The 122704-nt window shown below is 39.7% G+C and overlaps 2 protein-coding genes across 4 annotated transcripts; one reads left to right on the forward strand and one right to left on the reverse strand.

Annotated features, from left to right (window-relative positions):
- Positions 1 to 3008: 3008 nt before the first annotated feature.
- Positions 3009 to 14371, reverse strand: SNRPC (small nuclear ribonucleoprotein polypeptide C). 2 transcript variants are annotated; one of them, XM_063297623.1, is made up of 6 exons: positions 14262 to 14371; positions 10428 to 10470; positions 9903 to 10011; positions 8611 to 8700; positions 8259 to 8363; positions 3009 to 3359 (listed from the first exon to the last, which is right to left on the reverse strand). In XM_063297623.1, exons 1-6 carry the CDS (start codon positions 14363 to 14365, stop codon positions 3235 to 3237), a joined length of 576 nt encoding a protein of 191 aa, XP_063153693.1. In that variant the 5' UTR covers positions 14366 to 14371; the 3' UTR covers positions 3009 to 3234. The 2 variants fall into 2 exon arrangements, with proteins under 2 accessions (XP_063153693.1, XP_063153694.1); XM_063297624.1 differs by lacking the exon at positions 14262 to 14371 and adding an exon at positions 11182 to 11246.
- A 1055-nt stretch (positions 14372 to 15426) lies between these two features.
- On the forward strand, positions 15427 to 66148 carry ILRUN (inflammation and lipid regulator with UBA-like and NBR1-like domains). Of its 2 annotated transcripts, XM_063297622.1 has the most exons (5): positions 15428 to 15701; positions 43228 to 43382; positions 50336 to 50533; positions 53475 to 53803; positions 62238 to 66148. In XM_063297622.1, the coding sequence occupies exons 1-5, from the start codon at positions 15544 to 15546 to the stop codon at positions 62271 to 62273; spliced, it is 876 nt and encodes a 291-aa protein (XP_063153692.1). In that variant the 5' UTR covers positions 15428 to 15543; the 3' UTR covers positions 62274 to 66148. The 2 variants fall into 2 exon arrangements, with proteins under 2 accessions (XP_063153691.1, XP_063153692.1); XM_063297621.1 differs by lacking the exon at positions 62238 to 66148 and having other exon boundaries at positions 15427 to 15701; positions 53475 to 54248.
- The last annotated feature ends 56556 nt before the right edge of the window (positions 66149 to 122704 follow it).

Raw genomic sequence — 122704 nt, forward strand, 5'->3', positions numbered from 1 at the left:
CAGCTCAGCATCCAACCCCATGGAATGTCTTCAACGCTCTCCCATCAAAAGAAAAGGCACCTTCTGGCGCTGGTTTCGCAACAACACTCTTCTCCAAGATGGCGATTCCTACTCCATCACTTATCACTTTCGCCAAACTACCCTTGCTATCACCAACGTACAGTTGACCGATCTAGGACAATATCACTGTGAAATAACAAAATTAATTAAGGGGTTCGCCACCTCATCTCGCCTTACGCTCACCTTATTTTTACTCTCCCTTCCTGAGCCCGCCCGTTGGCAGGGACGACGCCTACTGGCATTTGACGCCCAGGGATCGCATCGCCCTTACAATATCACCTGGACAATCCGCGATGCCTTGGGACAGATCCTGAATACCTCCTTTTGTTATAGCCCAATTATATCTTGTTTCCCTAACCTGTATTTTGACTTTTCAGAAATGCTTTTAGGAGTGACAGCCTACAGGAGGCTGGACGGCTTCCCAGAGCCCAGCCACTCCACCGTTAAAAGGTATCCCCTGTATGTGTGCCCAGGACATGACACCAGCCCTGATCACGTGCACGACTGCGGAGGCATAGCAGATTACTTTTGCAAATCTTGGTCCTGCGTTTCCACTGGCTACATCTACTGGACCCCTCCATATAAGACTGATTACATCACCCTCACTCGGTTGAGAAAGGACATTAGGTGCACCGCAACCAAAAAGAATGCGGCAGGACAGGGGGGTTGGAATAGATGTAATCCGGTTATTGTACAATTCACTGCTGCAGGAAAAGCTCAGGGGAATGCCTGGGACTCAGGTGTAAAATGGGGAGGTCGTATATATGCCGGATGGCCCGGGTATCATTACGGCAACATATTCTACATTCAACGACAGGTCACTCTCCCTCAGTCCCCACCTGTTGGGCCCAATGCCGACGACATTCACTCCACCTTTCTTAAACCCCTCACCAAACAAAAAAACCCCCTTGTCTCTCTTCTTAACTCCTCCTTTTCCCTTGTTCACACCGCTTCTAACACATCTCGATGTTGGCTTTGCTTGTCTTCCTCCCCACCATTCTATGAAGCAGTCGGTTCTCCTGACCCTATCCGAAACTCTACCTCAGCCGCCTCCTGCCGCTGGCAAAACACCACGTTGACTATCACCTCTATAATAGGGCAGGGCTGCTGCCTTGGCCGTGTTCCTGCTAACTATATTCAATATTGCCTTAATTCTTCTCATGATCACTGTGCCCTCTATCTTCCAAAGAATCGCTTGAACATCAACGGTCACACCGGCCATGGTGGCTACGGTGTACTCTACACTACCTCTGGTAATATCTCTGCCCGATTGACAGGGCAATACTTTATCCCTGGGAACAACTCTGTTTGGGCATGTTCTTCTGGCCTCACCGCATGTGTATATGGTGATACCTTGTTACAAACTAACGCCTTTTGTATTCAGGTGCTCCTACTCCCCAAGATTTCTATCTATTCCCCTGACGAACTTCTCTCCATTTTAGAGCCCCCTCATTATCCCCTCAAGGCTAAGCGCGAAGTAGTGACTGCTGTAACTTTATCAGTCCTACTGGGCTTAGGTGCGGCCGGAGCCGCCACTGGTGTGTCAGCCCTTGTTGTCAATGATCAGAACCTGCGTCACCTTAGCGTTATCATTGACACTGACCTTCGCGCCATCGAACAATCTATTGTGGCGCTACAAGATTCCCTTACCTCTCTATCCGAAGTGGTTTTGCAAAATCGTAGGGGTCTCGACCTTCTGTTCCTCAAACAAGGGGGACTGTGTGTTGCTCTAAAGGAAGACTGCTGTTTTTATGCCGACAACTCAGGAGTAGTATTGGACTCTATGAAAGAGCTCAATTCCCGTTTAAAAACAAGGGAATTGGAGCGCCAACAATCCATGTCATGGTATCAAAATATGTTTAGCATTTCTCCATGGCTAACCACACTGTTGTCCGCTCTGTTGGGGCCCCTCCTGTTATTGATTCTCGTATGCACCATAGGCCCCTGTGTGCTGGGTCGCGTTCTCCGCTTCTTAAAGCAGAGACTTCATACATTGGACTCAGAGGTATCCGAGACAAAGCTTGCTGTTCAACACCTGGTCACTGCTGTAGGTATGGAGAAAACACCACTCTTGGAATGGTCCTCCGATAGTGAATCGGAAGTGGACAAGGACCCCCGGTCACACTACCCCCCGAGAGAGGACGCTGGGATGGGTCTCCTTGGACTGAAGAGTCCCTGGCTCCCCGACTCAGACCCTCTGGGGGAGGAACAAAATTAAATAAAAAAGGTGGAATTGTGACGTACCTGACTCCATTACTGCACAGCTAGATTGCATGTCTCTCACGTAGCCTCAGGGCATGACTTGTATTTCCCTATTCTCTTTGTACTCACTCCCCCGCCCTGATAGAACTGCTGAATAAAAGGAGGTGGGGGCGTGGCCCAGGAGGCAGTACCAGCAACCTCCTGAGATGTAGCGTCACTCGCCACAAAAGAATCCTGTGCCTACCGTTGTTTTTTCGACCTCACCCTTGCGAGGGAATCGTTGGCTCATTCCCCCCCAGGGAATCCCATAGACCGAAGGGCGAAGGACTGGTCGCGTGACGCGACAATTCTACCTGACGTAACAAGCATCAGACCATATGCAAAATCACTTGCATCTCAAATTGTCCAAACTATTCCCTGGCATAATGACTCAGGACTGGAAAGTTTAATTTAGTCTCCTTTTTAAATATCCCACCAAAGGTAGTGTCACAGTAGTATTCTGAACACTGTACGGAGGAAGAAAACCTCCAAAGCAGATTCTTATGGATAAGTGACCAGAGTGGCTGGAAATACTAAGGATGAGAGCAAGCTGGGAATTAAGTGTTAATAATGGAGTGCATGTGCAGGTTTGAAAGGTGATGGAAGAGACCACCCAACCATGAGCAATGTAGTTTTTGGGAAGAAGCATACCACCATAAATTATTACTATTTTAAGGGAATCATCATAGTTTCAGTACACAAAGATATGAGAAACCAATTATCAATATTTTATTCTAACAATGAACATGAAAAATTATTTGGAAAGTGCTACAAAGCATCTGTCCAATATTTATGTTTTTTTTCCCCCTGGCTCCCTCTCCCTCCCCCAATTTTAAGGTTGCAAATTAAAAAAAATGATGATTTGGGCAATGCAACTTCCACAGCTTATCAGAAAGGCATACATCTAAAAAGGATGGTAGGTCCAATTCCACTTTATCTGTCTGGGCGAGCCATTCCTGGTCTCGTTGGTGCCATCATGGGCCTGGATGGAGGCCTCATCATTGGTGGCCCTGGCATCATTGGCATATGTCCTCCCATGGGTGGTCTCATTCCTGGAGCTACAAAAGCAGGGAAAAGATAAAAACATAAAGGGATGTACCACTAATTTATAGTGCAATATGTCAGAATTGTAGTGAAAAGGGCTATTTTAATTTTTGTGAAGAAGTTTTCTTTATATTTTGCAACACAAAAACAAATTCCAAGAAAATAATATAGGTGGTTTCCAAGATCTTATAAATCTCTGCAGAACCAACATATTGTTTCATATCCTTGCATCTATGTGTTCTTTCAAATAATATCCCTCTCTGTATGTGGCCACTTACATTCTATTATGCAGTATTCTTAAGGCCTTTCTCAATAGATTTTCAATGCAAATATAAAGAACTTCATAGGGAAGAAGGCAACAAGAAAGCCACATTGTATGAATGGAACCCTCCTTGACAGAGAAGATATTTGGACCCAAAGCACTATTTTACACATTTATTTAAATTACGGTAATGCATTATTTAAAAAACAAGCTCTAGATTGGATGTCTTCCACATTCTGATAATGCTCTCAAACTCCCAGAACTGCAGTTTGCCACACCCATGCCGTGCAACCACCATATATTTTAGGAGGCTACAATGCAATAGGCTGCAAGGATACAGGATAGCAAGCTATCACAGATACCTGAAGTTTTCCTCCTCCCCTGTTCCAGGAGAAAGGGAGCAACAACTGCTGCATTAGAAAAGGAATGAGAGATAGAAAAAGGAATAGATCTATTACTATATTATATTGGTAAATGTGACATGGGTTTTGTGGCCAGGCTGGCTGCTGCTGCGCTGGTGTGATTCAGAAGAGATAAAAAAAAAATGGGGAGAAGCAGCTCAGGTATGGCCTGGGAGTGCAGCTGTGCTGCCATGAAAGCAGATGAGCTGTCCTGGCTATTAGCCAGGACTGTTGTGGGGCAGATGGAGGCAGCATTCTCGCTGGCCAAACCTAGTATATAGGTGTTGGGGTTCTAAAGCCATGGAAGGTATAGTGGTAATGCGGAAGACCATTGTATTTATTTTGAGTTATACTAATGTTTAGCAAGCTTGTTTTTTATTCCTGTTTGAAATGGGGAGTGGGGAGAAAACCCCAAGATTGTTTTTGTTAAGCACTAGTTTATCTGTATAGTTTCCCAGGCTCTTTGATTAGACAGGTGTTCCAGACCCTGGGAAGTATCCAGTCAAGGTCAGATCCTGCAGTCTCTGTACCATGGAAACAGGGTCACAAGATTTTAGGGCCAGACTTTGATAAAACCTTAGGATTGCCTCTACAGTTTGGGAGCTTGGCCACAGACTCTGGTACTGGATGCTGTGTGCAAAATGGGCTTGGGAAGCTTCCCCTCAGACTCAGGGCTGAGTACTCTGGAAATGGAGCTGCCCTGGGGTATCTCCACTGTGTTTCTATTCAAATCTGTTTGCATAAGTTAATAATAAAGCTTAAAATCTCTTTGTTCACTGGTGTGCTTATCTCTGGATCTAAAAGAACCAATTGTCTGGGCGCCTGACCACTGCTTGGACACTTGGCAGAACAGAGGGAAACCCATCTCCTCAGTTACTAGGGAAATTGCTGCTGGTTTGAGCTGGAGAAAGGGGGGGGAGGGAGGGGGGAGGGAGAAGAAAAATAGAAAGGCACATTGCCATGTTTGAGCCTGTGCCATTCTCATTGGGGCAGTAAGTTCTTTTGGAGTGATTGTGCAGGAAGTTGGTGTCTGGAGAGAGACCTTGCTGCAAGTGTGCTGGGCTGCTGCAGTGAGCAGTTGCCATTTTCTGACTTCAGAGGGAGAAGAGTGGTGAAGACATCAGCTAGAAGCTTCCCTGGGAGAAGCAAAGAACCAGACAGAGGGATGTGCTTCATCCAAAACCCAAGACAGATAGGGGCTACCAGCCCTATAAGGTAGACCAGATTAAGAAACAGATACCATGTGGGCCTAAAGCTACTTTATTTCAACTAAAGCTACCATAGCTATAGTAACAGAATCTTGCCAGTCTGAATGTGCTTCCCCTCCTCTTTCTTTTAGCTTCATGTGAATTGGGGGCGGGAGTGTGTGTCTCAGGCATTTCACAAATCTCTTTCTTGGTATGGTCTCAAACTATATTTATCTGCTTGTTGCCTTGATAGCGGATCTTCCCGTTGTTCATCAAGGCCATCATTTATACTCTCTATAGGAACAGAGGGAGACAGCTGCCTGGAGACCCCAGGGAAACCTCAGACCTGGAAGGGCTGGGCAGAAGACCCAGAGGGAGGTGCATCTTGCAACATCAACATAGAGTGAAGGTTGTCAAAGCACAGATAAAGTTTCTAAGCATTCATCAAATTAAATCAGCCAATTCCCTACTTATCTCTCTCAGTGAAAAGCTGAGGGGAAGGGAGGGGGAGAAAGGAGGGAGTTAGAAAGGAGTGGAAGGTTGCTAGCAAATAGTTCTGGGAGAGAGGTAAAGAAAGTGAGGAAGAGACTTCAGGAAGTTTGGACAAACTACTGTAAATAGTTGTTTTTTCCCTAACTCCTGTAAGTATACTGGACTTGTGCATAGAAAAAGCCTTCATGGACTCTGTCTTTGTGAAGTAATTGTTCTGCTTAAAATCACACACATGCCCAGCTGTAAAAGTACCATCAGTCATGCTGTGACAAAACCTTATAATTTCAAGTTGCTAATTTTCTCTTTTCAACTTTTAAAAATAAGCCACTTTGTCATTTATTAAGTTCTCCTACCTTGTTAAGGCTTCAGCCAAACTCCACCAAGGGACTTTAGAGTTTTAGAGTTCATCAGCAACTATGACCTCTAACTTACTTATTTAAAAAAAAGCAAAAGAGGAGAGAATGGAGTACATGTATCTGACCAAAATATGCAGTGGCCAAACTATAGCTTGGCTAGGGCATTGCAATCAGACAAGTGTTATGATACTTAAGTCTTAGAGCTATTACTCCACTACTGACTTCTGGGGGAGGCATGGCTAACTGAAGATGGCTCTGCAAAAGCAGAGCCGACAACCGCAGCAAAGACCCAGGAACTGGTGAGTAGACCGGTCCCTTGGAACCTCTCTGGATAAGGAGAGGATGGGCGATCACCCATGTGTGCTCTGCACGGCTGCTCCTTGTAAGGAGACTGCAGGACAGCAGTTTTCCATGGGTAGGAGCACTGGAAGACAACAGGATTAGCCATCATGCTCGCAACCGCAGCACAAATTTTTAAAGGACACTAAGTTCACAAACCTCATTTTCTAATCACTTTCAGAAACTGCTCATTATCTACTTCTAAGCTATTAGAGACCTTCAGAAGGACAAGTTTGAAAATGCTGATTGAGTCTGCCTTCAATCCTGAATGAAAGAAAATTTTAGTCATAAGCTTAAGTATTTAAAGAATCTAAAATAAACAGCAAAAAGCTAATTAAGATTTTGTTCTTAGAAAGTTATAAATGGACCAAAGGTAAAGGTAAAGGTTCCTGTTTAGTCATGTCCAACACTAGGGGGTGGTGCTCATCTCCGTTTCATGGCCAAAGAGCCAGCATTGTCCAAAGATACTTCCATGGTCATGTGGCCAGCATGACAGTCACGGAACACTGTTACCTTCCCACCAAAGCGGTACCTATTTATCTACTTGCATTTGCATGCTTTCGAATTGCTAGGTTGGCAAGAGCTGGGGCGAGTCCAGGAGCTCACTCCATCACGCGGTACTCGGGTCTCGAACTTCTGAACTTGCAACCTTCCAGTCGACAAGCCTGGCGTCTTAACCACTGAGCCACCACACCCCCTAAATGGACTAAGGGTCCAGATAAAATTGGAATATTGAAACTTTTACAATACGATTTTGGAATTAAACAGCTTCTCATGGGAAATAGATTCTGTTTTGGTTTTTACAAGACATAACAAAGATAGGCAATTTCATGATTTCAAAAACTGGATACTAGAGGGGACTAAAGTTTTTAGGTAGAGGAAAGATTTACAAGCCTGTAATATGGTGCAAAACATTATAACGATAAAAATACTGAAGGAGGCTTTTGAAAAATGGAATCAGAAAATAGTACGCATAACATCAACAATGTGTGTAATGCTGTCTGTTTCCATGGATAGATTATATCCAAAAGATGTTATTGATGAAATGACAGATGTAGAACAAATTTTGTCTGACAAGATAGAGATGGTATTGAAAGTGGATTTACAACTCACAGGCCAAGAGAATGACTTAGAAAAGGATGTTTCACTGGATCTACAAAAGAAACGGGCTGAGGTTTTAAAATCTAAAAGGGAAATACAAATGACTGATACCAGAACTGAAAAGATGATGTTTTATGGATTTGTTTATGCTAAGAGATGGGATATGGGATGAAGAGATTAATATTTGTAACCTTAGAGGGGGTGAAGAGTTGGAAGTGACTTCTTTATATATTTGTTTTCTCTTTCTTTATAATATTTTTACTTTTCTCTTTCTTCTTATTAGGCAAACAAAGGATGGATGGATGGATGGATGGATGGATGGATGGATGGAAGGAAGGAAGGAAGGAAGGAAGGAAGGAAGGAAGGAAGTCCATACAGCTTTTAGCTGATAATTCCTTCCTTCACTAAACATACATAAATTATATCACAATTTGATAACTGAGGAAAGCTAGTAAAGTAACTGAAAATAACTCCAAAGTAAAGATGCCTGAAAATAACCATTCTAGAAAAGAAATACTAGGAGTTTCCCCTGTAGCCCTAAACTTCCTAGGTCATCCTTCTGCAATGGCACTGGCATACTCCTGTCTCTTTCACTGAAATTTCCTATGGCAACCAACAGTATACCAGTTCCGAAGACTTTTCCTTCCTATGGCACAGTACAAATCTTGCTCTGTTTGTGGTTCTAGAAAAAGGATGTAATGTAGAACAGCTAGTCCTTTACCATACACATCTTCAGAATAGAAGGACGTAAGCATTTATTCAATCTATAACCTACCAGGTCCAACTGGCATCATTCCTGGAGGAGGTGGTCCCATCATTGGCATCATTGGAGGTCCACCCATATGGGGTGCTGGCATCATACCAGGCCGTGGAGGACCAGCTAAAGTACAGCAAAAAACAAATATGTCAACCAGTCTTGTATATTAGTTCAGCGTCTCAGAAAATGTAAAAATACGTTAGTTTTGTTAAAGTTTATGGGCCTACTGGAACATAACTTATTAGGGACAGAAGCAATGTTCTTTAAAATGAATAACCGACTAATATAGAATAAAAATAGTATACTATTCTACTAAGAGGTTTCCATATATTAGATTTATCAGAGACAGAATACCAATGTTCATACGTACGGATATTAGGTGGTGGTGGTATCATTGCACCCCCAGGAGGTGGAGCAGAGAATGGGGTAGGTGGGATTTTGCCTTGCTGAAATGCAGCCGCTGTATTAATGGGAAAAAAGGGGGAGATATATAAATATTAATTAACAGAATACTGGAAAAAAATTTCTAATCATTGTACAAAATATACAGTGCAACTGTGTAAAGTTTTCAAATCATTCACCCTTTTCAGATTTACAATTGTCTGGATTTATTTCTCTCAGCGAAAATATTTAATTTCAAAAGTAAGTTCTATCAATTTTGTTAATTTTAAGGGATCATATTTTCAAGTATAAAAATAAAATATTACCACATAACACACAAACATTTTTGCCAGTACAGGCTGATACATATTCTGTGAAACTTAGTCCCAGCTAAGTCTGAAATCCTAAATATATTTACTAGCTAGCTTCAGTGAACACATTAGGATCAACTTCCATATCAATATGCATGAAGAAACTGAGTGAATAAAGCCAAGTTGCTTTCTAAAACCTCAAACAAGTTTGCCAATATTTTCAGCAAATTTCAAATTAAAAAGAATAATTTTCTAAATATTTTAAAAGAAACAAAACCAAACAATTGTATCAGTTCAGTAGGAAAGATACTGAATATCAGTTGCTTATAAAATACTGGCTATATCAAGGGTTTACTTTTTGGAATTTAGAACATACATTCAATATTTTTCCACTAAAACAGAGCATTTTTTCCTAGACAACATAGCCTATAAACTTTAAGAATCCAAGTTTCTAGTACAGGAAGCTGAGAAAAGCATGGATCTTCTAAAGATGCTATGCGACAAGGTAAGGAAAACATGTAGATCATGGCTTCTGAAATGCTTTCCAACCCCTTAAAGGAGAGCTTAAAATGGAGGTGTTAGCAAGAGTCAACTTTATACTATCCATATGCTTTTAGGGATACAAGGTGGCTAATAAAGTCAAATTTATTTATCTATTTATCTATCTATCTATTTCTCATCAGCCTTCAGCTAGATCCAGCCAATTTTCAAGATTTCTTTTGCCACTTCTCCCCAACGCTTAATTTTGCCCTATTCTTTATGGACCAAATTTATATCCACCATAAATTGTCCACCAGTTTATGGACAGTTATTCTGCTGTCAAACACAATCCTGAACAACTTCATATAATTTCTTTCTAACATTCTGTGAGATTGGAAAAAAATAAAAAGGGCAGACCAGCGTTCTGTACTTCATGCCAAAGCTTCAAGATTAATAAATACAAAACAATACTTGAATGAATAAGACTTACTTGTTTTATCAATCAGGCTCTGTGCTTGTTCTTCCATCCATTTTTGATAGTAATCTTTCACATTCTCTTTATGTTTCCTGCCACTGCAATGGGTTTTCCTCACAGATGGCTGGAAGACCAAAAAAACCCTCCATTACTCCCTAATTAATCATTATATTTATGAACACAAGATTTATCTTTAATACATTCTTCCGGTCACAAAATAGTTTCCCAATAAATTCTCACTTGGCTTTTTAAATTTGCACAAATTCATTGTGCAAATTATATATTACAAATTATATATTATATATTATACAAGTTCCATTTCCCTCTCTCATTGCTTTAATTATAACTGCAGTTAAGCACATATTTAAATAGTTGCATCATAAGTATTTAAAATAAGTCATTCTCCTGAACACCTTCCTATAAAAATATTAAATGATCAGCTTTAAGTTTTATTTAATCTACGGAATATAATTAGAAATAACACTTGAATGAAAAAATAATTTTAAATTTCTGATCATAACACTGAAACTTGCTACTTACTGAGTCATGGGTGAGGTAAGTATCACAATAATCACAATAAAACCTGAAAGGCAAAACAAATATCCTTAGGAAGTAGGGATAATTGCTACTAACTTCTTTAACACGTTATAAAATGTTTAACATACTTGTCAGTCAACTAATTTAGTTCTTTGCTTTTACAGTAAAAAACTATTATATTTTTTTCAAAAATACTAATGTTCAGTTGTATTTGCTTCAAATATATTATCATCCATGTGTATGAAGCAGTTCCATCAATAGCCTCTCCATAATGATTTAGCAATCTTAGAGATAAGACTTAGGAGAAAAACTGTATGTCTCATGTTTCTATAAATGACCAAAAAATAAAATGCATCAATTAGGATCAGCAGTTTTAACAGCCAAGATCTAGGATTGTTAGACACAGCTCCTGATTCTGGAAACATCAATCGTACACAATTCACTTCAGGACTCAGCCAAAATGGAAAGAGGCCTGCTGTTAGTATCTTATGCACTTGACGGTGCATTTTGATTTTCGAAAAGCGAGGAAGGGTGAGAGAAACTTCAACTAGAAGTGCTCCAACTGGGGGGAAACTAAAGCAATGCTCAAACAGAAATCAGTTTCGCCAAGCAATAAGAGACACTATTCGTATTACAGAATCTGCTTCTCGCCTCTCTTTCAGAGCATATTTTCCCTCCCACCCGTCCTGCATTCATCGATCCCTTCGTTTCCCTGCAGTCCACCATTTTTCATCCCTAAGCTTTCCAGTTCACTCACTTCGGCATATTGCCTCCAGGACATGCGCTTCCGGTCGCCCAAACGTTTATAGGAAATGACGTTTTTGTTGCACGACTTGGTTTTACATACATAAACCACACTTCCGGTAAGCACTAAAAACGTCCCTCGGTAGGATTCTGTCGGGTCGTACAAAGAGCTGCCTCAGTGGCAAAAACTTTGTCGCAGGGTGGAAAATACTTAGCGATTATCACTATCGTCGTACCTAAATGATATATGTTGCGGAGGAATAGGTTTCTGCCTCCTCCTACTCTTTGCTTACTCCTTTCATGAACCCGTAGGTGCTTTGAATTTCAATTGCCCCCTTTTCCAGTCAGTAGGACAGTAATAAGGGATTGTGTGGGAATTGTAGCTCAACCATTTCGGAGTAAGCTAGTTTATACTTCATAGTTCAATTTAAAAGAATGGGGTGGGGAGGGATTTGAAATGTGAGTATGGGACGAAGAGCTACTGTCAGTTGCATTATTTTAGCTTACTGTAACAGGGTTTTGAGATTCAAGAGTTGTACCAAGTTGGTGATTCATGGATCTGCTCCCTTTCACTTGGTGATGCAAATATTTTTTCTAATTGTAGAAGCAACGGCTCTTGCTCCTTTTTTGCCTGCCGTTATTGTTAAAATCTCATGTCCAAAAAGTTTTTTCCTATGATATAGACATGATTGGTGCAAAATCCTAGTTGTGATTACAGTATGGGGACATACATTTGCACAGGAAACTGTAAACTGTTGATTGGTAACCTTAACCCTAATCCATTTGGTGGGAAAAAATGTGAGACAGCTGAAATAAGCAGATGTAATCAATTGGTGTGCAAAACTCACTGGCAGGCAAAAAAGGAACAAAAGCCGAACCAACCAAATATATATAAAATTGTGGGCAAGCCTTTCAAACCTCCACATTTCTTCACCCAGCATGATCTTAAAAATATGGAGGGGGAGAAAAGATTGGAAAATCCCTTACTTTTACTGATGTTGAACCCTTTCAGGACTAGAGTAGAAGCCAGAATAGAACATGCCAGAATAGCTATTTTAAAAATAACATTTATACTGGAAACTCTGGGATAAGTTAGATATATTGTAAGTGAGAACAATATTTAAAAGCTATATCTCTTTCAGTATTATACTTTAATACTTAACACCTGGAAGCCATTCAGAACAGAACAACTGGGGACATCAGTTTTCAAGTGAATCAAACCAACCAAATTCACCAGAAAAACAAGTAGAAAGGATTAAATAATTAAGATCCAAAAACTTCAAGAACAACTATGTTCTACTCCCTGTTTAGACCAACATTTCATATTTCAGAAAACTTTGCAGCAGCCCAATGAACTAAATTTGACAGTTCACAACACTAGAAGGATGGTATAGTAAACCCTGAATCTTCCACAATGTTCTTCTACCTATTTTGGGATTTTCAAAAGAACTGGCCAAAATATTGACTTCTCAGCCAGCCAATCTTGCGGCTCTTTCTTATGCTTTCATCCCATTCGTGAGTTCAAATACTAACATGATTGCACTCCCCCACGATCATATTTCACTGTTTAGGCCAGGCAGTGAGCAATTGTGTCAGTCTCTCCCCCTGCCCCCAATTAGTTGACCTGGTATTAGTTAACATGTAGTTACTCTTATAGTATTTGTATTTGCAATGTGCTATACGTGGGGCTGCCCTTGAAGACCATCTGGAAGTTACAGCTGGTTCAAAATGTGGCAGTGTGAGCAGTAATGGGCACTACTTGTGCCCATGTGTCACTGCTGCTATGCAAGTTGCATTGGCTACCAGTTGGCTTTAAGGTGGTAGTTGTTACCTTTAAAGCCCTGCTGTACATTTGGGCAGAGTGAGTATGCTCCAGGTCCCTTCTATTAAATGTTAGCATCTTGTGAGACTTAGGAAGTGTGCCTTCTCTGTCATGGTCCCCACTTTCTTGAACAGCATCCCTCCAGAAATACAGATGGTGCCCATTCTTCTGAGGTTCTGAAAAGCCCTTAAAACTTGGTTTTGGTCCCTGGCATAGGGAAAATTTGTTTTTTTGTGGTGGGGGAGGTTGTGTTTTATAGTGGCTGTTTTAGTTTGGGCTGTCTTTTGTCTTCTTTGTTTATGTTTTCAATTTTTTTTTGCATTAGATTTTGTAAGCCACCCAGAGTCTGTTGGAGTGGGTTCAATGAAATAAATAATGGTGGAATCTAAGATATGGAATACAAATATATGCTTATTTAGAATTCTAGTCAAATAATAATGTAAATAGTGATATATCTACCTTGTATATAAAATGGTTTACTTGGAATGAATTACTTTTTGTTACTAGTCATGTAACTACTGTTTACTGTTGGCAATTTAACTGCTTAACAATGAATCAGATGAATTAATTTGCAATACTTAACATAGCTTATGTTTCTTTATACAATTTATCCACTGCTTCAATCCCAGTGGACTCTAGGTAGTTTACAGATATTAGTCATACATAACATTAAGAAATATAGCAAATTACATTTGATCATTAAAATTGAGTGAGACGTTATTCATACTTCAAATATGGACTTCCACAATTGTTCAGCACAATGATTTATTTAACAAACATAATGTACTTATTTATATTTATACTTTGTTTTTTACTTTGCATTTATTTATAAATAACTACACGCAGTGTTGTGAACTGCACTGCCAATCCTTGTTTTTTTTAAGTGAAAATGTTAATTTGCTTTGTGTAATCAGTTCAAACTGGCCTGTTTATCAAACCCAGATTGTAATAAACCAATTATCAGACTCTTGTTAAATATTTATGTACCCTTACTTAGAAATAAGAGGCCTCATGGAATTTAATAGAACTTATTTCAGTTTCAACTGCATCAAACACCATACGCTCTAAACATGTATTTATTTTATTTTTCTTTGTCACAGAGTTAGGAATTTCACTGTGAAAAAAAATAGTCTTATTAATGACTAATAAAATAAATTTGAGTGGGCAGTAAAACAAATGTACAAGTAGTTTTTCTAGGTGGTTTGCTGAACATTAGCAATGGTTACTCATACTTTATAGAAAATAAAATTAAAACTTTAAAAAAACATTACCAATCATTTATCTTTATGGTTTCATGTTTTTCAACTGCAAAATCTGAGTATTTGTCTGTAATGAGGTTTTCATTCAGCGCTTTGTTATCAGCCATGTCTGCCATGAAACACAAGATGCAACTGATTTCCGAAGGCACAGTCATGTGAACCAGTTTCTCGCCACCTTTGTGGTAACTATATCCCATTCATTCTTAATATTGACCTAAAAAAAATTCCGTGGCTCAGTCTGAAGTGGGAGGGGGAGGAAGAAAGAGGCCATAACAGTGAAACAAATTTGGTTGTTTGATAGCCTTTCATCTCTGTGTCCAAAAGCCAGAAGCAAGTGTTAATGTAATCTTCCCTTCCAGGTTCAGGCAAAATGGAGATGGTGGGGTTGAGAGATGTGCTCTGGTAGCCTATAATGTACTTTGCAAGTAAGAACTATGGTGATGGCTTAAGAGTTATTTGTGATTTATGGAAAATCTCACATTTGTAGGATATAAAATATGATTCAGGAAGTGTAATTGGTAACTGAATGAACTGCTAATTGCCCTATTTGCTTCTAAGTCACTGAATTCAATGTCCTTCCTGTCCAAACAGAAAAAAATAAAATAACACAAAATACAGTAGAACCACAAATACTTCTAATGACCTTCATTCACACACGGAAGCTCGGAATCCCACTGGACTCCGAGAAAGTCCGAGAACAAGGCCAGGCAGGCTGAGTACGACCTACGGTTACTACAGTAATGTAGCTCACAAGTTTAAGTAAAGTCTCTTTTGAGCAGAATTCAGCTCCTGGGGATTTTGTGAACCTGACTAACCGGATTTCTCGGCAGCAAAAGGTAGTTTGCAGAGGTAGTTTGCCTCTGTCTCTTTCCAAGGAATCGTTTGAACTTCTCCGTCCAGTCTAGAGCCCTGGTATCCCGGCCACTCTTCCGTCCTAACTAAGCCCAGATCTACACAGCTTCCCAACCCATACAGCTTCAGCCAGGGGTTGTCACCAGCTGAGGCCCAGCGTGGAAAAAAAATGGCTGTAAAATCAGCTCTTCCAACGTCTCCGCTTTTACTATACTACATGGGGATGTTTGTATTTTGAGATCCCTCAAACCTAACGTCACCACGTTTGTGAAATCATGGTACGTGCTGACGCTACGCCACGGCCTCGGCGTGCTTTGCGTGCTGCTCGCTCGTTCTCCTTCCCCCCCATGCAGCTTTGAGCAGGCGGCAGTGGCGGCTCACGGGCAGCCCGGGGCCTAGTGGAAGGGGCCGGGCTGGCGCGGGAAGAAGGGGTCGCGCCGCCATGGAGGGGATGGACGTGGATCTGGACGCCGAGCTGATGCAGAAGTTCAGCTGTCTGGGAACCACCGATAAGGACGTACTCATTGGCGAATTTCAGCGGCTCCTTGGCTTTCAGCTCAGCCCGGCTGGCTGCGCCTTCTTCCTGGACATGACGAACTGGTACACCGCTGGGAGGAGTGGGACGGGATGGGACCAGCGATGGGTAGTTGGAGAAGTGGGGAGGGCGGTTGCCCCGCTGTGCTTTCTCGGGAGGGCTGAGCGAAGAGGTGGGAAACTCACTTTGCCAGGCCCAACTTGTTTGTCCGAGCCTCTTACTCGGACTGGGGAAGTTACCCCGCTAAAGGAGCGCGGTCGAGGATTTATCCACGGACTTACCCTGTGGGTGAGGGGTAATGTCAGGTGGATCAGCTCTGTCAGATGTAAACAACCTTGATGTGACGCTTCTTCACTTGCAGGACAAGTCATACAGGTGCAGTCACCTTATCTGTAAAGGCGTCGTGTGAGGCCTTCTTCGTATATGGTCAGGCTTCCTATTGGGTTCAAATTCCGGTTTTTGTTCTACACTTTTTAAGTCTGTTTGTAACTGGCTCCATCACGTTGCAGGTTGTTTTTACCGTCTGTTACTCAACCCAAAGACAACATTCTTCAGTGTTTTAAAAATGAAAAAAAATCTATACAGGCTCTAGTGGAATTTTGATACTATAAAAAGCTGAATGTGATTTATGGTTTTGGTGTAGGATTTTTTTCTTAATACTCTTTTTTATTTTGCCAGAAGTTTTATTCATAGTAAAATGAATGTAAACTTTTATTACCTTATTATGTTTCAGTTTAGAAAATATAACATGCTGTTCTGTGTGCTCCATACTCTAATGTGGCCTATTTCTTTCCCTTTAGATTTGAAGTTAATAATATATTGATTTCTTCTGCTTATAGAATCTTTGTGTACGTTTTTGCTTTCCCTTTGTGTTGCCCCCACCAGTATAGTGAGTCATTGAAGAAGTAAGGCTTGCACCCTGATCCAAACCTTTTTTTTTTGTCAGTGAAGTCATACAGTTACCATTAGTGATAAAAGAAATTGTCTACAGTTTTGACTGATTATATCTGTGCAAGCCACATTCTCAAAACTTTTAATCAGTTTTAATCACCACCTGTTTATTACAGAGCTTCTAGTCCACAGGTTTGTAAACAGAAATTTTAAGAAACTATGCATACTGTCTGTGGAAAGAGGTGGTGTAAAGTCAGGGCATGTTTTCAACATACGAACTTTCTCTTATCTTCTTGGTCAAATTTCTACTGTCTCTTGCTCATATATAATGTTACTTGACTTTTATATAAATCACATATCTGCAAACTAACCATCAGTGATTGATTGATTATGTGCCATCAAGCTGGTGTTGACTCTTAGCAACCATGTACTGTAGATAGATTGTCTCCAGGAGAATCTGTCCCTAACCTGGTCTTTCAAGTGTTACAATAATTATAGAATGAAAAAAATTTCAGTGCTGATATATTAAGCAGAATATCTGGCAGCAGGTAGTGATCTTGACTGATCTCAAAAAAACAAAACGAACAGGGATGGTGAGGCCTTAGTATTTTGATGGGAGTCTGCCAGGAAATCCCAGGGTTGTTGACTAGAATGGGAAGTTGGAAAAAATATACTATCAAAGTAATGACAAACCAGTTCCATATTATTGAGAAAACTGCGTGCATGTAATAATCACTGCGAGTTGAGCACATGTGAAGCAAGTCTTTATTTCACAAAAAACTAGAGTTCAAGCAGCATAGTGAAATAAGTAAACAAAAATTGGTCCCAGTTCAAGCTTCCTTGGAAATAAGTCAATTTGAAATTAAGGAGACTTACTTCTGGAGCAGCATTATTAGAACTGGGCTGTAAAAAACGATTTTGAATCTAATCAATAGCAGTTCCTTAGTGAATTTTAATTGTATATTTTTTTCAAGGATCTTGAGTTGGTTTACAGGAAATTCCTACCTTACTGCTGATAACAAATATGCATTGATATGGTTAAACTGAAATTTGAGTTTAGTTCTGACATATGGCAGAGGTGGTAAGCATAACTGTAATGTACCACTTTAAACTACAGGTTAGAACTCACATGTCTGCATGGTCTTCTTTTAAAAGAGGATTTCTACATGTGAAAAGCAAGAGAAATATATGCTAGAAATGTTTAACCTTAACATCTAAGCTACAATGTCATATGACATCTCCCCAACTTGCACTCTTGAGTAGTACATTCCAGAAAGAAGGGCGCCATCTCATCTGTGCGATAGCTTTGTGCAAGGTTATCCAATCAGCTTTTGAGCCAAACAGAGTCTTGAATCTAGTTTTCACAAGACCCTGTTGGCCCACATGGTTCAAAATTCATAAACCCCATAAATAAATGCCATAACATTGAGAATCTCCATAGATCTATTGCACCAACATGTGGTAAATAGAGATTTGTTGCACCATAATGTATTATGTCCTTCAGAATCTGTTTCAGTATTTAAGTGTATAAGCATGGATTCTGTACTATGTCTGTTGGTAATGTGTGGCTACTTCTGAGTAAGGATATATTGCAAAGAGTTCTGGTGACAGAATAATGCGATCGTATGTATGAAAAAATAAGCCTTCAATATTTTGGCTGCATTTATATTTTAAATAAGTCAGGTGACTTTGTATGCATTAATAATGCAGCAGGGGGGGAGTAATGCACCAAGAGAGGGGATATTAAACTCCTTGGACATTTTATTTATTTAAACAATATAGAGTAGAGTAATTTCATCTACATTTCATTCCCCAGGCTGTATTTACTCTTCTGGTTTGTATCACCTTTCTCCCTGGTGTTTGGGGAAAGATTAAAATACTTATCAACTGGTTAAGAGAAGCATCCAGTGTTGATATTCCTCTTACCAAATTTTGAACACATTTAATAGAAGTTTGAATGCGTTCAAGCTTTATATACAAACATTTCTTTCCGTTCTTGGAGAATGAATGGTGCGTTATGCTGTAATAAGTTTCAAGTAGACCATGCAGTACCTTTTAAATAAATGTTCATAGTATACAAGAGTGAATGAACATGGCTTTAGTGTTAACTTCTCCATTTTATATGTTTTCCTTCTTACTGTGTTTATTATCATCTTATCTGTTCCTGGAGTTCTTCATTTGAAGGTATAATTAGTTGATAAAAATAGAGACGTCAAAGCTTGGTTCTAGTACTGTAGAATACTTTCAAGCCTACGGTTTGTAGGCTTGTTATGTTACCTAGCTATGTTGTGGCATGAAAGAGTAGAACAGAGGTAGATGTTTGTGCAGCAGCTCTAATGTTTGGACTTAACGTGGTATGCATAGTCATGGGTGTCTGTGCTCCCAGTTTTGTTCCTAGCTTTAAATTAGTACATGCTTCCATGATTTTTTGATTGTGCCAGGTCTCAATTATATTTTATTTATTAAGGCTGTGCAAATCATTTGAAAAAAGTATACTTGCAGGAGAGCAGTATTCTGTATGCACTCCTGCAACATGCTGTTTATGTTGCAGAATACTGTTTTTGAATAATTAAAGCAGCCTTGTCTTTACCATGTAACTGCTCTACTCACATAACTGCTCTACTCACTATTCCCAACTACTTCCATGTATATATCCATGCACAGTTGCTTTGTTTTGCTTTTTTCCTATCAAAGAAAAGTGGCTGTATACATACACACACATAGAAGCAGTGAGGAGTCTGGAAAATGACACAGCTGCTTTATTGATTCAAAGACAAGAACTTTGTATGTACTCACTTGCATTACAAAGCACCTCTTTCAAAAAATTTGTGCAGCCATATCATTCATACCTACTGTCTAGAACATTGTGTCACCTGTTGTATGAGGGAAAGGAATTAATGCTTTTATATTTAAAAAAATCCCTTCTCATCCCTATGGGTGGTATGTGTCTTCCTCAACCTCAGGTCCTGTATCAGAGGCCTGGGAGTTTGAGGGTTCTGCGCAGTATCTTAGCTGTTCCTAGCCCTGCACTCTTCTGGACAGAGAGCTCTGATGTTGTTCCTGGGATCTGTTGGAGCCCCTCTCTCTCTCTATATATATATATAAGTTTCATATGGCAAAAAGAAGTAGACTGTGTGAACAGTGGTGCATATATATTCACATAGTCTACTTCTTTTTGCTGTAGGAAACTTATATAAACCTCCATAATGGACCTGAAATGGTCACTGTTAGTACTTAGTTAGTATACATAACAGAGGTGAGGAACCAAGTGGTCCTTCAGATATTCCTGAATTCCCAGGATCCCTAGCTAACATTGTCAATGGTGAGAGATTCAAAATGCGATAGTTCATCAACTTATAGAGTGCCACTGATTCCTCTTTCTTGATGTATGGGTTTTTCCAGATTCAAATGGATTTATTAGTAAAAGGTATTTCCAGAGTCAAATGATTTTATTATATTGTATCCAGTTTGATTTACTATTTTTTTGTGCAATTGATACAGTTTATGTCACTTTCATCTAACTTGGTTGGTGCATCACCTTTCTTTGCTGAAGTCTGTACTTTTTACAAAATCGCTAAAGTGGAATAATGATTTTATAACCATTAAGGGTGATAATCTCACAATTCTCTATGTTCTTATGCAGATAGAACACTGAGCAATGCAATCATGTTTGTGTTTACTTGGAAGTAAGACTTGCTAGTTTCAGTTGTCCTGGGTAAGTAGGATATGTAGAGTTAAATCATGGTCATTGTTGCTGCTTTATTTAACACATCTGAATACCTGATGAAATATCAGTTATAAGCCAGATTGTGTATGATTTAAAGTGACTTCATAAGTTATGGCTTGCATTAACCTTACTTGTGCTTATCAAGTAAATACAAATTCCCAACCCGATGTCATTCAAAAGCGCTGGGTCTATAAGACCTCTTATTCTTACTAACTTGGAACAGAACTTGTAATAACTTGTACATATTTTTTCTGAAGCTTGCATATTCAGAAGGCTGATTTCGTAAGTTTCTGTGTTCCTTCCTCAGCCTTGAATAGTGTGTGCTGGAAATGTGGTAGGATGAGTGAATTAGTTATAGAAGGGATGCTTCCATTTAGGCTAAATTTTTAGCATTTTCTCTGCTCATTACATTCTAGGACTCAGAAGAAACTTAAGAGGCCATAAAAGGCTGGGGAGGAGGGGATGGGAAGAAACATAGCATACATTTTTTTCTGTTCTTAAAACCATTGTTTAGCTTATCAACATAAACTTTGTGTCCAGAGGATTATGTTCAAAGACAAACAGAAAGGCAACTGCCTTAAATACGTTTAGCTAAAACTGACTGATATGCCATCATAAAATCCATTCTTGATTCAGCCAAGAATGCCAACATTCTTATCTTTAAATGGTTGTGTCTTCATTTACATGGAATTTTCCATGATAGAATTTAGATTTGAAATGCATAACAGTGTAAATATATAAAAATCCTTTTCATTCAGGTGTATAACAGTGTATTAGCATAATAGAAATCTGGAACATCTATCCGATCGTGATGATGGCAAAAATGTGAAAGTAATTAAAAACAGGATTTGATGGTGCAACTTAAAATGTTCTGCATTAGGAAAGTATACTTAAACTAACTATGTGAAAGAACATTCAGAAAGAACTGATGAACTTGCATTTGTCTTATATTCATGTTGACAATAAAAAAATACTGGTAGTCCTTGGTTAATGACTACCCTGTTTAGCAACCATTCAAACTTACGATGGCACTGGAAAAGTAGTTTTACACCCAGTCCTCAAACTTACGACGGTTGCAGTCATGTGATCGTGATTCAAGTGCTTCACAACCAGCACGCATTTACAATGGTTGCAGCATCCCATGATCACATGATTGCCATTTGTTAGCTTCACAGCCAGCTTCCAACAAACAAAGTCTATGGAGAAGCCGTCAGTAAGTTGCAAGTCATAATCATGTTATGTCATACTTAACAACTGTGGGTGATTAGCTTAATGATCGCAGCGGAACTGACATAAGTCTGGCACGGTCATGATGTTTCACTTAATGACCGTGTCACTCCATGATAGTTGCTGGTCCCAATTGTGGTCATTAAGTGAGGACTACCTGTAGTCCATAATTCTTTTGAAAGTGGCTGATAAAGTTGTCATCCCAATTTTGTGTCCCAATAGCTATGCATTTTTTTTCTTACCCAGGAGTTGACTGAGTAACTGAGTCAGCAGCTTGATTGAATGAGATTGTTTGAGAGAAGTGAGTTGTTACTGCTTTTAAAGTATCACCATAATACATATTTTGACATACTGTAGCACAACATGCATACCCACTCCTTGTTTAGCAACCAAGTTCTATTTAGAAGACCAGGTCATTAAATGAAATGGTCACTAAGTGAACATGTGACTCAGAGGGATCACTGGTTGCTGCCGTCTCATTCAGATAAAGTTTTCTTGTACAATTTTGCCAGCATTTCTCTCACTCTGGCATGTGTTGTAGTCAGGCACACATAATTTGGTCGTAAATGCGTGTGTTGGTCAGAAAATGAATTTTTAATTACCATCTATTACTGTTGTATTTGTGAATGGTCGCTAACTGAGGTAGTTGCTAAACTAGGAGTGGGTGTATTAGAGTTATCCAAAACATTACTGCCCTTAAATTTCCATGGAGATTTACAGTAAGACACAGTATCTAGGTTCCAAGCCATTTTAGGTTTACATTTTGAATTGTGCTTAAGTATTTAAGCCAGTTTTAAAGAGCTCAGCAGTAACCTAGGCACTGATAAGATTTTGACTGTAGAAGCTTCCAGAACTGGATAATATTAGCCAGATGTCTCTGTTCGAGAGTAGTTGCAGCTAGGATTGTATAGGATAACCAGTCTTACCTGGTAAAATTACTCTAGGTCACAGAACTGGATCAATGACCCCTTCCAGATGGTGGTCTTAATTCTGCATAAACGGGATTTCTGGGGAAGAAATTACGGACTGAAGACAGCTGCACAAAAAACAGAGCCAACGACCCTGGCGGAATGAAGAGCCAGTGAGTAGTCCGGCTCTTCTTAATTCCTCTCTGGCTAAGGAGAGGACTTGAGATCGCCCACAAGTGCTCAGAGAATTGCTTCTCATGAGGAGACTGTAAGATAGTGGTCTCCAGCGAGCTTAGAGCTCTGGGAGATGAGAGAAAGTCAGCTTTGGTCACACCATGGTTGACGCCCTTATGGACACTGGGTTCTCATACTTTTCTAATCACATTGAGAAATTGCTTGTTAACTGCTTTTCAGCTATTAGGAACCTTTGGGTCAACAAGTTTTTGACAGCATCAGGTAAGTTTCCTTCAATCCTTAGCAAAAGAAGTTTTAAATATGAATTTAAGGACTAAAAAAATTTGGGGGGGTTAACAAACGTGTGACTAGAATGTTGATTTTGGAAAGTTACAAATGGACTAGGAGTCCAGATAGATTTTAAATAAGATTTTGAAATTAATTATAAGAATCCTTTCTGTGGGAAAATACTGCTGTTTTGAATTCTTTAAAAAAATGATAGGATGGGACTTTGAAGGCTGGACATTAGATCATGATTATAATGAAAGGAGAAACACTTAAATTTGACTGACTAATACAGAATGGAGCAAACTACTTTAACATTGGATGTATTGAAGGATATTTTTGAATAATGGACCCAGAAGTTAAGCAAAATCAATGGGGAACTGCATGATTCGCTTAACGTCCACATGGTTTGCTTAATGCCTGCAGTGATTCGCTTAACAACTTCCACAAAAAAGGTCATAAAATCAGGTTGGATTCGCTTAATGATGGCTTTGCTTAGCAACCGAAATTCTGGTCCCAGTTGTGGTTGTTAAGTGAGGACTACCTATATAAGTTCTAACCCCCTCAGAACAAAGTATGACTTCTATTGGAATCATCCACTATCTCTACATACTGTATATTATGTAAGGATAGGGTTTCAGGTTTTTGGACTTAATCAAGTTTATTGCTATCATCTAGTGACTGTAACTTTACCTCAACCTGATGTAAAGCAGAGATTAAGTTTTATTAATAATGCAGTTGACATCTCTGTCTTAAACTTTAGGTAACTGTAACTCTGTCTTAAACTTTAGGTGGTTTCATTACAATACTGAAAAGCTTACAAGGCAGAATGGAATTATGCCAGACTTCTACCGTATATTTCCAATGTACAATGCCAAGGAATGAAACAAGTCCTCCAGGGTTAAACGATGGAATTAGCTCTCTTAAGTTAGAGCAGTACCAGCAAAATCATATGCCATCTATTTTGAGAGCCTGTCCAGAATGATGCAATGGTATTGAAAACCACTGAGTGATCAAGAAGAATTAGCAGATCTAATTTTATTACCTCCTGAATCCAGATGTTGATTAATTTCTTTTCTCATCCTTTTTTTTTTCCAGTAGGATTTATACAGTGGTGGTATTAAAGTGGGGCAACCCTGCAATTTCATGCAGTGTTAAGAGTTGTACACTCTAAAGCAGTGCTTCCCAAACCTGGGTAAATTACCCAAAATTGGGTAAAAGTGGTTTTTCTTCAGGTAATGACACACAAACCCATTATCCAATCACAACAGGGACTTAAAGTGTTTTACCTACATTGGGCAAAAAGGACTTTCTGATAAGCAGATTTGGGTAATGAAGGAAAAAGTTTGGGAAGCACTGCTCTAAAGTATAAAAAAATATATTGTTTGTATAATATAATTTCTGCTGCTTACCTAAATAGTTTTTCATCTGTTTGCTTATTTTTGTATAAATTACTCTGTTTATAATATGGAAAAAATATGTGGAGTTATCTCAAAAAATGACCTCCTGTCCCATTTTTATGCTACTTACCCATCTTATTCATGCAGTTTTCTTCTTAGCCTTACTACCTTGATTGGAAGGCTCTTACCAGCGGTTCCTACGTGCAAATAATGTGAGATTGCTTATAAGAAATATTTAGGACAAAGAGAGCATACATAGTCATTAATTTTTGGCTCATTTTGGAGAGAATTTTTTTTAAAATAAGGGCAAAAATGTCTGTTGACAATAATAGGATTAGTCTGAAGGTGTTCGAAAAATCATGAGAGCTAAGAATGAAATTTGACATGACTGGTTCCACTGAGATTTCAAGGTCCAAATAATTTGAAAAATAAAGTGGCTTCTGATAATATGGTATGTATCATGGGGATGGGAATTAGTCTTGTTTAGTCTTACTAGATAACAATAATTCTGTTTTGAGTGAGCTAGCTATAGATTGGATTTGTTCAGTTAAACTTAAGTGATTGAATCTCATTTAATTAAAAATATCCATGTACTCTAATTCCTTTCAGTATTTTTAAGGGTTTAGTATTAGAACCGCTTACAGTAATTTAAATTTCATAAATTTTCAGTTTTTTTGCTGATTTTGGTTGGTCTTGAGGCTTGCAAAAGAAAAAGGAGATAGTTTATAAACCAAATGGATGGGTTCATTTACTGCAACTACAAAACTACATTTATTGCCCCAAACTACAAAATATTTCATGGCACAGCTTTAGCATGATATTTGAATCAGGAATACAGGTAGATCTCGCTTACTCATTCAGCAACAGTTCAAAGTTACAACAGTGCTGAAAAAATAACTTTACAACCAATGCCCACATTTACAACCTTCGCAGTCACATGATTGCCATTACAGTCCGTATGCATTGTCCTGTGCCTGACCTGTTGTTTTTCTTTTTTTCCCCCTTGAAGAATGGAGAGATTGGAGAGGAAGCGATTACCAGAGATTAAGCAGGCGAACAATGGGGAATACACATTGAAAGGAATGCAGTGGTGCCAGCAGCCCAGAGCACGCTTGGGGCTAGGAGCCACAACCGCATTACGTAAACAGCCCAGCATATTCCCCATTGTGTGCCTACTTACTCTTTAGTAATCCCTTCCTCTCCAGTCTTTCCACTCTGGGGGGGGAGGGGGGAATGGGTCAAGCACAGGAGAGATTGCCTAGAGATTGCTTGTTTTTTCCTTTACTTTTCCCCCTTGCCACCGCATTCCTTTTGATGTGTATTCCCCATTGTGTGCCTGCTTACTGTCTTGTAATCCCTTCCTCCAATGAATGTAAATGCAAACAATTCCCTTCTGGCTAATTATCCCAGCACCAGGATGAGTATTCCAAAGGGCAGGGAAGTGGGGAAAAGGGAAGTACAGTTGTGGTCACGTAATTTCCCACTTAGCAACCGCTTTGCTTAATGACAGAGCTGCCAGTCCCAGTTCTGGTCACCAAACAAGGACTACCTGTAGCAGCTTCTTACAATTAAGGAGAAATGAAGGATTGCAATATATAGCATAATATATTCAATCCCAGATATGATGGACAAGGTAGATATATCTTCATACCAGTAGTTTGGGGCCAGAGGGAAGGTGAGCAGTAGTAGATTTTTGTCAGCCCTTTGAGGTAGTCCAGGTCAAGAAACAGACTCCTAAGTTTGTGTAAGAACTGGCACCGTGAGTCCCAATAATTACCTGACTCAGGCACAGTTGAAATATGCAGAATTCAGATTTATTGAGATTAGTGTACAGATCAAGAGAAAAGCTGCTATTGAAAGCTTCCTGCCTAAACTAGCTAATTAAAACTTTTCCAGCCACTCCGCTCCCCCCTCCTATTTCTTCCCACCTAATTCTAATGGTCAGCCATACCAGACACAGATGTCATCTGGCAGTACGACCTTGAGTCCCCCCTTTCCAGCCCAAACAGAAAAGATTCACACTCCTTGCAATTCCCCCCTCCCATCTGGCTCTTGAGACGCGTTGACTCATCATGGCAGACGAACATGATCAGACAATTCAGCAATCATTTGGTTGTGGAGTCTGACAGACTGCCCCTCCTGGGGGAAAAAAACTATATATAAACGTTAGTGATTTAAGCAAAACATTTTTTTAGCAGCAATTGCAAGAAAGAATTGAAAGAGTTAGCAAGTGGAGAGGTTTTAGTCCTTAGGTTTCTCAGGATACTTGGCATGAAATTTTCTTAATAGCTCTGGAGCATGAACATGTTTGCTTTCCATCCATTCACGCTCCGGAAAATGCTTCCAGCTTATCAGGTATTGTAGTTTTCCCCTGCATTTGCGAGCATCTAAAATTTCTTTCTTTTCAAAATGTTGTTCTCCTTCAATCATCCTGGGCGCAGGAGAAGGTTGCTCTAGATGCCAGCAAAATCACTCTCGCACAGGTTTCAGCAGGCTGCAATGGAAAACAGGGTAGATTCGTCTCAAGTTCTTTGGAAGTTTCAGTTGCACAGTGACAGGGTTTATTATTTTCTTAATTTCAAATGGCCCCACAAACTTCAGACCCAACTTTTTTGGTGGTTGCAGTGACCTTAGAAATTTTGTGGACAAATATACTTTCTCTCCCACCTTGAATTCCCATTCAGGAGCTCTTTTGCAATCAGCGTACTTTTTATAGCTTTCCCTGGCCTCAGCTAGTGCTTTTTGAATTACTGACCAGTTGGCACTGATTTGATTCATCCATTCGCTTACAGAGCGGGATTCAGGTGTCCTTTGCAGCAGCTCTGGAATTGGTACGAACTCCTGGCCATTCACTATTTGGAAAAGGGATAATCCCATGCTCTGGTGAACAGAAATATTATATGTGACTTCTGCAAAGAGCAAGAGGTCCACCCAGTTATCTTGTTGGTAATTTACATAACATCTAAAAATTGTTCGAGGGTGGCATTCAGACGTTCAGTCCCCCTGTCCGTCTGTGGATGGCTACTCGAACTCAGGGCCTGAGAAGCACCAATTAATTTTAAAAATGATTTCCAGAACTTAGAAGTAAACTGGATGCCATGGTCACTGCTCACCTATCAGGAACCCCATGTAATCGATAGATGTGTTGGATAAACATCTTAGCAAGTTGGCTGGCCGTAGGCATGGTGGCGCGTGGGATAAAATGAGCTTGCGTAGAGAATAGACCAGTAACAACCCAAATCACTGTTTTCTTTTTACTTTCAGGCAGCTCTACTATAAAGTCCATGGCAATTTGCTTCCATGGCTGGGTTGGATTGGCTACTGGTTGGAGCACCCCCTGAAGTTTTCCCTCTTTTTTCTTTGCTGTGGCACAAACTGGGCAACTGGCCACATACTCTTTTTCATATTGTCATAAGGCTCGGCCACCAAAACTGCCTGCACAGTAAATGCAAAGTCTTTACAAACCGGAAATGGCCAGCTGACTTAGCGTCATGGCTGCGTTCTAAAATTTCCTTGCGTAAAATCTCTGGAACATAAATTTTCCCTTCTGACCACCACAGTCCATCACTCTTTCAAAGAGGTTTTATTACTTTGCAGCCAACTGTCATTTTGCAACTCTTGGCTCAGCGCTTGTTTCAAATCGCCCAGAGCTTCCACTTTTTCTAACTTGCTCTGACTTCGTGTAACAACCGCCAGACCTAATTGTTGCTTTGGAAACACTGTATCTACCACCTCTTCTCTCTGGCTAGTATGTTGTGGTAAGTGTGACAAAGCATTGGCTAAAAAGTTCTTTCCCCCAGGCAAATACTTCAAACTGAAATTGAAACAGCTAAAGAATTGAGGCCAGCAAACCTATTTCTTGTTCAATTTTCTCCATGTTTTTAAAGCCTCCAAGTTTTTATGATCAGTCCAAACTTCAAAAGGTTTTTGAGCCCCTTCCAGCAAATGTCTCCACATCGGCAAAGCCCACCATACTGCAAATGCTTCCTTCTCCCACACATGCCACCTGTGCTTGGTCTCAGTAAACTTATGTGACAGATATGCATACAGATGCAACTCACCATTTTGACTTTTTTGTAGCAATACTGCCCCAACTGCCATATCTGAGGCATCAGCTTGGATGATAAAAAGTTCAGTGGGATCCAGATGCCTTAAAATGGACTCCACCGTTTTAAATTGTCAAAAGCCTCCTGGCACTCTGCAGTCCAGTTTAGCACTGCCCCGGGGCTTTTAGCTTTCTTAGACTCGCCTGTCCCTTTGGTTTTTAATAGGTCTGTTGAGAAGACAAGACACCCTGGAGAAATGATGATGCTAGGAAGAGTGGAAGGCAGAAGGAAGAGGGGCCGACCAAGGGCAAGATGGATAGATGATATTCTAGAGGTGATGGACTCATCCTTGGGGGAGCTGGGGGTGTTGACGACCAACAGGAAGCTCTGGCGTGGGCTGGTCCATGAAGTCACGAGGAGTCGGAAGCGATTGAACAAATAAACAATAGAGGGAGTGTGATTTGGGCAAAATTTGGGATGAATTGTCTATAAAAGTTTGCAAACCCTAGGAAACTCTGCAACTGCCTCCAGGTTTTAGGAGGTTCCCATGTCACCACATCTCGCACCTTTCCTGGGTCTATTTCAGTGCCACGACTCAACACCCTGTAGCCTAAATAGTCTAACTATTCTTTGTGAAATTCACATTTTGACAGTTTGGCATCTCAGAGCTTGGTTAACACTTTGCATACCAGGCGCACGTGCTCTTTCTCATTTTCTGAGTAGATATCGAGATAGACTCAGATTCCTTTGTACAGATGTTCGTGTAAAACTTCATTAATCAATTGCATAAATACTCCAGGACCGCCTTTCAACCCAAATGGTAAAACCAGGTACTCATAACTCCCCAGGGGGCAATTGAAAGCAGTTTTCCACTCATCCCCTTTGCAAATGCGGACCCAAAAGTAAGCTGCTCTCAAATCCAACTTCGTGAAAAATTTCCCTTTCGACAGATGAGCCAACATGTCTTTCATCAAAGGAAGGGGATACTGATTTACTGTGCAGATAGCATTTAAACCCCAATAATCAGTACACAACCTCAATGAACCATCCTTGGTTCTAAATAATACCGGAGCAGCCATTGGGGAATTTGCAGGCCAAATGAAACCTCACGCCAAGTTTTTGTCTATAAATTCTCTTAGCACTTCTTCAGTGACATGAAATACAACTTCGGTTTAGGAAGTTTTGTCCCCAGTTCAATTTCAGTCTCACAGTCTGTTTTAAGATGGGGTGGTAGTTGATCACATTCTGCTTCCCCAAACACCTCCCTCAAGTCTCAGTATGGCTCTGGGATCAAATCCTCAGAGACTCCATCTGCCCCTTCTGCTGTGGAAACAGCTGCCAAAGCTTTAGTTTCTGTGTGCTCCCCGTCATGTTGAGGTCCTAAATATAGTCCATCTTTAAATTGTATTTGCTGGGTTACCCAATCTATTTGGGGGTGGGGTTAGTTCATAACCAGGGCAATCCCAAAATTAGCGAATGGTTGACTTAACATGGCAACTATAAATCTCAAAGTCTCTTTGTGGTTGCCCACTTGGATAGTCACTGCCTCAGTACAAAACACTGCTAGACTTCTGGTGGCTTCTGACCCATCTAGTTGGGTGAAAACAATGGGTTCCTTCAGTCTCTTTACTTTCAACCCCAGTCCATTTACTATAGCTGGGTGGATTAGGCACTTAGCACACCCAGAGTCCAACAGACCAGCCAGATCTGCTCTTTCCCCTTCTCCCAAAGTTTGCAGCTGCACCCCCACCATCATCATGGGGCCCTCTCCACTCACCATTGGATCCTTGCGCCCTTGCGGTTCAGCCTGCCTGTTGGTGCCCTTTAAGGCAGGCTTTGCCCATTTCCCACCGGCGATGGGAATTTGTCTGGGGAGTCCCGTTCTGAGATGTCAGGCTCCTCTTCCAGTGGTCCATGTCTGCTGGCCACAGCGGCTTTGCGCTTAACCGAAGGCGACTTGCCAGGTTTGGTTTTCAGTTTGGGGACAGAGCTGCTGGAACTATATTGATATAGGCTACAGTAACAGAATCATGAAAGCCTGTGTTTTCCCTTCTCTCCTTATACCCCAAGGACTTAGGGCAAAGCCAGGTTGAGTTTAATGCTTTCCTTGTTTCCTGGGCTTAAAGCATGTTTTTGTAGCTGTTGCTGCATAGTTTCTCCAAGATTATTTTTGTGGCTTTTTATAATCTGAAGGCTATATTTACAGAACTCCAATTAAGGGGAAAAAACACATTTATATCATATATAGTGTGAATATATATTCAGTTGTATTGATTTGTGCTGTTAGTATTATTCTGAAAGCCATTCAGGTCTGGCATCTTTTATAACTAGTTTATATGGAAAGACTTAGTCTACAGTAGTCAGCATTGTACAGAAACATTTCAACTCAGTAATTTGGAAAAAAACATATCTATAAGGCCCTTCAAACAGAAGGAAAAAAATGTGTTTCCCCTTTCACAGGACTTCATTAATTTCATAGAACCTTTGTAATGATCAGCTCATGTTCTTATTTTTCTCCAGCAACTTGTGAAAAAGCCTTACAAACAAATAAGCTGCTTTGTGTATATTTATGAGATTATAAATTGTTCATAAAGACATACCATCTTAAGCATACATCCATAAACCTTTTCCCAGCTAGAGACTTTTTTTTTAGCAACATTTGCAGTTTATATTTGATGGTAAATATAATTCAGGGAGATGAAGGATGCCTTCTTAGGTTGTTATTTCCCAGAGTTCATCATGCTAAGATTTAAATATATACCTTGGGGACTTGCTGAAATAGACTGCAGTGTTGAAGTCTGATTTGTTGCTGGTTCTTTAATCATCTCATATCTTTAAATGCCTGTGTTTTGCTGCAGCATACGTTACCCTGTGGTTGGTTTTTTTGTACAGCTTTGTGGCAAAGAGTACTTGTTCAGTTGAACTTCAGTCAAATATTTGCTTTGTCATCATGACTCCACTAGTGTTTTTTCATCCTCCTTGCTCTATTCTATTATCTCTCCAGTTTGTCATCAACTTTCTACTGAAGAAATTGTATGATTAAAACAAGTACCTTAATTTTGTTTTCGCTACAGTTAGCTTTAGGAAAAGTGCTTAAAGAGGAAAAGATAGTAAGTCTGCTTTTCAATTTGTTTTGCCCTCAGTTAGGTATTAGCTGGAACAGACACTGAAACCATTCCAAGAGGCAATGCTGGGTGATGAAATATGACACATGGAGGGGAAGAGAATTGGCAATCAGCCTTGATGCATAAATAGCCCTTTCCCCTTTGAAGTATATTTACAAGATTGAAAATAATGACATTGCAAGCTGTGTTTTTCTTTAATTTGAAGAAGCGGTTTAAAAAATGCTTCTCTATGTATATTGTATAGCTGACATTTTGGTATAAATATGCAATTTCTTAGTATTTATGCACTTTGCATGTATCTTATAATACGTTCTGGATTTTAACAGATTGAAGCAAAATGGTATGGGAATTGCTGGAGAAGGGTTCTGAACCTTAATCTTGTGGTCTTCATTGTTTTTGTGAAAGGTGAAAGGTCCCCTGTGCAAGCACCGAGTCATGTCTGACCCTTTGGAGGGACGCCTCTTTTGTGACATTTTCTTGGCAGACTATAGCGGGGTGGTTTGCCATTGCCTTCCCCAGTCGTCACCTTCCCCAGCAAGCTGGGTACTCATTTTACCGACCTCGGAAGGATGGAAGGCTGAGTCAACCTGAGCTGGCTACCTGAGAATCCAGCTTCCGCTGGGATCGAACTCGGGTCGTGGGGGGGAGTTTCAGTTGCAATACTGCCACCTACCACTGCACCACACAAGGCTGATTGTTTTTACTTATTATCAATTTTGTCTTTTGTCAGAATTGAAGCAATATATTTAAGTGAAGCAGATTAACTGGCTGATTTAACATCTGTTGCTTCATTCATCTGATTGTAAGTTAGTATAAATCTCACTCTGTATATTGATTTATCTATTATCCTCTTAGATCCTCTAAAAAAGAGAGACGCAACAAGCAACTGGTACTATAAAGTATTTATCTTCACTTAGTACTATTTAGTGAACATGCATCTCTCCGTTAGCATTTGACTGAACCAACAGTTTAGAATATAATCCTCTCTGAGGAGATACTTGGTGCTTCATAGGAGTTTAACACAGTTCAGTGCCTAAATGATTGACTGCATCTAATTATATCATTTTGCAACGTAAAAATGATAATATTTTTTCACATCATGTTTAAAGAGAGATTAATGACAAGTATAATTCTTGGTGGTCTGGTTATGTTATGGAGATTGCTGGTGAAGAAGAGGGGGGCCCTCTCCAGGGGGAAAAGCGCACACGCAGAACTGAATCTCCCAATCAAGAGGTCCAGAAAAGAACCGCCTTAGCTTTCTGGGCTTTTCTGGTAGGGTTTGCTAGTGCCTTTTCAGTTTAGCAGGATTTTGTTTTGTATTTTAGAGTAGAACAATAAACATTACAGGTAAATCTTCCGATCTAAGCGTGATTCTTCACTCTATATTCCTGACAGGTTATATTTATTCACTGTTGCATTCAGTATAGGATTTGCTTACAAACTAGACTCAGAATAAATGCAGAACTAGTCACTAGTTTCACTACTTTTGAGAGCTGCAGAAAAAGCCATCCCCTTAATGGTTCAAGATGAAAATTATAGCGCCTTAATGAGAAGCAGGGATCTGAAAGCAATCATCACAGTATAATGAAGGGGGGGTTGGAGGTAATCTCCAGAATTTTGAGGTAAACGTTGAGGTAGAACTACAGGTAGATCTTGCTTACTGACTGTCTTGTTCAGCGACCATTCAAAGTTACAGTGGTGCTGAAAAAATAACTTTACAATCAATGCCCACATTTATGACCTTTGCAGCATCCCTCAGTCATGTATCACCATCAGTATGGGTTGTCCTGTGCTTGACCTGTTGTTGTTTTTTCCCCCCTTTGCAGAGCTGAGTGATTCGAGAGTGTCCTGTCTCAGGCCAGGCACACACAAATACACAAGTGGTAGTTGCAAACGTTTACTTATAGTAAGCAGCGGAGAAACGTTATGTGCAATCTCAAGCACGCAAAAACAACCGAGTTCTCACAAGTCCAGCAAACTTGCCTAAATAAAGAGTTCAAAATCCAAGGAACAGGTGCAAGAATGGTCAGGCAAATCCAGGGGTCCAAAGCATTAGTGAGGTTGTCAGCCGGTCCAGGTTCAGAGTCAAAAGGCAAGGCACGGAGAGTCCGAGTTAGCAAACGGTTGTTTCCAACACCAGTCTCGAGCTCATAGCTCTTCTTAAATAAGAGCAGCCCCTATGGGGCTCCTTTAGGAAGGCGAGGCTGAGTTCCTCTGTTCTGCTCTTCTTTCTGCTCTCCATGCTCTTCCAGTGGGAGAGGGTGGCAATTTCTTTTGATGTGTATTCCCCATTATGTGCCTGTTTACTCTCCTGTAAGATGGGGAGAAAAAAATGGGTCAGGCACAGGAGAGATTTCCTACAGATATTGCTTTTTTCCCCTTTTCTTTTTTCTTTCCCCCCCACCCCCAGAGCAAAGAGATTGCTTAAACAAGGGGGGGGAAAAGAACTGTACCTATATTTGGTTGAGAACAGAGTGTCTTGAATGATAGAGAAGCATTAAATGAATGTTCTCTGCTAGGTAATAGCCCATAGACCATTTTATCTACAGAGATTATTTAAATTATTCCTTGATTGCTATTCAAAGGTTTCTAACATATGGGAGATAAACTGCTATTGCAGTCTGATTATATTTGATTATATTTTACATCATAAAAGTAATGTCTCTGAGCAGAGGTATACACTTGATAACTTCATGGACACGTCCATGTAGTTTCTTGGGCAACAATACTAAGGAGGATTGCCATTGCCTTCTTGCAGGATGTCTTTTCATTTTCCTACTTAGACTACAGTCAAAATGTTCCCTGAAAGTCTTCCATTTAAATGCTTTTGATTCTTCTGTTCCTCAAGATATGTGTCTATGTGTGTGTGTGTATGTGTGTATGTATGTATGTATGTATGTATTTATTGCCTACCTTTTGTAGAGGACTTCAAGACAACATATATAGAACTTCTCCTAATATTTTTCTTCACAATAGCACAGTGAGATAGGTTGGGGTAAGAGAGAGTGACTGGCCCAATGTTACCTTCTGTGGCTGACAGTGGACCCTCTGCTCCTAGTCCAGCACCTTTATCACTAGATCACACTTATGAATGACTAATTTGGTTCAAGATATTCGTGATGACATTCAACAACAAAAATGTTTGGACTTGATATTTGAGAAGGTGTGTCTCCTGGTATGCTTCAATTGGGATATTAAAAAAATGCTGAACAATTTTTTCCCATATGCTTCTATTAAGAACATTATATAGAGGTGTGAAATAGGATCTTTTCAGCTTTGATATCCTGGATATAACAGTATTAACTGGTATTAACATTAATTTGACTTCTGTCAGGATGATACCATAGACGGGCATTGCCATATTGTGCTATTCCCTACATTTTTATTATCCTGATAACCATGAAATACAACTAGTACCAGTAACAAGTGATTTTCTTCATTTTTGCTATCAGAGAGGGACATGTTTCTTGATTGCTTGAAAAGCACCAGAAAAGTTGTGCCGCCATGCTCCTTCCCATATCTTCTAGATGCAGATAGAACTATAATAGATATTTAAACTGTTAACTCTGTAAATACAAGACTAGATGCTGCTGAGAACAGTATATGTCAACTGGAAGATTGCAGAAGTTGATAGATAGATAGATAGATAGATAGATAGATAGATAGATAGATAGATAGGAGATGATTTAGTGAAATTAAATCTAATGAAGTTCCTCCAGGACAAAGCCACAAAAGCTCAGTGTTATTGGTGCAATTTATATATAGTAGATATTCCAAAACGAGAAAAAAGATCAGTTCTGTTATTGGAAGCATTTATGTTTGAAGTGTTAGCCTTCCCAGAAAATTTCCAAATATATATTGAAAAAGTCTATCACGTTCCAGCTTCTCCTTTTTGTCCAGCTGAAAAGCCTCTGCCATGTATTGTAAAGTTTCTCAAATTTGTTGTGAATGATGAAATCTTATAGAAAATCTGATCTACTGGTCATTGACAGGAAGATGAGTCCCATGTTATGTACTTCCCAGATTATATTAAGGAGTCTGATTTAAAAAGGCCTTCAGTACAGTGAAAAATTTACTCATAAAAGAGCATGTCAATAATTTATTAAGTATCCAGCTATTTTTGTTTTCAAATACTATACAAGTCCAGACTTTGTTTCAGAGATACATAGAAGCAAAACATGTCCGACATGCTGAAATCTCACCAGAATACTGAAACCTTTCCATGTTTTGTTACTGTGTTATTTAGTAAGAGCAGACTTTCTCTTACTCATTTATTTATTTATTTTATTTTATTTATTAATCAAATTTATATGGCTGCCCGTCTCATGAAAGTGGCTTTTTTCTTTTGTCATCTGTTGGTTTATGTAATATTGCTAATAAAAATAATTTGGTTCATACTAATTTAGTGTAATAATTACACTTTAGTAAATCTATAGAAATGTTGGTATATGCACTACAATTACTATGATTATAGCATTATAGGAGTCTAAATTTCATTTTATTTTATTCCTTGTTTTTCAGTTATTCATTTTCCAATGGGGAGGCAGTCTAGAATATTTCTGTTAAAATGTTGATTATCTTTTGTTTTCTGTTTCTAATATTAATTCATTTGAATTGCAATTTCTTTGTAACATGAGGTCTCCTATGTATAAGCAAATGTTACTCAACTTGAGAAAATGAAAACTGAAATTACATTCTTATAGGAGGCTAATGTTTTTCCAAAGATAAACTGCTCTTACAGAAAGCTTGGGTAGGGAAGTATGTAAGCAGAAATTTGAAAGATGCAAGATTAGTAGATTTTCTGAGCAGATGATTGAAAAAGAAAATCGGATGAAGAAGGTTGTTTATTAATTTTTGTAGTTGGATTAAGAGTTTAGCATAATTGAACATACAATCCAACTCTTCAGAACTCATACTTACATATTTTCAACACTTGTATACTAAGTAGAATTGAATCAAACTTTAGATCTAATTTTAGATCAGAATTTCCATACTGTTAGTTTTATTGATTCATAATATTTTGCTGGATTTATGCCTAAATTTATCCAAGTCGATGTTTGATGTTCAATTCATATTTCCCTACCTAAAATAATTTTCCTCTTTTCTGCACATTAAAATTAAGGCATGTGACATAATTGCCATAACTCTTTTGCTGTTGTGAAGTTAATAGCATTGCTTTTGGTATTAAATATAGCTAAAGTTTATATCATTCATATCATTTAATATACTTCTCATAAAAGGAGCCATCAATTAAAATTAGTTTCCTAGAGGAAACATTTAAATAATTTTATGTATCCTTCTTTCTCCTGAGCAGTGCAGGTGTTTGATTCCTGCTAAATAGCAATTGAACAAGTTGTTGCCAAAACAGAATGTTAATTACATTGTGACAAGCATTGATATTTGAATAGAGGAGCAAAATATACAATTTGCTTTTAAAGAATACAGTATTGAATCTTCTATTTGTGACAGACAGGGAAAAGGTCAAACCAGTTTTTTGAATTTTACTTTGAATGGTATCATCTTCCAATTTCTTTTTATTAAAAAATTTAAGAAAGAAAATAAAAACTAATAGAAACTAATATAGAGTAAGGAAAAGAAATCAAAGATCAAAGAAAGAGCTAAAAGTGCAAAGCAAAGAAAGAAAAAAGATACAAAGAAGTAGCTTTTGATATTCTTTACAGCAGTTATAATTATAAATTTACCTCTTGTTCTATGGTTACAACATAGCTCTCTTTTTTCTGTAATCTATTTTAATCATCAAAACCATAAATCATAAGTTCATTTTTTCCTGTTTCATGCAAAAAGGTCTATAAGAGGTTTCCAGTCAGCAATAAATGTAGATATCTTTTCTCTGATCAAAGAAGTCAATTTGGCCATCTCAGCAAGTTCCATCATTTTTACCAACCATTCTTCCATTGTGGGTAGTACTGAATCTAACCATCTTTTTCTTCTTTTGTCTTTCTGTGCCTTTAGTACTTTTGTCTCTAATGGTACTCCGTAGTTACAGTTAGCATCACAATCCAAATCTTCACAGTTATGGTCAACATCACATTCTGGCTCACATTATGCTTATGTTTTGTTTTGTAAAATCCATCAATTGTCTGCACTCTTTAATAATAAGAAAAAACATTCCCATGAAGGTCAAATTCATTTGTCTAATTTAATTCCAATTTATTTAAAAGCACTTTCACTAAAAATAATCTTTCAAAATAAGTCCCTTTTATCCGTTTTAAACTTTCTTATATCAACTCCTTTTTAAGCTTTTTGACAGAATTTCTTAAGTCTTTAAAACCTTTTTTTTTCTTTATTGCTTTATAATCCAGAAAAAATGATAATTCACCAAATGGAATCTTATCCTGCTGCTCAGAAATTTTCTCTTTAGCTATAAATTAAATCCAAAAGTGATTAAGAAATGAGATTTAGCTGAACTTTGTGTTCATATAGAACTTCCGTTCCTGAAGTTTACTCACAAGGAGCAGTTGTCCAGAGTGCAAGTGGGCAATCTCACAGTCTCTCCTTTGTCTGGAGAGACATACACATTTCCCCAAAATTTTGTAATATGGATTGATATGTTTTATTTAACCCCTAAAACATGTGTGATTTATCTTAAATTTATGCCATGGTTTATGTCAGCAGTGTGGTCTTTCTCCTTTACTTTCTAATCTGTCTTTTGAACTGCTTGCTTGTGTCATGAAAAATTCTGAAAACATTAAAGAGATTAAACAAAGAAAGGTTCAGTTTAAGCTTCTGCTATATGCAGATAATATATCTTATTTTCTGTATGAGCCAAAAACTTCCATTCGTTATCTAATTTCACAAGTATGTGAGTTTGGTATCGTGCTTGATTACTTCACAATCTGGAGCAAGTCAGAGTTGATCATGACTTAGTAAACAGTGAGCTGACCAAGTTTACAGATAATACTAAACTATTTGGGTGGTAAAATTGGATGAAACCTGAAGCAAATAACAAATGTGGTTCAGATTAAGTAAGTATAAAGCAGGGGTGTCCAACCCACAGCCCATAACGCCTCATGTGGCCCTGAACAGCTAATAATGCAGCCCCCCAAAATTGTAAACTTTTAACATTATTTTGTGATTTTTTCCAAACCACTGGTGCCTATTGTTGGAATTGCTGCTCCTGCCGCCTCTGCTTGGGAGCGAGAGCCAAGTGCGGCCCGAAAGTGGGAGAAAAAAAGAAAAGGAGGGGGAAAAGAGGGAAGGAAAAAGGGGCAGAAAGTGAAAACAAGAGGCAGAGAGACTGGAGCGCAGAGGAAGCTGCTTCCCGGTGGGAACAGGGTTGGGAAAGAAAGGCCGGCAGTGGGCAGCTGAGCCTCCTCCCCCCAGCGGGGAGCTGCTGCTGCTACTGCTCCTCCGCACACAAGGCGACACTGAGCAAGTGGAGGAGGGAAGAGGAAGGCGGGCACACAAGCGGGGGGCTGGCCCGGGCGTGGGGCAGGTGGAGCACGCGCTATTCCTCCTTTCCTCCCCAGCCACCGGGAGGGAGCGCGTGCAGCTGCAGTGACAGCCCCTTGAGCCCGCGCCTGCCACGGTGCACCTCCTCGCCCCACGGGCCCGTCCTTGGAGAGAGGTGGTCTTCGCCCGCTGCGTTGCTTGCTGGCCACACGGGGGGCTGCATCTGGGTGGTGGGAACTGTGGTCCTGTGCATCGGGAGGCAGGGGCTCAAGCTTTTTGGGGGGATGCTGCTGAGTTTGGCAGGGGAGGGGGACAGGAGAAGGTGGGGGGGTCTGGGGGTGGATTAAAAGGCACGATCCAGCTTATATTTCAAAACTGAAAGGCAAAGGGCAAAACTGAAGTACTCTGGCCACATAATGAGAAGACAGGATACCCTGGAGGGGATGCTGATGCTGGGGAAAGAGGAAGGCAAAAGGAAGAGGGGGCCAACCAAGGGCAAGGTGGATGGATGATATTCCAGAGGTGATGGACTCGACCTTGGGGGAGCTGGGGGTGGCAATGACTGACAGGAAGCTCTGGCTTGGGCTGGTCCATGAAGCCATGAAGAGTTGGAAGTGACTAGACAAGAAACCCAAACCTGGCTGATATATTTTATGTGTGGCCCAAGACAATTCCTCTTCATTCCATGTGGCCCAGGGAAGCCAAAAGGTTGGACACCCCTGGTGTAAAGTGATCCACACTGGCAAACACCTTTCATACATTAAGTGAACTTGGGGTCACAGTGATAGCTCAGCAAGGATGTTGACTCAGTGTGTGACAACTATGAAAAAACCAAATTTTGTGCTGGGATCATTAAGAAAAGGTTTGAAAATAAAACTGCCAGCATTGTAATGCCTTTATGCAAATCTATGATTTATCCACCCCTGGACTGCTCTGTATAGTTTATTTATTTAGTAACTAAATGTATAGGGCTGCCCAACTCAAACAGCGTGACTCTGGGCAGTGTACAACAACAAAAAATAAACAATACCCCCCAAAACACACCAACCACATAACATTAAAACATATACAATGCATAAATATAAAATACAAAGTATAAAAATGGTGACCAAGCACCATAACAAAACAACCAAATGGGACTCCTCTCAACTGGCCTCTAATGCCAGGGGGAACAGCCAGGTCTTAATGGCTTTCCTAAAGGGGAGCAGAGTCGAGGCCTGTAATATATAGGCCGGGGGGGGGATAGTTCCAGAGAATAGGGACAACCACAGAAAAAGCATGCTTCCTAGGTCCTATAAGATGTGATGTGAAAGGTAAAAGGTCCCCTGTGCAAGCACCGAGTCATGTCTGACCCTTTGTGGGGACGCCGCTTTCGCGACGTTTTCGTGGCAGACTATAGCGGGGTGGTTTGCCATTGCCTTCCCCAGTCATCACCTTCCCCAGCAAGCTGGGTACTCATTTTACTGACCTCGGAAGGATGGAAGGCTGAGTCGACCTGAGCCAGTTACCCGAGAATCCAGCTTCCGCTGGGATCGAACTCGGGTCGTGGGGAGAGTTTCAGTTGCAATACTGCCACCTACCACTCTGTGCCACATGAGGCATATCCTAGAAGATGACAAGCTTTAAAATAAATCTAGAGCATACCCTTCTGGTGGGAGTATGTGGGGTGGGCAGTTGTTCTTGGAAGTACTCAAGTAGCCTGGTGGAGTACTGGTGTCAGTGGGCCTACAGGTAGTCCTTGCTTAACAACCATTCGTTTAGTGATGGTTCAGACTTTAAAAAGTGCTGAAAAAATGGCTTATGACTGGAACTCACACTTAAGACCATTGCAGCGTCACTGCTGTCACGTGATCACGATTTGGGCACTTGGCAGCCAGTTCACATTTATGACTGTCACAGCATCCTGTGGTCATGTGATTGCCATTTTTGACCTTTTTGGCCAGATTTGGCAAGCAAAATCCATGGGAACTGCATGATTTGCTTTATGACCATGTGGTTTGCTTAATGCCTGTGGTCTGCTTAATGACTGCTGCAAAAAAAGTCATAAAATGGGTTGGATTTGCTTAATGACTGCTTTGCTTGGCAACCAAAATTCCCGTCCCAATTGTCATCAAGCAAGGTCTGCCTGTAATGAGATGTACCCGTAACTACCTGTGCTACTGCATTCTGAACCAACTGAAGCTTCTAGGTAGGCTTCAAGGGCAATCCCATGTAGAGCACATTGCAGTAGTTCAATTGGGAGCTGTCAAAGATATGATGACCATGAGCAGGGCCTCCCAGTCCAGGAATGGGTGCATCTGGTGCCCATGATGCAGTTGTGCAAAGGCCTCCCTGGCCACAACTGCTGCCTGCTCTTTGAGCAGGAGCTGTGAGTCAGGAGAACCCCCAGATTTCACACCAAGTCTGAATGGGGTAGTGCCATCCTATCCAGGAAACCCTCCAACTCCTGGATCTGGGGCACACAAAACTCATAGTCATTCAGTCTTGGAGAGGTTGAGCTGCATCCTATTCTTTCCCATCAAGATCTCCACAGCCTCCTGACACTGGGAAAGAACCTCAACATCTTCTGGTCTCTGCATTAGAAAAGGGACACAACAGAGCTGGAAAAAGTGCAGAAGACTGCAGTTAGAATTATCAGGGAGCCCAAACACATTCCCTGTGGGAAAAGGTTAGAACATTTAGGATTCTAGCTTGGAAAAAAGGCAAAGGAATAGATACATGAATACTGTATATAGAATTATGTATGGCATGGAGAAAGTGGATAGAGGTTTTTCCCTCTCAAAGCACTAGGACAAGGGAATATAAATAGAAGCTGTTTGAAGGAGATTTAGAACAGAAGAAGAAAGCATTTCTTCATACAGCATGTAATTAATTCATAGAATTCATTACTACAAGACATGGTGATAGCCACTAATTTGATGGCTTTGAAAGAGGATTGGATAAATTCATGGTGGACAGGTCTGTTAATGACTATGACAAAGGAAAGAATGTTCCAAAGAATTCCAAAACATTAAGTTAATTCCTCCAGACTCTGCCATTCCATATCACTAGAATTCCAGCCATTCCATACCTTGGAATTTGTTATTCCTGGATATGAACATTTTCTGCACATCTGTTGGACAACATCAGAAAACATTTAATAAGTGTTCTATTGCCTTATTACTAAAGTAGGAGTTGAGAACATTAACATTTGCGAATATTAAAAATGATAAGGCTTCAGGTATAGATGGTATAACGAAAAATTAAAGATGTTTATGGTTATTTCTTTATGAAAATCTTTTTTGAGGTCTATATATTAATAATAGTTTTATTTAACTACCAGGCAGTTCAGTTGTAATGATTTTAGTGACTTCTGTTGGCAGAGAATCAACAGAATAATTTATTTTACAGCATGTTAGAGCTTTTGCTTTAAGTTATTAAAAGGCAGAAATGCAATTGAGTCATATATTTTGATAAAGCTTGTTAAAATTATAAATAGCATTCAGCATGATGCATATATGCATTCCTTATAACAAAGCAAGGACAAGCATCACATTAGTAAATGATTCCATATGGAATTTGAAGACCAGTGCTAATAATGGCATTTCATCTGCTTTTGCTTCAAAATAAATCTTTTACTACATGCCAACTGCATGTAGAAGAAGCCTTACAAAATTATTCAGAATAACAGGTTGCCACAGGGAATGAAATTCCCATATCTCTATTCAGCCCATATCTTAATCAAGAGTACAGACTCTCCTTGAATTTTCCTTGATTGGTAGCAAGTATAGGAACTGAGAGACTGCACAAGGTATGTTTTCTTCTAACTTTCAAAGCAAGTCTTTATCTAGAATTATTTGTTTTCAGTGTTTTTCTTGATGATTCTCAGTTATTCCACAAATCATGACAGTTACCTTAGTATATTTTTTTGCCATCTGTAATTTGTTTATAATAAACTTTGTCTGAATCTAAACAGAAAAAGCACAACTATCCCCTTTAACTTATATTTAAAATCTAGATTTAATTTATAAAATGCCTTATCAACTACACACATTAATGATCTATCAATGCACCAGGACACAACTCTACGCGTTTGAGAATAACAAACATTTTTATAGATTTCTATCCATTTGTATCTATGTAAGGAGCAGGACCAGCATGATGCTAGTTAGCCTGCATTTGACATTCATGCTGTTGAGCCACAATGTCTGCAAAATTGTAGATATGTTACATAGCAGATCTAGAGGAGCACAAGGGAAAGGATATACATCTTTATATACAGAACCTGCAAATAGGTATTAGTTGCATGCATATTTAAATAAGTAGCATCCACAGTTTAAATCGGGTATTTAGGTATCTTGTTAAGGGCTTATCTCTTTACAGCTCTGTGGTTGAATAAATCTTTTGTTTTTCTAGGAATCTACAGGCAGCCATTGGAGCGTACTATGATTTTGAAAGTCCAAACATCAATGTGCCCTCCATGTCCTTTGTAGAAGATGTGACCATAGGAGAAGGAGAATCCATCCCTCCAGATACCCAGTTTACAAAAACATGGAGGATACAAAACACAGGTGATTCCTGAAAGTCCCTTCTCTATGTTTGTGTTGATCTTGCTTCCTTAAATTTTGTGAATGCTTTTGAATGTTCAATATTTCTCTATAAATATGACCTAAAATGTGATCTGTTTTCCACACAAGTGCTAAAACTAGATAAAGTTAAACCAGTTAAACAAATGAATCCAAAATATTATATTTGTTCATGTATTTGAGGAAAATCAGCTAAAGCTACATACAAAGTGTGGCAAAAGTATGTGAACCTTTGCTTACAGTAACTGGTGTGCCCCCCTTGAGCAGCAATAACTACAACTAAACATTTCCAATAACTGTTGATCAATATTATCAATATCAATAGACCAGTTTGGTCTAGTGGTTAAGGTGCTGGGCTAGAAACCAGGAGACTGTGGGTCCTAGTCCCGCCTTAGGCATGAAAGCTGGCTGGGTGACCTTGGGCTGGTCACTCTCTCTCAGCCCAACACACCTCACAGGGTTGCTGTTGTGGGGAAAATAGGAGGAGGAAGGAGTACTAGGTATGTTCGCTGCCTTATTTATAAAAATAATAAAGGCAGGATTAAAAAAAACCCTGTCTAAACTATGTATCAATCCTGCATGTAGACTTGGAGGAATTTTAGCTGATTCCTCCTTACAGAACAGCTTCAACTCAGGGATGTTGGTGGGCTTCCTGGCGTGAATTGCCTGCTTCGGGTCCTTCCACAACATTTCTATAGGATTAAGGTCAGGACTTTTAACTTGACCATTACAAAACATTACATTTCTTCTGCTTTAACCATTCTTTAGTGTTGTGTGTTTTAGGCCATTGTCTTGCTGTATGACCCACTTTCTCTTGAGCTTCAGTTCATGGACAGATACCCTGATATTTTCCTGTAGAATTTGCTGGTACGATTCAGAATTCATAGTTCATCAGTGATGGCAAGCCATCCTGGTCCAGAGGTCTAAACTATGATATTGCCATCACCATGTTTCACAGATAGGATAAGGTTCTTATGCTGGAATGCCATGTTCTCCTTTTGCCAAACATAATGCTTTTCATTTAAGCCATAAAGTTCTATTTTGGTCTCATCCATCCACAGAACATTCTTCCAATAGCCTTCTATATCCACATAGTCTTTCGCAAACTGTAGATAGGCCACAATGTTCTTTTTGGAGAGTAGTGACTTTCTCCTTGCAGCTCTGCCATTCACACCATTGTTGTTCAGTATTCTCCTGGTGGTGGTCTCCTGAACACCAACATTCACCAATGCAAGAGAGGCCTTTAGTTCCTTAGACGTTATCCTGGGCTTCTTTGAGACCTCCCAGAGTATTACACACCTTGCTCTTGGTGTGATCTTGGTTGGTCTACCACTCCTGGGGAAGGTAACAGTTGGTGTTGAATTGCCTCCATTTGTACACAATCTGCCTGACAGTGGACTGGTGGAGTACAAACTCTTTGGAGATAGTTTTGTAACCTTTTCCAGCCTGGTGAGCATCAACAACTGTTTTTCAGACGTCCTCAGAAATCTCCTTTGTTCGAGCCATGCCACACTACCACATACCTGGGTCATGAAGGTCAGACTTTGATAGTGAATACCCAGAATTCTGTTCTTTCAATAAGGCAGGACCACCCACTCTCACATCTGATTATCGTCCCATCGATTGAAACACCTGACTCTAATTTCCCCTTCAAATGAAGTGATAATCCTAGAGGTTCACATACTTTTGCCACACATAACTATGGAGCGTTGGATCATTTTCCCCAATAAATCAATGAACAAGTATGTTTTTGACACATTTGTATAATTGGGTTCTCTTTACCTTGGTTTAGAAGTTGTGTGTAGAACAGATCACGTTTTAGGTAATATTTATGCAGAAATATTGAAAATTCAAAAGAGTTCACAGACTTTTAAGCACCACTGTAAATGCAAATTTAAATGTATACATAAATATAACATTCACACATTTACATACGGGAGGTTTGGGTTCTTAGGGGGAGTAAGTGATGTCATATTATTATATTATGTAAGTTGCAGAATTGGCACAGGGATGTCATGACATAAGACATCTGTGTGGTTTCTAATAATGCCCGTGTAGGGGATCTCTAGGATTGCTTTCACCCTTGAGTTTATAATTTTGGAAGTTGGACATAGGACAAGATTATTATTTTTTTTCTGACCACTGTTCCTAATAGTCTTAAATTTAGATTGATCTTCCTTTAAGGTAAATATAGTATTGAATAGAGAATTCATGCTTTACTTTCCTCAGACAGCTTAGACTGATTCTTCCAATCTGAGAAACCCTTTCAAGATGGTAAATGGAATTCTGCTTCCTCACTGCCATTTTGACTTCCTGAAGCTTAGTTTCTGGCCTCTTTGTTATCTGTATGAAGGTAGTCATGGCTTGGTAAGAAATGCAATAGCAAAATATAGGGATTCAGTTCAAACATAAGCTATTATGTTGCTACATGTGGTTTGGGTTGCTAATTGAATGAATATTCACATATTCCAATATTCCAATGTTTACTAATGTGTTCTTTGATCCTTTCATTCCCTTTAAATTTGTAATTTTTTTCATGACAGTCTAAGTCTGAGTGCTTATTTTTTATTGATTACTGAGTGCTTATTTTTGATGTATCAGATGTTGAAAATAAAATACTTTTCTTGCATATTTGAAATGAGACTTTAAACTTTAGAAAAGTAATAGAAATTATTTGAACCTTTGAACTTTAGTGAGTTTCTTTCCAAAATTTCCTTATTCCATAAGATAACTATAATTACAGCTTTTTAATATAGTACAAAGTGGGAAGAACCCAAATTGGAGAAATACTTGGTTCAGGTTTTTTTCCCCTTTTTAAATTTTGAGGTATAATTGAATACTCTTGGATTTTATTTTCCTGGTGTGTTTGTACTTTATAATGGAGAAAACTCTGAAAATAGTCACAAAAGACTTTTAAAATATTAAGCTGGAATAGCCCACACAACATATAAAAAAAATCCCTGGAGTTAAGGCTATGATGAAACTTTGGGAAGAGATGAAATGAGATGAGATGCACTGGCCTATTGGGATATGATTATCAGAGAAAAATTAGATCTGATGCAAGAGAAATAACTCTGCTGACAGATATTGCAGTGACAGGATATAACTTTAACAGCTGATCCGTGTATCTTTGAGCTTCTTATGTATATGAATGTTGTAGAAGACAATTATAATAAAAAAGTATGTCCAGCTTTAAATAAAGTGCATTGTTATCTTTAAATGATATGCAATGGTAACTTTATAGTAGCTATTCTGAATTCTGGGTTTGTTAATAATGAATAATACATACGCAGACATATTCCAAAATTATTCACAGGGATCTGTTATAAAATCTGTATTGTTACAAAGCTTCCAGGATAATAGTTACAATGCAAAATAAATGTCCATTAATGCTTCTGTTTGTCTCAACTTTTTTCTGAGACTTGTTTAAAACATACAGAGAATCAGATTCTCATGCAATATTTTACATATATTGGTTCTTAATTATCATAGAAAAAGTGCTATTCAAATATTTTTGCCTTCTATTTTGTGGTATTGTGATTTTGTTAGGAGAAATGAAATGAGCAACTCAAAACTTAAATCTCACTAATGGATAGTTTAAACGTAACTTTATTGTGAAACTTTGATTACTTCCTTAAAGTTAGCCTTATTGAGTAACAGCTCAGTTATTCAATCTGAAATCCTGGCTCTGATGTTTGCATCTGATGTCTGATCATCTGATGCATCTGATGTTACTGCCTTAATCTTAATTCATTCTAAGGTTTAACTAAATATATTAAAGGATTGAAATGTATCTTGATTTTAGCAATATTGATAAAATACCCCTGACATGCTGATTAGTAAGCTAGTTTTGTGGGCTGGATGGACAATTTAGGGGGATATATATAAAGGGATTTTTTTTTGTAATTCAAAAAGTACTCATCAACATGTCGTCATCAAATTTGAGGGAGATCTTGAGTGAAGTTCAGTCGTAAGTCCTGTAGTCTTCCAATGATTTTATTAATTAACTAATGCTCAACTAAAATTCAAAGTGATCTTGATCTATAGATAAATGGATTGAAAATAATGTAATGAAGTTTAACAGAGAAAAAGTGTATTTACTTAGAAAGCCAAAACAAACACAGGTGTAGAGTGGGAAAAACTGGCTTGGCAATAGTATTTTTGAACAATATCTTATAATAATAATTTATTAACATTGAATATGTAATGTGGCTGCAAAAAAGGCAAATGCATTTTTAAGCTGCATCAACAGAAGTATAGTTTCTAAATTACATCAAATAATAATTCCACTTTATTCTACATTGGACAGTTCCCCCATCTCAAGTATTTTGTCCAGTTCTGAGCATGACAAGTTAAGAAAAATTCAGACAAACTGGTATAGAAAGACAATGAGGTTGATTAGGGAACCAGATACTAAGTCCTATGAAGAGAGAATGAAAGATCTGGAAATGTTTGTCTTGAAAAGAGAAGGTTACCTTGATGTGATAACATTCTTTAAGTGTTTGAAAGAATATCACATACAGGCCAGTATTTATTATATATTATTCCAGAGGGCAAGATATGGAATAATAAATTATAGGCAAATGAGAATTGGACCATTGATGAAAAGCCGGTGATTAACCATACCAAATCTTGGTAGTAATCACCAAGTGCTGCACTAACAGCTATAATTGTAAAAGCAACAATAACCAAATTGAGCAGGTCAAGTCCATTAAATGTCTAGGCGTTTACTTCCAATCTATCACCATGTGGAAGCATCAGGGTTTTGACTTCTCAAGACATGTGCAAAAAGCCACTAATGCTATAATCAAATTTGCCAGCCATGAGAGTAGTAACTTGATATATTCAAAGCTGAAATAATAAACCTTATCCTGTATGGTTCATAGTCCTGCATTTGTAAGAACTCATCTATGTTCAGTGATTTCAGTCCACTGTGCCACCCCCCTAAACATTTTACTCCAGATAGAGCTAGGCTGTGCCTAGCTAGAAGCCTGAATGAACCTGTGCTAGTTGAAATATTGGCTGAAACAGGTGTTTAAAGGCAAATCCCTAGCTGAGCTCAACCTGGCTAATTAGTTAACCTTCTCTTGGAAGATAGAAGTAGCTCCTGATTTGGGTTCCTGTGCACTCTCGGTATATACCTTATTCATGCTGGGTTTAGAAAATATCATAGTCAATGTCAGAGTGTTCTGTTTAGGTTAAGAAAATGACAGGTCTGAAACATTTAACCTCCATGGGTCTTTATCAGCACACATTGTGTCATTCTTAAATATCTTTACTCTCTCCGCCCTACAGATAGGGGCATTTACTTTGGCAAAATTTGATGCCCTAATTTTGAAGGTAATGAAGGGAAGATTTAACAGCATTCCTTGTCAAGAATGTCTCTGTGCATGTTGAGATGCAGAAGCTGAATTAATTGCACATGCTCTTCTGAACTGACCCCCTGTGCTATATCTAGCACCTAGTGCTGATTTCTCCTATTATCAGTAGATGCTCGGACTAGCCCCAGTCAGAATTGTGCGTTTCCTATTAAGTGAGCAGTCCAGTGAAATTTGCATGAAAGTTGCAAAATTTTGTGTCATAGCAATTACAGTCAGAAGATGCTGGTTCTAAGAAGATCAGTTCACCTACACTGGCTTAACACACCCTCATTTACTATTACTACCACTATTTATTTCTCTTATTCTTTTTATTTCTCTTTGTTTCTTATATCCATTTTTTAAACTACTGGTATTTTCTCCAAACTATGTAAGTTTTGTTCTTTTGATCTTTACATGTAAACTTAATAAAAGTGGTTTATAGGAAAGCAGGTTCTGGATAATCTAGAGAGGCTATGTGTTCCCCTTCACTAAATATGTTTAAGGTGAGGCTGGATAGCCATGCGACAGATTGATTCTTTAAACTGGATTCCTGTACTGAGCAAGGCATGGATTGGATGGCCTAAACAAACCCTTCAAGCTGTACTGTAGATGTGCAAATTATTCAGGCAGTATTGAATGCTTCATGCACGGATCAAAGCACATATGCTTCATGCTACTTATAAATGGACAACTCATTTCCCAGGTTATTTCTTAGTGTACATAGTTGAAGCTTCACATTGTCCTTCATCCCATAGATATCTATAGCTGGGAATTAGCCTTATTCTTGTACCTAAATTATTCTTGCCATAGTAAGTTATTTGAAGATATATTCTTCCACTAACCTAGGAAAGTTAGTATCTTGATATAGGATTCCAATATCTACCTTTTTTGTATTTTAAAATCTACCCCATTTATTTTGTATTATCAGTGAGTTGAAGACCATTGGCATTGCATATGTTACTGAATCAGACCTTTACATCTGTTAAGAATCCTTTTAGAGCTTTATCAAACTATTCTCAATGTTAGTTTAAGAATTACTTACTTTTAAGGTGACAAGTAGATGTCATTGTGAATTTAGTGGATGCTACTGCTATATTCTTTATTTGTGAATTTATCCTTTAAAGAGGATATTGAATAACAAGAATGCTGACCAAAACTGCCTCAAAGGTTTTGCAAATCTGTCCATATTTCAGATTACAGTATGCTGCTTTTAGTTAATTAATTGATTAAATTTAATTAATTTTAGCTGTGCGCATTTCATGTCAAAGAAGCCTTTTTTGCTTGTGTCAGCAGTATTCCTTCCTTTTCTACATATTGATATGTTTGTATTCAGTTTATAATAAGAATGGGAATCAGTCTTGTGTCTACATAACAGAGATGCATGATTTCATCCTGAGCAATGGAACTGTGCAAAGTTATCTGTCTTTTATCAGGCAGTTATTAATGTTTCCTTGATTACATAATGAAACAATATACATGTAATGGGAAATGTATTATCAAATAATGATTATGCTTACCATATTTTTCGTGAATGTAACCAATAACAATTGGTTTAATGCTACATTTGCTAAATCTTAGGGACAGAAGCATGGCCACCAGGAGTTTGTCTTAAGTATGTTGGGGGAGATCAGTTTGGCCATGTAAACATGGTGATGGTCCAATCATTGGAACCCCAGGAGATTACAGATGTCAGTGTTCAGATGTGCAGCCCCAGTACTGCAGGAATGTATCAAGGACAGTGGCGAATGTGCACTGCCACAGGACTTTATTATGGAGGTAAGTACTACTTTCTTGTTCATGATTTTTACTTGCAGGTTTTGAAGAAGTATTAGTGCTGCTAGGACTGTTATGGTTCATGTTAATGTTTCCTAATCACTACAGTCATACTTGGTAAGAGATTGACGTGACAGAGTTAACATCCTTTTTTAACATAATGTGTGTCCTACTAAAATGGTCTTCTTTTAGTATGCATGTAATTGAGAGGCATACAAACAGTTGCACCAGTTCCTGGATCGTAAGGTTCTGCTCACAGTTAACTCACATCCTGGTCACATCCTGAATGGATTACTGTTAATGTGCTCTATATGGGGCTGCCCTTGAAGAGTATCTGGAAGCTTCAGCTGGTACAAAATGCAGCAATACAAAAATCTTGTTTTTATTTATGTTTAATTATTTAAGCATTTTAAGTGTTTTTATAATATGTTTTAATTGTTTGTTTTATTGCATACCACCCAGAGTCACTTTGTGTGAGATGGGCGGTCATGAAAATTTGATAAATAAATAAAACATGTGGAAATGAATGAAGAGGGCAGTCTGAAGGTGGCAACAATTTAAAAGAAACTGCTTACAGAATTATATTCTACAAGAGCCTTTCCTTGTCAAAATGAGACCAAGAATTACTCAGCATATAATATTGTTTTCTTTAAGAGATTGCCACCGCCACTTCAAAGATAATCCACTCATTCTCTTCTCTTGGCAACTGCTTTTTCAGGAGCAGAAAGAGTATATGATTTTTGCAATGAAAAAGATTCTGCCCCCCCCCCTCTCCCCATGGAAATGCTGCTGTTTTGGAGAAAACTTTATTTCTTATTAAGTCATTATTTCCTTTAAAAATCTATTGAATAATTATTTGGTGTAATCACAACTAGAACTGGGTACAGCCATTTCAGATGCATGAAAATTAATGCATTTTAACACCAGGTCTTCCCTCCCTCCCTTCCTTCCCTCCTTCCCTCCTTCCCTCCTTCCTTCCTTCCTTCCTTGTTAGATTTATGTCCTGCCTCTCATACATGCCCCTCCCTCTTCCTATTTTTCTCCATTATTTATTTATTAGTTATTAGTTATTATTCAAATTTCTATTACCGCCCATTTCCCCCCAAAGAGGGGGCTCAAAGAGGGGAATTATATTCTCCCCATACCAACCTGTGAGATAGGATGGCTTGAGAGAGTGTGCTTGGCCCAAACCTACTCACTGGACTTACTTGCCTAAGGATGGACTAGAACCTGCATTTCCCTAGGTCTACTACAATACCTTAACCACTATAATAAACTAGCTCCCTTTTTGTACATATAAGATAGTAGAACAATTATTTTAGCATTTGCTGAGTCCTAGATAACTTTTCATCCTGAGGAAAGGTGAATACTCCTAACAGAGTTCCTGAAAATTGCAAAGAAATAAATCAAAGATACATGTAGTTTCTTGACTGCCATTCAGATCTGCTTTGGAGTCTTGAATTATCTTTTTGTGGATTTTGAAGGTCTGAGTAGGAGGGATTTCATCCATATGGCATCTCTCTCATTATTTCAGTCACCTTTTATAGTAATAAACACAATGATTTTTCTGCAAAAATATATGTAGGTTAAGAGTATGACAGCATGCAATTTTTGTTTACAGTTACTAGAAATTGAAAATTTTACTAAGTTGGTTTTTCTTTGGGAAATTACTAATGCACATAGTGCAAGCTGACTCTTGAAGGAAAAATGTGGAGAACCCATGTGGAAGGGAATGAAGATACAGGTAGTCCTTGACTTAGACCACAGTTGGGACCAGAACTTCTGTCGCTAAGCGATGCGGTCCTTAGGTGAAACATCATATGATCACATCGCTTAGTGATGGCAATTCTGGCGGTCCTGGTTGCTGTTGTTAAGTGAATGTCCCAGTCGTTAGGTAAGGCAACTTCCTGCTGGCTTCCCACAATCAAATCAGTGGGGAAGCCAGCAGGAAGTTGCAAGCCCCAGGCACTGGCGAATGGGGGAGGGAGGGAGGGGGTGTGTGGGAGGGTGCACGGGGGTGTGGTGCAGGTCAGGTGTGCAAGGGCCTCAGAACTGCTTGGATTTTCCAACGCCTCTCCACTCTGGGCCTGAAAATACTCTGGCTGAAAATCCTGCTTGGATTTCAGCACGGAGCTTTTTCAGCCAGCCCCCAGAGATGAGAGGGAGTCCTCTTGGCAGGTGGCAGTGGCTTGTGACCTTCCCTGCTGACTTCCCCTTTGACTTTCTGGGGAAGCCAGCAGGGAAGATTGCAAATGGCGATCATATGATTGCGGGGTGCTTGGCAACTGGTCATAAGTGCAAATCGATTGCCAAGGGCCCAGATCGTGATCACGTGACCATGGGGGCTCTGCAATGGCCATAACTTCAGGCACAAGTCGTAAGTCCCTTTATTCAGCGCTGTCGTAAATTTGAATAGTCGCTGAACAAATGGTCATAGGTCAAGGACTGCCTGTATCTTGAAAACTACTGAGTACTAGCACTTCATATTGATGTATTCTGTTTCAGGTCCCATTTGTGAAATTAACCTCTCATTTTCTTTGTATTGCTTGTTGATGTAAATATCATTTGCACCCGGATTTTGCTGTTTCAAATGAAATATGAGAGTAGCATTATTAATCGTTCTTATGATATAATGTGTATCATATTAGGAATGTACTTGAATAAATATTACGCTTAACAGCAGGTGGCAGTATATTACTTTCAAAGCTAAGACTGTTAAATTTTGTATCATTTGTAATGGCTTCAGTATGTGGGAAATCGAGTCCGGAGGAGGAGGAAGGAGTATTAGGTATGTTCACCACCTTGAGTTAGTTATAAAAATAATAAAGGCGGGAAACAAACAAACAAATATGTTTAGTCATAAGCAACAAGCTAACTGGAAAAATAATGAGTTAAAGTGATACATAAGCTATAACTTATACTGATCCAAGATTTTTTTTCTTAGACATCATCTGGGTGATCCTTAGTGTGGAAGTTGGAGGACTTTTAGGAGTAACGCAGCAGCTATCATCTTTTGAAACAGAGTTCAACACGCAACCACATCGTAAGGTAGAAGGAAACTTTAACCCGTTCGCCTCTCCACAGAAGAACAGGCAACCAGATGAAAACAACTTAAAAGACCCTGGGGGTTCCGAGCTAGACACAATCAGCAAAAACACATGGGGGCCTGCTCCTGACCAAATTGAACAAGATCAGACTGAACTGTCACAAAACTCTGTAAATCTCTCCCCCAGCAGTCACTCAAACAACTTATCAGTAGTGACATACAGTAAGGTAGGTGCCCTGGGGATACAGGAGATGGGAAGACAATGAGTCAATGCCCTGTATTGTGTCAGTTCTTCCTTCACGCTGTAGCTTCCCCTTGTTACCTCCACTTGTAATGGTCTACCCTTGTACTGAAACCTACTCGTCATATTGCCAGGTCTTCTGAATTAAAAACAGGTAAAACATGACTGTTAAAATGCTTTACACTTAAAAATAATGGATAATGCATACTGGATTTAACAGTGCAAAAATGAGAAAACTAATTCTTTAAAGACTATGCTTAAAATTAGAGACGTGTTAAATAATTAAAACAATTTTAGGCAACCAGATTTGGAAGATAAGTGATGAGCAGAATGTGAATGCTTTTATGACAAGAACAACATGATCATCTTTGATTTTTATTGAACTTTAATTTGTTACTTTAAATGTTTTAGTTCACCCTTTGCTAACACACTCACTCTCTTTCTCTCTCTCTCTCTCTCTCTCTCTCTCTCTCTCTCTCTCTCTCACACACACACACACACACACACACACACACACACGCACAGCTAAAGACTTTGGCATATCGAAAGTTGAGGAATTAATTGTTCAGTCCAGTATAATATAGGCAGCTTGCATGTGTTAAATCTGTCACAGTCTAGTGTGCTGCAGACAGCTTGTATTTAACATGGATCAAGGGTTAGATAATTTACAGTCTTAGGGCCACATACAACTCTTATTTTGATTTCATGCTCTTTGATAGTTTGCAATGTTAAAAGAGAAAAAACTGTCAGAAAAGATGATAGTGATGAAGAGAGAGAGAGAGGGAATGTGTGGGCCTTTCTTTCTCTTTTGCTACGGGTGCACCTACCTCACCAATTAACATACGATCCCTAGAGGAATGAAGCCCTTGACACCTCCCTCCCCCAAAATGTGACTTATCTTTGGCAGAAATGGACTTAAGTCTAAGCCTATTCAATATGCCTTTTATGTTACTCTTGGCAGTGGGATAAATGTCTGTTGGATTAAGTTTGAAAATAGGCTGGCTTTCTTAAAAAAGAGGAAAGGAATTTAAAGATACATTGTAGTAGTCACATGATGGGGAAAGTGTACCTTGGAGTTTTGACAAGAATAACATAATTGTGCACTGAAGCAGTTTGTCAAAGAATTAATAAGAGGAGAGGCAAAAACTTCATTTTAGGCCCTGGTGTCAGACAGGTTTGGTGTGAGACAAAAATAAATTTCAGGGAAAATTTCCTAAGGAACTTTAGAAGAGTTGAATTTACTTTTAAAGGGGAAGTTGATTAATTTAGGGTTAAATAAAATGTCATGCTGTTATTTGTGATTTATTTTAATTTTCTTTTTGTCAATTGACTTATGGATCTTCAAACCCTGGCTTCTGGTTATCTACCATCTTAATTTTCTTAATTTTGCCTCTGTGTCTTAATATATTCTCAGATCTATCTTTAAGATGCAGCTCGAGGTGGTAGTATTAATTTACTGGGATGTGTAAACAGAGTGTCAGTTGAGAACATTTGGAGATGATCCTAAATTACGTTTGGCTCAAGATGAAAATACTTCAGTTACATATATAGATAAATAAGTGAATAGTGAGTTCAAAGATGTGGATTGTATATTTTAGAGCTCAGTTTCTGCCACTATAGTATATTCAGGATCCTTACAGTTAAAAATACCTCAAGTTAAGTAAGATAAAGGAGAGTTAAAGACTTCAGGGCTCACTGAATTGTGTCAATGTATCCTGATTGTGTGTCTTTATTTATTTATTTATTTAATTAATTTATCAAATTGGTACTGTATATGTGTCCTTGTTGTTGGAGTGAAGTCAACAGTAAGGTAATTCTTTAGATTAAAGTTCCTAGTTTACATAGAATAGCAGGATCATGCTTGTGATTAAACTAGGCTTTGCCCAAAATCTTCCAGAATTGCCTGATATTATCCTTACTGTTTGCAGGGGATACTGATACAACTAAAGCTGGTAACCTAGTCTGTACGTTCTATATATTAACTATAAAGCATTCTGTGAAAGCCTTGATTGACTAAGCTATGATGAACAGCAGAGTTATCTGTGGGCCAAAGAGGTGATGACACCATCATATAGAAGACTGCAATTTGTAAGAGGAATAAAAGGCCAGCATGAATTTTAAAAGGACATGAATTAATAAAGGAAATGAAGGAAAGAAAAACAAATCTGTCTGTGAAATTAGGAGAAAGGAGAAGAAAGTAATAAATCTGAATGAAGGTAGTCTGATTTGGGGCAGAGGAGATGATGAATACATACAAGGAAGTGAAGATGAAAATTTAATTATGAATTATGAATAAAATGTATAACAGAAAATATGAATTGGTGTCATCTAAGTTATATGTATAAAAGTAAGAATCTGTAGGTTGGTTATATGTTTTAGTGAATGATGATAATGAAAGAACAGAGATGAATTTTGGGAAGAATTGTATAACATTTTTAATTAATGCAATCCAGTGTTCATTTGTTACGTGTCATGAATGGATGGGTGGGAACAAGATGAGACAGCACAGAAAGTGATTGGGCCTTTCAGACCTAAGAAGTGAATGAGAAGGGTGATTCGTGACTATGCTTAGAAAAAGATCTACTTGTTCTGAATACATACACATGACAAATAGATGAATATAAAAGCATTTGATTATGATGAAAGGCTGAGTAACAGATACAAGGAAGATAAAATGTTCTGAATGTTGGATAGACCATTTCTTAATAGTGTCAAGAGTGGCTCTTGGGAAAAAAATGACATGAAAGAAAAGGAAAAAATGAAAGAAACAAAAGTGGAAATAGGATGACTGCCAGATGAAAAAGTATTAGAAGCTAGATTAACCTACTAGCAGAATGAATGGAAAGTGTATGTAATGGAAGGGAATATGGAAACTGGTTGGAACAGAGTTAAAAGAATTATGGTTCATGGTGCCACAGAATTATGTGGAGTTATGCTAATGGGAAATACGGAAAAGGTTACTGGGTGAAAGAGGCTATAATGGTGAAAAAATGCAGATAGAGAATTAGTAATGCAAAAAATAAAGGTGAGTTAAAGGTATAATATGTGTCAAGAGAAAAAGATTGATGGCAAAGAATGGCTGAGAGACAGAGAAAATGCAGAATAATTTTGATGGAAGTAAAACATTGTTTTGGAAAAGGGCTAAATGAAGAGCCTTCAGCAGAATGAATGGAATAAAAAATGGACATGATAGAATAATTTGGGATGAAACTGGGGTGAGGGAATGCTGGAGAAAGTATTTTAGAGAGTTGTATGAGAATGAAGAATCAAACTGGGATGAGTGCAATAAATGTTAGTGTTCAAGAAAAAAATGATGAAAATGGAATCATAAATATGTGAGTGCTCAAAATGATAAGGCTGCTGTTGTTGATGGTATAATTGGAAAAATGTTCAGCAGGGGTGTAGATTGATTATGGAATGACTATGACTTGTTTAGTGTGTGCATGAAGACAGCATTTGAGCCTGATGACTGGAAAATGCTATTATTGTTACCCCATGTGGAAGGACAGTGTCAAAACTGTAGGGGGATTTATCTGCTAAGTGTGCCTGGAAAAATGTTTGGCAGAATTCTGATTGTCATCTCCTGTACTTTTTCAGTAACCAAAATGAGATTATTCTAAATTATCTCTTCTTCCATGGAAAATTTTATTCTGCTTATATATATATTTTAAAGTGCCATGTCAAGCAAGTGAAGCCATCTTTATAAACATAATTGTGTGGGGATGGAAGTAGGGATACCTCTGTGGTTGACTACAGAATTATATTAGCTATCCAGAGTAGCCCGTTGCTTTTAATACTTATATCACTGGGAAAGGGAGTAATATACAACACTCCTGGAACGCAACCATTGATACCCAGTCTCATATTGTTTCTGAGGAAATGTGAAGGCTACAGAACAACTGAAAATAAACTTTTTCCAGTGTAGTATTAGATCTGGTTTGCCTCTTGTTTTCATGTATTTAAATCTTTACACAGTGCAGTTTGCCACTGGTCATTTTACTTGCTAAGTAAAGTTATTTTAAATTATTAGTATCAAGTAACGTAACTATACTTTCCAAGTATATTTTACTACATTTATATTGTGCCTTTCCTCTAGGACTTTAATAAGACTTTTCTGACTTTACCCTTACAAGAACCCTGTGAGGTACTTAACACTGAGAGACAGTGATTGGCCCAGTGGGCAATGGGAAGGGGCATTTGCTAGTCACAGACAGCAAAAGGTCTTAAGAGAAAGCCTAGGTAATTATTTTTTAAAGCTATCAGTAAGTTTGTGTCTGTTTCAGTAATGGACTTTAAAAAATATGTGTATTCATGTTTGTGAAAGAGTTCTTGTATATATTTCTATTGAACAATCACATAATTAGGATTTTTTAAAATAAACTATCTGGCGGATGTGTCAGACAATCTTAGGCACAGAATTTAGTCCATTAGCTTGAGCAGCAACAGGCTCCAAGGTGAATTGGTAGGCTTTACTCATATTGGAGTAGAGCAGATTACCAGTAGTTCATGTATATTTGGCAAATGTCACATTAATTTTACTCCTGTAACAGTGGTGCAGGAAGTTAAACAGACGTAGAGGTAATTGGTTACTGATATGGAACACTATTAGAAGGATTTGATTTATGTACGTATGTAAAAGAAATACTTTAAACAATTATATATAACATTGTAATTGGAAAGATTTAAGAGGAAGGGTAAATGTATATAAATGTATTATTGAACATTTCCCCCAAATTATTTTGTACACTAAGAATATTGCCGTGTTTTTCCCGAGAAGATGCTTAAGCCAAAATGGCTTAGTATTATGTAACTAGCTGTTTTGCTTATCCAGTCCCCAAATTTTTCAACAAAAACTTTTAGGTTGTGAAGTTTGTGGTTTAATAAGAGCTTGTTTAGCATAATGTGTAATATTAAAAAGAAAAAGAAATCTAATCCATAGAGCAGGAAATACGTTTCATATCATTTCAATATGGTTTGCATGAAAACTGAATGTTAATCCTGAGAAAGTTCTTCTGCAGGCAACCACTAGATTATTTACAGGTTCCCTATTTATGATAAGAATAAATATTTATATATTAATAAGTTAATATATGCAGAATAGATATATAAGAAAATAGTATTTTCTTTTCCTCTTCTCTCTGTATTCTGAAGAAGTACGTGCCAGGAATGCAGTATCATTTTAAAAAAAAAACATATATAGATGAGCTCAAGCAAAATGAACCGATGAATTATAGGGAAGAAATTTGAGTTATTGCATTATGTTTGTATAGTATGCTTTGAACAAAATACAGTACAAAATGCTCTGTTCATTTGTGTTCAGTTTACATAAGCGATTCAGAAAAAGCCTAAGGTAGTTTGGAGAAGCAGTGACCAGGAACAGCGCAGGAAATGATGAGAAAAAGAAGGTGACTGAGTAGTATTATCTGAGGTTACCATCAGTGTAAGTTAGGATCCTTTTTTTTTTATTTTTCAGCCATGCATCAAAAGCTAATGTCTTTTAAAAATTCTTTTATTTATTCAAACTCCATGACAAACAAAAGCAAAATAGAGCCAATATTGTTCTCCAATATTTTCTAAGTCTTGGCATGCTAACAATATTTAAAAGGAAGCTGGTGTGATGATGGGATAGGAGAATCCAAAATGCTGTTTCCCAGTTAATAGTATCAGCAGTGATTGATGTGGTGTAAGAACTACTTTCTATTGAAGATTCTCTACAAGAAACATCCATTTCCTTGACTGAACTTCAAGACCAACATAGGCCATCCTTTGTGTTTTGTAAATCTTATGTGAAATGGAGATTATTTCAGAATCCTTTCTTTTATTCGTGTGCTTATCTTTAGTGTTTAAGATAATTTTTGTAGTTAAAGCAAAAACTAGTTTTGTTTTATTTGAATAATCATATCAAAGCTAGTGACTATTTTATTAAAAAATAAAATATAATGTAAAAATTTGGCATATTATGTTGGTTGAGATATCAGCATTGCTGAACTGGATTGTACAGCAGTCCTGACTTCTCAGCCAACATAACAAAATATCTGTACTGGATTGTACAACAATCATATCTCATCAGTAAGTCAGTAAGAAAACTACTGAGATAATTATAAACCAGATTCTAAATATGAAAATACTTTTGCATTATGAGTAATATGCCACAGAAAAACCAGGGAATATTTTTTTAAATAGTATTTATATCATCTATTATCACTGCAGTTAGTTCCTCTTTAAGAAAGCCTTTTATTTAGTATGTAGAATATATTCTGCCTTTGTCCAAGGAACTCAGTACAGTTTGAATGGATATTTGGCTTCATTTTATCCTCACAACCATCCTGTGAAGTAGATTGGGCTGAAAGAGAGTACTGGTCTCCATAGTTGAGAGTAGAATTGAACATGGGTCTTCCCAGTCCTGTTACAGCACTAATCACAACAGTGCTCTAGATCACTACCACCCTCCATAAGCTGGTGCTCTGTAAATCAGTTGTCATCATTTATTTTGCTATTTATGTCGTTTTAGAGTCTATTAAAATAAATTATATTGTAAAATACAGAGGTAGTCAAACATTTTAGTAATGGGCACATTTGGAATGTTGAGAGCAAGTTGTAGGCAATCCCACAAAATGGCTTGCTTATTCAGAGATTATTTACCATTAGAGATGTAACCATTCCCCAAAAATTCAGTTGTCAGGTGACAAACTGGTGAAGTTGTTTCTGTCCATCTGTCTGTCCATCCACTATATACCCATCCATCCAATTTCTAGGCTGCCCAAGCCCAACAATAGCTGTGGATGGCTTTGCAAATTAAAAATAAGGAAAAAAAACCACAGTTGCCCTGAAGGGACATTTAAAAAAAACCCCGCCCTGTTACTCCCAACCTAAAGGGGCCTGCCAGCTCCCAACCCAAGGCCTAAAGGAACAACCATGTTTTTAAAGCTCACTTGAAGGCAGGTAGGGTGGGGGGCAGTGTGAGTGAATCTCCTTTTGCCTTTAACAAAAGGCAGGTGGTTTCTTGCTCACCTCATTGCTTGGGAACAGGTAGCCTGCTTTGCTCAGCAGCCTGTAGTGTGCAGCAACAGAGACACAGGTGTTGCCATTAAAACAAATCTGTGGCTCTTAACAGTGTGGCCAACAGACTGCCACTATTTTTGTTATAATGTATTATATTATGCTAATGTATGCTCACTTATGTATTATTTGAACATTTAAACAATTAAAAACACATTTCTTCAAAGAACTGAATCATCACTAAAGAAAAGTCCTGCAGCCCATTTTTATTTTGTTTTGTGAAAAAAAAAAAAGATTCATTATTGTTAGAATACAGTCAGGAGAGGGATACATCCTCAACATTTGATCATTTGAGAGCCTAAACATGTGGTTGACTAGGATCTGAAATATTCAATATTATATGTCCCCTAAATTGATCCTAAGACCTGAAAGACCAGGTTAGGGACAGATCGTCATGAAGAACATCTGTCTGTCTGTCTACCTGTCTGTATAAGAGTCAACACCGACTTGATGGCACATAATCAAAAATTTATCCTGGAACCAATAATTAAAAAGAATTTCTGAATTTAGTTTTCTGCCAGAGTGAACTAAAAATTTAAACAATATAATTCTATTACAGAAAGTTAGCATACAATTTTAGCATCATGATCTATCAGACTAATGGCCAATGATGAAAAGATCCTGGGTAGAAAACTGTGGCATACTGAGACTCATTTGTGCAGTTTTACTCATAGTGTCACTAGCTACTGGTCAGCCATAACAACATTCTGAAAGATTTATCTTCCTACAAATGTTCTTGTTTTGGCTTAAATCAGGGGAAGCTGACGCATTGCAAATAAAACTAATGGACATTGTATGCATCTTTTTGAATATGATCAGGGTTTTTTTTTTTTTTTTTTTTGTGCCAATAGTACCAATATTTAATTGCCATAAAACATGCATGACATTTATAGGTGAGCAGCTTTAAATGGTGTAAACAATTAAAAACTTAGAATGTTTTGAGATTATGAACATAGACAGTTGATTTTCAGAAGTACATAAGGACTAAACATTCCCAATTTGAAGTATGATCCATGGTGTAATGGCTATATCTGTGGACCACTTTACCAGATTATTATGGGTAGAAAGGAAATAATAGTAATGATAAATATTTTGGCAATGTAATAATTGGGGTTAATCGTTAAAATGTGGATAAAATAACTAGGCAAGGGACATACTTGCTGGGAGTTCTGGGAATTGCAAACCTAACACATCTGGTTGCAGAAGTCTGGGTTAAAGTGAACTCCATACAAATTTGTGGAAAGAATAAAATAGCATACTTGCAGAAGACTGCAAGGATTTGAGTTCAAAACATAATGGAGTAGACTTTGCTTAGTGTATTCCCCAACTGAAATTAATTTTTTTTTCTAATTCTTTTCCAGGGTTTTCATGGTCCTTATCCCTTTGGACAGTCTTAAAAACGGGTATCGTCAAGAAGAGAATTTGGCAAAGAACAGACTTGGGAGGGAGGGGAAGTTCTTGTGGCTCATAGAAGATACAGCATGAACTCCCTTCTTGCTCTCCATATCCTGGGATAAGAAGAAAACAATAACTTAAGACTAGTTGTTTCCAGAAAAAAAAACCTAAAGTATGCATGTGTGAATGCTGAATTTCAGGAGTGCTGTTCAGTGCTATGAGAGAGAAAAATACACCGATGTTTTGTTTAGAAGTCATTGTCACAGTTAATTAGGTAGCCTAAAAGAAATTTTTAAAAAAGATTAAAATGGAGAAGCCATCTCTTTTTAAAAGAAGTTATTTTGCCTACAGAGAGGTTGTAGACTGAGCAAATGTTATTTTTTTCACAACTTTTAAAAGGGACAGCGTGCATTTTTATAGAGATGTGCTTGCTATGAAATAGATGTTTTGTTTAGCGTTTTCTTGGTTGGTGCAGCTGCTATTCGTATGTCAGGTGATACTAATTTCTAGCTGGATTCATAACCAGGTCCATGAATTTTAACTTTTTTTTTAGTTAGTTGCTTTTTAATTTGCTGTTGGCACTATGCAGTAGTCATCTGCTTGTTCTTTTCCATTTGATAAAGTTGTTCAAGTCCAGTTTCACCATTCATGGATAGATGAGAAAGTAGAGAGGATTGCAATGACAGTGGAGGTTTGAACACGTACATGCTCATACTAGATTTCCAGCGTTTTTCCTGAATAGGTTAGCAAATTGCCATATTCCCATTTTCATGAATATGCCGTAACTGTTGTTGAAACATCTGTATGTCTGTGTCCATTTTGTGCCAAGAAGAATTTTGATTTCTAGAGTGGTAGTTATTAATGTTTCCTGGCATTTTTAGATGTAGGAGTAAGTATCACATCTTCTTTTCTATAGTGAGGTAATTAATTGATTTTTGCTTTGTTGAAAGTCATTAAGTAACTTAGAATATGTAGGAGAAGGAATCAGCAGCTGCCATTCAAGTAATTTATTTTATCAACTTTCTTCTTTAAACCTTGGTTTTCTAGTTTGTATATGAAAAGCTAGTGTCATTTGAAGTCTAACCATGTGCAGCCCATGGAGAATGATAGCCATATATAACTGAGACCACGCTGTCCAGTTAACAGACCATGGTCTCTTGAAATTCTTGGGATTTGCATCAGTGTAAGACTTTGAAGAAGTGGGAGGGGGACTCTGTGTGATTCAGAAACTTGAACTAGCAGCCATCTGCCAAAGAGAGAATAATATGCAATGCCCCCTTTCTTTGATTTCACTCAAAAGACCAAACTGCCTATTTTGTGTTTGAGGGAACCATGTGAAAACATGTTCTGATGGGGATGTAATAGAGAATATTGTTGAGCTCAGAGTATTATCTTCTAAACTACCTTTTTTTCATAGGTTGGCATAAAGAGCCTTTTAAATGTATGATACTGTTGACCACAATCTTGTTTCCTGCCAGAACATACAGATAGCTCCTGCAGAGTCTAAACAGGACTGACTGAGATCTGAGGAAGCAGGTATTGAGAGATGCAGTTTCCTAGGACCAGTCAGCCATCAAAGATTGTTTGCTCTTTTGAGGGATATGTATATTTTTTCTTGTCACCTAATTTTGTTTATCTGCCATAAACACTGGAAGACATTAATGCAAAATAACTTACCTTGAAAAGTTAAACGGAGTATAAGTACTGAAAGGTATTTTCCATTACGCCCCGGCCTTTCTTCTAACATGGCTCTCTAAATATGTATCTTAATCACTTCAAGCAATATATTTTCCAAATTCAAAAAAGGATATATAAACTGATTATGTATACCATTCGTCCTGATTTGTTTTAATTTCTCCCTTGCTGTAGGCAAGCACATTTCTAGATAGGCCAGCAAAAGATTGAGTGACTAGGTGGAATATGTGTGTATGTGTAAGTGAGCGGGTGTGTTCTTTGGCAGCAACAAGGGAAATCTTACAATAGCAATAGCTAACCAAATCCAAACAATTTTAGTTTTCTGTTCAAAACAGTTACCCACATATTTCACCCACATACACTTTCAGCTTTTATTGTACAGATTGCATACTGTTTTTTATGCTGTGTGGAAGGAAGATTGATAATTATCAGCCAATCTCTTAGAGAATGTTGGTAATTTCTTTCTCTTTGGTAATTTCAAATATTTTCTCTCTTCTCAAGTGCTATTGACTTGTATGAATTGAACAGGCCTCTAACATAAAGAAGGCAAAAGCCAGCAGCGGTGATGAGTTGTAGTATACACTACTTTGGATTTTTCCAAGATTGCTTTCCTCTTTAGGGGTGAACTCTCTTTAGTCATGAAGGGCTTAAATCTGTGAGTATTTTGTATAAGGGGACAGCCCTTTCAGGGATGGCAATGGGAAGATGTTTAAATTGTCCACTATTCCTCCTTTGGTTCCCCCCTCCCCCCAATTTATCCAATAATAAGATCTTAGGACTCAGGGTAAAATTCCTTAGTTGCAAAGCCACTTATGATGATTTTGGGCTTAAGACAAAATCATGTTGATTAGGTTGGAGACAGCACTTTCATGTTTGAATGGTTAAGGTCATATATCTATCTTTGCATCAAGGCTTGTTTTCAGAACTGTGTAATACTCATATCTCAGAACCAACAGGGAAAGTTTATGCTGTGTGTTGCATTTTTTCCCTCCCCAGTGAATAGGCTGTAACTTTTAACAATTGCATGGCAGCAGGAATTAAAGAGGTGCAGCTTGACAGAGCATGATAATTCAGTAATGTAAGAAAGCTGTGCTTTTAGAATTGCTGCATGATAGGCAATAAAGGCAAAGACCCCTTACAGAAAAATGTGACAATGTTAGGGTTGAAGTTTTTCATGTTGACTTCACTCATGACACCTCTCCTGTACAGTTTTCAGCTCATCTACGCACACTGTCAAATTTGAAGTTGGCATGAGTGTTTAGAGTGCAGTCAGTATACACCTGAAAGTTGTGATGGCTCTCAGAATGTTGTAACTCAAGCAAAAGAAACATTCCCATCATTTTCAAATGTTACAGTGTACATACATCTCCTTATTTCTTATACAATCTTTAGAAAAATGTTAATGAAATAGTTGTTAACGCCATCCTACTGATGTGATAGTAGTATTTGGTCATGAAGGAAGCTAAACTTGTTTGATCCATGTCTGTGTTTGCTCGCACTTCATTTCTCTCGTGTGATTAGAAGAAATTATGATGGATTCCTGCAAAGAATAAATACCAGTAATTATAATGTAGTAAGTTGTTTTCAAGTTTTTAATTTTTATATGCAAGCTTAACTATAGCCCAAACTATTGAATTTGAATATGTTGGTAACCTCTGTACCTGGAAATATGACTCCAGCCTGGAATGGAAAAGCACCCAGACTCTTCACTGGAAAATTGGACAAACTTCAAGTCCTCTGATTGAAAATAAACTCTGTACTTCTGGGGTGGGTGTCAAGCTTGTACCAACAAACTGGCCTAGGTTGTTGCCATTATCTGGAGAAAATAATAAGTGTAAATGGAGGATCCAGAGTTTTGGAAGTGTGTACTACTTATCCTTCCCCTGTTGCAAATGAACCCCTTCTTGAAACTTTCTAGGGACAAGTATAGCTGAAGTTCACTGGGGCTAAGAAATGCACGCTGTCCCATGTCCAGGTTTCCATTTTTTTTCTCTTGTGTGAATGATTGATACTGCAGCCTGTCTTTATTCTCTCTGGGGGGAGTGCATGTGTAGAGCAGGATGGTGTGTTGCTTCATTGAGTCTGGGAAGAATCCTGTAATAGCACATTGTGGGGAAAAACAAAGATGCTTTTTCCTTAATGTATAAATGAATATTTGTATGATTAAATTAACACAAAACAATCATATAGTTGTTGAGTTTTTATTGATGGTAAGGTGGCTGCTGTAGCATCTGTTCATAATTTAGGTGGATTACTTTTCATTCTCATGTTCATTTGTTGGAGCTATAGCCACACCGTAACTGATCTGAAAATTCAGTGTTCTTAAGGAAAATTGCAGTGAGGTTTTGTATCAATATGCTTCGGGATATTTCCATTGCAGCCACTAGTCTTTTTTAAAAAGATTCTTTAAATTGTAAATAATAAAAAGATAACTAGCATACTACAAAACAAGGACCACCATTTAGCATAGTCTTATTTTTATGAATGCCTTTGGCCCCATAGATATTGTTAGAAAATAAAAATAGTACATGACTATACCCCTGTGTTTTATTTGGACATATACTCATCTCCTGGACAAAAGGAAAAGAAAAAAAGGAAGGAAGGTAAGCTGGAGTAGTAGAAAGCTTCCTCAGGGTAGCCAAGTTGGCAAGGAGCAACATCATTTACCATCAGGTAAATTAATGAATTATGAATGGCCACATCTTTCATAACAGCCTTCCTTCCCCATGTGTCCAGTAATGCATTTTCAACATTTCATATGTGCCAATCTGCTATAAAGTGTTGCCTGTCCTTGAAGGTACAGTATAACTCCCACCTGAGTAAACTCCTTAAGCATCTGTACAAATCCTCTGCAGTGAAACAAGCATCAGCCATCAAATGACTGGTTTACATAGGTCAGTTGGGATAGACCTTGGGAATAAGAGCTACTTGCAATATAAGAACAGACCTATGCATATTTTTTAAAAAAGAACATGGGTGAATTTCTGAATGTATATGTACTGTATATATGCTTGCTATCCAAATTTGCAGAAGAAGTGGGGGTTTTTCCTCCTGACCATATCTGTGGGCAGGAACTAAGAAATGTGACTGGCCAAACAGCCTAGAAACTGCCCAGTCCGATGAATAAAACATTGATTTGTAGATGGCCTGTTTTACTTCAAAGAAGATGGGAATCATTTTATGTCTCACAGTATTCCATTTGATGCCACGGAGTGGTTTTATTTAAAAAAACGGTTGCAAGTGATTTTGTCTCACACTGCATTCTAAATACCTAAACACTTTAAAAGACCTGTTAGTGAGGTATGTATTACAAAGCCATAGAAACAGAGCATGAATTCATTTTGTTAGTTACAGAAACTAATCTTAGGTTAGACTGGGTTCTTGGATAAGGATAGATTAGCCCTTAAGGTTAGAGATTGTTCCTGAAAGAGTTTTGGAATCCTGTTTCCATGAGGCTATGTGGGGAATTAAGCATGATTTTTCAAAATCCTCAGAGGAACAGTGGAAAACAGAGACCTGAACCCGCAGAAATTATCAATCACTTTATTAAATTTATTATAGCAGACTGGTTATTTAGTTTAGCAGTGCTATCTTAACTTTCCAAAAGTTGAGAGGCATGTATGTTTGAGATTTTCATTCCAATCTTGTTGAGCTAGATTTAAGCAGTTGGCTTCTGTATATATAGTAAAAATAATGGATGTTACAGTGTTTATATATTAAACTAGTGAAGTGGGACAATATACTAGTAAAATCTCTGAGTTACGTTTTTCTTGCCAGGAACATATATGGAATATTTAGATATTTCTGATAACTTCTTTATGCAGAGTTTCTTTTTTTGTGGCTGCATCAGATAGTGAATCAGAATCTCATACTTTCACCTACAATCATCAGATAGCCAAGTTTTAATACTGTAAGGTCTATGAGCTCAGTAATTGCATTAGTGATTGGTTTATTTACCATCATTTATTGTACTGAACATCATTTGCCACAAATCAGAGATGATAATTTATTCTGGGATATATACAAAGCAAGTAAGAAAAGCTACCACTTCTGTTTTTTTCATGGTGCAATTTCTTGCCCGACATTTCTGTCTTCTGCTTATCATGATTATGCCTCTGTCCTCATTGGTTCAACTACTGTTTCTCAGCTCTTGAAGAGAATAGTATCTTCAAGACTAACTAGCTAATGGGAACCAGCAAGAATAGCATACCCAAGGACTAACAAACTGCAGGAGAGAGGTCAATCCTTGTACTGTTGAGTTTGAAGGTTACCAAACTATATATATTTACTGCCAGCTGCACAAATAGAGTCAGTAGCAACTGTACCATATATGCCTGTGTGACAATACTTGAAAGTTTGCTATATTCCGTATGTTACACTTTTATAAGTAAGCATTGCATGTACTTGTACAAAATCTTCCTTTAAAAGTTGAGAGAAGTCCCCAGCATCTCTAAAACATCTCTGTTTCCTGCAATGTATTAGATAACTGCTATTGTTTAACTTGCACAAAACAGCTAAGCTGATTTCTGCTTCATTTCTCCAGGGATGGCTCATACTATTTTCAAATTTGCCTTTTTTCTTCCTGACTATTGTGAATGTGCCTACTTGCCAGATATTTGCAATACTACAACTGCCTCCAGGCACAGAATACACATTCCCACGAGAGAGGGAGAGGGAGAGAGAACGAAGAGATGTTTTTTGTTACATACACAGATAGAATCAGCTACTCTAGCCTCTCCCTTGGCCGGAAAAAAGAAAAGACTGCTCTTTTTAAAATTGGAGGCAGACTCCAATAGAAGTTGCTGGGCTGAGGCTGTAAAAGAGTGAGGTTTAAGATTGCTCCCACAATCTCTGATTAAACTTTGGAAATTCCAAGAAGCTGGAATAATATAGGCAATTGAAGCAAGTGGAACATCTGTTTCAAGAGTCCTGTCTCTATAAGAATAAGGAAAAACAGCTGAGAACTGGGCTAGATTTGATTTGTTTCTCTATGTAGTGCTTTATTTTTCTGCATAAGCTAGTGGATTGTGTGTGATTTCAGCATTTACCCATACGTAACTAGGCATGGAGACACTATAATATAATAATATTGTAGATTGTGGTATTAAATTGCAACATCTCCCATCTGACAAGGAGAATGTGCCAAGGTGGGATAATAAATAAATAAATTTGTAGCAGACCAGCACTATTTTATGGTCTGCCTAGAACATTGTATTTTCTTTTGGAAATTTCTTTGTCAGTTGCCAGCTTGTTTGTTTGTTTGTTTGTTTAATCACCGCCCATCTCCCCCAAAAGAGGGACTCTTTGCCAACATTGACTATTTGCATTTCAATATTTAAAGTTAAAAAGGAGTTTTACATATTACCTTTTCTTCTTTGTCATTAATTGTGAGCTTGGTCTATCTTTCAAAAAGGGTAGGAAGGATTGAATCGCTTAGTCACACATCTCTACAATACATGGCCAAGAGGTTTCACTATTTTGCATTTTCTTATTTTAATTGCCAGAAAGGCAGCACAGGTTTTATGACAGCCCTCTCTCTCATATACTGGGATTACAGGGAATATACCAGGTGAGGTGCTACCTGGGAGATAGTAGCATCAGTGTGAACTACTAAGCCACTACACCAAAGCTGGAGGTAGGGCCAGTGTGTGAAGACACTTCCTCTGGGAGAGGAAGTTTGAGACCTCTAGCTTTCCACCTATGATCTCAGTTGGTCAGCTATACTGACACATTCTATTTTCATATTGTAAATAAAGTTTCACCCCTCACATCAAAATTAAAGATAGAATTTCTAAAAGAGTGATCAATTTTCATGTTAATACTTTGCTTTAAAAAATCAGTCTAGAATTATATATTACTGTATGTGTTCCTGCTTGAGGACTGCTTTATAGATTTTAACACTGATGGCACACTAGCCAAACATGTCCCCCTTGTATCAGCACAATTTTTTAAAGGAGTTTTATTAAGTTTCAAGACAAGTATAAAAGCTACGAAAAAAAACCTACAAAAAAAGAAAACTAAAAAGGTGCGTAAACACAAGATTTTTTTTTTTCAAAATTATAGAAAGATGTGACTTCCAACATTTAACAGCAAGGATATACAAAAATTTCCATAATCAGTCTCTTACTCTATATTAAACCAAAACCACATTATTTCTATAAATCATTCCACTTTAGCACATTATAAAAATCACTAAGTACAGTTACTCCCCCCTTATATTAAAATAAAGGGAAAAAAATTCGTATAGACCTCCTGAACAACTTCCCCCCCAAAAGATAACACTTATTTAATTATTTCCTTCCTACTACTATACATTTCTGTCTACTATAATAAAAATCAAACTAAAAAGCACATAAACTGTCTGCCATTATACTTAATAGTACAACAGTTTTAATAATCTTAATAAACCCAAAAACCCAAAACAATTCAAAACAGTCTTAAATCCTTAAAACCATCCAAATAAACATTTTTATACCCTAATAAACTTAATCCAAATCCTTAAAAGCAAATAGCATCAGTTGAACCCTAGAAGCAATCAGATAAAGATTCTTTAACCTTTATCCCACTTCAAAATAAACCAGAGCATTTACATAACCCCACAGTGTGCACAGAGCTTTTCTCTTGAAAAAATCAAACAGCCCAACTGCCCCCCTCAAAAATTCCAGGTTCTCTTAAAAAAAAAAAACCATACATAATGACCCCTTCTTTTTCATGGCATTACACCAGAAAGTCAATTTCACTTATTGCTTGCAGATCTCTCTCTCTCTCTTTAATTTCTCCAACTCCACTATCCAATCTTCACCCAGCATCTCAACAGAAATCCCAATCTCACTCTTAGAAGAAACATTTCTATCACTGTTGAATTCCTCAATTTCATCCATCACATCCCCAGCCTGATGGCACATTTTAGACCTCATAGTTTCCACAATGTCCTGAATATCTTGCATAAAAGTTTGGTAGAAGTCAGATGAAATCTGTTTAAAATCTTTGTGGAAGTGAGAAAAAATCTGTTGAAAATCTTCCATGTCTCATGCAGTAGATTATAATGCCCTCTAGGAGCTTAACCAGCGAAAGTCGAAGATATGGAAAAGTTCCAGAATGTATTTACACCAGCGAGAGTGAGATAGGCAGACAGTTCTCATGGAAAAATAGAAAGCTGAAGGTTCAAATCAGCCGATTAAACATATAGGAAAATGCTAATATCTTCAAACAAAGTACAAAAATAATAACTGGAAGACAACTGTTTACTCTCAATCCTCCTTTATATTGGAAGGAAAATGAAGTCCAAAACTTAAAAAAGAATTTTTAAAAAAGTAATCCCAAAAATAACGATAAGCACCAAGAAAGCCAGCTTCTCTTCACAGTAGAAAGTCCCTCTTAGGTTATGCATACTGTAAAAAACCCATAAATTTAGTGATTTAGAAATGGGGCGGCCGGTCTTAGTGTCCCTTTAAGCCTCCAGTGCAGCTTGGAAAATGAGGACAGCCCCACCTCCCTGCTAGCTCTTACCAGCCGAACATGAAATGTTGTTTGCGATCTTCTGGCTCCAAGCAGCCACCCAGAGGACAGATGGGGTGATTCCAGATGTTCTCCTTTACCTGGAGAACGTTCCTGGGCTCCAGGAAAAGCTGACTGAGCCCAAAAAAACTGCTGCATTGTCAGTTCTGCCTGGTAAGTCCGCAGGCACAGCTGCTCAGTCCGCCATTTCCCCACTGGAAGTTGTATCAGCACAATTTTTAAAAAATGGTTGTCCTGCTCAGTATCTGTTTAAAATGAAAAAAAATTAAATATGATTGTGAATGTTGGAGTTAGTACGTACACTTCAGTGACAATGTGTGAAATGATCATGACTACCTACAAAGTATGTGTTCTAATCAGAACCTTTGTAAGGAGCAGGCTAGCTGTCAAGGTCAAGGAAAAGGCTTGTCTTATTTCTTCACTGTCTACTCTTAACTCAGTTTCAGATTCTGCACGAAGGGCAGATAGATTCTGTAATGTAATTGTAATGTAATTCTTAATCATTGGATTATGTGAAACGCAATGGCTTGACCTTGAGTCTTTGGTAGATCCAGGGATTGGAAGAACTTAATACTGTAAAGAGCATGAATTTATTTTAAAAGATTAGAAGTTGAATTTTTTAAAAAAACTGAAAGTAGGGTAATGCAAACTCACAGATCTATCCTGCAGAGGACTTTTGAATGTTTCCAAATACACAGCTTTGGATCTGTATATTCAACCTTCTTTGTGGTACTTGAATTAAAATTCCACTTTTTCCTAACAGGTGTTTCATCTTTAACAACTACATGGCAGGCAGGTACAAGGTTAACCATTATATAAAGGGAATAATTGTACCTAAAAACTTGGCATAGATAGGTGAGAATTTTGTTTGGTTTGCATATTTCTCCATAAATGGAATGAAAAGTCCTGTTTAAAAATTAAAAGATTGACAAAAGAGAATTGATAATTGCCTGTCTTTAGTCTGACCCCTGGATAACTTATTGGAAATACTTGTCTTCATATTTTATCAGGGAATGAATATAGCTTTAAAGAACCCAATATTCCTAGCTGTGCTTTAAAATGTGTGATGAACAGATTGTGTGATATTTTCATTTTCTCTTCTTCACATTTACTTGTTTGCTTTCAAAATTGTTTGCATTTAGGGTTGCAACCTGTCAGGAGTTCATCAAGGCCAGGCAATCAAAGCACACCTTCATTGTAATGCAGTCTCTGGCATAGGCAAATAAATTGAGCTATCATTATGACACTCTTGTTTTAAATGAAGCAATGGCCATGACTTTTACATAGTACATAGCATGGGTGTGGTGCAGCAGGAAAAAGCCAAAACAAATAACTACCAAGTAGAACAGTGCAAAGAACTGAATTTGAATATTAAAAAAAAAACATTCAGTTTTCCACTGTAAGCAATGTAATGATTAATGCCACCCACAGAGAGGAAGATCTTTCTTGTAGTTTAGCTGTATTTCTTTTTCCTGGAGTGCAAGAGCCCTGATCATTAAGTCACTAGTAGCAACACTGTGATTCTCCAACTCCTATAAGAAATGTTTATTAACCTGCAAAAGCTAGGTTTGTAGTGAGCACTATTAATAAGTGCAGTGAATATTGTTTGCAGGAGGAGGAGCTACAGTAAATTCCTTTTTCCACTCAAACAGCAACTTTGCCTGCTTTGAGAACTATGTATCAAGGTCTTCCCCAGTTGCTAATGCCTAGAGCCCCTGTTCTGTAAGACCAGGTGGAAGAAAAACTTGAAGCATTAAAAAAAAAGCATTCTTCTTAATGACTGCTTGTTCCAGAAGACGACTTAGATTTTCTGAGAATATATGGTGCATTGTGTGACTTCAGCGTATTTAGATAAGTGAAGATGATGCATGTTAGATATTCCACAATACTGTCATATACATGAAAAGTGTACACAGAAAATTCTTAGATCTGGGAGAAAACTAGGAGAGTAACTTGAATTATTTTGTTTCTCTGTGCATTTTTATATAAATGAACATTCAAATCATGGACATATGCTGCGAGTAATCTCTTTCCTTCTACCTTTTCCAGCATTACAGCCTTTTCCAGAGAGCTGGGTCTTCTCATACTGTGTCCAAAGTAGGGTAATTTGAACCTGGTCATTTGTGCCTCAAGTGAGAACTCTGGGTTGATTTATTCAATGATCCATTAGTTTGTTTTCTTGGCTGTCCACAATATTCTCAGGAGTCTTCTCCAACATCAAATTCAAAGGTGTCAATACTTTTCCTATCCTGTTTCTTTAAAGTCCAACTTTCACTTTCACAGAGTATCACAGAGAATACCATGGCTTGTACGATTTTGATCTTTGTAAGTATAGACATGACATTTGAATATCTTTTCCGAGGCCTTCATGTCTGGTTTACCACTCATGAAATTAGGATGTTTTCATAGATTACTTGGGTCCTATGATAAAGGGTGAATGAAACACAATTAGAAACGTTACTGAGCAGAGCAAGTTATGACTTCAGATATGCCCTGAAATGAAACCACATGCAACTACAGCATTCCAATACTCCATTGCTTTTGCATCCTACTTTTAGGTTAGCACACACAAGTGTGTTATGGTGATTGTACAAAACAATTTGCAATGGTAGGGTTCACACACTAAATCCAAGGTAGTCCACAATCTGGTTTGATTCTGGCTAAGAGTAATATTAAATCTCTTTTCTAAACCAGAAAAATACATGGTGGTTTGGGGAAAGAACCATAGTTTGAAACCATAATTCATTTGAAAATCTTAGCTTGGTTCAATTATGGTTACGTCTGAACCTAGAATTGTCATGTTCACTGATTCAATGTAATTTATACATCGTAACGTTTCACATGCCATGGCGCTGACGCGCGTTTCTGGTTGGGAGGGAGCTGCTGTGAGACCTTGTACCAAGCTCTGTATGTGAAATCATGGAATGTGTTTGGGTTATGTTATCTGTCCAAGGACTTTTCCTGCAGACCATCAGAAACTGTTAGGAGCACCTGGGATTGTGAACTTGAGAAGATTCTACGGGGGGAGGGATTTCGTTTGCACCGAGGGTTTTTAGTTTGAATTTGGCGCACTTTCATCATTCGCAGCTTTCTCTGTGATCCTGCATACTATTCTTTAATAAATCAGATATCTCTGAATTCACACTCATGAGTCTGATGGTGTTTTAGAATAGGCAAACATTACATAAAGCTGAGAATTCCCAAAGTTGTACCGTTAGCTCCTACCAAGATCAGTCTCTTGTGAGGGAAAATAGTTAACGATGGCTGAGTCAAAATCCATGACCGGGGGACTTGAGGAGACGGCTAGCTTGATGCCCGAGTCGACGGTCAAGAGCAGAGAACTGAATCTCACCCCAGAACCTTCAGAATCCCAAGACCTGTCAAGGGATGAACCGAATTCCAATTCTGATGCAGAGGAATCTGACAATGGGGAAGAGCCAAAGCAACCGGCACCCAGTGAATTGCTCGCAGAGTTGATCACCTTGGATGAAGTGGGGGAACCCCAACCAGGGACGTCAGGGACATCCTGGAAGTATCAGTTCCCGCTAACCCCAGACAAAGAATCTACTACGGTGTCAACTGAGAGGAAACCGGGCACGCGAAGGAGAGGGGACTCTTGAACCCCCGAGAGACTAAGAGTGGTGGAAGCCAAAACAGAATCAATGGAGTACACGTTGAAAAACCTGTCTTTGTCACTGGAGGGGCAGGGAGGCGCAGAGGAGATCCCAGCTTCCCGCAACCATCCCCCATCCTCCCATCCAGACCGCCAGTGGAGTGGGGCCGGAGATGGCTCTGGGATGAATCTCCACCCCACAGAGCCTGGCCATCAGTATCCCCACCCCGAAAAGGGGAAGCTACTGTAACCTGGGGCCCAACCACTCAAGCGCCAGCTGGTTCCACTCCAACCGGAGGCAGAGTGAGAGACTTTTCTGTCAAATTCAATGGGGATCAAACAAAGTTATCTTTCTTTTTAACTAATGATAAAAGTTATATGAGGCAGTTTGGGGCATGCTTCCCTTCTGAAGAGGCTAAAGTAACTACCATTGCCACCAAGTTGAAGGGTTGAGCTGCTGACTGGTATGTTCAATTAAGTGATGCTGACTCCCCTGCACTCAATTATTTCGATGATTTCATGTGGGCGTTAAAGCTGCATTTTGAAGATCCTCTGGCCAAGACAAGAGCTAAGAAGGTGCTGAAGGATCTTACCCAGGGCCAAATGTCAGTAGCTGATTATGCCCTGGAGTTTAAAGCTCTGGCTGGGAAAATCACTGACTGGTCTGAGTCAACTCTAATAGAGCGTTTTAAAGAGGGACTCAACCGGGATGTCCTGCATTGGGCGTTGTGTAGAGATGACCCTGAGTCATTGTACGACTGGATCTGTCTGGCAGGAAAGGCTGAGCATGCTCAGCATACCTTCATGCAAACTAGAAAACCTGAAAAACCACCCGCCACCATGAGAGGACCCCGAAGTGCTGCAACTGCTGCCCGGCCAAGCTATACAGCCTGGGATGAGGAGAGAGATTGGTGCTACGTGAGGGGTCAGTGTCTCTGATGCAGAAAGGAGGGCCATTGAGCAGCTGATTGCCCAAAAGCCAAGGCTGGAGATCGAGCGGGGAAGCCGCCGGCCAAATTGCCCCCCCCCCTCACGGCGAATGACAGCAGTCAAAGGGACAGCCGATGCTGAAGAAGTAATCTACTTCTCAGGAGAGGCTGAAGATGACTCTAAGGAGCCAGCAGGAAATGCCAGCCACCTGCCATGAAGGGCACCAGCGGGCAGGTGGAAAAGGATGGGCGCAAAGATGCTATGGTGAGTGCTGACTGTCCCACTTTAGCAGTAAAAGTGAAATTGGGTTCCTGCACAAAAACTACAGAGGTATGGGCTTTAGTTGACTCTGGGTGTTCCAGGTGTTTAATTCACCTTGATCTGGTTGCTGCTTTGGAACTGCCTAGTTTCCCCCTCCAGCATCCTTTGATCTTCACACAGTTGGATGGTTCAACAGCGGGGGGGCGGAGGCAGCAACTCATTTCACTGGAACTGTGGCAATGCAAATGGGTAGCCACCGTGAGACTTTGAAATTCATTGTAGCACCTGTTGGCAATCCCTTGGTAATCCTGGGGATCCCATGGTTGACCTATCGAAGCCCCTATATAAACTGGGAGCACAGAACTGTGACTTTTAAAGATGGATTTTACCAAGCTCCTACAGCGGAGATAGTTGCATGAGCGGGGGTTGGAAGGGCAGCGATCGCCACGCCGCGCCCTGACTTGCCACATTTAGAAGGCTTGCCTGCTCAATACCAAGAATTTGCAGATGTATTTGGGGAGATGGAAGCAGATCAGTTACCACCCCACTGGAAAACTGACTGTGCAATAGAGTTGGTCCCCAATGCTCAATTGCCCAAGCCAAAAATTTATCCAATGACTCAGAAGGAGCTCGAGGCATTATTTTAATAAATGAAACAGGAAAATAATCCTTGAAATGAGCTCTTTTACTACATGTATTTACCACCATAATTATCACCATGTGCTACACACTTCTGCCAATGATGGACACTTTTCTTAAATCTGTCACAGAACAACTCCACATTTTGTCTCTTCAACCAGGTTGTGACATCTTTTCTACTTCTTCATTTGAGTCAAACAGATGCCTATGAAAATATTCTTTAGATTTTGGGAAAACGTAGAATTCTCATGGCTCCAAGTTTGGACAGTATGGCAGATGAGGTAAGATGTGAGATCCAACTTTATAATTGCCTTGGGTGGCTGGGAGATGTAAGATCTGGCCTTGTCCTATTGCAGCAGTCTTGTGCTTCTGAACTCTGCAAAATGATTGTTTCAAAGTTTTGACTGTTGCAGTACAGCACTCTGAGTTGATAGTGGTGCCAGCTTCAAGGAAATCCATGTGAATGACACCATCAGCATCTCAAAAAATTGTAACCATGAGTTTTCCTCAAGCCTTGGTTTTTAATATTTTCCCCCCACAAGTGAAGCTTTGTGATGATATTCCATGGAGCAAAGCTTCATTTCTGGGTCATAACAAAAAGCCCATGTTTTATTGACTGTGTGGGTGCTGTGAAAAATCTCTCACCTTCGTTATTGTAGTGTGAAAACGATTACTGGAAAATTTCATCTCTCTTGAAGCTTTCTTCTCTGCCATCAGCATGCAAGGAATCCATCTTGCAAAAACCTTTTGATGCTGAAGAACATCAATAATGTGACCCACACATCTCTGTGAGATGTCAAGTTTGAGTGATCTACCAAGCTAGTTCATCAGCCTTTCTCATGTGAAACTCACCAGCTGCTCTCCACTTCATTCTTGATCACACAAATCAGCTCTTCCTGGGTTACCATCTTTATATTTTTGGCTCAGCGACACACAGTACTCACTTCAAGACAGTCATCACCATAAACAACCTGCATTCAGTAGTCAATTTCAACTGGAGGGACTCCTTTTGGAAGTTGCTAAAAGTGCACTGCTGTGTATTCACTGCAGGCTTCCATTTCACAAGATTTTCTCACAAGAGAAAAGTTATTTTCTTAACCTCTTGCCAACTGAAGTGAACAGATGCTAAACAACACATCGGAGTTTTAGGGCATCAGCACTGGCATCTGTTGGTGACTTACCACTGAAGGCATTACTTTTCATTCAACCCTCTTGTATAAATGCTGGTGGGCAGAAACATCCTCTCTTGCAAAAATTATAGTCAATTGAAACATTTCTATCAATCCATTTGCAACTATGCATGGATTAATCCTTGGTGTTTTTGAATTCATATATTAGTAGAATTTAGCACAATGACACTGCCAACACAGCTCTGGCTACCTTCCACAATGTGTTGGGAACCCTGTGTACTTAGATCATTTAGTTGTGTTTTTTTTCCTCTCATACATCTCTCATAAAGGTCTGAATTGATTATAGCTCTTTAGAAACTAATTCCATGTTACATTGACTTGCCAAATCAAGCTTTCTGTTGCTTGGCCAGTTAAGCAACCAACGCTTGTACTTTGATTGCCAGTTTGCAGCAGTTGCCAGCAATTCCATTTCTCACATAGGTAATCTATTATGTGCAGTGGAAATACTGTGCTAAAAGCTGCAAAAGACATTTGCCCCTTACAATAAAGATAAAATTGATGCAGCACATGTTGTTGTTTTGTTTACAGTGGCTAGTGAAAAGATTGAAAACGAAGTCTTCCAAATTATCTTAACAGATCAAAAGCATGTGGAAATGGAGGTTTGCATCGTCTGAAGAGAATAAAGAGTCCTCCATTGGGGGACCATTCCAGATCCTAAGGGAACCAACTGCACAAGTTCTGCACCCTGTTCCTCCCCTTCATGCCAAACAATGCCTCAAAAATGAGGGCAGATGATAAGGGGGAAGGCAACCTGCTTGCTGTAGTAGAGATTCTAATTTGCATTATCTCTGAATCATTACAGTACTTCAAAACCAATCATTCTGCTGCTGCTTCCATTAAAGAAGCCTGATATCAATAAAATACCCAAGTGGAGCTGCTACGTAGACTTGTAGATAGCTTATGATCCTGGCTGTTACTCTTGCAGAGGGAGGAAAGGCATTCCCCAGTTCAGCCCAGTTCCTTTTTCACAAATGACACTTCTTAATTGCAACAAAGGAGTACATTTGCTACTAGTAGCTGTACCTATGGGGTAGGTAAAGTGATGCCACTGGACACTAATATGTCCATAGGTACTTCCCTTCAGTGTCCTTCAGGTTTACCTGGCTTTAATCTCTTTTTAAATTGATCATTTTATTTTTTACTAAATGCATCACTTTGGGCTGTGCGTAGAGCATGGGAGCATTCTTAGAAAATAAAAATAGTGGGTTGGAAAGATGCCCTAGAAAGTAAAGGTATAATGATAGAGAATATTTTGGAACCTAGAGGGGATGGAGGAAAGCAAATACATCTCTTTGTTTTCTACACATGACTATTATTTATGATTGGCTACGTGCACTGTGGCAACCATGGCAACCATTTTGTGACTAGGCATGCCCCACCTCATCAATGGGAGCCATTTTGTGAAAGTACTCAGAAATGTCAATCAGCCCCCAAAGAAAACAGTACTTGTCTTTCCCTTTTGCATTTTTTTATTTTTATTTTTTTTGGAACTCAGATAATTTTCTTTCCCATGAACAGGGCTAATTGATTGCTCCTCCCACTATATTTCAATGCAATGGTGTAAATATAAGGGTGGATAGCCACTTCACTATATGGGCTATATAGTGCAAGGAAAAAAAAACTTTTGTGTTTCATAAAAGCAGTGCTTTTCCTAGACATTCTGCAAGAAGAGATGGTTATATTTTGCTTATTTTTTTATTTCCCAGGAATTGGATTGAACTTATACAAAATACAGTGGTGCTTAAAAGTTTGTGAACCCTTTTGAATTTTCAATATTTCTGCATAAATATGACCTAAAATGTGATCTGTTCTGCAGCCTAAAACTAGATAAAGACAGTCCAATTAAATATATGTGTCAATTAAACTTATGTGTCAAAAACATTATACTTGTTCATTGATTTATTGAGGAAAATGATCCAAAGCTACATATTTGTGTGTGGCAAAAGTATGTGAGCCTCTAGGATTATCATTTTATTTGAAGGGGAAATTACAGTCAGCTGTTTCAGTCAATGGGATGATAATCAGATGTGAGAGTGGGTGGTCCTGCCTTATTGAAAGAACAGAATTCTGGGTATTCACTATCAAAGTCTGATCTTCATGACCCAGGTATGTGGAAGTGTGGCATGACTTGAAAAAAGGAGACTTTTGAGGACCACTGAAAAACAGTTGTTGATGCTCACCAGGCTGAAAAAGGTTACAAAACTATTTCCAAAGAGTTTGGACTCCACAAGTCCACTGTCAGGCAGATTGTGTATAAATGGAGGCAATTCAGCACCATTTTTACCCTCCCCAGTGATGGGGTTTTTAAAGGTTAATAAAAGAACTCCAAGCAGCTAACAACAATCTTGCAAAATAGAAGCGTGAACCAAAACTTCCACATTAAACTTAATTACATTCAGAAAATAAATTCAGTCTTCACATAGTAGTTAGATGAAGAGGAAAAAAAAAAGGTAGCTTACATTTATTCAGTAGATCTGGATACAAGTAGCTTCATAGTAGAAATCACTTATTCATCACTGGTTCTTTGTGGACACATTTCTATGTGGAATAGAAATGTCTGCATGCAAGCGAGATAAAAGGACGAGAGCTGCATTCTGCAGCATCTCCTGCTTGCAGGTGTGCCCAAGAGGTAATAGAGATCATTAATCCCCAAATCCAAGGAGGAGGAGGAAGTGGAAATCAGGTGACCCATGTGACATCCCACAAGCACAATAGAGATGCGTTTACTAGAAGGACCCCCTTATGCTTATGAGACAATGCTGAGATGACCCCTGATAATTCCAACACCCAGGAATGGTCGACCAACCAAGATCACACCAAGAGCAAGGTGTGTAATACTCTGGGCTGTCTCAAAGAAGCCTAGGATAACATCTAAAGAACTAAAGGCCTCTCTTGCATTGATGAATGTCAGTGTTCAGGAGACCACCACCAGGAGAATGCTGAACAACAACAGCGTGTGTGGCAGGGCGGCAAGGAGAAAGTCACTACTCTCCAAAAAGAACATTGCTGCCCATCTACAGTTCATGAAAAACTACATGGATAATCCAGAAGGCTACTGGAAGAATGTTCTGTGGATGGGTGAGACCAAAATAGATGAGACTTTCTGGCTTGAATGAAAAGCATTATGTTTTGCAAAAGGCAAACGCCATTCCAGCATGAGAACCTTATTCCATCTGTGAAACATAGTGGTGGCAGTATCATGGTTTGGGTCTGCTTTGCTGCCTCTGGACCAGGATGGCTTGCATCACTGATGGAACTGTGAATTCTGAATTGTACCAGCAAATTCTACAGGAAAATGTTAGGGTACCTGTCTGTGAACTGAAGCTCAAAGGAAAGTGGATCATGTAGCAAGACAATGAAATGACCCAAAAAACACAAGTCATACCACCAAAAAATGGTTAAAGCAGAATAAAGGCAATATTTTGGAATGCCCAAGTCAAAGTCCCTGACTGTAATCCTACAGACATATGGAAGGACCTGAAGCAGGCAGTTCATGCAAGGAGGCCCACCAACATCCCTGAGCTGAAATTGTTCTATAAGGAGGAATGAGCTAAAATCCCTCCAAGCTGATGTCCAGGACTGATCAACAGTTATTAGAAACATTTAGTTGCAGTTATTGCTGCCCAGGGGAGGCACACCAGTTATTGAAAGCAAGGTTCACGTACTTTTGCGACACGCAAATATATAGCTTTGCATCATTTTCCTCAATAAATCAATGAACAAGTATAATGTTTTTGACTCATTTGTTTAACTAGGTTTGCTTTATCTAGTTTTAGGACTTGTGCAGAGAACACATCACCTTAGGTCATAAATATGGAGAAATATTGAACATTCAAAAGGGTTCACAAACTTTTAAGCACCACTCTATATAGCTAAGAGTCCCCTGGGTTAGAAAAAAAGACAAGTTTCTTCCCCCTGCTGCATTTGAAATGCAAGATTTGGCATATAAGAACTCACCTTCCCTGCCCAGCAAACTTGCAGGTGTAATGTGTCTCCAAGTGCAACAATAAAATACTTCCTTGCTATCTAATCAGCATTATTTCTCTCCCTGGTGATGTTTATTATGGCATGGTTTCCTCAATAATCTCAACAGCTGCAGGGTGGGCTGTGACGTCAATCTTAAAATGATTAAGTTCAAGCTGTGTTCCAATGAAAGCTAATCAGCTGCTTGTTATAAATTTAATTCAAATATAAAACAAATGTGCAAGGTTTCTTCCATCAAAGATATGTCTATTTGACTCAGTTCTTGTGAGGAAGGCCATAGTTCACATGAAAGACCTCCATATGTTTGTCATTTTAACTTCCAGGAAGAAATAAATTCTGATCACTTATTTATATTTTCTTACAACATTCAGGATATGTCAATATTGGCTAATTTGACCCTGTCTCATTTGAATCCCAAACTTCATGGATGAGTTTCTCCTTCTCTTATAACACTGGTGATGTGCTTGTCTATTTTCCTGCAACCTTTCCCTTCCTCAGCTGCTTTCTGCATGAACAATACAACAACAATAAAATGTATGGATTAGTCATCCGACCATATCAAAAACTATAAGACCAGTACAGAGAAATCAGTAGGACATACTCATAATGAACCCTCAGCTCTGCAGTCAACCCCAATCTCTTCTAGGCAGCCTATCCTCTTCAAAATGGCTTTTGATATAAAAATTGCTAGTAATATGCAAGTGCGTTCCCTGCTCTATCTGCATAAATTTATTCTCTTTTGTTTCTTTTTCTACTGTTTATTCTTTGAAGATTTAGTTCTTTCTACCACTACTTTTTCTCCATTGCATATTCCTCTCCCTTCCTCTGTTGCTGATCTTCCTTCACTTTATTAAACATATTCTTCTGGTGCGATCATCTTTTTCTGAAGCTGCATATGAGCAGTTTGTCCAGTATCTTACTGCTTCTGAAGCTATCTCTTGCTTATTAATCTTCCTATTTTGACCTAGCTCTAACCATGGTTGTTTGCAAGAATTCTTCCAGGTGTTGGATGAGCAGAAAAGTACATAATGAGATGCAATGTTTTGATTTGCTATATATTTCTGCATTTTCAATTTTTATGCTTAGTTGCTTAACATTATAATCTACAACATTTAGAAGTATACAAAGAGGGGCAGAACACTCTAGGAATTCCAAGCATTGGTGCAGAAGAATATATTGAGGATTTGCCCTGACAGGCATCAGAATCTCCAGCATACATTATTTGAAAAGGTGAGATATACCCACAGCTACATACATTCTATATGTATACAAGCAAATATACATAAAGCAAGAGGGAAAAATTTACTAAGCACAGTAAAGCAATCTTAAGGATATATTGGATCTTTTCTGGCCTTTACCACAACACTGATGACTTCCCATGACATCTTAGGAAGGGAGTCCCTATTTCTAACCATTTCTTCATCTTTGAAACTTGGTGAACAATCTGTTTAAAGTTTATATAGCAAGCGTGTAATAATCATAACGATGTCATATTTAGAAAATATATGAAAACAAGGATCTTTGAAAAGTTAGAAGTGTCCAGAATTTGGAGTACTTGTGTCATCCATTACTAATGCAACTCTTTCATTATTTGAACTTTGAATTGAGCTTATGGTCTTTTGGAACTACACATCTTGTGTCAGGTTGAACATTTCTTAAAAATCCCTCCTTACATCAGAGAGCAAGTCTGCCATTTCTAGTAGACTTGGTGATTTAGCAGTAGATTTAGTGAGATAGGTATCAATGTATCTGCAGTCTGTCCCCTTACTGTTTCTCAAAGGATTTAATCCTTTAAATGCAGTTATTATACTCTTGTTGGTTGAAAGACAACCTGGGCTGGAGTTAGATGGGGCTATGTTTACTTGAAGGATGAGAATCATAGTTTGGGCATACTCCTGGATTCATCTCTGAACCTGAATGTCAGGTTTCAATAGCAGCCAAGTTTTTACCGACTGTATAGATGTCTGCCACCTTTGGCTGCAGAGGATGTGGTCAATCTGATTTTGGTGTTGTCCATCTGGTAAAATCCATGTATAAAGTCGTCTCTTAGGTTGTTGGAATGCAAAGATTAGCACTAGGCTTAACAACAGATGAACAATCAAACAGCACAATATACCCTAATCAAGGAACTATTAACTCAATCAATCAACCAAACGGCAAACAACAGCCCAATCAAGGAACTCCCAAGAAGAGAACAACACCTCCACCAACACAAGCTGGACAAACCATGGTATATAAACTGAGAGCAAGGTCCACTCCCTCTTCGCGCTGAAGATGTTGCCTAATCTGGCAATGAAATATCTGCAAGAAAACAACAAGGCTCAGAGAGCACCAAGGACTCCACAGCTGTTTATTTGTTTGATTAATGTACAGTTACATTATCTTCTTTGTTCTGCTTGTTATTGGCTGCCTTGGGCACTATGTTTGGCTAAAAGGAGGGATGTAATTCCCTCAGCTTCTCTTCAACTCCAAGACCTATATTAATAGGAGGAGATCCAACTCAAAAGGAAACAACAACCTATAGCCTTGTTTATCACTTTATAGTTATATACTATACACATTTCCTATTCTTAAAAGATTGCAATATTTCTTTAATCACCTTAAAGCCTTTTTGCATTTCCTTAAAAGAGAGAGAGAGAGGCTAATAACACTGCAGCAGAGTCCAGCGTTATAATATATCAATCCTTCATGGTAAATTAGTATAGAAACCACTGTCTTATGTTACAGAGCTGGTATATGGATTCTCAGCTGCAGCTTCACTTCTTGCAATATGGCTATAATAAGAATAGAGTAACGTATTGCATGCATTGGCAGAATAATGCTTAAAATGTTTAAAAAATAGACAAAAACATTTTTTAAAAACAAGACTTCTGTTATAAATATTACTAGGACATATAGCCCAGCACATCTAAAGAATAGCAGAGATGTTGGGAAAGATGTCATAACTCCTGTCATTTAAGCTGTGATTCCCTATTCATTTTGGTTTCAGTCTGTTAGCAGATCTGTTTTGGTCTCAGAATTGTATCTCATCTATGAGCATCTTAAAATGTGCATATACACCTCTCTCTTTCTCCCTGGAGATTCACAAGTAAGCTTTCAGATAAACAGGATTTTAACACTGGAAACCTCATTGCTGAACAGCGTGAAACTCATATAAGCTGAAGGAGGAATATTTATTTTCCTGTCATGGAACTGGATTTCTATAAAGCAAATTATGTTATGTTACAATGTTAATTATGTAGCTCATTGTATATTTATTTTCTATCCCACCTTTATTATTTTTATAAATAACTCAAGGTGGGGATCATACCTCATACTCCTTCCTCCTCCTCTTTTCCCCACAACAACCACCCTGTGAGGGGGGTTGGGCTGAGAGATATGTTGTTTGTTTGTTTTGGGTTCTCTTTGGGGGAGGTTGTCTTTTTACAATTCTTTGTATTATATACTTTGGGGGGCTTTTTACAATGTGGCTTCATGTGAAAATATTACCTGGAAATTAATGCAGAGAAAATATACTAGAAAACTATATAATAATAATAATTATATGGTATATCATGTATTTGTTCCTATGTTCTAGGCCAAACTCTTCATTAGTACTGAACAAAACTGGGTATTAGAAGGAAACCTCTCCTTCTTGGGCTCTTTTTGTTTTATAATAAGATAGTTTTCCTTTCCCGAGACTGACAGTCTAGTCGCCTTTTCTTGCTGCCAAATTCACATGTGATGCTGAATAAATAGGCAGGTATGAAGTTTAGATTTGAGGCGCAAATGTTTAGTAAGCAACTGCTGCCCAAGCATTTGCATGCAGAGCAGATTTGCATGTGTGTGAGAGAGGAAGTGATGATGGCTTTTTATCCGGGAAGTAACTGTGTTCCTACCAAAAGACAGGTAGGTACATTGTTCTATAAACTCAGTGTACAGCCCTAGGCATGTGAGAAAGATATCTCCTTAATGGATTACTGGGCTACAATTATTATAATATACACAACAACTTGAAGTCACAGCCAGGCTCGCAACTAGGGTCTGTGTCACCTGGGGCAAACATGGATTCCACATCCATTTTGGCACCCCCCCAGCGCTCATTTTGGCACCCCCCAGTGCGGCGCCCAGGGTGCCTGCCCTGCTTACCCCCCCCAGTTGTGGCCCTGGTCACAGCTGCCAGTTCTTTAGCTGGTGTTGGCCTTCATTTGCATTGAGTTCTTCCCAAAAACCTAGGATGTCATAATGTATCTATGTAGTATATCTTGTTGTTATTATTTAAACTTGTATGCTGCCTGACTCTCAATGATCTGGGTGGTTCACAGCAATCAAAGAAATTACAGTAAAAACAAAGAAGCATAAAAGATAAAGATAAAAGATGGCAAGTGCAATGAAGCAAGGGGTGTCATTCTCCCTCCTGTGTGTGTGTATACATACATACAAATACTCATAGGTTTTAGTATAACTGCCATTGCTCATTCTGGTTTGTGTGTGGTGTGTGTATGTGTATCAGAATGAGCAATGGCAGTTACACTAAACCTATGTGCATTTGTATGTATTTGTATCATTCTTGTAAGGAACCCTCCAGACTAAAATGTAATTCTGCTTTCTTCCAAGCTTCTTACTCATAGCTTATTATAACACTCACATTTTAATTGTAATATTAAATTTAATTAATTTAAAAGAGTATGATTTTCCAAGGAGGAGTTTCAGAGTTCATCCTTTACTGTTCTTAATATAACTCAGTTCTTCCTCAGGCACCTGGAGACTGGAAATCTTTGAAGTATTCTGTATATAGCAATGCCAACTCATATTGAATACTTTAAGACTAGATCTAGACCAGTCAATTACTGGCTTTTGCTCTTCTGAAATGCTTTCAATATACAATGTTTTGTTAGAGGGAGATAATTCTCACCCTTGTTCATAAAACTGTGGTAATCACCCCAAGGTTGTAATGTATTTATTTACTCAGTTTTGAGGCCACCCATCATTGTGAAATAATGGTAATGGGGCACCTGAATTGCTCCAACATTTGTTGGGAGACAAACAGTGCCAGGCATAGCCCTGCCAAGAAATTCTTGATTTCACTTGCTGACAACTTCATCACAGATAGAGAAATGCACAAGAGTATCAACTACCTTTGACTTTATTGAGAAAGTGAAAATAACAGGACCACTGGGGGAAAGTGACCATGTACTCCTGGAATTCTTTGTTTTAAAGGAAAATAAAGTTAAGCGTAATCCAGTGATGTTCTGGACTTCAAAAGTAGATTTTAATAAACTCAGAGTAGTGATATGTAGGATTCTGTGGCAGGAAATGCTAATTGAATAAGGAACTTGAGATGTATGGGAGTTCTAAAAAAGAAGATACTAGAAGTACAGGCACAAATGATTCCAATGAGTTAAAAAATGAAGGTCAACAAAAGAGCCAATGTAACTAACCCCAAAATTGAGTGAAGATCTGAAAATTAAAAAAGGACACATGTAGGAGTTGAAAGGAGAGAGAGTGGAGAAATAAAATGAAAGCAGACAAGACACACATTAATTATGCTTGTTGTAGTATTAAACATATTTACTCCAAAATATTTATCCAAAGTGTTATATATTATTTAGTAGTTGTCAGGTTTGTATAGCTCTGCCAATGTACTGTCAATGGCCCCAAATACCCATAAAATGTATATCTTCAGTGAAATGCTCCAGACTCAAGGGTGTCTTATCTTTCTTTCTTATGCAGTTAAACACAGGGCCAGCTTACTAGAATAAAAGATTCTTGGCACCTCTCATATTCTTTTGCATTTCAACGAATGTTATTGTAGTGTCTTCATACTTTGAATGATATCCATGTTTTCTTTCATGTTATATAACATCCTTATCAGCTGTAAAGTAATTCTCCCTTGTAGTTTGGAGTCCCTGTAGATGTGCCCATGCTTGAACTGTCTTAGATTAACATTCTATATACAGTAAGATCTACATAAACTTGAGGTTCTCAGTCTTGGCTCATTTGGATGCAAGAGACCAATGAGTTACCAGTCTGCTAGCTCTAAAATAATAAAGTGATTATTGGATGCTCTCCAGCTATTGATGTTTTTTGGGTGAGTTTTCCACCACATTTCATGGCATAGTCAGCAGGATAGGGAGCTCTGGGGAAGACAAACTTCCTCAACCCAGGGTCCTCCTATCCAAATTACCTGACTTGAGAAAGTTGTTTATTAGCTTGAGTTATTCTTTGTGATATAAGTGTTGAGGGTTCATGTGGACTTTGCAAAAGTTCAGTACTTGAACTGCAAGCTCTGCACTCATGAACAAGCTGTATAAGTTTGTGTGTTTGGCTAGTGAACAGAAGCTACCTGCAGTGTGGTCACCAGCTGTAATGGAAATGATGCATTAATGAGACTCCCAACTGACCATTGTAAATGGAAGTATATGTTAACTGCAGAGCACTGGGTTGGAGGTGGGAGACTAATTTTGTCTCATTTAATATATCTACTGAATCCACATTAACTCAAGTGCATCTAGAAAGCAAGGGGGCAGAGATCTGTGTGCTCACAGGCTGTGAAAAACTGGATGAGTGGACTATACTGTACTAATTCACTTTGTAATGGGACAAGAAAGTTCAGAAATGTCCCGCTTCCCCAAAAGATCCTTTGCTGTGGAAATTATGCAGAAACATTGGGAGGGAGCTATGGAGTTTCTGTCAAAATAGCATGCTTGGAAGGGAAGAACAAACATTTGTAGTTTCCAGAGTTAGGTATATTGACATGGGGAAATTGGCTTGTTTTAGAAAATATTAATAAGAAAGTTAAAAACAATGTATTTCCTATTTCTGAGAAATGGGAAACTAAGGCCATTATAAGAAACAAGGCCAGATTGGTAATCTGAGAAGTAGCTTGGATAAATGTAAGGACAGAGGAGATCGCTATTCCCCAAGTGACTGCAGTAGAGGAGCAGATAAAGTAAGTTTTGGAAGCAGTATAAGAGGAAGTGACGGGTTGCTCAGATTTTGGCTGAATCTATTTTATAGAAACGTCAGCAAAGGATCGTTACCTTGTCATGGTGCTGGAGCTTGAGCACCTCAGTGATGCCATGAGCTAAACCGTGAAGGGCCACCCAAGACAGGAAGGTCATGACAGAGAGGTCAGACTAAATGTGATCCCTGGGGAAGGTAATGGCAACCCACCCCAGTATTCTTGCCGTGAAAACTAAATGGATCAGTACAACCAGAGATATGTCGGTATACCATCGGAAGATGAGACCCCCAGGTCGGAAGATGGTCAAAATGCTACTGGGGAGGAACAGAGGATGAGCTCAACTAGCCCCAGACGCGATGACGCAGCTAGCTCAAAGCCGAAAGGACGGCTAGCGGCCGACGGTGCTGGTGGTGAACAGTGAATCCGATGTTCTAAGGATCAACATACCATTGGAACCTGGAATGTAAGATCTATGAGCCAGGGCAAATTGGATGTGGTTATTGGTGAGATGTCAAGATTAAAGATAGACATTTTGGGCATCAGTGAACTGAAATGGACTGGAATGGGCCACTTCACATCAAATGACCACCAGATCTTCTACTGTGCACAAGAGGACCACAGAAGAAATGGAGTAGCCTTCATAATTAATAGTAAAGTGGCTAAAGCAGTGCTTGGATACAATCCAAAAAACGATAGAATGATCTCAATTCGAATTCAGGGCAAGCCATCTAACATCACAGTGATCCAAATATACACCCCAACCACAGATGCTGAAGAAGCTGAAGTAGAGCAGTTCTATGAGGATCTGCAGCACCTACTGGACAACACGCCTAAAAGAGATGTTATTTTCATCACAGGAGACTGGAATGCTAAGGTGGGCAGTCAAATGACACCTGGAATCACAGGTAAGCATGGCCTGGGAGAACAAAACAAAGCAGGAGATAGGCTGATAGAATTTTGCCAAGACAACTCACTCTGCATAACAAACACTCTCTTCCAACAACCTAAGAGACGGCTTTATACATGGACTTCCCCAGATGGACAACACCGAAATCAGATTGACTACATCCTCTGCAGCCAAAGTTGGCGGACATCTATACAGTCGGTAAAAACAAGACCTGGAGCTGACTGTAGTTCAGATCACGAACTTCTTATTACACAAGTTAGGATCAGACTAAAGAAATTAGGGAAGACCCACAGACCAGCTAGATATGAACTCACTAATATTCCTAAGGAATATGCAGTGGAGGTGAAGAATAGATTTAAGGGACTGGACTGAGTAGATAGGGTTCCAGAAGAACTATGGACAGAAGTCCGCAACATTGTTCAGGAGGCAGCAACAAAATACATCCCAAAGAAAGAGAAAACCAAGAAGGCAAAATGGCTGTCTGCTGAGACAGTAGAAGTAGCCCAAGAAAGAAGGAAAGCAAAAGGCAACAGTGATAGGGGGAGATATGCCCAATTAAATGCAAAATTCCAGAGGTTAGCCAGAAGAGATAAGGAACTATTTTTAAACAAGCAATGCGTGGAAGTAGAAGAAGACAATAGAATAGGAAGGACAAGAGACCTCTTCCAGAAAATTAGAAACATTGGAGGTAAATTCCAGGCAAAAATGGGTATAATCAAAAACAAAGGTGGCAAGGACCTAACAGAAGAAGAGATCAAGAAAAGGTGGCAAGAATATACGGAAGACCTGTATAGGAAGGATAAAAATATCGGGGATAGCTTTGATGGTGTGGTCAGTGAGCTAGAGCCAGACATCCTGAAGAGTGAGGTTGAATGGGCCTTAAGAAGCATTGCTAATAACAAGGAAGCAGGAGACGACGGCATCCCAGCTGAACTGTTCAAAATCTTGTGAGATGATGCTGTCAAGGTAATGCATGCTATATGCCAGCAAATTTGGGAAACACAAGAATGGCCATCAGATTGGAAAAAATCAACTTATATCCCCATACCAAAAAAGGGAAACACTAAAGAATGTTCAAACTATCGATCACTCATTTCACATGCCAGTAAGGTAATGCTCAAGATCCTGCAAGTAGACTTCAGCAATTCATGGAGCGAGAATTGCCAGAGGTACAAGCTGGGTTTAGAAAAGGCAGAGGAACTAGAGACCAAATTGCCAATATCCGCTGGATAATGGAAAAAGCCAGGGCGTTTCAGAAAAACATCTATTTCTGTTTTATTGACTATTCTAAAGCCTTTGACTGTGTGGACCATAACAAATTGTGGCAAGTTCTTAGCGGTATGGGGATACCAAGTCATCTTGTCTGCCTCCTGAGGAATCTGTATAACGACCAAGTAGCAACAGTAAGAACAGACCACAGAACAATGGACTGGTTTAAGATTGGGAAACGAGTATGGCAGGGTTGTATACTCTCATCCTACCTATTCAACTTGTATGCAGAACACATCATGTGACACGCTGGGCTTGAGGAATCCAAGGCTGGAGTTAAAATTGCTGGAAGAAACATTAACAATCTCAGATATGCAGATGATACCACTTTGATGGCTGAAAGCGAAGAGGAACTGAGGAGCCTTATGATGAAGGTGAAAGAAGAAAGTGCAAAAGCTGGCTTGCAGCTCAACCTCAAAAACCAAGATTATGGCAACCAGCTTGATTGATAACTGGCAAATAGAGGGAGAAAACGTAGAGGCAGTGAAAGACTTTGTATTTCTAGGTGCAAAGATTACTGCAGATGCTGACTGCAGTCAGGAAATCAGAAGATGCTTAATCCTTGGGAGAAGAGCAATGACAAATCTCAATAAAATAATTCAGAGCAGAGACATCGCACTGACAACAAAGGTCCGCATAGTTAAAGCAATGGTATTCCCAGTAGTAACATATGGCTGCGAGAGTGGACCATAAGGAAGGCTGAGAGAAGGAAGATAGATGCTTTTGAACTGTGGTGCTGGAGGAAAATTCTGAGAGTGCCTTGGACTCAAGAAGATCAGTCCATCCTCCAGGAAATAAAGCCAGACTGCTCACTTGAGGGAATGATATTAAAGGCAAAACTGAAATACTTTGGCCACATCATGAGAAGACAGGACACCCTGGAGAAGATGCTGATGCTAGGGAGAGTGGAGGGCAAAAGGAAGAGGGGTCGACAAAGGGCAAGATGGATAGATGATATTCTAGAGGTGACGGACTCATTCCTGGGTCAGCTGGGGGTGTTGACGACCGACAGGAAGCTCTGGCGTGGGCTGGTCCATGAAGTCACGAAGAGTCGGAAGCGACTGAACGAATAAACAACAAACAATTTTATAGAAAACTGGGGCTAGTTTTTTTTATAACAAGTAGGTGCTAAAGGTTGCCAATCAGTTTCCTCCTGAAACGTATACCCCTCCTAGCAAAGGCAATGTCGTGCGCTGCCTACCTCCGAGTAATACACAGACGCTGATTCCGTGAAACAGGCTCTGGTTTATTCGCAGTGTAGATACAGTATAGGAAAAAAGCTGAGAGTGACAGGAGCGCGCCGGTGCGGGGTTTAAATACCCCGCGCCGGTCAGCGCCCCCTCACTCACGGTTACGTCACCCCCCTTTGTCCAACACGCTGTCCTGCCGGTAGGTGAGGGGTTGCGAGGCCCCGCTGGCGTTCCGGGATCGCCCATCATCGGTTTCCCTATTCCTCCGGTGATTGCTGTCAGCTGGGCGATCTCCGTTGCGTTAGCGCTAACAGCTTGGGTGTGCCTCGCGATCCGTTTAGCCATTGTCTCTTGTCCTTCAGTCTTTGTAAGTTGATGGCTACTTATCTTGAGCCCCTTCCCCTGTTTCCTTGTTATTGTCATGTGTGCCATTGCGCTGATGTCTTCAGCTCAACGGCACTCATGACATACTGCCCCCTGTCCGAATAGTGCCCCCCCCCCGGTTTTCTGGTTTTTTACCAGGAGAGCTGTCAAAATGTTTTTTTTTTTTTTTTTTTAATTTCCCGCCGGAGTGTTTTTCGCCCCTCCCTTTGTTCCGCCCTCTACCACGTGTCTCTCTAGGGTGTGTTCTTAGTGCGCATGCCCAGGTCACACCCTGGGCGTGCGCATGCTCCGGCCACACCCTGTTTGTTTGGCTCAGTTCGACGAGGAGAGAGGCGTGGCTGGTCGGGTGCTTATCAGCTCCAGGTAGGGCCCTTATTTTTTTATTCTAAGTGCGTCGCCTTTGTTATGTGTGCTCCTGGGCGTTGCCCCCAGGATGCACTGTTGACTTGCTTGCCACTCCCCCGTGGGCCCGGGGCGGGGGGATGGTGCTGGCGACCGCTTGTTACTGCCTTGTGGGCCCGGGGCGGGGGGGGTGAGTCCCGGGGGGGGAGGTCCACCCAAGTCGCGGGCTTGGGGGGGCCCTTTCCCTTGGGGCACGGTAGGCGGGGGGGCCCCGCGGGGGAGGGGTTATGCAGGTGACGGTTTGCTAGTCTTGGTTTTGGCTTGTCGGGGTATGCCCGGTGAAAAGCCCGGGTCAGGTCAGGCGCGTTAACGTTGTGCGCCGCCACCCATTCTGGGTGGGGGAAGTGTTTCCACCTGACCAAATAGTGTAAAGTTCCCCGTTGCCTGCGAGAGTCGAGTATGTCCCTTACGTCAAAGTGATGTTGCCCGTCGATCATCACCGGTGAGGGCAGTGGCGTGCTTGGGTGCCATCGAGAGATGGTTGCCGGTTTCAGGAGGCTGGTGTGGAACACCGGGTGGAGTCTCCGTAGGTTGTGTGGCAGGTCCAAGCGTATTGCCACCGGGTTCACTATCTGCGTGACTCGGAACGGCCCGATGTACTTAGGCCCCAGTTTTTTCGAGGGTTGGGGTGACTTTAGGAATTTGGTGGATAGGTAGACCATATCCCCCGCCTGGAACGTCGGTTGTTGGCGCCGGTGCTTGTCGGCCTGCTCTTTGTAGGCCGCCTGTGCATCCTTCAGCGCTGCCGTGATTATTGGCCACGATTCCGCAATCTTCCGTCCCCAGTCGCTAGCGTCCACCTGGGGTTCCGGGGGTTGTGGTAGCTCCGGTATGGGGACGAAGTCGCGCCCCGAGACTACCTCGAACGGAGTTTTCCCCGTGCTCGTGTGGACGGCGTTGTTGTATGCGACTTCGGCGAACGGGAGCAGTTCGGCCCAGTCGTCTTGATGATAGTTGGTATATGAGCGTATGAATTGCTCTAGGGTGGCATTGAGGACCTCTGTGGCTCCGTCCGTCTGGGGGTGCCAGGCAGTGGATAGGGCCTGTTGGGTCCCCGTCAGCTTTAGGAAGGCCCGCCAGAATTTAGAAGTGAACTGTGTGCCCCTGTCGGTCACCACACGTGCGGGACATCCGTGTAACCTGTACACGTGGATGAGGAAGAGTTTGGCTAGTTGTTGTGCGGACGGGACCGACATGCAGGGGATGAAGTGGGCCTGTTTCGAGAAATAATCCTTCACCACCCAAATGGCCGTTTTCTTCTGGCTGGGTGGGAGGTCCACTATAAAATCCATGGAGATTTCCTCCCATGGGCGGGAGGGTTCTGCCACCTGTTGTAAAAGCCCCGCGGGTTTGCCTGGTGCCCGTTTGGCCCTGGCGCACGTTGGGCAGGACGCTACGTATGCTTTCACGTCTCGTCTTAGCGCGGGCCACCAGAATTGACGCCTTGTTAGGTGTAGGGTCTTAAGGAACCCAAAGTGCCCCGCTTGCTTGGCGTCGTGGGATCTATGCAAGATCGCTTGGCGTTGCGAGTCCGGGACATAGATTCTGCCTTCCCCCCATGCCAGGTCCTGTGCCATCGTTACCTTGTCGGGGTTTGCCAGGAACCAGGGGTCGGTTTTGAGGGCGGCGGTGAGGTCCGTGCGTATCCCCCCTGGTAGTTGCGGTTGGCGTCGTCTGGTCACCGGTTGTCCCGCCGTCGGTTGCGCCGTAGAGTCGAGCTGCCTCCGAGCGCCGCTCCGGGTGGTCACGGCCATCCCCAGTTGAGAGGCGGATAGGACCGTCCCAATGGTGTCTGGGGCGGGCTCTTCGTCTTGGGGCAGTTGGGAAAGGGCGTCGGCCAGGAAGTTCTTTTTACCCGGCATGAACTTCAGCTGGAAGTTGAAGCGGCTGAAGAATTGGGCCCATCGGACCTGTTTTGGGCTGAGGCGTCTGGGCGTTCGGGGGGCCTCGAGGTTCCGGTGGTCGGTCCAGACCTCGAATGGTTGGGTGGCTCCCTCGAGTAGGTGTCTCCATGTTTCTAGCGCCGATTTTACCGCGAAGGCTTCTTTCTCCCAGACGTGCCATCGCCTTTCTGTCTCGGAAAATTTCCTCGACAGGTAGGCGCATTGTTTCAGGAGTCCTGTGGGGTCCTTTTGGAGTAGGATGGCCACCAGGGAGAAGTCCGAGGCGTCGGCTTGGACCACGAACGGCCGTTCTGGGTCCGGGTGCGCGAGGATTGGCTCCGTGGTGAACAGCGCTTTCAACTTGTTGAATGCGGTCTGGCACGCGGGAGTCCAATTCAATACTGTGCCCGGGTTCTTGGTGCGTCGGGTGTCCCCCACCCCTTTGGTTTTGAGGAGGTCCGTTAGGGGGAGGGCTATCTCTGCGAACCCCCGGGCGAATGACCTGTAAAAATTCGCGAAGCCGAGGAAGCTCTGGAGTTGGCGTCTGTTGCGGGGGCGTTCCCAGTTCAGCACTGCCTCGACTTTTGCGGGGTCCATTTCTATGCCGTCTCCGGAAATTCGGTACCCCAGGTAGTCTAGGCGCGCTTTATGGAATTCGCACTTTGTGGGTTTGGCATAGAGCTGCGCCCTTCTGAGTTTGTCGAGGACTTGCCTGACTAGGGCCACATGTTCCTTGTGCGTTTTAGTGTAGATAAGGACGTCGTCTATGTAGACAAGGACCCCTTTGAACAGGTGTTCATGCAGGACCTCATTGATGAGCTGCATAAACACCCCGGGGGCCCCCGCGAGTCCGAACGGCAGCACGTTGTACTGGAAGGCGCCTAGGGGGCAGTTGAACGCAGTCTTCCATTCGTCCCCCTCCCTGATTCGGATGCGGTAGTACGCCTCGCGAAGGTCCAGTTTGGAGAAGACTTTGCCCGTGGACAGGTGGGCGAGCATGTCTTTCACCAGGGGTAAGGGGTATTTGTTGGACAGGGAAGCCGCGTTTAGGCCCCGGTAGTCGGTGCAGAGCCGTAGGGTGCCGTCTTTCTTCTCCCGGAATAAGACGGGGGCTCCGACCGGTGAGCATGCTGGCTCTATGAATCCCCTCTCTAGGTTTTTATCGATGAACTCCCGGAGGGTTGCCATCTCCTTCGGGGTCATCGAGTAGATCTTCGGTCTAGGTAAGGGGACGTTGGGCAGCAGGTCGATCCGACAGTCCGTCTTGCGGTGGGGGGGTAGTTGGTCAGCTTCCGCCTCTCCGAAGACCTCGGAGAAGTCGGCGTATTGTTCCGGTAGGTCTGCTGTGGTAGCTGCGTTGTCCTGTGTAGTCGCCTCTGCTCGTCCCACAGTGGGGTTGGTTCTGCCCGCCGGAACTGGTGCCCGATACTCGCCGTCGCCAAATGTGAAGGTGCGGGTCTCCCAGTCGATGCGCGGGTTGTTTGTCGCGAGCCATGGCATTCCCAGGACTGCAATGGGTCGTCCGATGTGGGTGACGACGAACGATGTGCGTTCAGTGTGAGTGCCCATTTGCAGGGTGACCGGCTCGGTTTGCATCGTGGCTGGTTTCCCTCCCGCTGTTGAGCCGTCCAGCTGGTGGAATGCCAACGGCGTGGGGAGGGGGAAGCAGCAGAGGTCGAGTTTGGCAACTAAGTCGGGGTGGATGAGGTTTTTTGAGCACCCCGAGTCCACTAGTGCCGTGGCCGTGGTGGCTCCGTTGCCGGCAGAGAGTTTGATTGCTGCCATTATCACGGAGCTTTCGCCGTTCCGTCGAGGTGGTCCGCGCTGTTGTCCCACCGCCTGCCTCGCAACGCATTTCAGGGCAGGCGGGGAGCGTTTCCCGCCGGCTGGTCTGGGTCTACGTCGTCCTCTTCCCCCCAGTGGGCGTCCCAGCCTTCCTCTGGTGTCGCTGTGGCTCCGGTCATTCGGCGGTGAGGGGGCGGCGGCGGGTTAGGTGGTTTGGGGCTAGTTTTCGAGGTGGGTTTAGGCACACTGGTCGGCGGTCGGTTGGCGAAGCAATCTGCCGTCTTGTGCCCTAGTTTTCCACACCTCCCGCAGGGCCCACGAATAAATTTCTTCCTTGGGTATGTGGGGCCGGCCGTCCCCACGTGTGGTGCGGGTACCTTTTTGCAGGTGTCGTTCGTGTCTTCCGTAGTTGTCATGAGGAAGGTGCGGTGCGCGTGTTCTGCTTTCCCCACGAGGTGGATCCACCCGTGTAAAGTTTCTGGGTCGTCGCGGTAGAGGGCCCATTGAAGTACGTCGCGGTTGAGCCCCCTTTTGAACATTTCCAGCAGGGTGGTCTCGGACCAGTCGTTGACCTTCCCCGCGAGGGCTTTGAACTCGAGGGCGTAGTCCGGGACAGTGCGTGCGCCCTGTTTAAGTCTTTGGAGTGCGCTTTTCGCCCTCACTTTGGCTAGTGGGTCCTCGAAGTAGCTTTTCATCTCGTTGATGAAGGCGGGGAAGTTGGCGAGGGTGGGGGAGCTGGACCCGTACAGTTGGACGTACCAGTCCGCCGCCCGGTCCTGTAGTTTGATCGCCATGGCAGCGATCTTGTCCGCTTCGGAGTCGTAGGAGTGTCCGTGCCTCCCCATGAACTCCCTGGCGTTCGTGATAAAGAACGACAGTTTCGCGAGGTTCCCATCAAAGAAGATGGGGAAGTCCTTTGGGGCCCGGGCGTTTTGTGTGCCCCTTCCTCTCGCTTCCCGGCCTGTGGTGTCGTCCGCCTGGGCCGTTTGTTGACCTTCATTTGGCCCGTGGGGGTTCGGCGCTTCGCTCGGGGTGTGGACCTGTGCGGGGACGTCGTTGGGCGGCGCGGGGGGCATCAGCGACTGAAGCATGGTCCGGAGTTCCTTCAGTTGGGTCTCCATGGCCGCGAGTCTAGCTTGTGCGTCCTCGTCCGCGATCCGCGCCGCCGCTGGGGCCGGTTCCGTCGGTGTGTCGGCGGGGGTGGGTTGCCGGTGGGGTTCAGTCTCTCTCGGCCGTTGGTCCGCTTCCTCCGCCGTCTGCTGGGTTGCTTCTTCGTCCTCCCCCGTGCTTACCGCTGTTTGGCTGCCGCTCCACGCCCGTTGCTGGGGTGCGATGTGGGGCGCGGGGTTCTCCGCTGGTCTCGGGAGGTATGTTGCTCCCTCCCGTGGCCGGGTTGCCTCCGTCGCCATCTCCCCTTGGGGTTGGAGCTGAGGCTCGGGTTGGGTCGGGTGGGCGTCCATGGCTCCGGGAGTCCGCGGTGCCTCTGGCCTCGATCGGTCCTCCTCTGCTTCTTGCCGTGCGGCTCGCCCCCCTTGTCCGCGTCACGCCGGCCTCATCTTCCTGGTCTTCTCGCCGTCTACTCCTCCCGCGGCTCGTTATCGTCCGGTGGGGCTCGGCGAGGCTGAGTTTATGACTCTCAGCTTTATGTCGTGCGCTGCCTACCTCCGAGTAATACACAGACGCTGATTCCGTGAAACAGGCTCTGGTTTATTCGCAGTGTAGATACAGTATAGGAAAAAAGCTGAGAGTGACAGGAGCGCGCCGGTGCGGGGTTTAAATACCCCGCGCCGGTCAGCGCCCCCTCACTCGCGGTTACGTCACCCCCCTTTGTCCAACACGCTGTCCTGCCGGTAGGTGAGGGGTTGCGAGGCCCCGCTGGCGTTCCCGGATCGCCCATCATCGGTTTCCCTATTCCTCCGGTGATTGCTGTCAGCTGGGCGATCTCCGTTGCGTTAGCGCTAACAGCTTGGGTGTGCCTCGCGATCCGTTTAGCCATTGTCTCTTGTCCTTCAGTCTTTGTAAGTTGATGGCTACTTATCTTGAGCCCCTTCCCCTGTTTCCTTGTTATTGTCATGTGTGCCATTGCGCTGATGTCTTCAGCTCAACGGCACTCATGACAGGCAATCTCATTCTACTGCTCTGCTGATGAAACCAATGTATCAGGTTCCAAACCCCCTTATTGCAAGGCAGACCATGTAGAGAGCCTGTCAGGAAAATTAAAGGCAAAATGAACTGTTGGCAAAAGATGTTTAGAACAAAAAAGACTTCTCTCCAAAGAAGAGAAATAAACAACTACTCAGTGAAGATGGCACATGCTAACTGATAACAAAATAAGAGCATAGCTAATCAGCCCCTACGTTATTCCCCCTCTTTCTCCACTAAGAAGGTATGTATTCCACCAGGCAACTGAGAAGATTAGAACAAAGAGGCAGAATTGAAGTTCTGAAATGGGGAAATGTGGTCAGGGAATATCTATTACCTCTGAGTTTAAATCTCTAGGTCCAGATGAATCCTAAGGCAATGAAGGAATTAGCTGACAGTCTGAGAAATCCTGGAGAACTTGTGAAAATGCCAGATGACTGTAGGAGCGCAAATGTTGTCCTTATCTTCAAAAAAGCAGTGAGGAAGATTTTGGGGACCACTGACTAGACATCTGATTGGATTAGGAAAGATTCTAGAACAGTTCCTAAGTATAAGCATTTTGAAAACAATGCAGTCATCACTAAAAGTCAGCTTGGGTTTATCAAGAACAACTCTTGCCACATTGACCTGATTTTAAGATTGATGGACAGCTTCCTTAGTAGATTGTGGCAATGCTGTAGACATAATATATTTTGATTTCAATGAAGCATTTAATATAATCCACTTGAATTATGCTTAGTATTATAATTAACTGTGGGCCTAATGGAAGTACAATTAAGTGGACACATTGCTAGCTCAAAAATTGTACTCAAAAGATATTTAGAAATGGTTCCTCATCTATGTGGAATAAGGTAATTAGTGAGGTACCACAACGCTCAGGCTTGGGTCCTATACTCTTCAATACTTTTGTTAGCAATTTGGAAGGGGAGGTGGAGGGAATCTTGTGTCATCTGAATTTGCAGAAGACACAAAATTGGATGGAATAGCTAATACCCTAACAGACAGAAATAAAATTCTAAATTATCTTGATTAAGAGGAATGGGCAGAAAGTAATACAGTGAAATTTAATGGAGACAAATGCAAAGCATTGCATGTAAGAAACAGAAATCAAATACATGTACAGAATGGGGGATGCCTGATGGTGAAAAAAATCTTGTAATAATAAAAGAAAGATGTTCTTTAGATGCTCAATTCTTGGTGACTACATGGACACAACATGCAAGGACTGTAAGAGTATTAAAGAGGTTTGCTGTTGTTTTCTGGGAAGTTGATTACAAACAATACTTGTCAGTAGTGTGATACAACTGCAAACGTTATCAAAAGAAGCAAATGCAATTCGAATGTCTTCCTGCTCAAAGGAACAGCACCAACTATGATTGCCAGTGCTGTGGTTGGAGGTTTCAGAGGAAAGAGAATAACCCCAATTAGAAGCATCACATGGTCACTGGAATAAACTGCAAACAGTCTGCAGGCGGCACTAGAATTCATTGGCGTGATTGAAAGAGCCACACATTACTGAAAAGCCAGCATGAGCCACGTGGCATGATTGGGTTGACTATCCTCATCACTGTTGATGGAATCACTCCAAAGGAGGAAGAGGCCAACTGCCCTGAGGAAATCATATGGAGCCTCACTACCTTGCTGGCCCAGCAAGATCTGCTGTGACCAAGGAAGGGGAAAAGAGGAATTAATACATTGCACAGAAACCTAACCCTACTTCCAATCCTTAAAAGTTGTACTTTATGGATGCTAGAAAGCTGGTCCACCATGCTGCACATGGGTAAAATAATAAAAATAAGGCCCGAACCATGAATATGTGAAAACCTTTGCACATACAGTATATTGAGACCTGCTCTCTATTATTCATTTCTTTGTTATATTTTGCTTTTGCTTCAGAGACTCAAGATATGTAAAACTGCAAATAACAAAACTCTGGATAGCAAGAAATACCTCTACCCCAGATACACAGTTGGCAGTTCGATTATTCACACAATCCAGCAGACTAACAGTATAGTCACGACACTTATTTTCCTGCAAAACAAGAAAGGAAAAAATCCAGTGGGTTCTGAATGAAAAGTTATGGTTTCTAATTGTTTATGAGAAAAATTTGCATAATGCATCTTAGCTGTCACTAAACAGAGCAATATTAATATTTTTGTATGGATTTTTGTTGGATTTTTAAACACTTATTCTGAGCAGAAGTGCAAATGACTTTAAACAATAAAATCAGCCTTCTTATATCTGGACACACTTCAGATATGTGAACTTCTGAATCCTTTTGATTGTTTCTGCATAATGAATTTGTTCCAAATAAAACTGAGGACCATTTACTGTACTATTTATATAAACCTACATGATGTACACTTTTCATATTTAGTTAAAAGACTGCTTCGGGTAAAGAAGTAAGGCACATGCCCAAAGACCAGATGATATCTAGTGTTTCACAACTGTTTTTTAAAAAATTTATTATGGAAGTCCCCAGATTTTCTTAAATAATTTTTGAACTAAGTAGTCATGTAAGGAACTAAGCACAACCAATTTATTTAAGCCCCCCCCCTTTTTTTTTCCTGGGAAGATTAAGAGCAACAATGGGAGCAGGAGACCTCCAAGAGACAAGCTCTTCCCCTATCCACCTTTAAAAACTAAAATCTGAAAAGCAGGCTAAAATTACACAGCCAAAATTAATCCATTTTGCTATTGAATTTTGGCAATACAATCTCAGAGTGCTGGAGGACCACCAATGGGATGCCACGGGTTTGACATGAAGCCCATGGGCCACACTTTGCCCAGCTATGCTTTATATTTATCTATTATATTTATATTCTGCCTTTCCTCCAGAGATCATGGTAGTGTACACAGTGCTCATTCCTTCCACTTTTCTCACAAAAACCATCCTGTGAGGTTGGTTAGTTTGGCACAATATCACCTATGGTGCTTCCATGGCTGAAGGTGGACTTGAACCTTCCCTGTGCCAGTCTAACACCTTAACCACTACACCACATTAGCTTTAGGGTTTCTCCTGGGTCAGATATATGTATGTTCATATCTAATATTTAAATGGGGGTGGGTGTGTCATAGGTATCCCCCAATGTTTTGCATTGAATTACCTTTATACAACGTTGCATACATCTGTTCGCTCTTTCTGTGTAATAAATTATTGGTAGGGATTAGAAAAGTGGGCTAGAAGAACTTTTCTATTGCAGTGTGGTCGGAAGCAACTTCTTACATCTGTTTATCATCTGTAACATCTTTTCTGCTAGCACACAACAAAGTCTGACAACATACAGCACTTCTTCAGTTGCGCAGACTCTGAATAACTGTGTGGGCTTCTTGCATAGGTTTCTTGAGAGTTTTATGGTGGAAGAAGATGGGCAGAAAACTAGATTTATATGGTTCTGCTACTATCCCTTTTTGTGAAGGTAGCCCCTTTCCAGCCTTATGCCAGAGAGGATCAGATGTACTTAACTTTCACCCAGGCATTGATTTTGGCATGTAAGCAAAAGGCAGATTTACCCCAAACCCTCCTTCTTTATGAGAAAAAAGCTTTGTTCTTTGGGGGAGAGGAGGAAAAACTTAGAACCTGAAGCTGGGGGACAAAATGGGGAAGAGAGCACTAGCAAATATTGTTTTTCAGCCTCTGATGAAAGTGAAATTTTCAGGAAAAAGGGAATTTGTAGGTAACAATTGAATAAAAAAGAATTAGATTCAAAGAAACCGGTTCTTTAGAGAAATAAGAAAAGGTTGATTATATTGTTGTTGTTTATTCATTCAGTCGCTTCCAACTCTTCGTGACTTCATGGACCAGCCCATGCCAGAGCTTCCTGTTGGTCGTCAACACCACCAGCTCCCACAGGGATGAGTCCGTCACCTCTAGAATATCATCCATCCACCTTGCCCTTGGTCGGCCCCTCTTCCTTTTGCCTTCCACTCTCCCTAGCATCAGCATCTTCTCCAGGGTGTCCTGTCTTCTCATGATGTGGCCAAAATATTTCAGTTTTGCCTTTAATATCATTCCCGCAAGTGAGCAGACTGGCTTAATTTCCTGGAGTATGGACTGGTTTGATCTTCTTGAGTCCAAGGCACTCTCAGAATTTTCCTCCAACACCACAGTTCAAAAGCATCTATCTTCCTTCGCTCATCCTCCCTTATGGTCCAGCTCTCGCAGCCATATGTTACTACTGGGAATACCATTGCTTTAACTATGCGGACCTTTGTTGTCAGTGTGATGTCTCTGCTCTTAACTATTTTATCGAGATTTGTCATTGCTCTTCTCCCAAGGATTAAACGTCTTCTGATTTCCTGACTGCAGTCAGCATCTGCAGTAATCTTTGCACCTAGAAATACAAAGTCTTTTACTGCTTCTACATTTTCTCCCTCTATTTGCCAGTTATCAATCAAGCTGGCTGCCATAATCTTGGTTTTTTCGAGGTTTAGCTGCAAGCCAGCTTTTGCACTTTCTTCTTTCACCTTCATCATAAGGCTCCTCAGTTCCTCTTCGCTTTCAGCCATCAAAGTGGTATCATCTGCATATCTGAGATTGTTAATGTTTCTTCCAGCAATTTTAACTCCAGCCTTGGATTCCTCAAGCCCAGCATGTCACATGATGTGTTCTGCATACAAGTTGAATAGATAGGGTGAGAGTATACAGCCCTGCCGTACTCCTCTCCCAATTTTAGACCAGTCCATTGTTCCGTGGTCTGTTCTTACTGTTGCTACTTGGTCATTATACAGATTCCTCAGGAGGCAGACAAGATGATATTTTTATTTCCTTTAATACTGAATGTTTTTGCTTGTAACTACTTAAAAGAGATTTTTATATTCTCTCTTTTTCTACATTTAAAAAATAATGTTTGATTTTATTTATCACTTGTGGGATTGATCTATCTCACCACAAAGGGGGGGTGGGGAGGAGCAGATTTCTCTAGTATTACATGGTGAACCAATAGAGAAATCTTTGCTTTTATCAAGGATTCCTTTGCTATAGCTGTGAGTCAGGTATTGTGCTTTCATTTCTGCACTGTTTATTATAAAAAAATTCTGGGTGTTTTGACATTCATTTCCTGGCTTATACTTTCCTACACTCCTAGTGAAACATGTTAGCAATTCTCAAGATAAAGTAATCTAGCAAAATTATCTTCTTAGTCCCTTGCTGTTCCTGGTTTATTACTTCATACATATGTAGAATTCTTAATTCTATTAAATTTGGGGGTTTAAATTCTAGAATTTGAATGAATCCTAGAACTCAGAAACCCAACAGATTTTATCAGGTTCACATTATACTGAGACAATGCATAAAACTGAGAAGAAAAGTTGCTGTTTCAGAGAGAATTCTTTGTAAGAAACTGTAAACTGTAAAAGGGCACCCTATTCCCATCCTTCATTCTATTTTCATAGAGTTTGTAGACTGGGGATTAAGTTTGTATTGACAGAGCAAACATTTTACTGGCCTCCAATGAACTGTTAAGAGTGTTAGAAACCTTACAGCACCTTTGCTTTGCAACATTAACTGAAAAACTGATGAAGCCAATGTTTTTGAGAAGTAATACATTGACTGGAATTAGTACAAGAGTTGGTCAGAAGGTGGGATCTGCAAGTATCTGTACATTTCAGAATTAGATTTTGCCTGCTCTGTGTATTTTATAGCACAAGGTCCTAGATTTCTGAGCTGCAATATGGAACATATCACTACAGCCTGCAGGAGGAAACACTATTAAATAAGCAAACCCATATCCACATGCAATGCAAAAAAACCACCCTGTATGTAAAAACTGGACAGCTCTCTATTCGTGGCAGAATCAGTCTTGTTTATAAAAGGGGAAAATTCAAACTGAAGTACAGTACACTTATTATTTGGGGCTAAGGAAAATGAAGATAAGCTTATATTATTTTTCCAGCATGTTTCTAAAATATTCTCCTCTTGTTTTAACTCAGCTATGGTTGCCTTGTGATTGAATTATTTTTCTGCTTAGAATAAAGGCTGCAGATGTCATAAGATATTCATAGATTCCTTGGTACATGTGGGATTGAAGAATGTCCAGGAAGCCAGATTTAAGATGTCAGGTAAGCAAATTATCTTTCCCTACCATAAGATTAACAGATGTGTTTGTCTTATTATAAGTGCAGGGGAAAAGAAATCCCAAATCCAGAACCCCCAAATCCCAAAACAAGTATGAGCTAGTGGTTAGAATGCTGGATTCCTCTCTGATGTCTCAGAGAGTTCAAATCTCCCCCCAGTTGCAAAGTTTGCTGAATGACCTTGGGTATATCTGGGTTTATGCACTGCATTAAATAATAATGTGGTTTGGTTTATGTTGGGCATGATGGGTCAACCCCACGATTATGGCTTTTTGGATTAGAATGACAAGATCAGCACATATCATCTAACTTGACTCACAAGTTAATTATAAAGATAAAATGGGATTTGAGGGAGAACTGTGCATACTATTTTGTGCATTGGATGAAGGGCCAGGGTGAAAAAATAAACAGCTAAGGTTAATGTTAACATTATATATTTTCCTTTATTTAAGAATCAGTTTTTAAAAAGCAGTAAATATTACTTCTTTGTTACATCACTACCCTTCTCCTTCTCAGAGCATCATAACACAGGGTAGCATGTAATTACAGTGCATGGGATTAAGTGTACTATCTTGGACAAAGAAATAAGCTCTCCCAACAGGGTCCTGAGTCAACAGCAAGCACAGAAGCAGGAGGAGGATGCATTATGGTTTGACTTATCTGTCACTCAGAGCTGTGGTAACATCATTGTGGTATTTGTCTTCTAGAAAGACGTGGACATCTTTTGCCAAGCCCTTTGTACTGCAGCTGGCTCTACTGTTAGGCAGAATGAGGCAGCTGGCTCAGATAGCTGGTGCTGGACAGTCGCATAGTGTAGTACATTGTTATGTATGCATGTTCCCTTCCCTACACCCTGAGCTAACCCACCACCTTCAGCTATTATGGAAAATTTGTTAAGATTCAGATTTGTTAAATCAATCTGAATTAACGAACGAACGAACAAATTAATTAATACTACCTTTGTTAACCAATCAAATGACTCTGGGTGGTGTGTGACAAAATAAAAACAAAGAAAAAAACTCCCTGAAACGCCCCAAACAAAACCAACCCGTAAATTGTAACCACATAACAGAAATTGTACAATTGTTTGCTGCTTTTCTGCTTTTATACACAGAATGAGGCAGATGCTATCTAGTCCTTTCCTTCAGGTGGCAGACTATCTTTGCCCAGTCCTGCCAAGACTGATGTGCAAGCACATGACCACTATACGGGGTATTCATGTGCCTACATAAAAGTATACGCTATTTCCCCGCAGTTGGCAGAAGCTGTGAGATAGCAGCACCTTTTGGGCTAGACTCAAGCAGTATCTGCAAACTTTCCAGGACTATTACGCAGAAGCAAATAATATTCTTCTCCTTTTATAAAGTCATGGCGCTCTCTAAAAGGATGATGTGTCTGTTACTACATCATACAACTTCTGGATGTGTACCTGCATGCACTTACATAAGTACTTACAGTTTGTACTCATAAAGAGTGTTTCAGGAATATATCCTTGTTCAGAGTAGACTGCAGAGAAAGCTGATTTTTTTCCTGAAGAGTGATGGTGATGCAGGGCAGGGTCCAGTATCAAGAAGATGCATGATGGAATTACACAGATAACATTTCAGTTAGAACTAATCATCCTGGGTAGTGGAAAAGCTGCATCCAAATGAAGAAGCTTCAGAGATGTTAACGGTGCTTGAGCCTAAAGAGAGCTGATAGAAAATTATTTCTGAGATGGGCAATTATACTGAACAGTTAACACCATGGTACTAGAATTCAATACACTGCCCCATTTTCCTGAAACATTGTTACACCATTGGAAAATGCTTCCTTCTCAGCTTATAATACAGATATAACTCCACGCTGTTGTTGTTTTTATTTGATTTAATGAATAACTGATGCCATTTATGGACTAGGCAACAAAGGAGCTTTTGATTTTTGTTTGCTGTAAGCAAATGATTGCAGCAACCATTCTCAGGCATGCATTCATATGAATAAAGTAAAAGTAATGTCAGGCCAAGCCGTATCATTTTGCTTTCTTGGTAATAATATGGAAGTGATTTGCCACTGCTACCTTCCAGGAGAGTTTTTTGACTGCCCAGTCCAGCCTGAAGCCCTGGTGGTCACCCACACATTACTAATAAGATCTCACCCAGCTTAGCTTTTCAAATGTTATACAGGTGCTGCCATCCAGCAACATAAGTGCTTATATGGTAACGTAACATGGGTCAGTCCAAAAGCCTAATTATTGTGTTTTTTAAATTAAGGATTAACCCAAATGCCATAAAACTGTGAGCAAGTTTTTGAGTTCTTTAGTGCTCTTCAGCAGACTGGATAATAGAAGTGGGGGTAGAAAAAAATGCTGAGCAAAATATTGTTGGCTCACTGTTGATTAGGTACCAGATAGATTTCAGTCCCTGTTCATCAGTTACTCAGGTGTGTCTCCATCTTGTAACTGGAACATAGATATTGATTTATGAGGTAAGGAAGAGAAGAAAAAAAATGTATAGTTAAAAAAAGGGTTAATAGGAAACTTGGATATGATTTTTAGCTGGCACATTAGGTATGAAGATAATAAATGCTAATTCGACCAATTTTTGAGGGGTGTTAGAAGATAAGTCTTCCAGTTTTAGAATCTCTTCCATGGAAAGATACATTCATTATTCTCTAATGGATGTAATTCTCTAATTTTCTAATTAATCCTCAAGGCTACTATCCCTTACTTCACACATTATGTTGTCCAGGCATGCATGTGCCTAAGGATAATTGGAGCTATTCATTTATAAAAACACATTATTTAGCAGAAAAAGAATATGTCTAGCTGCCCCCAGCAAGATTTTACCATGGCATTAAGTATTTCAACCTTTTGAAGAACTCTAATTCCTTGCTGTATCTGATTCAACATGCTGACTTGAGGACAGAAGAGCAGTAGTAGTTTAAAATCCTGACAACTGAGTGTTACAACAAATTATTGACTTGCCATTCACTTTACTTATTGGTACAATGCTTTTCTAAGTAATACCTTCCTCTTTGGTAAGAGGAAAATCCATGGCTACAGAGCATCAAGTCTAGTAAATCAGAAAATTAATCTGATTTTGCAGCAGCCCCCTAGATCATTCTGGAGGATTTCCATGTGTGTTAGTTTAAAAATCCTGGGTCAAACAATTGAGTTTCATCTCTGTATACTATATTTGATTAGCATTCTCCACAAAATGGTATGTCAGGGACATTTAATATGAAGTTGGATTCTCGGGCAGCTGGCTCAGGTCGACTCAGCCTTCCATCCTTCCGAGGTTGGTAAAATGAGCACCCAGCTTGCTGGGGAAGGTGAAGACTGGGGAAGGCAATGGCAAATCACCCTGCTATAGTCTGCCAAGAAAACGTTACAAAAGTGACGTCCACCAAAAGGGTCAGACATGACTCGGTGCTTGCACAGGGGACCTTTCACCTTTCACCTTTCAAAGAAGAAAAAGGAGTCCATTTGGTGTAGTGGTTAAGGCATCAGGCTAGAAACCAGGAGATGGTGAGTTCTAGTCCTGCCTGAGGCATGAAGCCATCTGGGTAACCTTGGGCCAGGCACTCTCTCTCAGCCCTAGGAAGGAGGCAAGGGAAAACCACTTCTGAAATCTAGCCAAGAAAACTGCAGGGACTAGTCCAGGCAGACGCCAGGAGTCAACACTGACTCGAAGGCACACACAAACAAACACAAAAACCTTTTGGTATCTGAAGCCATGATAATCTCAATATAATTGCAACTAGATATAAACTTATGAACAAATTTATTATCTGTGATTTTGTACCCAGCTTCCATTCCTTCTTTCCTTGTCTTGTCTCCTCTCAGTATTTCCAGACCAGGCATTTTGCAGCTACTCCAATTTTCCCTCTCACCTTTCTGCAGGGAAAAAAAAGATTTTCCTGTACTTGAAAATAAAAATAGAGAAGAACAAATGGAAACACAGGAGAGCTATAAATGGAAGAATGACATCTGCACATACATAGGTTGTAACCTTTGTGAATGAAGCTGTGCAATAAAGTCTGGTTTACAAGATCTCCCCTCTCCCTCCCTGCTCAGCATTCACCCTTATACACCAACCCCACCTGGAAATCCTGTCCTGGGACAAATGGATTTGCATGCTGGCTGGAATTTGCATTTCTCTAAGGCAGGTTCTGTGGGAACTAAAGCTGCAGTCACTGAGGCTCTGCCACAGTGAGACACTACATTGGCAGCTGTGTGAAAAGACAACATGCCTTCTTTTGGCCCTTGTCACCGCAGCATTCACTTGGCTGGGTGTGGTGACTTGGGAACAACTGGAGGAGGATTTTATTCATTTATTTATCAAATTTATATGGCTGCCCATCTCACAAAAAGTGACTCTGGGCAGTGTACAACACTTAATTAAAAAACAACAAATATATAAAAACAATAATTATTAAAAAATATAAAGGATGGCCTACACCCGAAGTAGTGTGATGAACAGGAACAGGCTGCATGGTGTATGACACATGCCAGATTGGAGCTGGAAAAGAAGTGCCCGAGGAATGAAAATCCGCCATGATGCATTCTAGTTGAATGCCTCATGTGTGTTTCACATTATCAGAAGAAAATAACATTAGCATAATATACAAGACAAAAGGGAAATATTACTTTGCCTCATTTAGATGAGATTTTTTAGGATGTCTGTTCCAGGGTAATTAATTGTAATTCCAGTCCACAGTTTCAGACTCCTATTGCTGCATGGCCATAATGCTTTCTCAGGGGAGTTTTCTTAGAATGTATCTTCTTTCCTGTACAAGCTGCAAATTGTAAGATGTTTTTTGGTTTCCACAAAAAATACAAGAGCTATTGTGTGCTCAGTTGAAGCTTGGATCTACACAGAAGGGTGTGTGCTCCCTGAAGCCTAATTACTTACATGGTGGCTTATGTGGTGTTGAGGATGCTGGTTAGGATTGCTCTGCTCAGAGCCTTTGAATGTAAATCTCCTCACCTCCACCCCCACCCCAGCATTAATCTATAAGTCCTTTACATATGACTTTTCTGAAATAAAATTAATGTCTGGATGATCTATCCAACAACACCTGCCGTGTATGTATACAGCTATAAGAATGAGAAAGGAAACACAATTCCCCATTCTCTTTTTTAATCTCTTAGAGCATATTCTTGCTTTCTACAGATAACAACTGTGTCTGTGAGAAAAAATTCCTGTTGTGATATTAGATCCCCATTACTACTACTGCTGTGGAAAACATGTGATATGGTAGGGAAGGTAACTTACTTCCCTGCCCCATTTGCCATTCTCTTCTCAATAATCTTTCTCTTTCACTTGTGGCCATGGAAGTTGTTTGTGCCTTTGATTGTGAATTGAGGGATCACCTGTCTGAATTACACTCACTCCAGCTTCAGCATCACTGTAGAGGAAAACAAAGTGAGAGGCCAAGTGGTCTGGTTGCTGAAAGAATAGATGAAGGAAAATTCAAGTAAGATCTGCTTTTGGGTAATCTGATGAGATCTCTTGTTACCTTGAGTTTCAGATCTCCATGGCAGGAATAGCACCTATTCTGCAAATCACAGAAGAGAATGAAGATCTCCAGGTTTGTGGAAACATATTTATGAAGCCCAATCCATTTCAGACAAACTTTACAGCACTTCTGAATAACAGTTTGGCCATATTTGCTGCTTGCTCGCTCACTGGCAAATTTCTCTGGGACCACTTATGCCCTCTAGAGAAGAGGCGATATTATTGTTTTTTCCAAGAATGGGTGACCACTCCTGATGAAGAGAGGAAGTTACCATTTCCTGCACCTACTTATAACCCCCAACTCCATGATCTTAATAATTAAGATTGGCAATGGTCAGTCCTACATCTGGTGGGCTAGGTAGGTGTAAGCATCTTGTCTCCATTCTTAGGCTTCAGAAGCTGAAATGAATCCCTAAAAATATGACCATGTGGTGCCCCAGAACTTCCCCAGATTTTTATTTATTTGTTTGTTTGTTTATCAAATTTCTAATACCGCCCATCTGCCCCCGAAAAGGGGGACTCTGGGTGGTTTATAATAAAACAATTTTACTACACGTATGATGTGTCAAGTTCCACATGGATGTAAATGACTTTTAAAGTGCTTGACAAATTCTTTGTAGCAGGTGATTGTAATACCTGCTGAGAAGCTGCTTCACCATTTGGAATCATTCTGCTAGACAGCACCTTGAAGATGCAGACAGAAAGAAAGACTTTTTTTTTATCTCCCTTACTGCCATATAGTAGACACAACAAACGTTTTCATGTGTACTCATCTGCATTTGCCATTAGGCTTGGGTCACTTGTGCTCAAGCCTTTTAATGGCTTGTTTGAGCACCTGAAAAACTCCTAAAGCCAGGGAGCCTTTTGGGATCCATAAAACCAAAGAGAATGCCTAGGAATAATTGTGTTGCCATCTCACTACACCATAATCCCTCTGATACCATAAGTCTCCAGCAGCAGACCATCCTAAATGTTCCTTTGTCTCTATGGGGAGGGTTAGCAAATACTAATATGAGAAAGTGATCATGACAATGGAGTAAATAACCCCTGCAAATTCTGACTCCCTTCTCTCCACTCAGTAACAAAAATCAAGTCCAGAATATGAACTGCTATTATATCAATTGATCTCAGATAGTAAATTCCAAATATTGATGATACGTTCCACTCTTTACTATTCCTATCGTGATACATGCAACAATTAGTTTAATCAGTTCTTAAAAATCAGATTTGTCACTTAATAGAAGTTTCAGTGTCCAACTTCATTTGTAGAAATTCAAGTAGTTAAAAAAACATGAAATGATTTGGACATTTTCAAAAGATGGGTAGAGAAGTATATTAAAAATTGTCCTGACTTTAGGAAGGATGGGAATCATTCCATCTCAATTTAGTTATTTTTCTGAAGATCAAATGTTAGCCAAAACATAGAGAATTAAAAATGAAGATGAAATCTCTATACTGTTGAGGGACTTCTGGTCTTGTGAGCAGAATATTTCATGATGAACAAGCTAACAAGTGATTGACTCTATCTAGTTGACTATTACTGTTAAGTTAACAGAATCACTCACCTTTTAGGGGACATATGTAAGGGCTTTGATGATCATTTCACATGGCTCTTTAGCTTTAGTCTGGTAAGAAAAGGGAGGGAGCAATATTTGAGTTTAGTAAGAGTACACATTGGAGCAAGATACATGAAAATGACACTTGTTGTTTGCTGTGGTTACTTATTTGCATACATCATTCATAAAGGGGAACCCATAACAATATAGCAGGATAGCCCTAGTACTAAGCTGCCACCCGTCACAATGTCTGGCACATGTACAAACTGCTATAAACATATTTTATGAGAGCATATGGGAGATGGAAGTCTATGTGATAATAAATTTGAGGAACCTCTAATCTTGCTTTTACTATTTAATCCAGGAAACCAAGAGGAGGAAAGTATTTATTAGAATTTGCCTTTTCTTCAGTCTGGCAAAATTCCATGTGGATCATTATTTATCTTTATCCATTATAGAGCCAGGTGGAATTGGTGGAATTTCAAGCTTGTATAATGAAATGAGGCAAATTAGTCATTGTAAGGGCTTCACTCAATTAACATTGACATTAACGTTGACAAATTGTTCTTACTAAATTTGCTACCCTTTTTGCATTGCAAAGGTTACAGTTCTATTCATTTTTACTTGAAAATGAGACCCAGTGAATGCAATGCAATACATTTACACATAAAAATAAATAAGTACATAAAACTGAATTGTATGCATAATCAAGTATGAAGCTTTTGATAATACCTCAGATTGAAAAAGATAATCTGTATGTAAATGTATTTCCTTTCACTTTTTTCACTTTCCTTTAGCATGATTTGTGAAAGAAAATATTTCTATTCAGTTACCTGATTTTGAAATTTATACATTTTTATTAGCAGCCCTACTGGGGAAACTGAATATTCCATGTACCCAACTTCTAGTCTCAAAGGGATTTGTCATTAAAACATTTCTGATGGAAATAATTTTTAACCAGGTCTTAGAACTGTTGGAAGCTTTCAAATAAGCATTAAGAAGGATACTTATCTTGGCTCAGTCACGATGCCTACATATTAAATAGTTGTATATCAGCAGTAATAAAGACGATGAATACAGAGAATTGAGCCAAATCTGGTTCAGTCTCTGTTGAAGGAGCTGTGTCTTTTTCTATGGTAGCAACAATGGTATGGTATTGATCCCCTATGGTATATAGTATTGGACCTATATACTGTAGGGGATGAATCACTTATTTTATATGCTGCCAATATTGGTTATCTCCAAGTTAATTATGTATGGTCTAGATCAGTGTCACTCAACTTCAGCAACTTTAAGATGTATGCAGTTCAACTCACAGAATTCATGCTGGCTGGGGAATTTTGGGAGTTGAAGTCCATACATCCTAAATTCCTGAAGTTGAGAAACGCTGCTCTAGATAGCCTTTATAGCACATAATGGAATGAATGGACATAAAATGGACATTAAAATGAAAGCATTCAGTAATCAACAGGAGCCATGGCCTTTTGGGAGCCAATGAGATGAGTTGCACAGGCTTTACACAAGGAGGGGCACTATCCAAAATCTGATTCTGTATTTGAAATTATCAGATCAATTTATACTTTTCATCCAAGGCAGTAAAACTAGAATCAGTTAAAATATAAATTTCAAGAATAATTTCAATATGGTCCTTGCTTTATGGAACAGTGTTTGGAAAATCAAAGATATGTCTATGTATGTTCAGAAATAGATTTCTTAGTTACTGTACATATAAAGCAAAAAAAGTATCCCTCTCTTCTCTTACTTTTCTGAGCAACTTGAAGTCCCATCCTGAAGGACTATTTCTTAAAGAAGTCCTGCCTGGAGTAGCAACATTTCTGTTGTTAGGCTTCATCAGTGCAGATCATGTAAATTGTATGCTGTTATTGAGCCTTTTTGCTCTTTCTGTCTTCCATTAATAACCATTGGGGAACAACACAAATGATGTTTAGCTAGAGTTAGACATTAGGGCCTAGGATGCTAGCTTGGCCCAATGCAATCAAATGGCAGCCAGATCAACTATTGCTTACTTTGTTGATACTGTGATTGTCCTTATGGAAAAGGCTGTTCCACTGGATTCTATGGAAGCCTGAATATTTCTGAGTCAAGTGAGCATGTGCTCAGAGCATGCTCAAGACTTGAATTTCCTGTTAACCACGCCAGTTGGGAAACATAATCAGACTTCATGTGTAGATTGTTTCAATAGCTCTGCAAACTTTGATAACAGGTTACTGCTCAGTAGTTTATCAAAAACCTCTACAGGAAATAAAAAATAGGATATGCGGCAGGTACAAATTGCAACAGTACAGAAGTTAAGCATATAGAATGCTAATCTCTGACAGTCATAAAGCACTGAATTTATGAAACTCTGCTTATAAAGCCTTGTCTGTTGCTCTAATGGTTTATTTTCTCCTGCAGATCAGTGCATTTTATGTGCAGTTAGAAAGACCACCTCATTTCACATGCCAGTAAGGTAATGCTCAAGATCCTGCAAGGTAGACTTCAGCAATTCATGGAGCGAGAATTGCCAGATGTACAAGCTGGGTTTAGAAAAGGCAGAGGAACTAGGGACCAAATTGCCAATATCCGATGGATAATGGAAAAGGCCAGGGAGTTTCAGAAAAACATCTATTTCTGTTTTATTGACTATTCTAAAGCCTTTGACTGTGTGGACCATAACAAATTGTGGCAAGTTCTTAGTGGTATGGGGATACCAAGTCATCTTGTCTGCCTCCTGAAGAATCTGTATAACGACCAAGCAGCAACAGTAAGAACAGACCACGGAACAACGGACTGGTTTAAGATTGGGAAAGGAGTACGGCAGGGCTGTATACTCTCACCCTACCTATTCAACTTGTATGCAGAACACATCATGTGACATGCTGGGCTTGAGGAATCCAAGGCTGGAGTTAAAATTGCTGGAAGAAACATTAACAATCTCAGATATGCAGATGATACCACTTTGATGGCTGAAAGCGAAGAGGAACTGAGGAGCGTTATGATGAAGGTGAAAGAAGAAAGTGCAAAAGCTGGCTTGCAGCTAAACCTCAAAAAAACCAAGATTATGGCAGCCAGCTTGATTGATAACTGGCAAACAGAGGGAGAAAATGTAGAAGCAGTGAAAGACTTTGTAGTTCTAGGTGCAAAGATTACTGCAGATGCTGACTGCAGTCAGGAAATCAGAAGACGCGTAATCCTTGGGAGAAGAGCAATGACCAATCTCAATAAAATAGTTAAGAGCAGAGACATCACACTGACAACAAAGGTCCACATAGTTAAAGCAATGGTGTTCCCCGTAGTAACATATGGGTGTGAGAGCTGGACCATAAGGAAGGCTGAGAGAAGGAAGATCGATGCTTTTGAACTGTGGTGTTGGAGGAAAATTCTGAGAGTGCCTTGGACTCAAGAAGATCAAACCAGTCCATCCTCCAGGAAATTAAGCCAGACTGCTCACTTGAGGGAATGATATTAAAGGCCAAACTGAAATACTTTGGCCACATAATGAGAAGACAGGACACCCTGGAGAAGATGCTGATGCTAGGGAGAGTGGAGGGCAAAAGGAAGAGGGGCCGACCAAGGGCAAGGTGGATGGATGATATTCTAGAGGTGACGGACTCGTCCCTGGGGGAGCTGGGGGTGTTGACGACCGACAGGAAGCTCTGGTGTGGGCTGGTCCATGAAGTCACGAAGAGTCAGAAGCGACTGAACGAATAAACAACAACAGAAAGACCACCATCTCTAGCAGAATCTTCTTAAGGCCTGTTAATACAGAAAGTTGCCAATCACACCCATGTGTTGAGAGCCAACCTGCTTAGGGTTACTGAATAACTAATGACCATTACTCCTTCTTTAAGCAATGCCTGGAATATATTTATTTACATACCATTATGTATATATTTGTATGTGAAGAATTATTGGGAAGTCCTAGAAAAGAAATGGTTCTTCTCATGAAGTGGCTAAATGAACTAGTGTTGTTTGTTTACATGGAAGTAGTTCTCATGGAAATGGAAAGTGCTTCATATAATAAGTGCAATCCAAACCTCCATAAGTACAGGGGGTTTATGAAATGATGGAAATTGCTCCATGCATGGCAAATACACGCTCTGTATCCCAAAGAGTGCATATCCAGTTCTTGATATCGGGAGACCAGGCTCAGAAATACTGACTCCACAAAGTAACAGTGAAAGCTGGAATGCCCAGGGAGAACATGCTGGAGATGGAATTAGTGCAAGGTCACTGGAGGCAAACTGGTATGTATTGTGAAGTCTGTCCCACATGTCACCTAAACAAAACTATTGCTTTCAGATATACCTGGGGAATGGTGGCCTATCACCACTGCTGAAATTACTTTTAACATACTACTTTTGGCTTTCTACATAACATGGGGTAAGAGAATGCTCTTTTGATGTTTGCAAAATGCCAGTCTGCCTTCTGCCAATCATAAATAGTGCTGAGATAAATGGATCTGCATTCTTTGAAAAAAAAGGAAACCAAAAAATCGTAAGTTCAGCATGAGATTATAGAGATTCTGTCCCTGCAGAATTTATGACTATAACTTGCATGCTTGAGTCTTGGTGTATAAGGTGAAGTGTTGTGAAATTTCAGGCACCCCAAGTACGTACGCAGAATGTGTATGACCAATTTTAAATTAAATACATTTCAGATATTTCCTGTAAGAAATACTATATATAAATAAATGTCAAGCAATACCTTTATGCTGTGAGTCACAGAGATGCAATCTGATACAAGGAAATTCCAGCTCTTTCTGAAAAGATTCAAAGGTGATATGTGCGTGGTTTACTTAATATTGTTGAATGATTCTCAATGGTTTTAATATAGCTTACATGATTATTATTCTTGTGGTTGAGAATGAGACTAGCTGAATCACAGGGTGATTGCTTCAGACAAATTATTTCCTTTTTTTGTCCTCTGCTGACAAGATCCTGCATTAATTTTTAGATGCATCCAGATGACAGGAAAACAATGTCACATAAACAGTTTTTCTTGGATACAAACCACCACCACCACCACCACAGCAAAAGCTCTTCCTAATGCACTTTGACCTGGAAGATCTAATGAACATTTTCTCATTCTGTGCTTCTGCTTTTGACCTCTCAGCCAAGCTGCAATAAAAGTGACTGCTGGTTGTTTAAGGCAGAGTATCCTGTGGATTGCAGGAAGCTCTGAAATGCTTGCCTGTGGTTTACAGGTTCCTCCACAAGTTGCTGGTATAGTTTCCAGTGGCAAACTATCACGTAAATCCAAAATGATTATTTTAATGGTTGTTTCAATACATACTGCTCCATTTGGGATTGTGTGTATATGTGGATTTTAGATTTTTGTTTCAAAATTCTAGATATCCTCAAACCCACTCATTTTGAGTCATGGCCCTACCTACTCTGGCCCTGAAGCTCAATGATAAGAAACAGGTGTGGCCCTTAACCAGCAGAAATTCATCCACCTTTGCTGTGGATCAGCAAAGCATCAGGCTGGCACTGGAAAGAGGTTCAGCATCTTGGAGAGTGGTGACTTGGCATGATATGATATGATCATATGATATTATTATATTAATGCATGCTAAACCTTTCTGCTACAGTCCTCCTTCAAGCACAAAGACACACAAACAGCCCTTTGGGATTAATTTAACTGTGGTGGAGCTGAATATTTGTAAACCTTGGAAATGCAGTGTGGCCCTGGAACCTTATTACTGTGTAAGAAGCATTTGCGTTGGGTATTTTGTAGGAGAGATATTTTATTGGGGAGCTGGGACAGTTGGGAAAGTTCTTTTTTTTTTTTAATGAAATCTTTATTAATTTATTTAAAAAAAACAATTACATACAAACAATAATATCTTACAATACAAAAAAGAAAAGAAAAGAAAAAGAAAAAAGAAGAAGAGAGAGGGGGAAAAAAGGAAAAAGGAAAGAAAGAAAAAAATATATATAAAAATAAGTAAATAAAAAAAAATAAAAATAAAAAAGGGGGGATAAGATGAAAAATAAATAAATAAATAAATAAATAGAAAGAAAGATGAGGATTTCCAACTTTCTAAACTGTACAGCTTAGTATCCTAGAATATTATTTTTTTCTTAATTCTCTAAATTACCTTCATTAATTCTAATAAGAAATTAAACAATTAAACAATTTGCTATCTATATACTATATATTCATATTAACTTTTTGAGTCCATTCCACATATTTGAAAAAAGGTGTCCAATCCTTTTGAAAATCTTCCATATTTTTATCATTTAGTTGGTCTGTTAGTTTTGCCATTTGCGCCAAATTTAGGGATTTAAGTATCCATTCCTCCACAGATGGGATTAATTCTTCTTTCCACTTTGCAGCGTAGAGAATTCGGACCAAAGTAATCAAATACAGTAGAAGTTTTCCATAGTTTTTTTCCAAATCTTTGTTCATAAAGCCCAATAAATAGAGTTCTGGTACTTTATCAATATTAACTGCCAGCATTTCACAAATTATATTATGTATAGATGACCAAATTTTTTCACTTTTTTACAGGTCCACCACATATGGTATAAAGTTCCAATTTCCAACAGACATTTGACGTATTTTGAAACATTTTCGATAATTTTTCAGGGGTGGTATACCACATGTACATCATTTTGTAAAAATTTTCTTTTAAATTATAATTTGATGTAAATTTTAATCCCTTAGTCCACATTCTTTCCCAAACATCATATTCAATATTGTATCCAAAATTTTTCTCCCATTTATTCATACATTGCTTAATTTGTACATTCAGTATTCTCATTTGTAATAACATTTTATATATTTTAGAGATCATGTGGTCATTATTAGCATAGATTTGTTCATCCCACTAAGATAGTTTTTTTGTAAATTTATAACTTTTAGCATCTATTTTAAATTGTTCTTTTAATTGAATATATGTAAACCAATGACACAAATATCCTTCATTCTCCAATTCTTCTCTTGTTTTCATTGTAAATTTAGTCCCTTCAAATTTTATTAAATCTGAATATTTTAGCCATTTATAGTTTCCTATTGTTTCTCGCCTTACAAAAGCTTCTTGTGGGGAAATCCATAGTGGTATTGTCGATGTTAGAGTAGATTTATATTTTTCCCAAATTTTAAGAATAGATGATCTAATACAATGATTGTTAAATGTTTTATTTGCTTTCAATTTGTTATACCATAAGAAACCGTGCCATCCAAATTTTAAGTCATGCCCTTCTAAATTTAGTAATTTATAATCTTGTAGGGTGATCCATTCTTTTAACCATAATAAACCACATGCCTCATAATATAGCCTAAAATCGGGAAGGCTTGTAGTAATTTGAATTTAATTCTTGGTCTTTTGCCTTGCCAAATAAATTTTAAAAGATCTTTTTGCCATAATTTAAAAGTTTTATCAGTTATAAATATTGGAATAGTTTGAAATAAAAATAACTTGATCTGTGCTTTCATAAGATGGCCATTGTTGGTGCTATTCCACTGAAATGTTTCATCCAAGTCATAGGTGCAATCTGGGGATGAGAGTTTTATTTAATGAGCAAGAATTGGGGAATTAGTCTGTTTCCATCCTCGTTTATGTTGGAGGTATCAGCAAATCAGCAAGCCTCATTAGCATGTGGATGAGTTTGTTTAGGATGCAAATTCTCTATGTGCTTCTGGAGGAAGCTGTTTGTTGCCCCTCCCACATTCCTTTGTCTCTTCCTCCTTCTTCCACCATCAGGGAATGAAGCACCATGTGGCAGCAGCTCCTTCCATCTCTGGGTGCCATGAATGGGCTTAGAATCAGGAGTTTCCCCCTTTCTGCATGCAGCTCTTAGCAGCAATGAGGGCTAAGAGTTACTTCAGTTTAGGGAAAGAAACAAGAAAAAGAATCATTTTTCTGGATGATGTAACTGGACCAAATAAATCAGTAAAACTTTATTTTTACTTACTTTTGAACCTACTTTGTCTAAGTGTGTAATTCTTTATGCTTGGGAGGGCTAAGTGTGTAAGATCAATAATCTATATTTCTCTAGTGCTCATTAATGCTATTTTAGATAATATTCTTTTTCTGCGCATGCTTCTTCACTGTATTAAGCTCTGCTCCATTCAGTGGTCCTAGCTGTCCACTAATGCCTTCAGTTTACAGCAGTACACAAGTCATAACCACTTTCTAAGAGTCAAGGTCATAAAGTAGGGCCCAATGTTCTTTTTTTTTTTAATTGATGAATTTGTTATTTTATTTTTCTGGTTATTTTTTAAAACATCTCATTCTGTACTTTTCTGCATGTGGTTCACTCAGACATACAGCCTAGTTTGGTATGCAGAAACTTCCAGTTCAATCACAGCATCTTCAAGAAAATTCTGGCCAACTTTCTGCTTACCTTCCCAGAGAACCACTGTAGCCAGTTAGGTCGGCATTACTAGGGTAGATACACCAGAAAGAAGCTTCCTATCATCCTGTTTATTGGCTTTATTGGGTAAGGAAAACTTCTGACAAATAATTAACAATCCTATTTTAAAGCTTTGATACAGGAATCGAGTGAGGGTATGCAGGTTATTTGGTAAGAAATAGGCTTATGTAAGAAGAGTTTGAAGATCCTGGATATTTGCTCACCCCAAATCTTGCAAATACAGAACTGGCAGAATGCAAGAGCAATTTTCATATATTTAATAAAATGTATTAATGTGTTTAATAAAAAGACAACACTTTCACTATTGCCAATGTAATCAGCTCTAGAAAAAAATCCTGATGGATTTCCAGATTGATTTACGCTGGTTAATGCAGCCATTAATAAAGGCAGTCTAAAAGACAGCGTTTATTTTGTGTAGTAGAGTTCTTCCATCATACCATTATCTTAAATTTCCACATTTAAAGGCACACCTATATTTCCATTAATAAACTGTGATAAAGTTATCTTTGCTTAGACAGGGTAGAAGTGGAGGGGCTGAGATTTATGCACAGAGTGCTGCTTCTAACCTTTTACCTATTGGCTCCAGTTAAGAATACTAGGGACTGTATAGTTAAACCTCCTGTATACATCTAATTTGGATCAGTTCTTTTGATAGCCATGCCCAGACCTTTGCAACATTTTGTGGCATGAAAAGAGCATACGTAAGTTTCCTTCCATCTCCTTTGGTAGAAAAACATTGGTTTTGCAGCTTTCCTCTACCTGGTGTTCTCTAGATGGATTGGATACCAATTCCATAATCCTAGTCAGCATTGCCACTGCTGGTCATCAGCTACGTTGGTTAGGGACAGAGGGAGTTTGTTCAACATAACTTGAAGGCGCCTGATTTGGGATTGTTATCGCATATAGAGGGGTTGAGCTTTAAGGACTGAGAGCTATGAGATGTAAACATCCTTCCACACTGTAGGCCTGAACATGGGCAGATACTTACAAATGGTCATACTTACTTTTTGTCTTTTACCACCGTTCTATACACCTTTTCACTTCATTTACTGGAGTTGCTCAAACCAGGGAGCACTCTGGGATAAAAATAAAATAAATAAAATAAAATGGCTGTTTGGGAGCAATTCATCCAACACCAGGTCCCCTCTAATTCCAGAGGGTGACCAGATGTGTGGTGGAACTAATATAGAACTAGAAATATATTATTTAGATCTGGATCCATAGTCATGAATTAGCTATGAATAGAGAATAAAAGCCTTATCTTTTGCGCTCTGTCTTTGGTAATAGCATGAATAGACACCTTATTTAAGCATAAAGAAAGAAAATAAAAATAAAGTGAAATAACTGAGGGCAGAGATAAGTTTACATTGAAGGTGTGGACAAACAATGAAACAAAAAAGTCAATAATCTAACTAAGATGCAATTAACATCTCAATGAAATAGCCAGTAGGTTAAAAAAGGGATGATTTTTTTTAATATTGAAAGAACTGACACACCAGTGTAAACTGAAAGAGAAAAATAAGAATTAAAGATAACATCTAGATTCTCACCTGGCTGAGAAGATTAAAGTATTATATTGGGTTGGTTTTTGTTACACAATTTCTTATTGTACAATAAACTAACTAGCTGACTTTTTCCCTATAGATATTAACATTTTGATCTAGTCTTACTGATGTCTAATATATGAATTTCCAGTTAACTGCTCAGCTATTCAACCCACTTTCTACAGATAATCTCAGGAGAGCCAAGCACAAACTAATTCAGTAATCACCAGGAACGGTTCTTATGTTGTTGAACTGGCTCCTCAGGTTACATTAGCCTTTCCTAACCTGAAGCATCAAAAATGGCCACGCTAAGTAGGATACTATGGGAAACTCAACACTTTTGGAGTGCATCAGGCTGTTGAAGCCTGGTTTAGATATTGAGTTGATCTGTGGCCTATTTCCAAGGTATATGCAATTATTCACTTTTTTTCATTGGGAAGGACAACATAGAATGGATGGGCAGATGGAAGGGGGCTAATTTAATTGGTACGGGTGAGGCAAATTGCCGTAGATCTGTATGCAGGCAGATGAGATTTATGAAGATAGAAATCATGTTTTACTATTTGTGAGGCTACATGAGGGATCAATAGGTTGTCTATTAGTATGGATAGGATAAAGGGAAAAACCAGTTGCAATGC

The sequence above is a fragment of the Candoia aspera genome, chromosome 3 (genome assembly GCF_035149785.1).
Source record: "Candoia aspera isolate rCanAsp1 chromosome 3, rCanAsp1.hap2, whole genome shotgun sequence".
NCBI lineage: Eukaryota > Metazoa > Chordata > Lepidosauria > Squamata > Boidae > Candoia > Candoia aspera.

Bases quoted from the DNA above. Each gene is read 5' to 3' on its own strand.
- SNRPC (XM_063297623.1), bottom strand. From the start codon at position 14,365: ATGGCAGACATGGCTGATAACAAAGCGCTGAATGAAAACCTCATTACA. The intron at 10,471-14,261 runs GTAATGTTTTTT...TTTGCCTTTCAG, and splicing joins ACCATAAAGATAAATGATTG to GTTTTATTGTGATTATTGTG. The intron at 3,360-8,258 runs GTAGGTTATAGA...CTGCTTTTGTAG, and splicing joins AATGATGCCAGTTGGACCTG to CTCCAGGAATGAGACCACCC.
- ILRUN (XM_063297621.1), top strand. From the start codon at position 15,544: ATGGAGGGGATGGACGTGGATCTGGACGCCGAGCTGATGCAGAAGTTC. The intron at 15,702-43,227 runs GTACACCGCTGG...TTGTTTTTCTAG, and splicing joins TTCCTGGACATGACGAACTG to GAATCTACAGGCAGCCATTG. The intron at 43,383-50,335 runs GTGATTCCTGAA...GCTAAATCTTAG, and splicing joins ATGGAGGATACAAAACACAG to GGACAGAAGCATGGCCACCA.